General features: G+C 45.3%; 1 protein-coding gene across 4 annotated transcripts; it reads left to right on the top strand.

The window, feature by feature from the left end:
• The first annotated feature begins 36,870 nt into the window (after positions 1 to 36,870).
• On the top strand, positions 36,871 to 109,134 carry WWC3 (WWC family member 3). Of its 4 annotated transcripts, XM_040266487.1 has the most exons (24): positions 36,871 to 36,992; positions 40,655 to 40,858; positions 41,817 to 41,876; positions 51,562 to 51,638; positions 52,734 to 52,813; positions 61,539 to 61,668; positions 61,957 to 62,055; positions 64,479 to 64,625; positions 69,454 to 69,527; positions 81,743 to 81,985; positions 82,954 to 83,043; positions 83,820 to 84,385; positions 90,227 to 90,347; positions 91,110 to 91,184; positions 91,958 to 92,044; positions 93,025 to 93,217; positions 94,331 to 94,492; positions 95,434 to 95,585; positions 96,937 to 97,102; positions 101,322 to 101,486; positions 102,329 to 102,421; positions 104,711 to 104,938; positions 105,081 to 105,208; positions 106,416 to 109,134. In XM_040266487.1, exons 1-24 carry the CDS (start codon positions 36,977 to 36,979, stop codon positions 106,480 to 106,482), a joined length of 3,423 nt encoding a protein of 1,140 aa, XP_040122421.1. In that variant the 5' UTR covers positions 36,871 to 36,976; the 3' UTR covers positions 106,483 to 109,134. The 4 variants fall into 4 exon arrangements, with proteins under 4 accessions (XP_040122421.1, XP_040122422.1, XP_040122419.1 ...); XM_040266485.1 differs by lacking the exon at positions 41,817 to 41,876 and having other exon boundaries at positions 36,888 to 36,992; XM_040266486.1 differs by lacking the exon at positions 61,957 to 62,055 and having other exon boundaries at positions 36,888 to 36,992.
• Positions 109,135 to 109,871: the final 737 nt, after the last annotated feature.

Raw genomic sequence — 109,871 nt, 5'->3', positions numbered from 1 at the left:
GGGGGGGGCGTGGGCCAGGGTTAGGGCGCCCCATACCTTGGGCCCAGGAAGAGGATCAAGGACCCGGGGGCCCTCCGGGGTCTGGGCGAAGATCGTGCGTCCTCTGGGCCCGGAGGGAATCTGGGCGCCCCCAGCCCCGGGACCCCAGTCGAAGATTGAGGCTCCCCCTCTCCCGGCCTCAAGCCCCTGGTGTGCGGAGCCCCGGCTTCCACCGCGGGACGAACACTCTGACTTGGTTCTCTCACGTCACCCGCTGACCGATGCCTGGGAGCTGGGCGCCTGTAATTTCCTCTCCAGGGGCTGATGGATGGCCATCTTCCTTTTTCCGCTGCAGTCTCGCCCATCCCTGCGGGGCCTCTGCGGCCCACCGCCCCCGACTGTGGGCCCACAGGCGCCCCTCAGCCCCGCGGTGGCCAGATGAGCTGTCATCTTGTAGCACAACCGTGCGTCCCAGCCTCGTGGTGTGGGTTCCTTGTCTGGCGGCTTCAGCCTAGTTTCCAGCGAAGACTGTGCCAGATGGGACACTTCAGAGTCTTTGGAGTAACCATCAAACTGGGGTGGTTACTCCTCAGCGCCTTAGAAAGTGACTTCAAATTCTAGTTGAAAAAGCCTTGTGTACTGCGGCCAGAATGGACTATGATTAGACCCATATGCTTCTGGGATAAAGGGAAAACAAGAGTTGAATTTTAGGTTTCCTTTCTGTGCAAGATGTGAGGAGAGCCTTCAGTTGTCTCATTATTCATGTGAATGAATCCCCCGGAGTGAAAAACGGATTCTTCCAAAAGCAGTGCTAGATTGCCGTTAAGTTTCATGTAATGACTTTTTCGGTAACTTTTTGTTCCATTGCCTGTTGGTTTCAGTGGTTCAGCTGCTTTTGGGGAGAGGCATTTCGGGATTCTCTTGAAACCCAGGGATTCCAGTGATTAACTGATACCTTGTCCTCTCTGGAGCAACTTCTCTCCAGGTTGGGTCTGAGTACCAGAAAGGAAATACTGCAAGCTTCCCAAATGATTTTAAGACTTGAAAAGGCCCAGCGTGGTGACAGGCTCTTACATCTTCTTACCTGCACAGGAAAGGCAGCACTACATGGCACTTTGAAAATAAACTTTTCAAGAGGGAAGCTGCTGAATTATTGTTTGAAGTTTTCTCTAGGTTCAAATAGGGAAAGACCAAGAAAGGCAAAAGGCTCATGGTTCCCTAACATTCTCTTTGAACCTGGCCAACTTCTGGACTCAGAAACTCAGAGAAATTATAGCACAGTTTATTGGCTTAAAAAGGTGCTTCGTTGTTTTGAAAATCAGGTGAGATCATATTATAATTTTAACTAAAGCCTAGAGCCACAGCTGTGTGATCAAGCCTTGGAAGGTTCTGGAGTTGGTAGAACTGCTTCAAATGTAGTGCCCTTCTATGTTGTATGTCTGTTAAAAATCCAAACAACTGGAAAATGAGCCAATTAAAAGTACTGTTTTGCTTAGAAAAGGTGAAGACCCATTTTATGAAGATAGTATAAAACAGTTGTGGTCACATTGGAGTGTAGATTCATGAGGAAAAGTATAAATACAAGAATTTTAATTTTATCTGCACAATTCAAGACATAGGTGAGCTGACCCCACAGAAGACAGCTGGTAGAAACTTCCTTTCTGTGTATTTCATGCACATTGCCTGTGTTCCTCTTTCCAGAAAGCTGTGTTACCGAATGACATTTTCACCCTTTTCAGACATCACTCATGCTACAAATTTTTAAAAAGTCCAGTTTCTAATGCTCAGAGTGTCGATGGAGTGAACAAAAGTGGATGTTTTGCATTTTTTTGTAAAGTAAAAACATGTGTACAGTTTTATGAGACATTGTTTTTATAGTGAGTGAAAATTCAGTAGGGGACAGCTTGCACTTCAGCTCCCATAATACCTTGCCCGAAATATGTATGGAATGTTCAGCAAGCCACAAACATTTAAGTGGAGTCTACGGAAGGGTGTAAATGCTGTAATAGTCATTCTCCTTCTTTCAAAACAGAGCCCTGCCGATTTTTATTAGTGACTGATTATCCTTTAAGGTTGTGATTGATTTTTATGATATGGAAAAAATTATGTGTTGGAGCACAGCATTTTCTCCTTGTGCATCTGACACTTAAAACCCTTTTTGAGTCGAGTTTGATTCACAGGACCAGAAAACGGTATTCAAGAAATGAAGACTTTCCCCAAACAGCTTCCAAATGGAGAACTGTCAGAAGAGGCAAATAAATAGGTTCTTAAAGGCAATGAAATTATGGAGAAATAGATGAATGTAGTTGGTTAGGTGAAGATTCTTGCTGACTGAAAGCATTTCATATATAATTTATGAAAACTGTAATAGCATAAAATATGCTGCTGTAAGCAAGGTAACTGAGGGCCAAGGGTTGTGAACAAACTCTTCTAGAGTTGTACAGTAATTCTATTCAGTGTTGTGTCTAACAGCATTTGTATTGCCAGCTCAGGGCATATTGGTGAATTATTGTAGCTGTACTTTCTTTTTCATGTTACAACAAAGAGGTTGCAAACCTAAGGAAATATCTTTACAGATGTGGTTACAGATGTGTAAAAAAATCTCAGTATTTTCAAAACAGAATTTTTTTATTTTTTAAAAATTAATTTATTTATTTTAATTGGAGACTAATTACTTTACAATATTGTAGTGGTTTTTGCCATATATTCACATGAATCAGCCATGGGTGTACATGTGTCCCCCTCCTGAACCCCCCTCCTACCTCCCTCGCCATCCCATCCCTCAGGGTCATCCCAGTGCACCCGCCCTGAGAGCCCTGTCTCATGCATCGAGCCTGGACTGGTGATCTATTTCACATATGGTAATAGACATCAAAACAGAAATTTTTTAGTTGGATTATGAACTCACTGTAGGTTTAAATTCACTATCTCTGCAGATCAGTACTGTGCATATAATTTTCATAGTTTTCTGGGAGTCATACCCCAAAACTTTGTTTAAAAATAAACAGTTGGAACTTCCCTGGCAGTCCAGTGATTAAGACTCCTTGTTCCCAATGCAGGGACATGGGTTCGATTCCTGGTCAGAGAACTAAAATTCCACATGCTGCGCGGTGAAGCCAAAAAATTCAAATCAACCAGTCAATAAAGTTAATTCACCGTTTCTGTGACTGGTATTTTCTGTGGGTGAGTTGCGTGTGGTTTACATTAGTGGCACATATGTATTCCACATATATTAACTTGGAGGTCAGTGGCCACTTTATAAAAAGGTATTTACCATTTAGATGGAAAATACAGGAAGAACTTTTTTGTCTCTCTTAGAAAAATTCAGGGACTTTGATGGTTGTATATATGTCTGCTTTTGACGTTGTATTGTTATTAACCTTTAGATGGACTGAGCAGTTGAAACTTACTGTTCTGTTTTCCATAGCTCAGTTGGGACTGTACATTACTGGAAATGCCAACCTCAGGCACTTTAAGAGTGGTGAACATAGCACATTTGAGATCAAAGCAGAGTATAAACGATCAGGATGATGGCGGCAGGCCCAGCTTTTAGGTATCCATTTGTTCACTAGCTAGGGTTTGACCTGTGCCACATGGAGAAATCCTGTGATATATCAAAAGTTCTTTGAACAAGCTATTGCTTTAAAGAGAAAACAATCCATGGTTCTCGAATTTTGCCAGGTTGGAGCCCCACATAACAGGGCCAGATGACACCATTGCTGTATTCTTAGAACCTATATTCAGTGTTAATTAATAGGAGGTTTACTGTATTTTGGGTTTCCCTGATGGCTCAGCAGTAAAGAATCTGCCTGCAGTCCAGGAGACACAGGAGATATGGGTTCGGTCCCTGTGTCGGGAAGATCCCCTGGAGAAGGGAATGACAACCCATTCCAGTATTCTTGTCTGGAAAATCCCATGGACAGAGGAGCCTCGCAGGCTATAGTTCATGAGGTTGCAAAGAGTCGGACACGACTGAGCATGCACTCAACTCAACTTAGTATATTTATCCCACAGGGTCTATTTTGGGATTATTATCAACTTTGTGATAAATAATGATTTTTCCATTTTTCATTCTTTAAGATTATAGGGGTGTGTGTGTGTGTATTTGTATATACCTAGAGGAGTGTCTTGCTTTTAAATCCATAAAGAGTGGACTTCTGTAAGAATCTTCTTCCATTTAGATTATCAACAACCATTTCTTGATTTGTTCTTAGTCTAATATCTTTCTTTTTTTTCTTTAAGAAAAGTGAGTGGAAAAGTCATTCATTTCTAAAAATAGCTCCCGGATGTTTGGAAATCTCTAAGTTTCCTTTTCTGCCCTGTTGCTCTGATTTTGGAAGTGGAAATTGTGTTTCCCCTTCTCCCATAGGTTCTACTGCAGAAACCCATGGGTCAAGTGACGTGTTAAAGGTCACTTTAACACTTGAGCCCAGTGAGCTCTTCTTGCCCAGGTCCTTTTGCTATTTGGCTGCCTTTCCAGTAAATTCAGTAAAATTAATCTGATGGAATAAAAGCAGAGCTAAAATTTCCTGAGTTCAGTTATTCTCATTTAAATCCAGTCAAATAAAGTAATACTTATAGGTTCTTGGCCTCCTGTGTGCTAGGATAGTGGATGGAGACCAGGTTTGTGTGGGAGATTTGCCAGACACCCTCAGCAGAAGGTGGTGGCTTCTGAGAAAAGGAGGTGGCTCACGAGAGCCTGGGGGTTCTTTATCCTTGTCCATTGTCTCCTAGGTTGAGTGTATCTCATGTTTCCTTAGCATTGGGGATGAGAAGAATGCTGCGGACAAGGAACTGCTAGCTGTTTGGAATAAGGATGGGAACCGGTTAGCTTGACTGACCCAGAGTCTTTGTGTTAGGCAGGTCAGGCCCAGGCAAGACCACGTGGAGCTTGAATCCTCCAGCTTTGGGCTTAAAAGAGCCAGAATGGCCTCTTTCCTCTCCTCATCTTGCATGTGAGGGCCACAGCCAAGGGGTACGTCCCACCCACTGTGGGAGGAACGGGGACTTGAGCTGAATCTTCTGACCGTGATCCAATGCTCTGTCACAGACGCCACCCCACTGCCCTGTCCCTATTTCAATTTGAGGCATCCTGCCTCTCTTCATTCATTTGTTGGCTCATCTGTCCATTCATTCAATAACTGTTTCACAGCCTCCCCATCTCAGGTACCCTTCCGGGTCCAGGAAGCATGAGTGGCGAGCACCAGCAGATGGGTGCCTGCCTCCAGTGGGGCTGACACGTGCTCATGTTCTATTTACCCTGAGGCCTCACTGTGTTCTTCCTGCCTCCTGCTTTCTCCCTGCTGGGGTCCCTTGGGTCTTAGGACATACGAGGGGTGCTGCTTGTGGGCCACACACTCCAGAGCACTGTCACTGAAAGCTGACAAAGGCTGCGTGAGCCGTCAGTGGGACGACGATGGAATTGAAGCCCAGGGGCTTGCCTTAGTAACCTTGCTTCCCAGAGCCAACAAAGAGTGGCGTCTGTCTGACTCCAGACTTGTACTGAAATCAACTGTCTATACCTTCCCCTCCCTTGGCTCGGTAACCGTGTGCCCCCTGTGCTACGTTCGATTCCCCTGGTTACTTTTATCTTATATTCATTGTTGTTTGATATTTAACAGACCTCCTCCCTGCCCCTCCCACCCAGATAGAAGAATGGCACTCCAGAGATGTCCATGGCCTAGTCTCCTAAATTGATAAATAAGTTACCTTCCCAAAGAAATGGCCTTGGTAGGTGGGATTAAGTTAAAAATCCTGAAATGAGGTGATCATCCTGGATTATCTGGCTGGGCTTAGGGTAAGCAGAAGAGTCCTGACCAGAGGGAAGCAGAACTCTCAGAGTCAGAGAAGGAGATGGCGACAGCAGAAGCAGATGTTGGAGCTGTGTGGCCAGGAGCCAAGGAATGTAGGCGGCCTCTCAAATCCGGAAGAGCCAGGAGGTGTGTATTTCCTTCACGCTTCCAGATGGAGTGCGGCCCTGCTAACACCTTGCTATTGGCCGAATGAAACTGATTTTTGACTTCTGACCTCCAGAGCTGTGAGACGGTAAACGTGTGTTGTGTTAAACCGCCTGATTTGTGGCAGTTCGTTACAGCAGCACTAGGAAACTCCTGCACCCTGTGTGTTGTTTCCCAGAGAGAATGGAAGGGTCTGGTCAGCCTGGTGTTGTTGATAAGAGCCGCACGGGCTGAGGTGTCCTGGGTGCTCAGGGGCTGCTGGGCCAGGCATTTTACATCCGTTTTTCTCCCAGGCTCCTCACAACACCCCTAGGAGTCCGTTCCTCGTGAGTGGGGCCTGGAGTTTCAGTCATGTGAGGCACCAAGTCCTGCTTGATGAACTAGCCACGTATGAGCGATGGACAGGGTGCACTTCTGAGAGAAGAGGGCAGTCAGAAATTGTCGGAGGTTTTCACAGATGTTGATGGACCTGAGCTAGAGATATTCAGGGCTCTTGGATTAGAAAAATTGAGGATTATGTCAGAGAAATTGTGAGGAGACAAGCAGTGCACAGGACAGCCAATGCTTGAATTAAGGCAGGGGAAACCAGGAGGTGGCGGGTGTCAAAGGAACCTTTTTTGCTGATACCTTAGGAGTAGTTGGGACTCAGCAGGGCCCGGGTGGAGGCCTCCTATTAACCCCACTATTAACCATCACTATTTTTGCCACCATTGTTGATGATGGTGTTATGTTTAGTGATTTGGTTACATAGAGAAACAAGTGGGGTCATTCAGCGTGCTGTACTGCTGATAGACAGGGGCCTACAGGGTGTCCAAACTGAGCAGGTGTTACTTTAGACTGGGGTTTTGGAGCCCTGGCACTGTAAATGTTTCAGTTCAGTTCAGTCACCCAGTTGTGTCCGATTCAGGCTTCCCTGTCCATCACCAACTCCCAGAGCTTGCTCAAACTCATGTCCATTGAGTCGGTGATGCCGTCCAACCATCTTATCCTCTGTCGTCCCCTTCTCCTCCTGCCTTCAGTCTTTCCCAGCCTCAGGGTCTTTTCCAATGAGTCGGTGCTTCGCATCAGGTGGCCAAAGTATTGGAGCTTCAGCTTCAGCATCAGTTTTTCCAAAGAATAGTTGGGACTGATTTCCTTTAAGATTGACTGGTTTGATCTCCTTGCTGTCCAAGGGACTCTCAAGAGTCTCCTCCAGGCTATGTCTGTGAATGTTTAGGGGTGGGTAATCCTTTATTTTTGGACTGTCCCGTGTAGTGGAGGATAGTTAGCAGGACACCTGGACAGGTTGCAGCATCTCTGGTCTTTCTGCTGAGTGCCTGCCAGTAGTGCACCTCTCCAAGTCACGGCAAAACCAAAAGTGATTTCAGACATGACCCAGTATCTACCTGGGAGCCAGATGGCCGGATGAAGATGCTCAGTTGTGTCCAACTCTTTGTGACCCCATGGACTGTAACCCGTCAGGCCCCTCTGTCCATGGGATTCTCCAGGCCCGAATACTGGAGTGGGTTGCCATGCCCTTCTCGAGGGGAGCTTACCAACCCAGGGATTGAATGCATGTCTCCTTCATTGCAGGTGGATTCTTTACCATTTGAGGCACCAGGGAAGCCCTCACCTACCATAGAACATACCATTTTAAACTGCACCATTTAGTGTATATACATTTACAAGGTTGTATGATCACCACTGCTGTGTGATTCCAGAGTAGTTTCATCGCCTCAGAGAGAAAGCCTGTACCCATTAATAGTCATTCCCTATCTCCCCATCTCTTGCAACACGATTCTGTTCTGTGTCTCCAGATTTGTCTGTTCTAGACGTTTCGTGTATGTGGAGTCATGCAGTCTGCGGACTCCTGCGTCTGGCTTATCTCACTCAGCATCATGTTTTCAAGATCTGTCCACATCGCAGCCTGGATCAGTGCTCCATTCCCTTTCCTTGCCAAATACTGTTCCCTGGTGGGGCTGCTGCCTTGGAGCGACCCACCTGTCCAGGTGTCCTTGCAGGATCTAGGAAGTAACTGTGTCTTTAATTCGATGAATGTCAGCTCCTAGCTGTTTTACTCACAGAAAAATGGCCATTTCTCTGTTTACAGTGTCAAAATGTAAACATGACCTTGTGTACTCGGGGGGGCGGGAAGAGCTCTCAGACTGGCTATGATCAGCTGTTGTCTGTTCTCATTGGTCTTCTGCTTGTTTTGGCTCCTTGAGAATGGGGAGCAGGCTTTGCCGCTGGAGACATGCACAGTCTCAAGCTTGCTGGGAGCTTCAGGAATGCTGGCGCCTCCACAACAGGGCCAGGTAGCCCCAAGTTTTAAGCTCTCCTGGAGATTACAATGTACAGCCAGGAGTCACAGTGTGGCTCCAGGGCTAGTGGAGAAGTAAGGCTTAGGAAGTGCTGATGGTTAACAAAATTGGGGGACTGGGTGCATTTATGAATTTTTCTCTGCCAGTTGGGCAAAGATGGTCATCTGTCTCATTCGGAAAGAGGAGAAGGTGCCCTCATCCTGTGCCTCATTGCTCTCGCGACTACAGGACCTTGCCTATCATGTCAGGGACCAGGCTGTATCACTCCAGCCAGTTTGCCAGGGCTCCAGTCTCCAAGGGGTTGGGGAAGCCTGGCATTCAGAGAGCAGCCCAGAGATGGTCTGGCTGCAGCCAGCCATCCTTGCCCCCTCCCCTCCATTGCCCTGTCCAGAAATGCCCCTCTTCAAAGAGAAAAGGAAAGATTGTAAAGGGTGGTGGTGGGAGGGGGTGGTGCTGGCCTGATGTAGGCTCTTCTGAGGCCTGCGATACTCATTTATGAAACTTAATTCACTTCATGGGATGGACCAACTTCCATGCCAAAGGAGCAAAAAACTTGGTAAAAATTATTTGCTTGACATCCTAGTGACCAAAGAGCTGCTTGATGGAGTTTTTCTTTGCAAGCAGCTGTGCACACTTCTGCTGCTGACCAGCCCCCCCACCGCCACACCCCAAGGCTCTTCGGGTGCTGTGCTCTGATACACAGGTGTGCATCCCTGCCCTTTAATAAAATGTGCAGGCCCTCAGGGACCTTGGGGTGTTTTTCTATGACATGGGGGACCCACTGAAGCATTCCTTCCTGCCTTATTGGAATGACACAATGTGGAAATATGTAGAACATGAGAAACTCCCCAGCTGCCCCCCTCCCTGGTAGAGCAGCAGCTTGCTGTGTGGCCTTTTCTCCACCTGTGCCTAAGTGTATGTGCAGAAGCCCAGATCTTTGTTTCAGAAGTTTACATAAATGCAATCTTGCTGTCAAAAAAAATTTGTTTTCCTGTGACTTGCTGTTTTCATTTAACACTATGTCTAGGTGCTCTTTCCACCGTCAGATTGTACAGGTCTATGACCATGTTCTAAAAAAACTTGTTTTTATTGAGGTAGAGTTCACAAAACAAAATAACTCATTTAAAAATAAACTACTCAGTAGCACTTAGTACATCACCAGTGTTGTATAGCCACCCACTCTATGCAGTTCCAGAACATTTCCATCAGCCCAGAAGGAAACCTTGTGGCCATGAAGCAGTGGCTCCCTATCCCTCCTCGCCCAGCCCTGGCAACTACCAAGCCACCAAGTCTACTTCCTGTCTCCGGATTTACCTGTTCTGGGCTTTTCATACAGGTGAAATCATCTCTATTTAATTCTGTACACATGGCCTCTTATGTCACGCTTTTCTCACCTTGCCTAATATTAGTGAGGTTCCTCCACATTGTAGGTACCTGGTTTTGTGCTTTTGCTCTTAATGCAGAGGACACACCGTCCTGTGATCCTGAGGGCTGCCAGGTGAACTTTGCCCACAGGAGCTGCTGTCAGCCTTTAAGAAAAATCAACTGAGGGTCAAAGAAAAGAGCATCTTAATTTAGGTTTTAGTTTGTTACTTTGAGAAAGAATCTAAAATATTTCACATTTCTTTTTAAAAGTAGGCACAAGTAGCCAGAAACGAGCATGTGGTAGGATTTTTAATAATCTAGATGTGCCCTGTGAGATGGAGGATGAAAAGTGTTAGTCGCTCAGTTATGTTTGACTCTTTGTGACTCCATGGAAGGTATCCCGCCCTGTCCATAGAGTTGTCCAGGCAAGAATACTGGAGTGGGTTGCCATTCCCTTATCAAGGGGATCTTCCCTACCCAGGCATTGACCTGGGGTCTCTTGCATTGCAGGCAGATTCTTTACCATCTGAGCCACCAGGGAAGCCCCTGGTGATGAAAGATAACACATAATTAATATATCCTAGCCCTTCTCCTCAAGGTGATGCAAATACAGCTGGGGAAACAAGAAGGACCTATAGAAAATAATAGGCCAGCAACACAGCGGTTACCAGCCTGCTGCCAGGGTTGCTGGCAGGGGCAGTGAATGGGGGGAAGACGGTCAGCCTTGAAGTCAGAGAATCTTGAGGGTCCAAGTACACTCCTGTGTCTTCACCATGCCCCTACACAAGTCCCTGAAGTTCCTTGTGGGTGGATTCTCTTACATGTACGAGAACAATAAGGCTTGTTGTCAGTCGCTGAACTGATGCTGCCCCGGGAGGTCTTGGGACAGGGGTTGGCAAACAGCAGCCTACAAGCTGAATCCGGCTGGCCACCTGTTTTTCATACAGCCTGCCAGATAAGAATGGGATTTTCACTTTTAATTGGTTGAGAAAGAATCAAAAGAAGAGTCGTATTTCATGGAAGTGATGTGGATTTCAAGTCTGTGTCTATAGATAAAGTTTTATTGGAGCACAGCCACACTTACGTGATTGGTTATTGTCTGTGGCGGCTTTTGCCCTTTAAGGACAAAGTTGAGTCTCTGGACAGCGACCATGTGGCCTGAAGAACTGGAAATATTTACTGTCTGGCCCTTGATAGAAAACCATTTGTGGACCTCTCATCTTAGGAGAATACTGGGTCTAATCAAGGTAACTATAGTTACTGGGGGTTGGGTGGGCAGGAGTGGGGCGGGAGACACAGGATAGGAAGACCCCTGCAGGAAGTCTCACCAACCAGAGAAAAGGTGCTCAGAATCATAAAATCCAGTGAGGGACCCTTTTGTCACATGAACCCTCTCAGTAGAGATTTCTTTCCTCCCCCACCTGCCCCACGGATGCTGCATCTAACTGTCATAAGACAACCAAGGCAAGTCAGATTAGATTTTTTAAACAACATGCCTATTAAGACTACAGTTGACCCTTAAACAACTTGGGTGTGGACTGTCTCAGTCCATCAGATTTTTTTTTCAGTAGTGAACACTACAGAACAGAACTGTGGATACACAGGGCTGACTATAAGTTATATGCAGATATTCAACTTTGTGGTGGCTGAAGAAAGTGAGTGAAAGTGCTAGTCATTCAGTTGTGTCTGACTCTTTGTGACCCTATATGGATTGTAGCCTGCCTGGCTCCTCTGTCCATGGAATTCTGCAGACAAGAATACTGGAGTGGGTAGCCATTCCCTTTTCCAGGAGGTCTTCCTGACCCAGGGATTAAAACCCTGGTTGCCTGTCATATACCCCAGTACAAAATACAAAGTTTAAAATCATGGGGAAAAAAAAGAAACTAAGGTTTCAAGGTACAAAAAGTTTTAGTTCTTAGGAGAATTCAGATATGGGACTCTCATTCTTTTGTGTTTCTAGGTAAGCAAGGGCCCCATTCTCCCATCTGTGCTCTATGAACTTGCATGGTCTTTAAAGGCCAGTTTCAGGAATTGTGAATTGTGCGCATGCATATCTGTGCTTGCTCACAGCTGCTTTCCACCTTCCCTTATCCCTTTCACAGACCTAGAGTCACAGAAAGACCCCCTGGGACCCCACAGCTACTGCTGATCCATGATGTCCAGAAAGGCAAATCCATCCAAGTGGCTTAGTGGTTGCCTGGGGGTGGAGTCAGGAAAGGGGAGTGGGAACCAAGGGTATGATTGGGGTGATGGAAATGTTCTGCAATGTCCTAAATGTTGCACATCTAAGTAAATTTACTAAAAATCATTGAAATTACACATAAAATGGGATGATTTTAGGGTTTGTAGATGATACCACAATCAAGTTGTTTGTAAAATTCTTTTAAAGTGGTCTTATTTTTAAATTCAGGTGGTTGCCTTGTTTTAATAGTTGAACAGACCAGGCTATGTAAATTAGGCTGGCAGCCTCTAACCATGAAGAAGGCTTCTGGTTTTCTTAAAATGTTCATACAATGACTCCAGACACTTACCAAGAAGCCACATGTTAACATTGCCCAGGAGTTTGACCGACTGTAAGGGAAGAGTACCACCAGCAACAGCCTGATTTTACTAGGTTAAAAATATAGTTGATTTCACAAAGGCAACTGATTCTTTCATTCAGAGGGATTTATCTTACAGAAAGACTTCCTGGCACTGCTGTCCATTTTAGAAAAGTTGATGTGGTATGTGATTATGTGTCATTGTTTGGGGTGAAATGAAATTTGTGGATGAAGGACCAATTGATACTTGGCGCTTTGGAGATCAGCATTCTTATCTTTCACATGTTTTTGAAAAAACATCTTAAAACTATATTGTATGCTTCTTATTTCTTCTTGGATTTACTACAGTGTAACATTTTCTTGATAGTTAAGGTTTGTATGCATGAACATGGATAATCATATGTTCTTGGAATGTACCAGTAACCACAGAGACCACTCAGACGTTGTTAGCCTTGATTTTAGGCATGGATGGTCTTGGCGTTTGACTCAAGGCTCTGTTGTTTCATGTGTGCCCTAAGGCAGTATTTGGAGTCTCTGAACCTTGTGGTTTCTTCTTTCAGAAATGGGGACACTAAGGTCAATGTCTAGTGTGTAGTAGACACTCACATTTTAATTGTTCTTGTGGTCATACTGAATAAATAGTCATTCAGCTTAGTGATTCTTTGTCTTTTCTTTCCTGCCCATCAAAATTTCCTCCTTCTATTATGTCACTTATGCTTGTGAGTTGCTTGCTTCGTTTTCTTCTCCTTGTATACCCCTGGTGACCCACCAGAGTAAGGACAAGTGCTCAAAGAGTGCATGATAACTTTTTTCTCTCTGCTTGGAGCTGTTCTTTGCATTCCCTTGGTTTTGTGGCTGGGAACATGAAGTTGCTAGAAATGAAATGTTACAAAGAGGTTAGTACAGAGCCATCAAGCTTTGTGGGTACAGGGCTAGGTAGTATGGGGCAGAATGGATACATGTATATGTATGGCCGAGTTCCTTCACTGTCCACCTGAAACTGTCACAGCATTGTTAATCGGCTATACACCAATACAAAATAAAAAGGAAAAAAAGGGGGGCTAGGTAGTAAGTATTTTAGGCTTGGCCAGCCTTAGAGTCACTGTTGCAACTGCTCAGCTCTGCTTTTGTAGCTAAAAAGCAGTCATGTGTGCATGCTAGGTCGCTTCAGTTGTGTCTGACTCTTTGTGACCCTATGGACTGTAGCCTGCCAGGTTCCTCTGTCCATGGGATTCTCCAGGCTAGAATACTGGAGTGGGTTATGATTTCCTCCTCCTGGGGATCTTCCCTACCCAGGGATCAAACCTGTGTCTCTTATAACTCGTGCGTTGGCAGGCAGGTTCTTTACTGTTTGAGACACCTGGGAAGCCCCAAAACAGTCATAGGCAATCCCTAAATGTGAATGTGCCTGACTTTGTTCAATAAAAACTTACTTACAGAGAAAGGAGGCAGGCTGGGTTTGGCCCTTGGAACCTAGTTTGCTGACTGGTGATCGACGTCATGCTTGTTTGTATCTTGTGTTAACACCACCAAAGCTCTTACATCTTCAGCTTTCATTGTAGTTGTGTTAGCTTGGATACAGATCTGAAAACACCCCAAATATGTACAGAAATATTGATTTTCAGGTAGAGATATCATATTGTGGAATTTGGTCTTTGTAATATTTGGTGATGTTAGAGGTTTTACAGATTAACATCACATGGTGAGATCTTGTTTCATAATTAATAGACACTTTACATTGGACAGGTATTAAGAATTGAGAATTAAGAAGTTGGGCTTCCCTGGTGGTCCAGTGGTTAAGAATCCACCTGCCAGCGCAGGGGACATGGGTTCGATCCCTGCTCCGGGAAGGTCCCACATGTGGTGGAGCAGCTAAGCCCATGCGCCATAACTACTGAGCCTGTGCTCTAGAGCTTATAAGCTGCAATCACTGAGTTTATACACTTAGAGTCTGTGTTCTGCAACAAGAGAAGCCACTGCAATGAGAAGCCCGTGGACCGTGGTGAAGAGTAGCCCCTGTTGATGAAGAGTAGCTGCCAGCATCAGCACAGGGGAGCCGGGCCTTTTGCCTGGCTTGTACCAGTTTTGCCAACAGGGCTGTGAGGAATGCCATGGACCAGGAACCGCTGTGCAGCAGATGTGTTTCATTCCTATTATTTTAGCAGTCAAGTGGTGCATTTTTAAAGAGTATGTCTTTAAATAAGATTTACATATACTTTTGGAATGCCCATATAATATTATCAGTTCTTCAGTTTAGAAATGAATTATTGTTACTTAAAGAAAAAGAGGTGGATAGTTACTTTCTAACGGCTGGGTGGTTTGAGATCTAAAATGATGAGGCTGAAGCTCACGGCGGCCAGCTCTGTGGAATTCTTTCACATTGTGACTTTCCCTCAGGAAAGGCACGTAGTCGACCTGACGGCGCCAGGTTGTGGATGGACTGACTGCTTTGGAAGGCATCTCACATAGATCATTCTGATTGATCCGACCCAGGTCAACCACGATTGCCATCTCAGTAATCTCAGTACAAAGAGCCGAGACGCCAGAGAGCAAGCCTCCTCCTGCCTCCAATATCACAAACCTCCAAAATGTCACCATGCAGATGGCATATTGACAGAAATGTTAAGGATTACCAAGAATAGCTCCTTGCATTCCCATGTACTGAGGGGGAGAAAGACAGAGTACCATTTGCATTTTAAGTGCCACTGTGGTGGCCAGAACCAGTACTTCCCCCAACTCTGTCTTGGGGCTTTAGATGTACTTTCCATTTTGAAACAAGACCTCATGTACTTATTTTACCTTGAAAATGATTAATAGAAGTCTTTTTCTTATGGTGTGTTTTATCACCTGGCTCCTTTAAAAATACAGATCACTAATAAAGTTCTATATAAACGTGTAACTGATCAAATCCTTATTTTTCCTGAGTCATTGTCAGCATTTCAGTTCTACTCTAAATCTAGTGCCAGTGTAGTAAATATTTGGAATCCAAAGTCTGCATTTCCTTCAGGCTAACTTTTATCTGGTTATATAAAGCGGAGAAACACAGACATTCTTTCCATCTGTTTCGAGGTGCTTAGTAGCCACTCAGTCATTGGCTGGTGTGGGTGTCATCCCTTTTTTGCACCAGTGAAAATGATACCCTCACATGTCCCTTCAGGGATGAGTGCTACTTTTGTCATTTTCAGGAAAATCATGTACATTAATCCCAACCAGGTTGTGGAGTAGGAGGAAGAGCTAAGGTTTTTCAGACAGTTCCACCACCCTGAGCTGCGAGATGAGTTTGGAGCGTACTCTCCAGACTCGTGGATAGTCCAAGCCAAGTTGGATTCCGCAGGAGCCCCTCATGGATTGCAGACCAGAAAACACGCCTTTGTGTCTTTCCTCTTTCCCCTGGCCTTTTTTATGTTTCACTGGTGTTAGATTGCTTTACCTCTCCACCTGGAGTTAAAGAAGGTGCCTTGACCCATTCCAAACTACAAAAATAGACAAAAAGTGGGAAAGTTTCCAAGAAGCAAACCAATGACATAATGGTACTGTAGGCATACAAATTACTGGAATTGGTTTTGTGAAGCAATTGGCTGATACTGTTGGCAAAGCTGGGTTTTTTTCTCACCAAAAAGGTAGCCCTAGATTAAAGTTGATTGTTCCCATATCAAGTTCTTTTTTCGTCCCTTGAAAGTAAAGGTAAAACAGAAGTATAACCTTGAGACTGTTGTTCTTTTGATCATCAGGTGTTATTATACTTCCTGGAAAGATGGATCAAAGGCAGAACTTTCCAGAAATAGGGATAGGAAGGTGCTGGAGAAAAAGTGTTAATTGTAGTGCAGTTTGTTTATAAAGGAGCCAATGAATACTATGTACAATGGTCCATCATGGAAACTACCTCCACTTCAGTGGAATTGTGCAATGAAACAAAGCCTCACATCTCTAGTCAGGATTTCTCAAGCCAGATTTCTGAAACGCCTTCAGGAAGTGTCATAGGGAACACTGTTGGAACACCAGACGCTTGAAGCCACAAGGCATCATGCCTGTTTTAAGAGAGGTCTTGAGCCTCAGGCTTCCATAGCCATCACAGCCTGTATGCGGGGCCGTCGGCAGTCAGGTGGCCTGATGATGTCTCTGACCATGAGTATCAGCCTGCTCAAGAGTTAGATCATTCTTTCTATTGTTGACCTGGCCTGGGTGGCAGCTTCTGTTTAACCTTTCCCTCTGGTCCTTGTCGGCTCTCACTAGGGTCCATTAACATTTGCCCTAATTTGGGTGTCCATAAGGAGCTACAGCCTCTGACTGTGTGAATCAAACTGGAAAATTCTTCAAGAGATAGGAATACCAGACAACCTGACCTGCCTCCTAAGAAACTTGTATGCAGGTCAAGAAGCAACAGTTAGAACCAGACATGGAACAACGGACTGGTTCCAAATTGGAAAAAGAGTACGTCAAGGCTGTATATTGTCACCCTGCTTATTTAACTTACATGCAGAGTATATCGTGTGAAATGTCTTCCTCCAGGGGATCTGTTTGACCCAGAGATTGAATCTGCATCTCCTGCATTGGGAGGCAGATTCTTTACCACTGAGCCACCAGGGAAACCCACAGACATATCAAACCTTCATTCCTTTTCAGGGCTGAATCCCATTTCATTGTCTGAGTAGAGCACATTGTGTTTACCCCTTTCTTTGTTGATGGGCATTTGGGTTGTTGCCACCTTTTGGCTGTTGTGAGTGGTGCTGCTGTGACACTCGAGTATCCACTTTCAGTATTCCTGGGTGTATACCTAGGAGTGGAATTGTTGGGTCATGTGGTCATTTGATATTTACCTTTATGAAGAACCATAGAACTGTTTGCCACAGTAGCTGTATACCATGTTACATTGCAGAAGCAATGCATGAGGGTTAGTTTCTGCGCATCCTTACCAACACTTACTATTTTCTGTTATTTTTCGTTTGCTTTTTGAAGAAGTGACCATCCTATTGGGTGTGAAGTGGTATCTCGTTGTGGTTTTAGTGTGCATTTCCCTAATGGCTCAGGATGATAAGGCTCTTTCCATGTGCTTGTTGACCATCTGTGTATCTTGGAGAGATACCTGTTCAATTCCTTCATCCATTTCTTGCCCATTGGGTTGTTTGCCTTTTTGTTATTGAACTATATATTGTGAATGGGCTTCCCCAGTGGCTCAGTGGTAAAGAATCTGCCTGCAATGCAGGAGACACAGGAGATGCAGGTTCAATCCTTGGGTCAGGAAGATCTCCTGGAGGAGGGTGTTGCAAATGCATTCCAGTACTCTTGCCTGGAAAATCCCATGGACAGAGAATCCTGGCGGACTACAGTCCATGGGGTCACAAAGAGTCAGAAACGACTGAAGCGACTTAGCACACAGCACATATATTATGAATACTGAACCCTTGTCAGGTATATGATTTGCAACTGGTATCCATTTTTGCAAAGTTCTCCTGGTGTGTTCAGTTAGCAACCAGGCTCAGGAACCACTGATCTGGACCAGTGATTCTTGGTGCTACCTCCAAACACCTGGGAAACTTTCTGAAAATAAAAAAAAAGTGCAGCCCTTTGCCCCCTACCCAGGGGGGTCTGATAACCCCTCTTTCCCCCTCAAACAGACAGCTACCTGGTGAAATAGTAGTTTAACTAAGGTTACTGACAGCCTGGCTGCATGGATGGTGCATGCATGCATGCTCAGTTGTATCCAACTCTTTTGCGACCCTGTGGATTGTAGCCCGCCAGACTCCTCTGTCCATGAATGGACTGGTGTCATCAAAGCAGAGAATCCGGCAGGTCTGCAGAAGGTCAGCTGGCATCAGCTACCTATTCCCTGTTCTCCAAAATATTCTGCGCAGATAGTTTATATTCTGTGGGAACTTGAATAGAATTTTTGTATCCTACTGTTGTGTGAAAATTGTATAAATCTCAATTACATCAAACTGGTTCATACTGCTTTTCAGGTCCACTATATCCTTCTACTTCTTTGTATGTTCATTCTATTAATTTTTGAGAGTTTGATATTGAAACTCCACCTAAAAATCTCAACTTATCTACTTAAAAAACTATTGTAATATATAGGGGAACTATATATAACTTTGTTCTGTATTTTGCAAGTCTCCTGTACCTGTAAATGTGTTATCGCAGTTTCATAATTTAAGAAATTTAAAAAAAAGAGAAAAAATTCAATAAAAAAGAATATTCTGTGCAGAGCCACATGCTCATTCACATCACAGGATGGCCTGGCCTCCCTGAAGTACCAAGACTTGTGTTGTCAGGCCTCTTGGGAAGTGACATTTCAACTGCCTGTTTCTACTCTGCCCATGGGAAGGGCACCTCAGCTCGCATGTGACATGCACTCATTATTTCTTTCCAATTTCTTCTCATGCAGAGCGCACTGTTGGTGCTTGCTCGCAGCATTTCTGCTTTAATCAGGGTAATGTGGAACATTGTGGTTTTCTGCTCTGAAGAAAGATTCTATTGTCAGTCAGTTTTCCCCCTACCTCATGACCTCTGCATTTTCATTGGAAGGATTGATGCTGAAGCTGAAGCTCCAATATGTTGGCCACCTGCTGCAAAGAGCCAAGTCACTGGAAAAGATCCTGAGCTGGGAAAGATTGAGGGCAGGAGGAGAAAGGGGCGGCAGAGGATGAGATGGTTGGATGGTATCACCTGCTCAACGGACATGAGTTTGAGCAAACTTGGGAGATGGTGAAGGACAGGGAAGCCTGGCATGGTACAGTCCATGGGGTTGCAAAGAGTCAGACACAACTGAGGGACTGAACAACATGACCCTTAATTCTGAAGGAGACCGAGAGCTTGGCTCAGAACTGAAGGTGGATGATTGTGGGGTGGTTGGTGGAGTTTTTTTTTCAACTTTTGATTTATTTTTATATATTTTTGGCTGCCTGGGTCTTGGTTGCTGCTGGGGCTCCTCTCTAGTTGCAGTGCACGGGCTTCTCATTGCACTGGCTTCTTTAGTTGTAGCGCACAGGCTCAAGAGTGGGCAGGCTTAGTTGTTCTGTTCATGTGTGTAATCTTCACATGCTAGGAATCAAACCCATGTCCCCTGCATTTGATAAGAATCAAACCACAGATTATTAACCACTGGACCACCAGGGAAGTCTGGCTGGTGAAGCTTTCTAGTGGAAGTTCTCATCTGATAGGAGGCTGGATGTGGGGGCAAGAGAGGGCACACTCCCTGGGGTTCTCTGTATCACAGAATCTCTTCTTCCACTCACATGGAAGTGTTTCCCACAGCATCCTTTATCACCCTGGTGGATCCCGTCTTGCCCCTGGGTTCCTAGGCGCTGAGGCTCTGCCATGTTCTTCCTTCCTGTACCTTCTGCTCCAGGCCATCCCCGCCCCTCCCCCGCCCCTGCCCCCCATGTCTCCTGCTGGTCGAAAGTGACTTATTCCCATACACACTTTGGGAACAGCGTAGGAACTCGTAAGAACAGATTTTGATGGGCAGAAGAAAGGTCATCTTGAAAGGATTCAATTCCATAGAAGCGCATGTGTTTTATTAAATTCCAAGTTAGGGCACAAAGTATATTTAGCTGGGCATTTTTATAAGATCATTCTGCTCAAGTGCTTCATCATGGTCATGCTTAGAAAGAAGGCAAAGGAAAGTGTTTGGAATAATCTCCTGGCCATCCTTCCATCTCATGCTTATCACTTACTCTGTGTACCAATTTTAAAGTAACCTAGACGTCCATCAGCAGATGAACTGATAAAGGAGTTGTGGTACATATAGACAGTTATTACTGAGCCATAAAAAGAAACACATTTGAGTCAGTTCTTATGAAGTACATGAACATAGACTCTATTCTACAGAGTGAAGTCCCTCAGAAAGAGGAAAACAAATGTGTATGAATGCATATATATGTAATCTGGAAAGATGGTCTTGATGAACCTATCTACAGGGCAGCAGTGGAGATGCAGATGCAAAAAACAGATCTGTGGACACAGTGGGGAAAGGAGAGGCTGGCACCGATGGAGACAGTAGCATAGAAACATGTAAATTACCATATGTAAGAGAGAGCCAGTGGGAATTTGCTGTTACAAAGCAGGGAACCCAAAGCTAGTGGTCTCTGACAGTCTGGAGGGATGGGATGGGGTGGGAAGTGGGAGGGAGGTTCAGAAGGAGGGGACATATGTAAACCCATGGCTGATTCATGTTGATATATGGCAGGAACCAACACAGTATTGGAGAGCAAGTATCCTCCAATGAAAAATAAATAAAGTAAAAAAAATTGATGCCTGTTTTAGAATCATTGTCTCCTTCTAAAAAAGGAGAAACTGACCCTGGGGTGAGTGTGGCATTTTACTGGTTACCACGTGAAATATTGTCGTGAAATGTTTTAAGTCCATGTATTTGGCTGGTGCTTTCCCTTTCTCTCGTCTTTGCCAGCCTGACCTCATCCCTCTTGTTTCCCATGCCTGGGCTGAATAAATAATTATTTGAATTATAAAGATATTTTAAATGTTTTAGATGTAATACTCTCAGTTTGAGAAGAGATGCTGGTTAAAGTAACTGATCATGTTCCTTACTCTGCTCACCTCCCAACTTCCTTCTTCATGGAGATGCTTGCTACCTCTCCCCCCATACCAGATGGATGACTATTTACCTTTGAGAGCCATACTTAATATGAGATGGCTCAAGCTCATATAAGGATTTCAAGTGCTAATTATCTAAAGAGTATTTAAAAGTACTGCTGCTCATGCTCCCTGAAAAATCAGTGAGGTCTAATTTCTGGGGTGAATCTGGAAGTCCCCGGTAATCTCGTTGCAGCCACTGTGAACATCCACTGTCGTCTGGACTCCGTCTTATTCACAATAATGAATGAATGTTTGCTGATGATTACAACCCCATCATGAAACTTTGGCAGATAAGCCTTCACCTTAGAAACCAGAAACATTAAGTTTTCTAAAGGGGAAAGAAAGGTGAAATAGCGAGCTTTTGTATTGTTGTATACAAATGCAAATACTGTTGTATTGTTGTTTGGGAGCAGTGACTGGTGGTCAGGGTTTGCTGTTCTGCTGAACGTGAAAACCACTTATGTTTTTGTTGCATTGATTTCTTTCCTGAGCATCCATCGCCCTCTTTGTGCCCCTACCTTTGAGGGAGTTTGTCAGGTAGTAACGATTTGTTATTTATTTGCTCCCTGACTGAGCTGAATTCCTGGCAGAGAACTCCTGGCGCCTAGCATCTTAGATAGCTTTCCTGTAGTGAGTATTGAAATAGATGAATAGCACTGTACAGTTTTCATAGAGCTTCTCCTAGGGTGGGGTCCCCAGGCCCGCTCATCCTTAGCTAAGATCACACGCCTGAGACCATGAGCATCATTTATCCAAGCCGTGTGCCTGGCTCTGCATGGCAGGAGCTCCCTGTGCAGCTGGGACCATGTTCTGCCAAGGGTCTTCCCACCCATACATCTCACCTTGGCAGGGTGACTACAGCCTCAAATACCCAACGTTGCTGGGTCCCCAACCAAACCACCAGATGTCAGAGACAACAGGGAGTGGTGGGCACTGTGGCATGCTAGTGGGTGGCCCCTGCTTAGGGGATGGCCCTCATCAGCTTTAGCCATTTTTGTCTTTGGGGATTATAATCCGCATGTGCCAGCCCTTCCAATTTTCAAGAAACTTAGAAATTCAGGTGTTTGGAACCAAATCTCCTGAGGTTAAATGCTGGAAATCCACTGGAGTTTCGGTAGATGACCCGAGGACTGTTACTGCACACCAGACAGAACGTCACCTGCAGGCTGAGTTGGCCCCGGGGCAGCCTTGGAGTCATGTCCTTCCAGCTCTTGCTGCCTGGTTACCCTTCTAGACAGAGAGAAGAGGAACCTGGGAAGAATTCATAAAAGAATGGAATACAATATTATAAAGCATCTATATCCCTATACTGCGCCCCCCAGTATGGGACGCCAGGGCACAGATTATACTGAAAAAAGAGGCATATTTTATTTATTTTTTATTGTTTTAATTATGAAAGTATGATAATACATCTACAGGAAACTTGAAAAATACAAAGTTATGTATAGTTCCACTATGTATTACAATTATTTTTTTAAGCAGGTAAGTTAAGACGTTTAGTTGGAGTTTCAATATCAAACTCTCAAAAAATAATAGAATGAATAAACAGAAAGGGCTTATTTTATTGGTATGGACATACCACAGTCCCATCTAGTCCTCTACCTACAGTTGCCACTGTGTTTGGGTGTCTTCTCTAGCTCATCTTTTTTCTTTTTGTAAATAAAGAATCTAAAATGTGGTCATATATCAAGTAATTTTATAGCCACTCTTTCTCCCTGATGAGTAGGCAAAGCACTTTCAAGTTATTACAGTGTCTTATTAAACACACTTTAAACATTATCCCAGGTAGGTCTCACAGGAGGGGAATTCTGTTTTGCTGTTTGCTCCGTTGGGCTTCCCTGGTGTCTCAAGAGTAGAGAATCCACCTTCAATCCAGGAGATGTGGGTTCAATCCCTGGGTCGGGAAGATACCCTGTTGAAGGAAATGGCAACTGACTCCAGTATTCTTGCCTAGAGAATTCCATAGACAGAAGAGTTTGGCAGGCTGTAGTCCATAAAGTTGCACAGTCAGACATGACTGAAGCGACTAAACCACCACCACCACCACCATTATCTGCATTGCCTGAGCAGAGCCTGGCATGTGGCAGGTCCCCAGTGACTGACTGTTGCATGATTGTTGCTGGGCAGTAGTTTATTGGATCCCATCCTATTGTTGGCCATTTGGCTTGTTTCCTTTTTCCTGTTATTGTATATAGTACTGTGATGCCCCTCTGTATATATTAAGCTCTTCACCTATTTTAGATCTTGGCCTCGGTGAGTCTTTGTGGGGGAGGTGCTCTGTGCATTGTAGAGGGTGTAGCAACATTCCTGACTTCTGCTCTCCAGACTCAGTAGCACGTCCCCTCCACCCCTGTAACAACCAAAAGTATCTTCGGACACTACCAAGTGTCTGCAGGAGGCACCGTGGCCCTTAGTTGAGAATCACTGTACTGGTAGGATTAGTGAACCAAAGAGTGTCAATGTATTTTAAGATTTTGAACCTTAAAATATATGCTGCTTGGGGAAAATACTTCCGTGAGCTGTTGTCTGCTGCTTCTCTCTATTCCTTTTCACCCAGTCTCCTTCCCATGAGACATCAGTGTCCTCCCCTGTGACTGTCTAGAGCAGTGCTGTCCAATACAACATTCTGTAATTATGAGATGGGAATAGTCCATGTCTGCCCTGTCTAGTATGGCACCACTAGCCCCACATATTTCTTGAATGCTTAAAACATGACCAGTGCAACCAAAGAATGAACTTTTCATTTCAACTAATTTCAATAGCTAGCCACGTGTGGCTAGTGGCTGCCTGCATGGACGGTGCAGGAAAGTCCCTCTCTAGGGCACCCTCAAATCACCCACCCTTTCTCAGAGTGGCCTCGCTGAGAATCAAATCAATAGCAAATTTTGAGGTGACTTCTCCTTGATTGGTGTGTGGCTTGAGTTCAGCTCCCTCTTTTGTTACCTTCCAGCATCTCAGTTAGGAAAGCAGTCTAAGGAAATAAAGCCTAATTGAGACACGAAGGAATGGGGCTGCCCTCTGGCCCCTTAAGCCTGCCTGGAATGTGTTTGCCTATAAGTCCTAGGGGGCCTGATTTGGGAATTCTGACTTGTAGGAGAGACCCGATAGGAAGATAGAGTTTTCCCTTAACTCATTCCATTCTCTTCGTCCTTTGCTAGAAGTTTCTTCCCCACTAATCTGTATAGATGAATTCATATAGATGAATTCATCTCCTCATCCCTCCCTTTCTCCCTCCATCCTTCTGTTCATCATCCATCCATCCCTCTGTATATCTTTCTTTCCTTCCTTCCTTCCATTGACCCATGTACTGATCCAACTGTTTATCCATCTATCCTTCCCTTCATCAGACCCTTTGTCCATCCTTCATTCCATCCATCCTTTCCTCCGTTCATCCTTCTTTCTGTCCATCCTTTCCTCCACCCTTCCATTTCTCCCTATCACTCCATTTCTCCCTCCATCCCTCTAAGCATAGTGCACTTCTACTATAGGGTCAGTGTCTGTGCCAGGTACTGAGGAAGCAGGACTTCTAGGAGCCTTGACTTTGTGATGTGCACATTTCTGGTGGGGGTGTCTGAAGACACCCTTTGATGAAGATTCAGAGCAGAGTCTCGGGAGCAGGATTGCCCCTACTTGCAGTCAGATAGCCTCTGCAGGGAAAGGAGGCTGGGGACCCTTGGAGTCAGAAGATGGGTTAAGGTCATCTCAGGGTCGAGAGCATTGGGCTGGTTTTGGGGAGGATAAGGCCTGCTCTTTGCGGTCTCATTCTCTGCGATTGGATTGCTGGGCCTTGATGTCCCAGGTAACTCAGCTGGTAAAGAATCTTCCTACAATGCAAGAGGCCGGGGTTCGATTCCTGGGTCAGGAAGATCCCCTGGAGAAGGAAATGGCAACCCAGTCCAGTACCCTTGCCTGGAGAATCCCATGGACAGAGGAGCCTGGCAGGCTACAGTCCATGGGGTCACAAAGAGTTGGACACAACTGAGCAACTAAGACTTGGGATGTCCCAGAGCCAGGCAGGCGGAGCCCATTGTTCTTCCTTGGTTTCTGGTCCTTGGAAGAACTCCTTCCTTCACTTGTGTCCCCTCTGCCATCATGAAGCAGACCCCAGGTGCATGATGGGAAGCAATGATTCAGGGGCCGGCCCCATTGACCTTCAGGGTGGTTTGGGGTGACATCTCCGAGCTTTGACCAGGTGGGCTCAGGTGCCGAGTGCTGGTGGCTTTAGGTCTAGGAGATGTGCACCAACAAGTAGTTAAAAAAAAAAACAAAAAACTTGTATTTCAAAAAAAGCATGAATTACTTGTCCTGGATGTTGCTTTCTGTTTTGGATGCAGGTGGGCCTTGTGTTTTTGCTCTCAGCAGCCAGCAGTCCTGCCCAGCCTGACCCCAGCTCCCCAGCCAGTGTCCAGCAGAGCATGTGCAGAGCCTCTGCCCTAGTGCCTGCAGTCTGGCGGGTATTTCTTCCTAGTTCCTGGACACTCTCCTCCAGCCTAGTGGTCCGGCCTGCCTTGCTCGTGCCTGCACTCCCCGCTGGTGTCTGCCCGCCAGTGATGCTGCGGTAGAGGTAGTGATGCCCCGTCCTGCCTCCTTGGGGAGTCTCAAGCCCCTGTGAGGTAGAACCTTTGCAGGGAGAATGACTTTCCCACGGGGCGTGCCCACATTAGTGCAGAGGCACACCTCCCCGCCCCCTGGCTGCTCCAGAGACCTTCAGCCCCGTGTTTCCTGATGTCTCTGTGGGGGGAACCCAACAGGAACCCGGAAACAGTGGCAGTGCTGAGTCCTGTTAGCCTTCCCACCTCTTCTCCCTCTTCCTGCTGTCCACTTTCCCTGTAGCCTGAGGGACTTTCCTCCCAAGAAGCAGATCGGATGTTCACGCCCCGCCTCCATTCCTCAGGCCTCCCTGCAGCTTGTAAACTGCAGCCTTGCACGCAGCAGGCTGGGCCTGTGCCTTCCAGCAGAGGCTTCCTTGTGACTCACCTGTTCTCACCCCACCTGCACGAGGCCTGGGCAGATCCCCTGTCTTCCTTGGCAGATCAGAAGTGGCCTGGATGTTCCTTTCTCTAGAGCTGGAACTGGTCTTTACCCCAGGAGCTGGTACGAGGAGCTCTCTCGCCTCTTGCCCCTGGGTGGGGTGCTTTGGGTACAGGGTTCCCAAAACTGGACTTCCCAGACAGGCAGCATTTTGTGTATATATGAGGGCAGCTCTTTGGGTATTTGTGTAAACACATTTTTCTAGGAAGGAGAGTGATGGCTTGTCTCAGGTTCCCAAAGAGATTGAAGAACTGAAAGACTGAGAATTTGCCAGTCCCCACATCCTTAGCTGCCACGTATTCCTTCATCCGAGCTTGATGGGCGACTGAACGCTTTAGATGTTCAGGCATTTTCCTTTCTGCTTTTATTCATGGATTCAGATGCTGATATGTGCGAAGGGGCATCTATAAAGAATGGAATTCTCATTCCCAAAAGAAAACACGTTAAGTTACTGCTAAAGAATCCACTTGCCAGTGCGGGAGACACGAGTTCTATCCCTGGGTTGGAAAGATCCCCTGGAGGAGGAAATGGCAACCCACTCCAGTATTGTTGCCTAGAGAATCCCATGGTCAGAGGAACCTGACAGGCTACAGTCCATGGGGTTGCAAAAGAGTCCGACAGACACAACTTAGTGACTGAGCACACATGCAAAAAGTTGTGTGTGCATCTATTTTTTATTTTTATTTTTTGGTGGTAATTAATACAAAAAAGGGTGGGTGATAAAATCCTTGAGCTGTTACTCTTAGAAGCCTGGTGCAGGACTTCTGCAACTGGGAACAATGCTCAGGGAAGGGCTTGATGCCGGCAGTATTTGCAGACCTGACACAGATCAGAGAGTCCGGAGTTGTGTGCCTTCTCCGTCGCGGTGTGCCTGGGCCGAAAGGATGGCCAGACCTTCCCGAGTCGCCTCCCCATGTGATGCCATTTCTAAAGAATGTTATTGTTGGGCCTCTTTGCTCTCCTTGGCCAGTGGGGTTTTCCTCTCCTATTTCAGTTGAATTTTCTTCTTCCGTCAATTGTTGCTGTTTTTTTTTTTTCCCAAATCCTTCCTTAAAACCTCCCCTTTTGATTTTTAAATATCCCTTCCTGTCTGTTGTACTCAGTAGTAAGAACCAAAAGTTTATAATACTGTATTTTATTTTTTTGAGGAGTATTTTAAATTCCTCTTCTATCATTTTGGTCATATTAAAAATAAGAAGATGGTCATTAACTTCCCAAACTGTAGTCTCTTTGGAGCAATCATCAGCAATTTGTCAGGAGAGTTAAGAAGGATAAAGATTACTGAAAATCTGCATATGGTGCATATATCCTTATCCTTGGGCTTCCCAGGTGGTGCTAGTGGTAAAGAACCCACCTGCTCATGCAGGAGACATAAGATACTTGGGTTCAATCCCAGGATTGGGAAGACCTATTGGAGAAGGGCACAGCAACCCACTCCAACATTATTGCCTGGAGATTCCTACGGACGGAGGAGCCCGGCAGGCTGCAGTCTATAGAGTCGCACAGAGTTGGACACAAATGAAGTGACTTAAGTACACACGCACGCATGCTTATTCTTATTAAGCTTATTCAGCATCTTAATTTCTAGTATTTTTCTCAGAGATGGTGGTTCCTGGCTGACAGGAACCCTTTATTCTTGCCTGGAATCCCTTCTTTTCACTTGATGGACATGCAGAGAGCCCCTGGTGACCCATGCAGGAATCTCCTCCTGGTCTCGCCAGTTCTTAGGTGCACATCCTTGAACTCAGTACCCTCCTAGGTAAAGTGGAGATGGTGATAATGGTGCTGACTGAGGAAGATTTCTCCCATCCTCCTGAGCACAATGTGGGCTCATGGCTGTGGCTGTACACTTTCAGTGCTGTCTGCAAAACCTGCAGGCTGGTGGGCAGCAGCCCCACACATTGAGCACGGTGGTCCTTGTGTGACTGGATACACTCACCTGTAGGTATATTGTGGAGCATTGCCTTTCAAAGTACTGCTGACTGCTCCAGAAAGTAGGAGAGCATTTGTGTCACATGTGCAATGGAAAGAAAAGTTTGATAACATAGTATGTACTGTCGTACCCTGTGTGGTGTGATATGCTCCAGTATTTTCTTTTTAAACCAAAACACTGATTGGGACATACTCTGTCAATTTCAGAGCTCACTAATGGGCTGTGGCTATACCACGAGCATGATGTTGAGTAATGCGACTCAGATACAGAGGACTGGGAATGATGGGTTTAGAGAATGTTTTAATATGTGTTTAGCAATTTGGAAGACTTCTGGGACATTGATCAGCGATGACTTAGAATGTATGAATCAAAATCACCAGATAACAGCTTAACATGAGTGAGATGACAGTCACCTATGTCCTTGGTTTTTTTTTTTTCCTTCTCTCCAGAATTTCATATGACTTGGAATCCTGAAATTGTCTCTTCCCACTGTAAATGAAGTACTTGTTAGGAGTCTCAGTGCATGTGTGTATTTATTTTTTAACATACCTTTTAGTAAGGTGTAATTTACATACCAGGGCTTCCCAGGTGGCTCAGTGGTAAAGAATTCGCCTGCAACACAGGACATGTGGATTTGATCCCTGATCCCAGAAGACCCCCTGGAGAAGAGAATGGCAACCCACTCCAGTATTCTTTTTTTTTTTTTTAAGATTTATATTTATTTAATTTATTTATTTAGCCATGCCAGGTCTTAGTTGCGGCACACAAACTTTTAGTTACCGTGTGTAGATCTAGTTCCCTGACCAGGAATAGAAACTCAGCGCCCTGCATTGGGAGCTTGGAGTCTCATCCACTGGACCACCAGGGAAGTCCCCCACTCCAGTATTCTTGACTGGAAAATCCCATGGACAGAGAAACTTGGCGGGCCACAATTCATAGGGTTGCAAAGAGTCCAACATGGAAAGTGACAAAACAACAACAGCAATTTACATACCACAAAAGTCACCATTTTAGTGTAGTTCAATGAGTTGTAGTGACTGAATGCAGCTGGATGACCATCACCTCAATTTGGTGTTAGAACATTTCCGTCTTCCATCCCCCACTTTCCCACTCTAGTCCCCGACAGCCTTGGATCTGCTTTCTGCCTGTTTATTTTGGAATGCCTGCTCTCCTGTTCCTCTTTGTAAATGGCAGGTTCCAGAAATCAGACTCTTGGGAGTCATCATTTCTCCATGCCCCCCGGCTTAGAACCCCAGGGGCTGGGCTTTTCCACAGTGGTCAGCCAGCCTGGTTGGGAGCCCAGGGAGGAGGAGCCATTGGGGTCCATCAGAAGTGGGCTAGATTCTGAGGGCTGGTTTGGGTGGGTGCCGGGGGCTTGGAGGAAAGCAGCTATGGCAGATTGGAAGGCCCCGAGCTGACTGTGGGTCTCCCAGTGAGGGCCCTCCAGCCCACACTGGCTCTCTGTTGTTAGCACTGTGTGTCCAGGATGCAGTTGCCCACCTTTCCTGACACTCTGGTAAACACACCCCAAGCACCTGTCCCTCCCAGCCCTGAAGAGGAAGCCTGCATCCACCGTGCAGCAACCCTCTCTCTTGCATCCAGTCTCTCCAATCTCAGATCTGCACACCTGCTCGTGAGCATATTCTCTGGATGCAAAGATGTGGGAGAACAGCTCTTGAGCGGTGTGGATGTATATTGGGCGGCAGGCTGCCTTCACCATCGATTGGGTTGTGTCTGACTCATGCTGTGTGTGCAGCCAAGCACCTAGTGGGTGCACCCTGGAATTCTATGGGGGCAGATCAGAGCCAGAGGAGGTGCCAGTCTTGCCCAGAGGAAACAAATGCTCTGGGAGATGCTGTGTGAGCAGATAACCACATTCTACATAGAGTTTTAGGAAATGTCCCAGGAGGAGAGAGGAAGTGCTGAGGCTGGCGCAAGAAAGGACGGCTTACTTCCTGCTGCAGTGGGCTGGGGCTGGACAGGAGGAAAGTGAAAGTGAAATTCACTCACTCATGTCCGACTCTTTGACACCAGGCTCCTCTGTCCATTGGATTCTCCAGGCAAGAATACTGGAGTGGGTTGCCATGCCCTCCTCCAGGGGATCTTCCCCACCCAGGAATTGAACCTGCATCTCCTGCATTGCAGCCGGATTCTTTACCATCTGATCTACCAAGGAAGACCCTGGACAGGAGGGATCTGCCCCAAATCTTGGAAGATGGAACAAGATTGAGCAGGAAGAGGGCAAGAGGGATGCATGGGAGAGAGAGTGCTCCAAGTTTGAGAATAGCTGTTCAAGCAGAGCTTGCTAAGCAGGCGGGTGGACAGACGGGGCTGGGGGCGTGGGGGCAGTGGGTGTTAAGGGAAGGGAAGCAGTTCCCTGCCAGAGGTTTTATGCTCTTAGGAACCTGGCTCTTTCCAGATCCCCACCAGAGGCTTGTGAAAGACAGTCTCTTGCTCACCCCTCCATTCTAGCACCTCAGTCCTAGGATTTTAAACTATGTTGTTCCACTCATAGAGTATTATACTGCCAAATGAGAATAATGATCACATTCCCCCAGTTTTTAGAGGGAAAATATAGCATGGAAGGAAAATGTATGTTTATGCAGTATGTAAAAAGTGCCCCAAATCTTTGTAATGGTTACAGCCTTTCAGCTCCACCACCCCATAGTAAAGATGAGAAAACTGAGGCACAGCCAAACAGTCATTTTCCCAGGCTCATCCTCACTAGTACTTAAAAATATAGTTGCCTCAGTTGGACTTTTTTCTCCCATGACATCTTTACAAGTTGTGGCAGTGTCCATCCATTGTGGACAATGGACACATTGTGACAATCACACATTGTCAGTGTGATTTAACAGAACATACACTGTGAAGGACCCTACACTTACTTAGTCACCAGTTCGTGGTCTTTTTCAGGTGTTGTGACTTCTGTTCACCAGTATGTGAACCTGTGTGATTACAAAGTGGTAAGTGCTGTCAATAACAGAAATATGGACAGTGGTCCTGCTTACCCCTTCCCTCTCCAGGCTCCATGGCAGGAGAAATATAAGGTATCCAGCCCTCTCCCAATAATGTCTATACTTGGCTAACATGCTCTGAATCACTAACGATGCTCACATAACCAAATAAGGTTAAATGTTCAGACTTTTTGCAGGTTCTGAGTATTTCTCTCCTTTTTTCCAGATCTCCAGATGTGTTAGTTAGCTGATTGTTCTAACAAACAACTCAAAGTCTCAGTTGCTTAACAGAATAGAAGTTTGTTGCTTATGTCAATTTAATGTGGCCTATCGGGGTGGAGAAGGGGCTCTCCAGACTCTTTGATCCACCCAGACTTCTTCCGTGGCTTGATTCTCTCAACTTCTCAGGTTTTGCTCTGGTCTTACTCCACCCATGCTGCTATTACAGAATATTGCAGTCTGGTTTGCTTATAACCAGCAGACATGTTTTTCTCACAGTTTGAGAGGCTGGAGATCAAAGATCAAGGCTCCAACATGGTCAGGTTCTGGTAAGAGCTCTCTCCATAGTTCAGAGCCAGCAACTCCTCATTGTGTCCTCACAAGGTGGGAATGTTATGGAGCTGTCTAGGGTTTTCTATAAGGGCACTAATCCTATTCCCAAGGGCTGGACCCTCATGACCCAAACACTTCCCTCAGGTCCCACCTCCTAATTCCATCATGTTGGGTATTTCAACATGTGAATTTTGGGGGACACATATTCAGACTGTAGCAGTCATTCTCTGCTGAGTTGTTTGTTTCTGGCTGACAGACAAAAGATGTGAGAGGGCATGGAAGGTCCTGCCAGGAGCTTGTGGGACAAGCCTGGAAGGGGTGTACGTTACCTTTGCCTGCAACTCGTTGTCTAGAGCCTGGCCGTGGGGCTCCACTGAGCTACACAGAGGCTAGAGAATGTGATTTTTCTGTGAGCCCAAGAGGAAGATGAAGCAGAGGTTTGGTGGAACTGTTTTGTCTTATTCCTACTCGATTACTTTGGGTAACAAAAGTGGACTTATAGGAGGGTAGCCTTTAAATATTGGCTCACCTGACCAAGCAGAACTGTTTTATTGTGACTAATGAAAGTTGCATTTGCCATGATTCTCAATGGGGTTCTATGACCCAATTGATACCCCCACTGGGATTTCAGTAACAGTGACTTTTGAACTTGAGTGAGTTGACTGTGGTCAGGTTCCACGTCCTTTCAGGCTAGCCAGCCCATTTCTCCACTGCAAAAAGCTGTTCCCTTCCATTCATGATGCCACCTGGCTTTGCATGCGGAGGTTCAGGAAGACAAGTGCGTCCCTAAATGATGTTTGGTCCCTCAGAATGACACATAGACAAATCTCAGTGAGAGGTATCTGGTTGAGGCATCAAAGATAGTGGGAACAGTTGTTGCCACTGAAGCAGCGAGTCTGCTGCTGGGCTTTTGTTTTTGAAATCAAGGATGGTGGAAACTGGAGGTCTGCTGCAGTTGCAGTCTTGTGCTACTGGGAGAAAAGGTTTTACCTGCATGTGATTCTTTGTGATCATTTGTCTTGTGGATTCACTGCTATTCATGAAACCTGTGTCTCCTCTTCCCCTAAGATTTGTTTGAGGAACTGTTTGCTCTTCAGATTAGCCTGGGAATCTTCCTGTGAACTGTAAGTGTTATTTTTTTGTTTGAGTCAATGAAAAGCAGAGGGAAGGCATCCTGGAAAAGACCCTACTGGCCATAGCTGGCTTTCAAGATGCTGGAAGCCACCACAGATGCCAGCAGTCTCAAAGCTGGAAAACAAGAGAGAATGGTTTCTCCCTAGGGCCTCCAGAGAATGCAGTCTATGGACACCTTGGTTTTAGTTCAATATAATCAATCTGGGCTTCCAGTCTCCCGAGCTGAAAGATGACACATGTTGTTTAACGTCACCTACTTTGTGGCAGTTGGTCACAACAACATAAGACTAGTACAGTCTGAAGCAAGTCTGTTGGAGGCGGAGGGGGAGACAGGAGGTGGAGTGGATTGAGCTGGTCTCCGTGCTGTAACTCAGGAGGCCACACCCAGCCAGCAGGACCCCATGAGATTCATCAGATCACCTCCATTTTAAAGATTAGGAAACTGAGGCAGGCCCAGGGACAGAAGGAATGACTTATCCAAGGTTTCTCGGCAGTTTCTCTGGGAACTGGTAATGACTAAGATGGTCCAGTGCCACTTCTTTTTTGCTATTTTATTTTTGGCTGTGCTGGGTCTTTGTTGCTCCACAGGCTTTTTCTCTAGCTGTGGCACACAGGCTTCTCACTGTGGTGGATTCTCTTTTTGCAGAGCACAGGCTCAGTAGTTGTGGCGCAGGGGCTTAGTTGTTCTGTGGCGTGTAGGATCTTCCCAGACCAGGGATCAAACCTGTGTCTCCTGCGTTGGCAGGCAGATTCTGTACCACTAAGCCACCAGGGAAACTCCCCAGTGGCACTTCTTAAAGAGCCCTACAGGATGCAGCAGGCGAAAGGGAACAAAAAGAAGCCTGTGTCTGCGTCCTCCAGATTCTCCCCCTTCCTGTGGACCAACTCTAATAAGAACGACCAGCAAAACGTATTCATTTCCTCTGCCGAGGCCAACAAGAGCTGTTTAAGAAGTGGGGAAGTCAGCGACTCTGGGTCATTGTTGCTCAGATAGGAGGAGACTGGGGAGAAATGACCACATAGGGGCTTCGCCTTGGGGAACACTGAGTGCCCAGCCCCTCAGTTCATCACCCAACTCCTCCACATTCTGAAAATGCTGAGGCACTTATGTTGTGTGCCATACCTGCTAGTTCCTTGATAGTGAAGCATGCTTGTGCTGTCCAGGTTTGTCCTGAGCCCTTGAACAAATGTATTCAAGAGATCCCCACAGGGTGATGAAAAAGCCCATTTCTTATTCCACTGCTAGGAGCATATGCTGATGTTAAAGCAGTTTGGCAGTGTGCATCAAGGGTTTGCTGTAAGCTCACATCCATTATTTACAAGAAAGAACAGAACATTGGAACGTGGCTAAATTGATGACTTGAGGTTCCTGGTAAAACAGTTATGGTTCACTGCATGTGGCAGAAGATTCTCACGTGATAGAAAGCAATGGTGACAGAGACTTAAAGGACATGAGGGGAAAAAAATGAGTGTATGAAATTGTATCTAGTGTGATGTCAGCTGTGGAGAAATGTAGGAAAATAAGCTAAACCATCAATCCAGGACTTCTGGATCATAGGTGCTTTTATTTCCTATGCTTTATATTTTACTATCTGAATATTTTACATTGGATTTATGATAAAGAGAAAAGAGCTTCATATCCTTTAACACTGTAAGTTTATTTCTGGAATCTTTCAAAGAAAATAATTGTAAATACAGTTTACAAGCTGTATGCACAGAGATGTTCCCTTCATCATAGTTTTTTAAATGAAGATATAATTCATGTATACCACAGAAGTCTCCCTTTAAAGCATGCCATTCACTAGTTCTTAGTGTATTTACCCCCTAAAGGAAGCCTAACCTCTTAGCAATCACACCCCATTCCCACTTTATCTCCAACCCCTGAAATCACTGATCTACCCTCTGTCTCTGTGAACTTGCATGTTCTGGACATTTCTCATAGATGAATGCATACAGCATGTAGCCTCTGTGTCTGGCTTCTGTCACCCAGCACAGTAACTTCAAAGTTCATCCATATTGTAGTGTTTGCCAGTACTTCATTCTTTTTTTATGACTGAATCACATTCCATCCATAGACCACATTTTATTTGTCCATTCATCAGTTGATGGCCCTTAGTTGTTTTCACCTTTTGGCTACGGCGAATAATGCTGCTATGGACATTCTTTTGGGTGGATATATATTTTTGTCTCTCGTAGGTATACACATAGGTGTAGGATTTTTGGCTTACATGGAAACTCTTCGACTATTTGAGAAATTGTTGAAATGTTGAATCATGAATACTTACACTAGTGGAAATTAGAAAACAATATATCTATTAGGAAATAATGTATCTATTGATTGTAGGAGAGTACTTGAGTTATGTGCTTAGTCGCTCAGTCATGTCCAACTCTTTGCAACCCCATGGACTGTAGCCTGCTAGGTTTCTCTGTCCATGGGATTTTCCAGGCAAGAATACTGGAGTGGGTTGCCATGCCCTCCTCCAGGGGATCTTCCCAACCCAGGGATCTAACCCATGTCCCTTGTGTCTCCTGCATTGACAGGCGGATTCTTTATTGTAAAATATATTAATCCTCCTTCCCTTAATGAACAAAATGTTTGTAAAAATGCAACGTACTTATTCTTAGGCCAGGTGCTGGGGGCCAAAGGCAGTTGAGACAGGGTCATTGTTCTCTGAATCTGCTGTTCGGATTTATCCATCTATTTATCAGGATGACACATCCTCCAGGGGCTTCCCTCATGGCTCAGCAGGCAAAGAATCCGCCTGCAGTGCTGGAGACACAGGAGACATGGATTCGATCCTGGGGTCAGGAAGATCCTGGGAGGAGGAAATGGCAGCCCACTGCAGTATTCTGGCCTGGAGAATTCCATGATCAGAGGAGCCTGGTGGGCTACAGTACATGGGGGTCATAAAGAGTCGGATACAACTTAGCAACTCAACAGCAACAACTACACAAATTAAGTGAGCTGGGTTCAGCAGCGCTGGAAGAGCAGGCTTCCCACCTATGTTTGTTGACTAAATGAGGTCATATATATAAGAGATGCTTTGAATGCTTCTGTGCTTGGCCATTTTCTCTAGGCTTATGCGTGAATCTAGAATAGCAGAGATGTGCTCAGAACTCAGTTTATCTTCAGGTGACACTGTGTTGTGGTTTGGTCCCATTCAGGACTTGAGTCATGCACAACACCCTGCCGTTACTTGTTTGACTTGGAACCACGCCACCACTATCCCATTCCCTACCTGTAAAGGAGCTGTGCTGTGGACGTTGGTGTTTGGGGCTGGGACAAAGGGTATGCAGTAGGTTCATCTTGTGATGTTGTGGGGTTTTGAGCGCATTGTATTTAAGAGGATTTCCAAGGGTGTGTTTTACTTTCTATATGTATATTTGTTTTGATATTGACTCCTAACTTCTTAAAACCTATGTTTAAAATGAAGATGAGACCAATCAGTGTTGTTCTGATGGTGTTGATCAGTTTGTAAAAGCTGCTGAGAGAGACAGAACTTTGTTGTCAAACCAGTTTGGGGAAATAACATGTTCAAAATTCATACTGGTCTTGTGGGGTTTGGCAGTGGTTGTGGTGTCTCACTTTTCTGGGGCGAGAGACTGAAACAGAGATGTGGGAAGATTGAGTTAGTGAAATTTAGGTTATCAGATTCTCATGCATACCAGTCACTGTGCATTTTTAGAGACAACTGAATAGATAGCTGCCCTGACTCAGACAATTTTAGGGGTGGCCTGTTTTATACCACAGCTGTCCTGTCAATCTCTGTGATCATGAGGTGTAGGGGAGGGGGAGGTTCTACTTATCTGGAAAACCTTTCCTTTATCTCTCTGTGTCAAGCCAAGCTTTCCTGGATCAGATTGACTTCAAGGAGAAACGTCTGTAGACAATATGCTTTTGTTGTTTTTCACCAGAAGACAAAGAGGATCCTTTGCAGTTTCTGACTCCTACTGAGTAAAGAATCCAGGCAGTATTTAGTAGGCATCTCCTTGTATCATTACCATGCTTGTTTGGCTTTTTGCCGTTGGTCAGTGGTAAACATTTAACTCCTTTGCTTATGCCCAGTGGGGGTTGGGGTGTAGATGAAACTTAGAAATACATTTTAAATACGTTGACACTGTAATGTAGAGAAACCGAAAGTTGAGACCAGGGAACTTTTGTCAGAGAATGAGAACAAAACATAGGTGCTCTCATGTTGTGGCAGAGCCACATTCCATTGTCATCAACTCATTAAGCATACAGCTTCGAAGATGCTTGTTTTACCTGTTTTGTAACTGTCAATATCTGTTTTCACTGGTATTTAAGGTTGCGTTGTGGGATAGTCATGCTTTTAACCATGAGTATACTGATACTGTTCCTGATGATTATTTAGGCAAAGTCAGTGAGTTACTTTTCCAACCAAATACTTGGAACAAAAGCAGTCAGTTTATTAAGATGATACAGAATTTTGTATTGAAACAAAATTCTAGAGTCAGCTCAGCAAACTTAGGTGAAATTGACCTCACTTTCACATTTGCTTTCATAATTTTATTTTGCAGGATAACAAAGCCATTGACCTTTGCTGACTGTGTTGGGGATGAACTTCCTTTAGGATGGGAAACTGTATATGATAAACAAATTGGAATTTATTACATGGACCACATAAATAGTAAGTAGAATGCCATGCTTGAGTTGTTATATATGATTGAGTTTTCATGTTGATCTCACAGATGCTAGGAACTCTTTCTGTAGAGTGAAACAATTGTTACTCTCCAACACAGCATTAAACTAGATTTTATAAATGTCGTCTGAAGTCTTCATTAGCTGAATTGTTCAAAAATTGAAGCGATTGTACGTTGGCTTGTATGTTGCCCAGGACTGCATGGAATATGTTGAATGCAGAGTTTGAATACCTGATAGAAGGAATACATTTTATAAATTTCCCAGGCAGTCTGGTAATAGAAGTCGCTAACCAAATGAGGAGAGTATTTCTTGCAGAGTGGAATTTACAAGTTCTTCGAACAATAAATGCCCAAATGATGATCTGAACTTCATTTTGTCTTATCCCTTTGATTTTTAACTGTAATGTGCCAAACCTTTTGGAGCTTTGGTAAGGGAGAAAATGATGTAAAGACCACAGCTAAAATTGCAGGTCCTAGACCATGCCAGCCTTCTCTGTAGAATTGTTGGGAGCAGTGGTTCTCATGCAGGGCTGGCGTTACCTCCAAGGGACACTTGGTGTTGTCTGGGGGCATTTTCAGGCACTCAGCCTGCAGTGATTTGGCTCTTACCCAATGCCTGAGCAGAGGGGTGAGTGTGGCCCCGGCCTTGCCGCCCTCTGCGGTGGTTACCCCATTGGCAGGAGGGCTTCTTAGGCAGATCCACTGCTGACAGGATGGACGTGGTGCTTAGCAGGGTTGCACCCAGGGGCCACGCTCCCCTGGCCTGGCTGCCGAGCACCTCAGGGCTGCATGCAACTGGAGTTTCTGGCCATCTGGGCCACCTTCCCCTCAGGTCAGGGCTCCACTGTCTCCGGGCCCGGGTGGCGTTACTGAACGGCACAGGGATCGGCCTTACATGACTTTTCTGGAAAGCCTGCCAAGGCCCAGGACCACCTTGTGCTGGCTCGTCTCTCATAAACCCTGCTCTCCTCCTGCTGTGTCCCCTTCTTTGCTGTGGGTGTGCCTTGCCCGCCTGCTCACTGAGTCACAGCAAGTTTTAAAAAGCACCCCTCCATGCTGGCGACTCAGGAAAGTGAGACCCAGGATCCACCCTCAAGGATTCTATATGACACATTAGACATGGCCACGAACCTGGAAACCGAGTAATCACCAAGGACTTTCTTCCAACCACCTTGAGTATAATTGGGGTGACCCAGCACCATGGAGGATGTGGCTGAAGACATCATCTCCAGGGTCATGCCACCTCCTCTCTCTGACACCTTTAGTGAACCCAACTTTTTTTTCTTCCCTGAGGACAAGAAAGATTTTTATTGTGATAATGGGCCAAAGACTCCATTCCAGAAAACTTGCTCCTGAGAATCAAGCTCTTTTTTTCTGTAGATTTTTTTTTTCTGTGATGGGTCTTTGTTGCAGATGTGGGCTTTCTCTAGTTGCAGTAAGCAGGGGCTACTCTCTAGTCATAGTGCTCAGGCTTCTCTTTGCAGTGGCTTCTCTTGATGTGAAACACAGGCTCTAGGCACACAGGCTTCAGTAGTTGTAGTGTGTGGGCTCAGTAGCTGTGACGCACAGGCTTAATTACTGTGCAGCATGTGGAATCTGCCCAGACCAGGGATTGAACCCATGTCCATTGCATTGCAGGGAGAATTCTTAGCCACTGGACTACCAAGGAAGCTCCCCTGGAATCTTAACTCTTGCTAGCACAGATGTAAGGGGAAAGCTCTTTAAAGACAGAGAACCTGAGCAGTCACATGTTAAGTTGGAACTGTGGTAATTGACAGTGCAGTGAGGGACCAGAGGGGCCCTGGGCTGGTCACCTTCGGGGTTCCCAAGACCCTCAGGGCCCCTGGACAGAGTGCGAACGATGCCTGTTGACCTTGGTGAGTCTGATGCTTAAATCATCATCAGAGACATCTGGGCACTTAAAACAGCTGTGACCTCCCCCTGCCTCCCACCCAGGTCCACTGAATCTGAACTCCAGGGCTAAGTCAAGACCCTGAGTTTTGTTATTTTTTATTTCTCCATGGGAGCTTGTAAGACCCAGAGAGGCTTTCCAGGAGGGGTCCTGGGCTAGCAGTGTGAAAGAGGTTAGGGGATGTTTCTCGAAGGAGATTTCAAAAGAAACTTAAACATCCTAGTGAGTGCTCCTGTGTATGTGTGTGTGTGGTGGGGCGGGTGGAGGTGGGGGTAGAGATGACATAGAATTTACATTTGTAACCATTTTGAGGTGAGAGACACAGACTGTAAGGTTCACCATTGAAAAGTGTACAGTTCAGTGGCATTGGGTGCATGGAGTATTGTCCAGCTATCACCTCTGTCTGATTCCAGAACATTCATCATGCCCTGGTAAGACCTTGTGCTTTAAAAGAGGCTCACGTGGTATAGAATTGGAAGCAGAGTTGGGAAGGTGACTGTGGCGAGCACTCAGAGGATAGCTTTTGGTGGGATGAGGCAGGCAGGTGTTTTGGGAGAGAGGTTCTGAGAGTCTGATTGAACTAAGGGGAGAAGGAGGGACATCCCAGCATCAGTCACTATTATACACAGGGGCAGGAATGGCCAGTTCTAGAGGGCCCATGAAATAGTCTGCGTGAGGGATGAGGGGCAGGTGTACTCTGAGGGTAAGTTCCCGGTTGGCTCAGTGGGTCAATGAAGATGAAGCCACTCATTTCAAGGGGGCAGGTGGAGAAGCAGGCACTCATCAGTGTGGCTTCCTTTGGGTTGCTGTGGTTTAGGTAGCAAAAGGGTGTTGTGTGAGACTGAGTTGTTTTGGACCAGTGACTCACAAGTACTTTGGGTCCATCCATGTAGTGATGCCTCTTGGAGGCAGGAAGAAAGAAAAGACGGGCACTCAGGAGAAAGGTCGGAGCTAGAGGTAGGCGTGAACCCTTTGAGGAGCTGGTTGAATGACAGAGCCAGAGCAGCAGGTGGGGGATTTATAGGAAATCCATGAAGGGGATTTCCCATGCAGAAAGTTCTGGTCTGGCATGGGAGGTAGGAGAAGGGGAGCGAGCTGGTCCCAGGGATAGCAGAGGCAACAGCAGCCCAGGTTGAAAAAGGCAGGGAGAGAAAGGTTGTATGTGTCTGTTAGTTTGAGAGTGATGGGCTCCTTTGGGTTCCTGTCCACCAACATTTACTCATAGATAGCTAGTGGGAAGCTGCTGTATGATGCAGGGAGCTCAAACCAGGGCTCTGTGACAACCTAAGAGGACTGGGAAGGGGTGGAGATGGGACGGAGGCTCAAGAGGGAGGAGACATATGTGCACTAATGGCTGATTTACATTGTGTGGCAGAAACCAACAGCATTGTAAAGCAATTATCCTCTAATTAAAAATAAATTAAAGGGGCACTCTTTCCGCTCCCTTCTGAAGTCTATGTGAGAAGCTTTCTCTATGTCTTTTTTAATAAAATTTAAAAAAAAATTGTCTGGTATCGTCTTCCCTTACGCATCTACAGAGCTTTCTTCTCGACCCAGTCATGGCTGTGTTGATAGGAGGTGACCCAGACTCAGGGAGGGTTCAGCATACAGATGCTTCCATGATGTACATCATGGTCAGTCATTAACTTTTGTATTGATTAGACACGTAACTGCACGATTATTCTGCCTAAAGATTGGACTCGGAAGACCCTCATGTTCTTCCTCTTTCCATTTCAGAGCTGACCCAGATTGAGGATCCCAGAGAGCAGTGGAGGCGGGAGCAGGAACGGATGCTAAAGGAGTATTTAATTGTAGCCCAGGAGGCTCTCAATGCCAAGAAAGAAATCTACCAGATTAAGCAGCAGCGCTTCGAGCTGGCCCAGGAGGAGTACCAGCAGCTGCACAAGATGTGTGAGGACGACAGCCGCTCGTACACCAGCTGTGAGTTGAGCATCCCCCTCCAGGAGCACGTGGGGCTTCCAGAGTCGGGTCTCTGCAGATCCTGGTCTCTACAGACCCCAGGCGCAAGTTGAGCAAGACAGCTGCGTAAAGTGTCTGATCGCCTACTGTTAGGTAGTCAGCCTCCCATGCCAGCATCCGATGGTCACTCCCTACCACTCCATTGGCAAGTGTTTTTCAGCTGCCCATGCAACACAGTGGAGCTGAGATAGGAGAGGCCCCTTCCCTCCTGGAGTTTCCATGTAGGGAGGGAGGGCAGGGAGAAAGCAAGCAAGCACAGTTTCAGGTAGTGATACAAAACCACCTCCCAACTCACATTTCTCAGCATGGAAAAGGGCTTCCCCGGAGACCCCTGCTCATCTGGGGTGATCCTGGGGAATTCCTTACAATGGTTTTATTGCTCAGGAGCTTCCACAGATGTCAGGCCCCTGTCTCTTTATAGCATCCTTTCTTGTGCAAGACACTGAAGGTAGAGAAACTCAGTATAACATGGGGAAAGTGGAGAACTCTGCCCAAGTAAGATGGATGCACACTGATGTTCTCCAAAGGGAACCCCTCTGAGTTTCGGAGCCTGCCGAGCGTGGGCTCCTGTTATTAGGACTCAGGAGATGCACAGGAACAGAAGGAATCACTCAGAAGCCAAAGCCTCTGGTTCCTGACCCATTCAGTCACTGCCTGAGCCAGTCCATTCTCGACAGAGTTGTCACACTTAACCACCCACTGAAGGTGTGCGTAGCTGTGACTCGCCCAGTGGCAGTGAGCTTGGGGAGAGTGTATGAAGTTGGTACCACTAGATTTTATCTTATAAAAACCTAAATCTAATTGAGACTTGGAGGGACTTACCTGTGACGTGAGTGCCATGTTGCCAGACGTGTAGCTCTGGTGATACAGCTTTGAACGTTAAAGACATGCTCAAAGCTTTGTTTATCCTGTGTTGCAGGTCAGAATGGAGTTGAGGCGAGGGGGCCAGACATCTTTTTTACTGCAACTGCTGTCGAAGGTGAATAAGCCATACGAGCTGTGGAGAAGAGAGCGGAGGGTGGAGTTTGCCCCCTGTAGCAGGAATTTAGGTAGCTGTGTTTCTATATACCGTAAAAGATTGCAGGCTCAGGTATGATGGTGTGTAGTTTCCAGGCTACTTCATCTCTTGCCCTTCGCCTCTTGGTATGTACTAGGTTTTTTCTTGTTTGTTTGTTTGTTTGTTTGTTTTACTGTCCATCAGAATGTGATGGGTCAGCTCCATGCTAGTTTTTAGGAAAAGCTGGTTTCTTTGTAATTTTCTTTATTTGTCATCTCTTTTTCTGATTTAGGTATCAGGATAATATTGACCTCCCAAAATGAACTGGGATATGTTTCCTCCTCCCCAGTTTTTGGAAAGTTTGTGTGGGATTGGTTCAGTTCAGTTCAGTCGCTCAGTCGTGTCCGACTCTTTGCGACCCCATGAATCGCAGCATGCCAGGCCTCCCTGTCCATCACCATATCCTGGAGTTCTCTCAGTCTCACGTCCATCGAGTTGGTGATGCCATCCAGCCATCTTATCCTCGGTCATCCCCTTCTCCTCCTGCCCCCAATCCCTCCCAGCATCAGAGTCTTTTCCAATGAGTCAGCTCTTCGCATAAGGTGGCCAAAGTACTGGAGTTTCAGCTTTAGCATCATTCCTTCCAAAGTAATCCCAGGGCCAATCTCCTTCAGAATGGACTGGTTGGATCTCCTTGCAGTCCAAGGGACTCTCAAGAGTCTTCTCCAACACCACAGTTCAAAAGCATCAGTTCTTCAGTGCTCAGCTTTCTTCACAGTCCAACTCTCACATCCATACATGACCACTGGAAAAACCATAGCCTTGACTAGACGGACCTTTGTTTGATACTTAATTCATTGGCAGGCAAATTCTTTACCACTGAGCCACCTGGGAAGCCCAGTGTTGATACTTTCTTAACCGTTTGATAGAATTCACCTGAAAAGCCATCTGGTTCTTTGTAGGAATGTTTGTAACTATAAATTCAGTACCTTTAATAGACATGGGCCTATTCAGGTTTTCCTGTTTCTTCTTGAGTCAGTTTTGATGTTTGTGTGCTTCAAGGAATTTGTCTCTTTCATCTAATCCAAAAATCAGTAAGCTTTTCTGTAAAGGATCAGATAGTGAGTATTTTAGGCACCATAGGTCATATGGTCTCAGGTGCAACCACCAAACCTTGTTGTTACAGTGCAAAAGCAGCCAGACATGACACATAAGTGACGCGTGTGGTTTATTCTGATAAAAAGTATAAAAATAAGAAACAAGCTGAATTTGGCCCACAGGGAATCTGCTGACCACTGATCAAGCTGTCAAGTTTTTGAAGTTTTCATAGAATTCCCATGTGATTCTTTCAATGTCTAGACACTGAGCTAGTGTCCTCTCTTATTTGTGATAATAATAATTTGTGCTTTATTTTCTCAATCAGTGGAGCTCTACCTTTATCGATTATGTGTAGCATTACAGCAAACTGGGTTTTGGTTTTCTGTTTTCTTCCCCTATTTTTATCATTTTTTATTTTTTTTATTGATTTGTTCTCTTTAGTTTTTCCTTCATTCTACTTAGTTTGGCTTTAATTTCTTTTTCTGCCTTCCTAAAGTGGGAGCTTAGAGCATTGATTTCAGACCTCATTTTCTCACATAGCCTCTAAAGGTATAAATTCTCCTCTAAGTACTACTTTAACTGCATCCTACAAATTTTGGTTCATGTTCTATGAACCAAATATTCATAATATTTTCTCATTTTCTTTGTGATTTATTTTGACCCATGGATTGTTTTAAAAGTAAGCTATTGGAACTTTTTAAAGGTGTGATGTTGTTGATTTCTAATTTAATTGTGGTCAGAGACTAGACTATGTAAGATTTCAGTTTTTGACATCTATTGATATGACTTTATGACTCAGCATATGGTCTCTTTTAAATGATCTCATGGACTTGTGCCTCCAGGTTGCATCTGGTTGAAGCAGTGGCTTAGAACTATTTCTGAGAGTATAGTTAGTGATTCCAAACCTTTCCAAAAGTTACTTGGTAGAAGTAGGTTGGGCCATATAAAATTGTCACTTTTGTAGATTAAGAAGGGCCAGTTATTGGCAGTTTCATATGATTCAACGTAATAGAGTGTTTCTTCCCAGGCAACTGGTCAGGTTTGGTTAGGTCTCCAAAGAGACTTGCCCATCAGTCTTGCTAAGATTTGAATGGAAAAAGAACATAACAGAAGAACTTGGTAAGAAGTTTCTTGCCAGCAATTGAAAGGAAATATTAGATGACGAGAAGGTATGTCGGACTTCCCTGGTGGTACAATGGATAAGAATCCGCCTGCCAATGCAGGGGACACAAGTTCCATTCCTGGTCCGCTAACATTGCACATGCCGCAGGGCAACTAAGCCCATGTGCCCTACAGCCCGTGTTTCATCACAAGAGAAGTCACTGCAGTGAGAAGCCTGCGCGCCTCAAGGAAGAGTAGCCCCTGCCCTCTGCAATGACAGAAAGCCACTATGCAGCACCAAATGCCAAGCACAACCTAAAATTAAATAAATAATTTAAAGAGAGAGAGGAGGTATGTCTATGTACTGGTTACTGTACTGGTGCAGCCAGGACTTCAGTTGCAGACCATGTGGGGACTCGGGACTGGAACCCTTGATGCAAATATAGGAAGACCTAGTTGCATCCTATGGGATTCCACACGCAGCTGGAGGGGAAGACTCCCGGAGCATCGCGGAGCCTAGAGCATAAAACTATCCAGGACTTGTAGTCCTCTGGAGTTGGGACACATCTCAGCATCAGTTTTTATATTTCCATGGGCTTTTCCCTCCCCAGACATTTGGGAAAATAGGGAATTGCAGGTAATTTCATTCTTCCTGTGCCCTGTAAAATTTTATCAATGCACAGTAAAAAAGTAACAGTCCAGATGCTGTCTTTAAAGTCGTGTATGAAGAAACATTGAGCCAAGGAAGGTGATGACTCTGTGGTGTTGATTTGAGATCCTGAGACTCCACCTCCCAACCCACAAGAGGTGCCTGCATAGACTCCATCTCTGCTTCTACTCATGCAATAGAGGAGGCCAGGTGGGGCCTCCCTGTTTTCATGAAGGGCTGGAAATGCCAGTGGCTCTTCCTAGAGCCTGTCTCCTCAGGGAGAAAAACTGTGAATGGAATCTAGGAATTAATCCAAGCATTTTATCAAGTAGCTGCTGTTCCTGGGTTTTCACCAAGCTCCTTCCATTTGCCATTTAACCTGAACTCCATTGAGGATACTTCTGTTACATATGACTCAGACAAACTATTTCTGGCCACAGACTAAAGTTCAAGACAGTCATTCTGGTGGCTATAACAGCCCAGACCTCTGTAAGGTCTGGGCCCATGTCAGGAGCTGTTGGTGGCAGGATCTGTGGCACACCTGGGCCCCTGTTGGCCACCCAACAGGTCTCACACAGCCCAGATCACTCACATTGTTAATCATCCAAAGCAGGGAGGTGTCTCTTTGCTTAGGTACTGGCAGCAGAAGGACCTTGGGACTTAGCGCCCATAACTTCCTTCATTGGAAGTGACTCAAACTAAAGGAACCATCACTGAATGGCCTAGTGTTTTCCTGAATTGTTGCGACTGCAACATCGTGAAGCATTGTAACACGGTGATGTTACTTGTACACACAAGAAACAATATTCAGTAGACTGATCTTCTTGAAGGTTACACCTCCGATAAATGGTAGACCTTGGATTTGAGCCCAGATCTTTTGGTGAAGTTAGTTATCAGTGCTGTGTATACTATTTTGGAGACATGGAAGAGTCAGCTTGGAAGAATGGATCATGTGATTTTGAAACAGCCTGCCCTCCCATGTTCAAGTGACCCGGAAATAAGGACCGACTGTAAACTGACAAGTCATCCGGCAATTTCACAGCACCTGAAGGGACACGTGATAGGCAGAGAGCTTTTTACTTCTCGATTTCCTCATGGCCTACAGTGGGATAGCCAGACTAGTTGTTTAGTTTTCAACAGAGAGTTCCTTAGCACCTGGTGTTGGGGGGACACAATTTATCTCTCACGGCTGATTATAGGGGGGAAATGAGGCAATAAAGGTAAACAGCCATTTCTAATATTGGAGCAAAAGGGCATGGGGAAGGGCAAACACTCTTTTCCACAGCCTTCACAGATTTCCCCCTGAGTTATGGAAGTCCACAATAAAACTCTTGTTTGTTGGAGAGGAAAAATTTCACATCAATATTGGGCCATCTGGTGTCTGAGAATATCCAAGCGTTAACTTTTCTTGTCTCTGACCAAAGCAGATTCTGCTTTGCTGGCTTTGAGCAGACACGTCCCCTTGAGACTAGAAGCCCAACTCAGCTATAGTTCTTTATGCTCAGGAACTAGCTGACAGGGGCCCTGGTCCTGTGTGATGCTCTACAGAGCCCTGCTCTGAGACACACCGAGTACTTTCTCTGCAGCTCCATCTTGTAGAGTTTTCTCCTACTTTCTTCATTGCAGTATGTTTTTCTGTTTATCTTCTTTTAACACTAAATACATTCGTTATTTCAGAAACTTTTTTTTTCATTCTTCTTGAGAAATTGGCCTCCAGCTGCATTCCAATGAAGTATGTGACCATCGCAGGACCTTTTGGAAGGAATTCTTGCTTGGGGTAAATTATAGTCTGAACCACGGGTCAGCAAAGTTTGGCCCACAGGCTGAATTCTAGGCACTCATGTTGTTGTGTAAATAAGCTTTTATTGGGACCTAGCCAGGTCCATTCACTTAACCATTGTCTGTAGCAGGTACAGGAGCAGAGTTGAGGGACTGAGACAGAGTGTGGCCCACAAAGCCAGAAATGTTTACTATCTGGTTCTTTGCAGAAGAATTGTCACACAGTGGTTCTCAACTGTGGCTGCACTGGAGAAATCTCTTGAAGGGCTTTTAAAACGTCTTACAGCCTGGTCCCTACTCCCACCCCTAGACATTTGGATTTAATTGGCCTTGACTAGGGCCAGACACTTTAAAAAAAAAAAAGCTTCCCAGGGGATTCCGAGAGTTGAGATCCACCGATCATGACCCTTTCTTCCAACGGCAGGAGTATGACTTGTTTGTTCCCCAGGCTCCTGGGATCTCCCAGAATCCTCCAGCACAAGTCTCTCCGGTGCCTGGGAAAAAAGTCAGCCTTATCTCCGGTGAGAAAGCGCTGACCCGCCCTGAATTCCTGGCTCAAGCCTGGAGAGGCTTGACCTTATCAGTCCTCAGTCTGGCCTGCATTCTTTCTGAGGCTCCCGGCCCATCCCACAAAGACTATCTGGCCTTCTTTCCCTGGTGAGGGTTTCTCATCTCCTGCCTAGCCTGGGATAAGGGCCACTGTCCACCCGTTCAGCCCTTCATCTTCCTGCTCACGGGCATGTTGGAGCAGGCAGGGGAAAAATGGCTCACGCAGCATCTTCCCAGGTATTAGTTGGCAGGACTCAACCTCAAAGGCTGTCACCGAGCTCACATGTCCATCAGATCTCCCAGTCTGCCTGAGAGAGGAAATTCTTGGTTTGGATTCAGTGGCCTCTTGTGTTACTTGTATAAGTTGCCTCTGAATGGGCTCATTTGATTTTTTTTTTTTTTTTGGTCCCTTTGCTGATGGTGCCTTTAAGAAAGAGGTCGTGCCCTCTTCATTTGGCCTCGCCTGATTATAGACACGTCTTGGTCGGCTCTGGTAATTACTGCCTGTCAGCACGGCAACTGTCCAGGCTTGCTGTCCTTTGTGCCCGAGTACTCCTGGGCTCCCTCGAGCAGGTGCCTGCAGTGCTGACTCCTGGAGGCGCGCACCTGGTCTGAAGGCGTAGTCTGCTCACAGGATGTCTTTGGACAAGGACTACCCTCTTTGAAAAGCATGGCCTCTGCCTGGGGCGATCTTGGGTTCTCATGGTCCAGAGATGTAAGAGGAGATGGAGACAGACACAGATGGATGCATGGACGGACACATTTCCCCCTTTTAATAGCCCATGAAATCGAAATCTGAAGTAATGACTGGGGTCTGCAGCATTCAGAGCGCTAAACACAGACTGAGTTCACTTCTTGGGCACTGGGGAGCCGGAGGCCCATTTCTTCTTCCGTTGGAAAAGCTAATCTGACCCCCAGGAGCCCACGTTCTAGACAGAAGTCCCTCTTTGACTGATGGCCTGATGTAGATCAAATCATTGCCCACTCAGCCTTTGTCTATAAAAGTAGGGAAACATACTCGTCATCTCTCACAAGAGGCAGTGTTCTGTGACAACCTGGACTGATGGGTTGGGGAGGGAGGTTCAGGAGGGAGGGGACATATGTATGCCTGTGGCCAGTTCATGTTGATGTATGGTAAAAACCATGACAATGTTGTAAACATTTTTCAATTTAAAAAATATATATATTTAAAGAAAAGAAAGGTGCAGTAGAAAAAAGAATAAAATTCTCATTCCAAAGGGGAAAAAAAAAAGAATTTCTGAGAATAGATGAAATTAATATGAAAGTTACATTGTTGTAGCCAGGTATAGTAATTTATACTGCTGAGGTCCAGCTAAGCCTTAACCTTCTTATATCATCCAAAGCAGTGCTTTATGCCTGCACGGCCTACTGAAACTGTTTAATAGTTCTGCCCACTCAGACTCTTCAAATGAGAAGGGAGCTTCAGAGGTGAAAGTCTGGTATTTATCCTAAATCTTGAGATTAGAGATGTGTCTCAGCAGAGACGTTTCTTTTTCTCAGTGTTGTGGTGTACATGCCATTAAAGGGCTTCCCAGGTGATTCAGAAGTAAAGAACTCGCCTGCCAGTGCAGGAGACACAGGTTCTATCCCTGGGTCGGGAGGATCCCCTGGAGAAGGAAATGGCAACCCACTCCAGTATTTTTGCCGGGAAATCCCATGGGCAGAGGAGCCTGGCAGGCTACAGTCCATGGAGTCACAAAGAGTTAGACACAACTTAGTGACTAAACAACATGCCATTAAAAATGGGGTCCAGAGTTTTTAGCTTTTCCCTGGATTCTGCAAATGGCTTCCATTAGACTTACTGGCAAACTTCAGGAACTGAGAATTTGTCTTTAAACTTTTGAGTTATATTATTAAGTTACACCAGTGTTTGTCACTCTCCTTAGCACATTAAGATACAGTGTACTCACTGTCTTAGGTACTTGAGTTGCCTTTTCCCTCATCCCAGTCTTGGATTTATATAGTTTTAGAGACTGTAGCAAAAGTAACATGAATGGTATCCCTAAGTAAAACCTTTCATCATTTAGGATTGTTTCATCTATAAGTAACAGAAAAGACTAACTCTCCTGGGCCTAAACAGTAAGGCCATCCATTGTGACCTAGCAGTGTCCAAGGTGGGAGTGGCCTCCCCATTGGTGGACTCGGCAGCTCAGTGATGTCATAGTATGTCAGGATCCCCTCTAGGACTGGCCTAGGCTGAGTGTCCTGGGGGAGAGACAGATGCCTGAGAGCCTTAGGACTCTTAGCTATGCGGGAGACCTGGGCGGCAGGTTGCCATGTGTCTGTCCATCTGTAGCCATCACTCCTGCAGTATGTATGTACTGCAAGTCTCTTTACTAATTTACCCTATGAAATTGCAGACAGAGTTTTGGCAGTGATTTCAGAACATTGTTACTGATGTTTAACATTGCAGTTAACTTCCCTGGACTTTGGTGGTGGGGTTACTTTCAGTTTGGAATGGAAAAGATCCCAGGCAGTAACTGTTGGCATTGTCTTCCTCGCCTACAAGGTGACAAGCGGACACACGTGGAAGGAGTCAGGAAGCCCTTGGCTCATTCGCTTGTTATCTGGGCACCAGTCCCTTCCACTCGGGCCTGGGAAATTTACGTCCCAGGAGTTAAATTTAGAGGTTTTGTAGAAATGATTTTTGTCTCTTTATGATCATTGTTTGAAGTGTTCCTTTTCTTACTGGACTTAAATGAGACCAAATAGTCAGGCAAAATGGAGGTTCTCGGATTTGGAAATAGACGTTCTTCATCTAAGAAAGAATTCTGTTTTAAAAACATTTTACTCTGTGTTTTGAGGAGATTAGAATTCTAAATATAAGAACATTTGAGGTAAAGTTGACGAATACTTAGCTCCTCCAGGTATTTATTTCCAGTAGATTCTAGTAGTTTGACATTCTGACTGATGGGGACTTCAATAGTAGACATTCCATAGAACTATTTTTTGTTTGTTTGTTTATTTTTTTAAGGAGACATCTGGAGAGCTCAGATTAACTTGGGATGTGGTTCTATTTGAGGATATTAAATAATCTTGCCATTTAAATCACTTGATGGCCTTGAGACATCTTCTCCAGTATTAAATCAGGACATGATTATAAGCTAGTTTCTAGATGTTGGCATCTAAGTTACCTGAATGACAGTCTTTTCTACCCAGATCAAAGGAGTTAAAGGATGGATGCTGACATGGGACTGTACTCACTGTCCTGTGGCAGCCTGGATGGGAGGGGGATTTAGGGGAGAATGGATACCTGCATATGTATGGCTGAGTCGCTCTGCTGTGCCCCTGAAACTATCACAACACTGTTAATCAGCTATATCCCAATACAAAATAAAAAGTTTAAAGTTTTTTTTAAAAAAAGAATGGATAGTGGCCTTGCAGATGGCTCTTATGAGCAGGTGAAACTAATGAAAATGACCTAGAGGCAGATTCCATAAATGTGGGGTGACTCTCAGATGAAAGAGGAACCTACACAGCTCAGGGAGGGACAGGAAGCAAGTCACTGCAGCTGCAAGGCCTAAGAGAAAGGAGACAGAAGCATGAAGAGAAAGGGATGCAGAGAAGTGGACAGGGTGATAGAAATTAGAAGTGGCTGAATGCTGCTCCAGTTGCTGAGACGGCAGAGAAGGCTTGACTGACCATGCTTAGCATGCAACTGGGTAGCCGAATGTGTCTCATTCACCCCCGGGTATTGGCCATCTGCAATCACGATGCTGTGTCTGTTACAAGACTTTAACTCGTGTGCTGCACTACTGAAGAAAGCATTTAGCTACGTGATCTGATTTAGTGGAACATCCATCCGAAACAAACTGCTAGAATAAAAGTGTGGGTACTTCACTTCGGCTCTTGGGGAGCCAACACCGTGAACACTCAAGCCTGCCACATACTGGCATTTGACTAGGAAGTAGTCGTTTTCGTTTTTTACAAATCTTTAGGTTTTTTTCCTTTTCTATGTCAAAAATCATTCATGTGGAAGCTATAGATATGAAAAGAGTAAATATAAAATCTTTCGGAATGAGACCATGGAGAAGAACAGTCAGCTTTTGAGTTCTGTCCTTCCAGTGACTTCCATGGTGTATACATTTTAAAAGGAAGTAAAAGTGGTTTCATACTATACTGTTTTCATTGTAAAGAATAGTTTTCTATACCATAACCGTACCTCCCCCACCCCCACCTCCTGTGTATATGTGGTTTTTAAACCTGATAGTTTTGCAGTTGAAGTAAACAGAGTTTTGATTTACCTATAGCTACATATTTTATTATGTAGAATCAAGTAGAAGGTAGTCATGTGAAAAATCAAACATCAAGATTCAAGGTGGTGAGATGTTCGTTCTTAGGAGCGAGGACCAACTTGGAAATCTGAGACTGGGAATTCATTACTTAATATAATGATTTAGAAGCTCCTGTTTATGTGTATTTGTTTACTTTAAAGGACCCATTATAAAATTATGTTTTCCTTCTGTTTAGCCTTCTCTGGATATTCAACAAATACAAAGTACGACCCATACCAAATTAAGGCAGAGATAGCGAGTCGTCGGGATAGGGTGAGTAAAATGAATATTTTCATAACTAGAAACCCTGTGTATATTTGTACGTAATATCACTTATCATGGTTCATTATCTGATGGTCAGTGTGTCTTACACTCATATTTTAGTAAGATTTTCAATTTCATGAATTATTATTATTACATTTGTTTATACTTTCTACTATTTTTGCAATAGGAGGAGAAAAGCTTCATTCTAAAGCCTCAGCTCATCTAACAAAAAAATTGCTCACACCCCTCCGTGTTTCAAGGGGCTAGATTTACTCCCCATTTGGAAAGATTTGACAGTGTCAGGCCCCAACCTCAGAGGACTAGATGACTCTCAGCAGGTTTAGCATCTGTCTGCTGTTCTTTCCTGGTGGCTCTATTCCCAGAGAAATTGTGCCTGCCATAGTGTTTGACCAGAAGGTTCTGAGGCACCTTCCCAGTGGTGCCCAGTTCTTTGGGTGCCACCATGTCCCATCCCTCAGCCTTTGTCATGTGTGTCTGGAAGGAGGGATGGAAGACATCTTGGAGCCCAAGCCTCTGGTCCTGGTGTCTCAGTCCCTAAACCAGAGCGAGCATCTCTTTGAGTGCCATGGCTCTCATATTTTAGCACACCCTTGAAAACACTGGGGGCATCAGTTCAAAATGAAAACTCCAGGCCACCCCCCAGTTTTAACACAGGCCCGGAGTGAGTCCCAGCACATTTTAAATAAGCACTCTCCATGACTGAGTTCCAGGTACCCAAAGCCATGCTTTGAACAATGGCATCTCCTAGGTGGGACTTTAAACAGAAGGGAGGATGGAAAAAAAATAATGACAGAGTTTGCTCATTGCATTATGTCAGTTAATACCTTGAAAAGAAAATCATTGACGATTCCAGGGTGCCCTGTGGGTAGAAAGCTCTTGGGGATCTGGGCCTTGTGTGTCTCAACCAGCCAGCTTCTCTGCCGGGGCTGTGTGTTAGGCCTGTCGATGGAAGGTCCTGGCAAGAGGGTGACCCAGGGAATTGCAAGCCAATCAGAAATTAAGAGGACAGTGCTAACAACTGTAGAAAAACCATTTTTCACAGCATGCTTTTGGGAAAAAAAAAAAAATGTAATTTGTCTTTAGCTTTCTAGATTAAAACGAGAGCTGACCCAGATGAAGCAAGAACTGCAGTACAAAGAGAAGGGAGTGGAGACCCTGCAAGAGTGAGTGGCCTGTGGTGATGGGGGGAGCATTTCCCTGTGGTTTCCTGTTGTGCTGACCTCTTCTATGCTGGGACATGTGTCTTAAAGCTTCTTGGGTGTTCGCTTTTCTGCTTTTATTTATGCTCATTATGTACCAGTCATAAGCATCAGATCTCTTTTCCTTAAAGATACCTTGTTCTTGTTTCCTTGGGAAGCAAGATCTTTATTAGAATATTTGTGCACATTTTTGATAGCTAGTTGTCTAAAACACACAAGGCTATTTCCATTTGAATTATTGTTTAACTAGTTTTAGTCTCTTCAGTGTTTTAGTTCTAAATTTTAGATTAATTAAAACTAAATAAAGCTAAACTGTTAGTCCCCAGTCTCAGTAGCCACATCTGAAATGCTCAGTAGTCATGTGTGTCTCGTGCAAATCTTCTCCACCTCAGTGCTCTTGACTTTTTGGGCCAGATAGCTGTTCGTGGTGGGAGCTCTCCAGTGCACTATAGGATGTTTAACAGCATCCGGGGCCTTGACTTCCTATGTGCCAGTAGCAGCCTCTCACCCAGTTGTGACAGCCAAAAATGTCTCCAGATATTGCCAAGTGTTTCCTGGAGGGCACGTGTGTCCCATGTGGAGGACCACTAAGCTAGTGGCCCCTGCATTGGGCAGCACAGATAATAGGCTATTTACATCCTCACAGATGGGTGATCCCCTGGAGAAGGAAATGGCAACCCACTCCAGTATTCTTGCCTGGAGAATCCTATGGATACCAAGCCTGGTGGGCTACAGTCCACGGGGTCACAAAGAGTCAGACATGACAGAGAGACTTATCATATATCTACACAGAATGTTCTGTCGGGCAGCCTGATCTATAGGTCATCCTCCTGTTGACATCTTTGCAATTAGAACTCTATCCCTACTGAGAGTTCGGAGATTTTAAAGTTCTTATTATTTGCAAATTCTATTAAGTGAGCAAATTAAGTGAACAATAGTTACTGTGTTAGTGGTGGTATTGGTGGTCTGAAAGAATTAATTTTCTCTAGAAAGGGTTTTGCATGCCTATTGGTTCTAAGTCTGTTTCCTTTTGATTCAGATCCTGGTTTCACTTGCTGAACTTGGGCATGTGCTTCACACCTTCTACGCTGACTCTTCTCATGTGGTTGTCTGAGTTCGACTGCTCTGACAAAATACTTTAGACTGAGTGACTTAAAGAGCAGACATTGACTTCTCATGGTTCCAGAGGCCAGAAGTCCAAGGTCAAGGCACTGGCAAATCCATTATGAGCCTTTTGACTGTATCTTGACATGGTGTTGTTGTGTGGTGGGGGGCTCTGGTCTCTGGTGTCTCTTCTCTTTCTTTAAGGACAATGGTCCCTTCATGGGGCCCCACCCTCATGACTTCATCTAAATCTAATAACCCCCTAAAGGACCCATTTCCAACAGCATCCCATTGGGGATTGGGATTCACCCCAAGAATTTGGGGGGATGTGAACATTCAGTCCGTAGCAATGACCATTGGGCTAAATTGTCTGAGGACAGCAACAATGCCTGCTGCACAGTCAGCCTTCAGCAAATGACAGGAATCCATGTGGCTACGATTCTTGGTAAACAGGGGCAGCGTTCTACTCTCTTGGCGTCCTGTGTGTAGATGCAGTGACCACGTCAGATGTATCATTCCTTATAAGGAGGGAACACGGATTTGAGTGTTTGCCAAAGGTAATGACCGCAGCCTCACATAAAGGGTAATCAAACCCTGTTGTTCAGCATGAGTAGAGATTCACTTTCTTACTCACCCAAGATTGCTTCGGCTGACGACTTTTTTGTCTGCTTCTTTATTGAGGACGTATTATAGACACCAGGGGAGACACCATACAAAGGTGAGCTGGGTCCTGCTCGGAGGGCTTGGCTCTTCTGGCTCTGAGACACTGCCATGCCCCCTGCAGGTCCTCCCTGAGGTGGGATTTGGCCACATGCTTAGCATGGGCTGCAGGCTTTTAAGCTTACAATCAGCTTTTTGCTTTCTCTGCCACTACCTGCAGCAGTGTGTGTGCGTGTGTGCATGTGCATGTGTGCAAGAAAACCCCTTCCCCTTGACATTGCTAGGAAGTAACTTCATCTCTTATAGGCAGTCATTCTTCAAAAAAATATTTACTAATCTTTGGCTGTACTGTCTCTTTGTTGCTATGAGGGCTAACTCTCTAGTTGAGGTGTGTGGGCTTCTCATTGTAGTGGCTTCTCTTGTGGAGCATGGGCTCTCAGCACGTGAGCTTCAGTAGTTGTAGCCCCCGGACTCTGGAGCACAGGCTCAGTAGCTGTGGCTCAGCTGTTCGCATGGCATGTGGGATCTTCCCAGACCAGCGATCGAAACCGTGTCTCCTGCGTTGGCAGGCAGATTCTTTACTTACCTGTGAGCCACCAGGAGAAACCTCAGCATCATTTTAAGACTGGAAAAAGGTGGCCTCGGTTTCTCCAGGTTTCTGGAACAGGAAGCAGAAGCCGGTACAGGAAGTTGTCAGTTTACACCTGCAGCCAGAGCGGACTATGAGCCTGCAGAGAGAATACCAGTGCTGTTGATCCTCTTTCTGCTTTCCTTTGCAAGCCCCCTTGTGTGGGCTCAGCAATGGTAAACATGCCCCCTGCCAAGGGGATGGTCCTCACTCTGTGGCAGAGCCTATGGGAATGCCCACCTTCCCCCATGCAGGCTGAGGGGTGGCCTGAAGGAAAGCTCTGGACCTGAACTTCGTCTTGGGGTGTCCCAGCCCAGCTTTCTAGATGAAACTGTCTCTTGAAGCAGCTTCTGGTTGGGTGCTGTGTTGTCATTGCACACAATCACTCTATGCTATGACATGACGTCTCAGGAAGGAGAAAAAACAGGAGTGCTTGTGCCATGCCTATTTGTTAGTACAGTGCTCTGCCAGTGAAAAAGTGGCCTCATACCTTCCTCTGAGTTACACAAGCCATGTATAAGATGAAAACGGCCTCTTTATTTTCCTGGTATTGAAGACTGGCTCTTGTGTTTGGATCACATCATGTGGATTGGTATGCTTTATTGAGAAATTGGGAAAACCTTGGGTAAGCATCGATAATGTGATTACCCCACCCCTACTGCAAAATCCTGACTCTGAACACAGATAATACATGCACTGTTGTATGTCAATGGGCTTCTCAGATATTATTACCAACCTCGACTTAAGGCAGAAACCCTAGATTTCCCTCCAGAAAAGTTTCTGCTGTTCTTGCTTCCCAGAATATCCCGTGTATTTTTTTCCAGGGCACCTCACTGAGAGTTTGGCGACTCACAACATTTTAAACTCGACTTGTTTATCTTGGTGAACTTTCCTGGCTAGCAAGGAAATCCATCATTACGGTTGGGTCCAAGTGAGGAAAAAAGAGCCTTTTGTATTTTTTTTTTTAAAGTCTATGTGCGTTGTTAATTTTTGTAGATGAGAACTGGCCATGAACAGAATCTCTGGGTTAATGACAGAATGTGTGTGTTTGTGTGTGTGTGTACTATATATAAACTTTTAATGATGGAAAATGTCAAACGTACACAAAAGTCAAGAGAATAGTATAAGGGAACCTTCCCGTATCTGTCTCTCCACTTCTACAGCTAACTACACAATGGCCAGTCTTGTTTTGTCACACAGCTACAGAGCCTCATTGCCCAAGCATTTACCACGTTATTGAAGCAAATCCCAGAATCGTATTTAGTCCATAAATGTCTCCTAAAGTTACGGACTCCTTTTGAAAACGTAACTAATACCCGTGCCACTTGGTAATAATCTCTTCATGTTGTCCATTCTCCAGTGGGTTTTTCCCCACCTCCCTGGTTTGTTTGGGTCCAGGTTCAGACTAGGTCCATACCGTACGTGTGGTTAGCATGTCTCTTCATCTCTACCCCCCTCTCCCTTTTTCTTTTCTCCTTCATTTCTTCCTTTTGACAATGTACTTGTTGAAGAAGCTACTCTCCTTATCCCAAAGAATTGCCCCGATCCTGGATTTTGCTACAGGAATGTGCATCACATCATTTCACATGCTCCTCTGTCCCTTGCTCTTTATTTATGTAAACTGGTGTCATTAATCCCACAGGCTTGATCTGACTCAAGTTCCATTGCATTTTCTCTTTTGGGGGTTAAATATGGTTTGTAGCTGGTGGTGGTACTTTGATCAGGAGGTACACACTGTCTGGTTGCCTCGTGTATGTGTGTGTGTGTGTGTGTGTGTGTGTGTGTGTGTGTGTGATGTAAAGATTATAATTGGGGTTTAACATTGGCAGCCTGATACATCCATTTGTGTGTGTGTGTGTGTGTGTGTGTGTGTGCACTCAGTTGCTCAGTCATGTCCAACTCTTTGTGACCCCATGAACTGTAGCCCTAATTCTAGGGCACAGGCTAAGTAGTTGTGGCATGTGGGATCTTCCCAGACCAAGGATCAAACCTGTGTCCCTTGCATCAGCAGGTAGATTCTTTACCACTGAGCCACCAGGAAGCCCCCAGAGCCTTCTTAATAACTGCCCTCCAGCATTTCTTCTCTGCTCCTTACTGTACTATATTGTGCTTGAAGAAATCTTATTTCTACCACTGCTGTTCAAATCATAAAAGTAGGCGCTCACTAGATGTGCCAGTAACCCATTTCCTGGAGGTGCGTGCTTATCAGCCTCTGGGTCTGTGCTTCGAGCCTTTTAATTGCTTGATGACTGTCTTCCATCTTGGGATGCCATGATGGAGTTAAGCCCGTGTGTCTCCTTCAGTGACTCAGAGCGACTGCCCTCTGAGGAGTGTTCAGTATCACAGCGAGGCAGTGCTAGATCTTGGAATTAGCATTTTCTCTCTGAGGGAATTTACAGGTTTCAGGAGAGCATGGGCTTGTCCGCAGTCCACACAGGCTTAGAGCAGGATATCCTGTTACCATAGCTCAGAGGCTCCTCAGATAACAGTAAAACCTACAGAAGTGGGGGTGGAAACAAAAAGAGTGTTGTTCCCAGTCGTGGGATGGATCTGGTGTTCCACATGGGACCGACGGCTGATAGAAGCTGCCAGAAGCTCTTTGGGATTCTGGTTCGTTCAAGGCCACGTGCCAGAACCAGTGATGTAAAGATAGAGTCATAACAAGACTCCTCCTTCTTGGGGGTTGTAGTATGTGCTATTAACGTGGACTACCTTTCGAGACCTGGTGGCCCTTTCTTCCAAGATGTGGGTCGAAGAATTTGTTCGGTTTGATTTTTGCCAACGTGGTTCTCTTGACATCTTAAGTTGAACAAGAAATATGGACGCTTGAGGGCAGGGGGAGGTTAATGAGAAATACCTCAAAAATGCCTTCTCGGTGGTGTGCCATCAGCGTTTGATGCTGCACCTTCTTTTCTCTGGCTTCCCTGGTGGCTCAGACAGTAAAGAATCCGCCTGCAAAGCGGGAGACCTGGGTTCGATCCCTGGGTCGGGAAGATCCCCTGGAGGAGGGCATGGCAATCCACTCCAGTAATCTTGCCTGGAGAATCCCCATGGACAGAGGAGGTTGGCAGGCTACGGTCCATGGAGTCACAAAGAGTCAGATGCGACTGAGTGACTAACACTTTTAACGCACTTCTTTTCTCTCTAACAGTTTCTTTCAAAGGCAGGATATAAAGAGTGCCAGTCTGCTTTGGCCCGCCATCTGACTGTGTGGATAGTCCTCAGATTTGACATGGCATCACTTTGGAGGCTTGAGCTTCAATATATTGCTAGCCTGGTGACAGAAGAGGCTGAGCGTGGCATGAAGGGCCTCAGTGTGGACCTTGCTGTGTGACCTTGAGCAAGTCATTCAACCTTCCTGGTTGAATGTTGAGTGAAAAGTAAAGGCCAGGTGTTAGAGGGAATTTGAAAACTCCCAAATAAATGAATTTTGCAGATGTGATATAAAAGAGAGTTCCTATTCTTTGAGGTTTTTGTTAGATGAAAATTGGTCACAGTTGACAGATGGAAGTGGTTAGAGTTCTGTGGAGCCTGCTTCTTCCTCTTACTAAAGCATACGGACCCTACCCTGGCCACCCTGAGCAGGAGTGCACCAGCGGGTAGCAAGGGCCATTAGCTGAACCGAGTTTTTCCATGCTGCTGCTGCTGCTAAGTCGCTTCAGTCGTGTCCGACTCTGTGCAACCCCATAGACGGCAGCCCACCAGGCTCCCCCATCCCTGGGGTTCTCTGGGCAAGAACACTGGAGTGGGTTGCCATTTCCTTCTCCAGTGCGTGAAAGTGAAAAGTGAAAGTGAAGTCACTCAGTCGTGTCCGACTCTTAGCGACCCCATGGACTGCAGCCCACCAGGCTCCTCCGTCCATGGGATTTTCCATGCAAGAGTACTGGAGAGGGGTGCCATTGCCTTCTCCAAGTTTTTCCATAGAACAGCTAAAATGGAAAAACTCCAATTTGGACTTGAGAGCTGGGAGATGTGGGTTTGAGTTGTGGGTCTGCCAGATCTTAGCTTGTCCTCTTGGGCCACTTAGTCTCTCTGAGCCTCAATTTTTGCATCACAAAGTCTGGGAAGATTATGCTGATCTCATAAACCTGTTCAGTGGATTAAATGAGGTGAGACATAAAGCATGCAGCAGGACAGTCACCTAGTAGGTGTTTGATACTTGAACTATTGTAACATGCTCTTTATATACCTATCTAATTTAATCAAACACATACTTATATATAATTCAATCAAATAGATACTTGTATAATTTAATCAGGGACTTCCCAGGTGGTAAAGAAGTGGTAAAGAATTCTCCTGCCAGTGAAGGAGATGTAAGAGACATGGGTTCATTCCCTGCGTTGGGAAGATCATCTGGAGGAGGACACAGCAACCCATTCCAGTATTCTTGCCTGGAGAATCCCATTGACAGGGGAGCCTGGCAGGTGACAATCCATAGGGTAGCACAGAGTCAGACACAGCTGAAGCGACTCAGCATGCATGCATGCATGCATAATTTAATCAGATAAAATATAAAATGTCTTTTAAGGTTTTATTTACATAACAGTATCATTTCACATAATTGCATATTCTATAATAATTCATAACTTTTTAAACAGTTACATTTCGGAGATTCCTAGAACTTTGAGATCATCTTTTCTAAGAGCTTTCACACTTTTTTGTTAAAACATGTGTAATCTTTTCCCTTATCCTTCCCCTCCAATGACGTCTTCTATGGAAGAAGACTGTCTGAGATGGAATGAAGGAAGGGGCTTGCCGAAGCAGCAGTGAGGGGCCTCAATTCGTGGGTGGGCTCTCCCTTTAGTGACCCCAGCTCACCGGGCTGGGACAGCCTTGGGACAGAGTGAAAACAGCTGCTCTCGGTCAGTCTTCATTCCTTTTTGAGGTCTCAGAGCTCCTTGGGTGGAGCTAAGGTCAGGGCTGAGGCCTGCTGCCTTGAAGTTGAACTTTTGTTCTTGGGTGGAGGGGGGTCGGGGGGCTCTGTGGCATCTACTGGTGAGATGTATTACAGGGTTTGCTGTTCTCTCTCCCTGGTGGGAACTGGGGCCTGTTTTCCTCCAAGCCACCAGCTGATGGTGCCTTGACAGGCGGCTGGCTCTGCCCTGGGCTTTACTGACGGCTGCACTTAGGCTTTGTCGCTGCTGAAAGCCGTAAAGGAATCACAACACCCAAGTATGAGCCGGAGCCGACAGGGTTAGCGTCTCACATTGTGGCCTTAACAGGGGCTGTGTGTCTGCACTCTGTGACCATCCGATGAACACTGACTTCTAAGCAGTTGCGAACATTTTGTGTGTTGCATTTGAGTTTCATTTCTCTATAGGGGTGTTGGTGTCAGGTAATGATCCCTTAGCTGTATGAAGTTTTCTTTCTAGAGGAGTCAGTAGACCTGTAGTAGCAAAGGCATTGATCATTAACTGTTAAGGAGAAATCACACTTTTCTGGCCTTGGGTTTTCTGTGTTGAAATGATGTCACCCTTTTCTACAGACTTCATCAGCCTATGTCTGTTGTGATTTGTGACATTAAATGAGATATATTCGAGAGCCTTTTATCAGAAGATGGATATCAGGAGACATTATTACATAAATGAGTCTAACTTTTCTCTGCAAGAAAACATGAGCCACTTCCTTGGCAGATGTAGTGATGAGAGATGGATGGCCTTTGTGTCTGCCTTGCATCAGAGACTCTTGATTCTCTATAGAACAGTTAAAATGGAAAAACACATGGCCAGGCCACATCAGGATGCAGGGATAGAATGAAGGAAGGATGAATGGATGTTTGGATGGAATGGGAGTACTAGAGAGAGAGTGATAAATTAGAACCAGGATAAAAGAACGAAAGATAAGAGGAGCCATAAGACTTCCCAAGTTTTGTGCAGGGCATCACTATTGAAACTTCACTACTTTTTGCTGTTTCCCATATATTCTTGTATACAGATTTCATTGGTATGTTTACTGAATAGACATTTTGGACTACTAACTGAGATGCTGGGGCTAAACGAATAAGACATGATCCTGCTCTCAGAGAGGGAAGTTTAAAATCTCTGGAGATGATTAGGAATCTTGCCTGGCACGTCCCTGCCTACAGAAGATGCTCTTGGAGCAGAGGGAGACATCCACCACCAGTCTTATCTCCTTGTATTCACCACGAACAAGGAAGGGCTTACGGGATCTTTTTTTTTTCCTTTGCTTTCAGCTGTTCCCCGCCCTTCTATGAAGCTTTTAAGTTCTGGATTATTACTGTTTAATGGGATGTTACACTCTCGCACAGAATGACTCTTTTATTTCTTTTTGAACCAGGATTGATCGCAAGATGTCTAATGCTCACACCAACTACAAACTGGATGAGGCACAGGCTATAATGAGCGAGCTCAGGACCATCAAGAAAGCCATTTATACAGGCGAGAAGGAAAGGCGGGACCTGATGCAAGTAAGAGGCCGGGGAGCTCTTCAGAGCCCGCATCTGTCTCTCTGCTCTCCTGCGTATCACTCCTTTATTTATTTATTTCCCTTTTTTAAACATGTTCATAACGCCAGGGTTATCTAACTTCCTTTATTTAAACATTTAAAAATATATACGTATTTATATTATATTGTTATTATATAATCATGCAAATTTTAAACACATACATGTTTGAACAATATATATGTGTATTTGATATCTTCTATATATGTGTGTGTACATATATATATATATATTTTAAAATGTGCATGTTAGTTTCCTAGGGTTGCCATGACAAAGAACCACATACCAGGTGGCTTAGAACAACAGGAGTTTATTCTCTCCAAGTCTGGAGGACGAGAGTCTGATGTCAAGGTGCGGCAGGGCCACGGTCTGTCTGAAGGCTCTGGGGGAGGTCCTTCCTTGCCTCTTCCAGCCTCTGGGGGCTGCTGGCAGTCCTTGGTGTTCCTCAGCTTATAGATGCATCACTCTAGTCTCTGCCTTTGTGATCACATCTCTGCATATAAATTTTTTCTTCTTATAAGGACACCAATCATTGGATTAGAACCTGTTCTCATCTTAGTTCGATTTCATCTTCAGACTTTTCCTTCCAAATAAGCACGTATTCCCAGGTTCTGGGGGTTAGGACTGAAGCATCTTTTTGCAGGACACAATTCAGGCTACAGTAAGGGGTGACACATTTATATTGTTTAATAACCAAAGTAATTTTAAAAGTGTATCATAAGAGTCTTGCGGTCACCCCATTTTCTCACCTCCTATAACTACTGTTACAACCTTCTTGTGTGTCCTGCTAGTGTTTATACAGACACGTGATGGTATGGACACGTGATCAGTTGCCCTCGCAGAAAGCTGGGCCTGTAGCTCTGTACGGCTGCATAGTATTCCACCATGAGGATAGACTTTATACTGGTTTGTTTTTTTGCCACTTGAACTCCTGTAACTTCTGTTATTTTTAGAAAAAACTGAGTTTTTGCCAAGGGACGCATGCCGGGCTCTTGCTCCATGCCGGAATGCATTTGATGCTCTCCGTCGTGGCTTTTCTTTCCAGCTCAGTTCACTGAGTCGGCACCTGGCACTAGTAGGCATTTGTCTCAATTCTGCGGCATGTAAAACACACAAGGACATGGGAGCAAAGCTCACCTTCTTAGGCCAAGTGCAACAGGTGCGCACATGACCGCCTTGCATGGCGGTGCTTCCTAATGTCAAGGATGTGAGGCTGGAGTGTCCCCAGGGTGCTTGTTCAATTGCAGATTACCAGGCCATACCCCAGATCTCCTAGATTAGACTCTCTGGGGATGGGATACAGAAATCTGTATTTTCAGATGCCCTGTATTTCCGGGTCATGAGAGGTAAATGACACCCAGCTGCCTCGAGTGGGTTCCCCACCATGGAGGCTGGAGATAGAATTTCTGGAAGATACCTCAGACCACAGCATCTTCTCTGAGACACTCCAGGGAGACACACAAGCAGTGTCTTCATCTAGTAAAATCAAATAAGTTGTTTCATCTTGGCCCATCCCAAAACACCTTTGTCTAGATCCAGAGGCACCTGCCTGGGGTCTACTGCACCTGGGCATCTCATGTCTGCAGTCTTTTAAAAATCTTAAAACATCTGGTTTCTCTTGAACTTTCACCCGAAGGGGTTCCAGGTACCAGAATTTATACTTACTCTAATATTTGGCCTACTGACATCCATATAAGATGACTTTGACCCTATAGAATTATGACTGAAAAAAATTTGCTTATAAGAATATGTGAGCATAGTCTAGGAGTTGTTTTCACCTTCTGTGTGGTTTTGAAGATCTCCAGGTAGCATTCCTTTCTGATGGAATTATTTATTGAAGGAACATTTCAGATGGGAATGCTATCTCCCTTCCCCTTTGCTCTATTGAGGTACAGTTGATGAATAAAATTTTATAAATTTAAGGTGTACGTGCTGGTTTGATAAACACAACTATTGTGAAATGATTACCACCATAAAATGAGTTCACACATCTGTCACCTCACATGGGTACCTTGATTTTTCTGTGCTGAGGACTTCTAAGATCTACTCTTAGCAACTTTCGGACCTTCACTCCAGTATTGCTAGCTATACTCACTGTGCTGTGGACCTAAGATCCGGGACTTATTCCTCCTGCTTTCCTGGTGGCTCAGACGGTAAAGAATCCACCTGCCAGTGCAGGAGACATGAGTTCAATCCCTGGGTCAGGAAGATTCCCTGGAGGAGGGCATGGCAACCCACTCCAGTGTTCTCACCTGGGAAATCCATGAACAGAGGAGCCTGGTGGGCTACAGTCCATGGGATTACAAAGAGATGCAGCTGAGCACACACGTATGCACATTGCTCTTAACGCATGGGACTTTGGACCCTTTGACCAGCATCTCTTCATTGCCCCGAGCCCTCCAGCCCCTGTCAGCTGCCTTTCTACTCCCTATGTTTTTGACTTTTTTTGGAGGGAACGCTTATTTTTTCTTTAGGAAACACAGAGGTTTTAAAAAAGAAAAAAAAAACAGTAAAAATGGTCCCTCATTTGTTCTCTGTATTATTCCCATGCTGCCGGGAGGACTCAGTTGCCATCTGACTTAAATCACTACGAGTTTCATGAAAGGTGCACGTGCTGATCAACATTTCTTTGGAATCTCATGAGAATGGGGTTGGGGTGGGCCTGCTCTCCAGGAATGAGGCTGCTGACCTGGAATGGGAAGGAAATGACTGCTTGGAAAGGGAAGAGATGCATCACCATGGCTGTTCAAGTTGCTTGTTCCCTTCTGTTCTAGAGCCTGGCCAAGCTGACTGATGGCTTCAGGAATAGCTGTTCTCTTACTGACCCTCTGCAGGAGTTCCCTCCTGGCGCAGGCGCACTGGGCGAGTCTTTATCTCACCAGTTTTGCGATGCTGGCTCTCAGACTGACATCATAGGCGAGGTATGCTCACCAGGCAGTGGGGGGGTGGGGGCGGAGAACCAAGTATATCCAGAGAGACAACAAAAGGGCTGCTTTCATGTGGCCATCACCCATTTGTTTAAATTTTCCACTTTCCCTTCAAAAGGGTTTTGGCTTTTGTGCCATTAAGTTTGAAGAAAGAATATGTTTTTTTTTACATCCAGGCATCTTGAAGGTTCAGAGGGGCCTGAGAGGCAATTGAATGGCTTATTACCTCTCTCTTCATAAATTAGATTTTTTTAAAAAGGCAGAATCCTTTTGAAAGTTGAGTTTAGCTGTTTTTTTTTTTTAATTTAAATGTATTTATTTTAATTGGAGGCTAATTACTTTACAATATTGTATTGGTTTTGCCATACATCAACATGAATCTGCCACAGGTGTACACGTGTTCCCCATCCAGAACCCCCCTCCCACCTCCCTCCCCGTACCATCCCTCAGTCATCCCAGTGCACCAGCCCCAAGCATCCTGTGGGAGAGGGAGAAGGTGGGATGATTTGGGAGAATGGCATTGAAACATGTATAGTATCATATAAGAGATGAATCGCCAATCCAGGTTTGATGCAGGATACAGGAGTTTAGCTGTTTTTTTGACAGATGTAGGACTCTTTAGAGCATGGATCAGCTAACTTTGTCTGCCAAGGTCCAGATAATAAGTGTTTTAGGCTTTGCCGGCTATGCAGTCTCTGCCATAGTCACCTGTGAATGGGTGGGTGGGGCTTGTTCCAGTAAAACTAAGAGGTGGTGGGCCACATTCATCCTTTGGGCCATAGTTCTCTGAGCTCTGGCTTAGACCAGTGATTTTCATCAGCTTTGTGGCTGTGTTACCCTTGGGTTATACTTTGATGCTATTTCTTATTCTTCTAAGAGAATGTCAGAAAATTAAATTGAAATTAATTTTGTTTGGGACTTGGAAGAATTTCATAATGCCCCTTTTGATAATTAGTGAAGCCTTGAGTTAGCCATCAAAGCAGAATTGGCTGCCATCATGTAAAGCAGGGCAGTGAATACTTAAGGACACTACTGTTGTACTGTCATTGAGTGAAGTTTTACATTCATTTGTTACAAATGGAAAACCAATTTGTATGGATTCTTAGGGCTCACTAAGTAAAGTTGAAATATCAGTGAAATGCACAATGCCCTCCTAAAAGTAGAAGGGAAAACCATTGACTAAAAAACTGTGAGTTTTAAATAATTAACTATATTTTAAAATGTCAATAAATATTGCTTCTTTGAGGGGAATATCATATAGGAAATAATGCCTCTGTGTCCTGGATGTCCTGAACTGCCTATGTGCAATGTTCCCCCTCATTGTTCTCAAAACTACACTTGGACATTTTTTGACCAGGTTTAAGACAGAGAAGAATCTGTAAGTCAAAACTGTCTGGCATTTTTGCCTAAAGATTTTGGCATGAGAAAAGGAAAGAAGTACAATATGTATTGAATTCCATGAATAACTCATTGCTGCTTAACATAAGGTTAGAATTAGAATTTTTAGAGGCTTTTACCTCATTTGAGAGAAACAGGTAAGATTGAAGGTTCTGTAATGATCTAGGTAAGACTTTATAAAAAATGTCGGGTGGGGAGTGGCTGGTTATACTATTATAATAACTTTAGCAGTAAATTGTCATTATTTATGAGTTTACTGGGGCTGGCCCTGAGTTGGCAGCTTCATGACTGTTACTTTGATTTAAGTAGTTGTTTCCATATTCTTTTGTCAGCTGAGAGGGTCCAAAGGTTACCAGGTTACCTAAGGTTATTTAGTCAGGGAGAGGCAGATCTGGGTTTGAATCAGCAACTCTGATCCCTAAACCCCTGTGCTTTCTACTACATCTTGTTATTGAAAAATGTATCAAAAGGCTTTAACTGTATTAGTTAGCTATTGCTGCATAACAAAACACCCCTGAAACCTAGCATTTGAAAACAGCACACATTAATTATCTCACACTTGTACTGTGGATCAGGAAACTGTGCTTCGTCTTCTGCTTCAGGGGCTCTCAGGAAACTATAATCAAGATATTAGCTAGAGTTGCAGTCTCATCAGAAAGCTTGATTGGGAAGGGTTTACTTCCAAGCTTATATGATTGTTGGCAGGATTCAGTTCCTCACTGATTGTTGGACTGAGGGCTTCTATTCCTTACTGTATGAACCTCTCCAGGACGGCAGCTTGCTTCGTCACAGCATGCATGTACTACACAAGTTGGGATGAATTTTTTGTGTGTTTATATCAACTTTGAGGAGTTCTCTATTTCTTTTCAAACTTAATTTGCTGTGGGAATTACAAAATAGACAAGTGTACTTCCACTATTTAAAAAAAAATCCGCCTGTGTTGGAACAACCAAAGTCTTACCAGTTGCATTCCCAACTCTCAATGACCAGAGGTGGCAGCTGTTATTGGTGTGTTTCCTTCCAGACCTTTGAAAAATGGAAATTAGAAGGTGAATTAAAATATTCTTCACTGGTTTTGATTTGCATTTCTCTAATAATGACTGATGTTGAGCATCTTTCATGTGTTTGTTAGCCATCCATATGTCTTCTTTGGAGAAATGTCTATTTAGTTCTTTGGCCCATTTTTTGATTGGGTCGTTTATTTTTCTGGAATTGAGCTGCATAAGTTGCTTGTATATTTTTGAGATTAGTTGTTTGTCAGTTGCTTCATTTGCTATTATTTTCTCCCATTTGGAAGGTTGTCTTTTCACTTTGCTTATATTTTCCTTTGTTGTGCAGAAGCTTTTAATTTTAATTAGATCCCATTTGTTTATTTTTGCTTTTATTTCCAGAATTCTGGGAGGTGGATCATAGAGGATCCTGCTGTGGTTTATGTTGGAGAGTGTTTTGCCTATGTTCTCCTCGAAGAGTTTTATAGTTTCTGGTCTTACATTTAGATCTTTAATCCATTTTGAGTTTATTTTTGTGTATGGTGTTAGAAAGTGATCTAGTTTCATTCTTTTACAAGTGGTTGACCAGTTTTCCCAGCACCACTTGTTAAAGAGATTGTCTTTACTCCATTGTATATTCTTGCCTCCTTTGTGAAAGATAAGGTGTCCATATGTGTGTGGATTTATCTCTGGGCTTTCTATTTTGTTCCATTGATCTATATTTCTGTCTTTGTGCCAATACCATACTGTCTTGATGACTGTGGTTTTGTAGTAGAGCCTGAAGTCAGGCAAGTTGATTCCTCCAGTTCCATTCTTCTTTCTCAAGATTGCTTTGGCTATTCGAGGTTTTTTGTATTTCCATACAAATCTTGAATTATTTGTTCTAGTTCTGTGAAAAATATCGCTGGTAGCTTGATAGGAATTGCATTGAATTTGTAAATTGCTTTGGGTAGTATACTCATTTTCACTATATTGATTCTTCCAATCCATGAACATGGTATATTTCTCCATCTATTAGTGTCCTCTTTGATTTCTTTCATCAGTGTTTTATAGTTTTCTATATATAGGTCTTTAGTTTCTTTAGGTAGATATATTCCTAAGTATTTTATTCTTTTCGTTGCAATGGTGAACGGAATTGTTTCCTTAATTTCTTTTTCTACTTTCTCATTATTAGTGTATAGGAATGCAAGGGATTTCTGTGTGTTGATTTTATATCCTGCAACTTTACTATATTCATTAATTAGCTTTAGTAATTTTCTGGAAGATTCTTTAGGGTTTTCTCTGTAGAGGATCATGTCATCTGCAAACAGTGAGAGTTTTACTTCTTCTTTTCTAATTTGGATTCCTTTTATTTCTTTTTCTGCTCTGATTGCTGTGGCTAAAACTTCCAGAACTATGTTGAATAGTAGTGGTGAAAGTGGGCACCCTTGTCTTGTTCCTGACTTTAGGGGAAATGCTTAGAGAAATGCAAATCAAAACCACAATGAGGTACCACTTCACACCAGTCAGAATGGCTGCAATCCAAAAATCTGCAAGCAATAAATGCTGGAGAGGGTGTGGAGAAAAGGGAACCCTCCTACACTGTTGGTGGGAATGCAAACTAGTACAGCCACTATGGAGAACAGTGTGGAGATTCCTTAAAAAATTGCAAATAGAACTGCCTTATGACCCAGCAATCCCACTGCTGGGCATACACATGGAGGAAACCAGAATTAAAAGAGACACATGTACCCCAATGTTCATCACAGCACTGTTTATAATAGCCAGGACATGGAAACAACCTAGATGTCCATCAGCAGATGAATGGATAAGAAAGCTGTGGTACATATACACAATGGAGTATTACTCAGCCGTTAAAAAGAATACATTTGAATCAGTTCTGATGAGATGGATGAAACTGGAGCCGATTATACAGAGTGAAGTAAGCCAGAAAGAATAACACCAATACAGTATACTAACACATATATATGGAATTTAGAAAGATGGCAATGATGACCCTGTATGCAAGACAGCCAAAAAGACACGATGTGTATAGCGGACTTTTGGACTCAGAGGGAGAGGGAGAGGGTGAGATGATTTGGGAGAATGGCATTGAAACATGTATAATATCATGTAAGAATCGAATCGCCAGTCTATGTCTGATGCAGGATATGGCATGCTTGGGGCTGGTACATGGGGATGACCCAGAGAGATGTTGTGGGGAGGGGGGTGGGAGGGGGGTTCGTGTTTGGGAACGCATGTACACCCGTGGTGGATTCATGTCAATAAATGTATGGCAAAACCAATACAGAATTGTAAAGTAAAATTAAAAAATAAAATAAAAATTAAAAAGAAATATTCTTCACTGGTGCTGGAAGTTTAAGTGAGTTTTCTCTTTTGAAAATGGGTTTTTAACATGTCTCCCCCCTTGTTTATCTTCCTTCTGTTCCAAAAAGTTCATCTTTGATGATAAAACAAGGCTTGTGGATCGAGTCAGGCTTAACTGGCAGTATGAGGAAGCCAGAAAGAGGTAAGAAGCTCCTTTTTCAAACCTTGTCTTCTCCTTATTTCCTTTCTCCTGTGGGAAGAGGTTTTATGGAGTTTCAATGTTTGATTTATCCACATCTTACCAGAAAGCAATGTCTGACAGAGTATAGAATTAAGACTCTTCAGTTTACGTGTAGCTTCTGAACGCATGTGACAGAATTTCACATGGATTTAAAATGGGAACTTCTTAATATTGCAAACAGTTATAAAGATGGGATATAATAAAAATAGAGACTTTTCGGGCTCACTTTATCCTCTCAGGGAATTCAGAACTCCCTCCTTCCCTGCCTTCTAACTGAGCATCAGTCCCTTAGAACAGCTTAAGCATAACTTTTTTTTTAATATATGTGGCGTCTCATTTTATAGATTAACAACAAAAGCCATGTATCTTGGTTTCAAAGACAGTTTAATAAGGATTAGGTCAATGAGTGACAGCAGTACCTAATCTATGTCATTCTGACAGAGAGAACTGAAACACAATCATGTCTGTTAACCTGTGTTGTAGGTTACCTGCCTTCTGCAAATTGAGACTTGACCTTGTTTGTGTGTTTCAACATGTATCTCTCCCTCCTCTCTGTCCCTCCCTCCCAGTCTCAGCCAGGATGCACGGGCAGCACCACCAGGTGGGCTGTTACCCTCGCAGGCAGTGTTTTGTTTAAATTTATTTTATTGGGCTGTGTCGGGTCTTAGTGGCGGTGCACAAACTTCTCTCTAGTTGTGGCACATGGATTCAGTAGTTACAGTGCATGGGCTTAGTGAATCTCTCTTGTGCCTTCTGAAAAGAGTCTTTGATCCAAGCTATTCCAAAATCTGGGCTTCAGAAAGCCATGATGCCTGTCTTTTTCAAGAAGTTTCTTTAGTCACATATGAACTGCTGTGCGGAGAGTGGAGGAAGAGGAGTGAATACCAAGCAGGTCGAGGGCTTCCATTCTGGAAGCTAAATGGTTTGGTTTGGTCAGTGTACTGTATCATTCAGGGATGTCTGGAAATCCGCTTCATGGCCTTTTTAGCAAATGTAAAAATAGCATCCAAAGCAGATCATATGACTCTCTCCTGGAGGGCCGGCTGGAGATGACCCAGCCTCTGCTCCGAGCCCCTCTGCCTGATCCTCCTGGCTCTTGCTCTGCAGGATGCCGTGATATCCTCAAAGGGGGCACTGCACTTCCCCGTGGACCACTTCCCCGGCCTCAGGCATCCACTCTCTGGAGCTTGCTGGTGGCGTTTGTCCGACTCTGTTGTCTCAATATTGAGAATATTGTCTCAATAGTCCTCTGCTCCTTGCATGTTTCTGCTGCACCGTGTGGGTGTTGGAATTCACTGCATTGTATTAAACCACAGAAACTTGATGGGTGCTGTACTTAACATAATTGTTACTGTTTGGCTGTGACATTTACCAGCCATTGCAAGGGATATTTTGGTTTTCTAGAGATGAGGTTGATACAGAGTGAGTAATCTTTTAAATACCGAGATAATAACATTTGGGTGGAAAGTCCAGGATTTAACAACATTCTTCAGGGGAGGACACTGTACTTCATCAGTATCTTTTAAAGGGGAGGAGTATCTCAGGGTCAACAGAACCTTGTTAGGAAAGGCACCGCAGTTGCAGAGGAGGGTCCTGTCCCCAGCGTGTTGACCTTTGTGGGAAAGTAGGGGCTTCTCCAAAGTGCCTTTCTGAGCTGCCTTGGACACATTTAGAGATCCAAGATTCATTGTAGGGACATGTCAGGTTGGCTCACAGTTGTTCTTTCCCACTAGAATAGTGGTTCCCACTGGAGCAGGGAGTGAGGGAGGGGTGCAGTGGTGGGACCTCCCCCACCCCCAGTGGGCTTCTGGCTACATTTACAGATGTCAGTAGTTGTCATAGCTCTAGGGGAGGCACCAATGGCATCAAGTGGGGAGAGACCAGAGAACACTCCAGCCCCCATGTCACAGTGCTGGAGGATTGTGCTGTCTCAGCAGGTCTAGGTCTACCTCATTTCCATTTGGGCGACCCCAGCAGCTTCCTCCACACCCGGCAGCCATTGGCAGAGAAGCTGCCAGGGGTTGGGTGAGGGTCTGGGAGACTGTACTTCTGACTAGCACCTGCCCTGTTCACAGACGTGATGTGGTTTATGTGAGGCCATAAGGACATATAAACTCCCCCACAGCTAGCAGACATTATGAGGACCTCAGTGAGTCTGCCTGGGGGTGGAGATAACCCCAGATAGTACCTGCGAGGTGTGCGCCTGTGTGCACGCACACTGCATATATGTATAGACACACAGGGTTCAGAAGCATGTACAAATCTGCTTGTATGTCTATGTACACATGTAACATATGTATGCTTGCGTTTATTTGTGTGTATATATAGGGCTTCCCCGGTGACTCATACAGTAAAGAATCTGCTTGTAATGCAGGAGACCTGGGTTTGATCCCTGGGTTGGGAAGATCCCCTGTAGGAGGACATGGCAACCCACTCCAGGATTCTTGCCTATAGAATCTCATGGACAGAGGAGACTGGCAGGCTACAGTCCATGGGATCACAGAGTCGGACACGATTTAGCATATATATATCTGTGTGTTTTCCTGCTTATTTTTATTACATAAATAATACATGAATACATTGCTTTTGTCAAAGATGCAATCAATAGAGACCTCCCATCTTAACTTCCTCTCTAATCCTACCTCCCACCATTAATGATTTGGTGTGAAACCTTCCAGGTTTTATGTAAACATTTAAGTAAATGAAGCTCAGTGTAGTTAAATCTAGTATATGATGCATAGCTTTTCTAATGATTACAACCATCCTCTCTGGATGGACATCTCGATGATTCCAGTTTTTTTTATTTTCACAAACAGTGCACATCTATGTATAGGCCCCAGCCTTGCAGGAATACCTGTTTCCTTGGACAGATACTTAGCAAGGAAACATATGGGTCTAAAGACCTTTATGTTGGAAGTTCTGATCGGTCCCACTGAACTGTCTTCCAAAATGACCTATATGTTTTACCCTGCCATCAGTAGCAACGGAGAGCCCTGATTTCTGTGTCTCCTCATCCTGGTTAAATACCAGCATTCTTTGTACATTTTTTTGGAGTTGTGGACAAACATTCTGTGAGTTGTCACGTCCTTCCCTGGTGAAGGTTGCAGGGAATGGTGTTCTGATGGTGCGGATCAGCATACTTTGAGTTATTTAAATTGCCGGGTCTGAATTGTTTTTGCAGACAAGCACTCCTTTCACAACATGTTAGATTCCATCAGCCCCTAAGGGATGGAGGTGGCCCCCCAGGGGATGTTTTTGGTTCTCGTGACTGGAGAAAGGGCACTTCTGGCATCCCATGTGGGAACCCCAAGGATATTGCTCAACAGCCCACAATACCCAGGACAGTCCCCCCAGCAAAGACTCAGATGGCCCAGAGTTTCTTGCTGCCATCAAGAAATCTGACTCTTGGGCTTCTTATCTTGCTCTGAAATCCCTACTGTGTGTGGCAAGACCCAAGGGCAAGTCTTCCACTGACTCAAAGGATTAGCCTGTTCCAGCCATGCCGGCTCCCGCAGTGTTCCTCACACACACTGGGCCTAAACATCTGTCAGGCACACTCCTGATTTAGTGCTGGAGGTTGGCACAGTGATGGCCCCTGAGATGTCCATATCCTAATCCCTAGAACCCATGACTCTGTTACCTTCCTTGGCAGAAGGAGCTTTGCAGATGGCCTCAAGTTAGAGATCTGGGGGTGGGGAGATGATGCTAGATCGCCTCGATGGTAGCCATTTAGTCACTCAGTTGTGTCCGACTCTTTGCGACCCCATGGACTGTAGCTCATCAGGCTTCTCTGTCCATGGGATTCTCCAGGCAAGAATACTGGAGTGGGTTGCCATGTCCTTCTTCAGGGGATCTTCCCGACCCTGGGTTTGGACCTGTGTCTCCACATCACAGGCAGATTCTTTACCATCTGAGTCACCAGGGATTACCTTGATAGGCTCAGTGTAATCCCAAGGGTCCTTAGAAGAGGGAGAAGCAGAAAAGGAGATGTGAGGATGGATGCAGACATCAGAGTGAGGCAGGCCCATGAGCCAAGGAAAGTGAACAGCCCTGAGAAACCGCTGTAAAATATATTCTTCCGTTGAGCCCCCAGAAGAATCACAGTCCTGTCACCCATTGTTGACTTCTGTCATCTGGAATTGTAAGGTCTACGGCCATACCACCCCAGATGTGCCCGATCTCATCTGATCTCGGAAGCTAAGCAGAGTCGGGCCTGGCTAGTACTTGGATGGGACTGTAAGGTATTGATATGTGTTGTTGTAAGCCTCCCAAGTTTGTGATCACTTGTTACAGAAATGCAAGGCAAGTAACACAGTACCCTTGGCCCCTCCTGTTTCCTCTGCCTGCAATGGGATGCTTGGCCTCAAAGGGTCATTTGACCTCTGCTCTCCTTCTGCTCACTGTCAGAGACACTTTTCTCATCATTCTGAATAAAGGATCACTTCCATCCACCACCCCATTACCCTGATTCTCCCAGCAAATGTAACCAGCTAACCTGCTCTATACTTTATGCATGTGCCTGTTAAGTCTCTTCTGTCATGTCCAACTCTTTGGGATCCCATGGGCTGCAGCCCGCCAGGTTCCTCTGTGCATGGGATTTTCCAGGCAAGAATACTGGAGTGGGTTGCCATGCCCTCCTCCCCAGGATCTTCCCAACCCAGGGGTCAAATCTGCATCTCTTGTGTCTTCTGAGTTGGCAAGCGGGTTCTTTACCACTAGCACCACCTGGGGAGCCCATACTTCATGTGTTTGCTTTTTCTATTGTTTGTTTTTCCCTGCGAGAATGGAAGCCTCATGAGGGCAGAAATTTTTATCCAGTTAGCTCATGACTATAATTCCAGCAACTAAGTGTCTGGTGAATATTTACTGAAAGAGTAAACAGAGGTCCCCTTAGATCACACATGCTCTTTGACCTTCACCCCTATGAACAGGCGGGTGGAAGGAATTCTTGGACCCAGGTCAGTGCCAGGTCAGCTGCTCTGCTCCTGGCTCCTGCCCCCAAAACCCTCGTCCTGGTATGAGCCTTGGGCTAATTCCCCTGGATTTACAAGAAGAAAAGGCCTTTAGACATGCATGCCCTTCAGGATCTCATGGAGGCAGGTCATGGTCTGTTCATTTCAGAAATTGTGTTCACATGACATGTCATTGCTCAGCTTGTGGTTCCTGGGCTTTCGTGGTCATTCAGAAGGGCTTGTGGTCATGGACCACCCCGTCATGAATCCTCCTCTTGGGTGTTGGAAAAAACAGCTTTGGAGCTGGGCCCTGAGGGATGTTGGAATTCCGGCTGCCCATGTGTTGAGGAAAGCTTTCTCAATCAAGGGGGCGCAGGGATCAGGGCAGAATTGTATAATTGCAAGTTTCTTAGGGGGCAGGGCATAACAACCCCAGAGAGAGTTCTCTGAGGCTCGCTTTATGGTCAAGGATCACTTAGGCTGTGGATCTTGATATTTGATAGTTAGTTTGGTGCTTTCATTGGAGCTTCACCTGCTTGAAAACATCCTTGAGGCATTCCTCTTGTTGCCAGGCTGCACCCCACGAAGATTAGCTTCCTTCCCCTCTGTAAAACCTCCTGGGCTTTGCTACTTCTAAATGGGGAAAAGCTGATGCCTTGATGTATTTCCTTGTATATCTAGATTTGAGATTCTTTCTCAGAGCTGGGAAATCATCAAAAGACAATAAATGTTCTGAACAATGAGGGATTTCATGTCTCTTCAGATTTAAAGGAAGTTTATAGAAGCAGAACTCCTAATTCCAAACGATGGTATGATTTCTAGAGAATTCTCTAGACCAGACCACCACTGTCATGGTGACTAGTTTTGTTTTCAACTCTGGGTCATGTGTGCCCAGTCACTCAGTCGTGTCCAATTCTTTGCAACCCATGGACTGTAGCCCACCAGGCTCTTCTGTCCATGGGATTCTCCAGGCAAGGATACTGGAGTGGGTTGCCATTTTCTCCTTCAAGGGAATCTTTCCAGCCCAGGGATTGATTCTTTGTCTCTCGTGTTTCCTGCATTGGCAGGTGGATTCTTTACCACTTGGGAAGCCCTCTAGGTCATGTAAAATATATTCCAACAACTGTTTCTTCCTTTTCCTTCAGGAACATCACTTTGGTTCCCAAGGCAGACCTTATGATAGGAATATTTTCACACTATTGGTTAAAAACTTGAAAGAATTTTTCAAAGCCAGTTTGGAGGAACAAGTCTTCTTGAAGCAATCCTGATGACGCAGATGTCTCCTTATTTTTAACCTAAGAGTGCTTGTTCCAGAACTGTGCACAAACTGTAGCTGTTTCCATAGAAACACTTGCCGTCCTGATAGGAACAAAACATTCGGCCCGGCCTGTGTCTCCGCGTCTCAGTGTTTGTTGCCAGGACGGGTCCTGTGCCGTCACTGATGGAGCATTAGGATTCCAGCTGAATTCGATCAGTCCCTTGGATTTTCCCTTCAGTTCTCCAGTGACGATGTATCTGGGTTTGGGAGTGGGGCACGGCCATGAGAGACAAAGGAAACAGGCCAAGAGAAAGAAACCTGGAGACCATCTGCTTTCCATTTAAAGAAGTCATTCTGAAGCTCTGTTTGTTCAGAGGGGACAAGATGTGAGAGCAGGGAGGGGTGTTGGGGTATTTGTAGGCCCATCTTTTTTTTTATAAATTTTTAAAAGATTATTTATTTTTGGCTGAGCTGGGTCTTTGCTGCTGCATGGACTTTTTCTCTAGTTGTGGCGAGCGGGGGCTACTCTTTGTTGTGGTGCATGGGCTTCTCCTGGTGGCTTCTCCTATTGCAGAGCACGGGCTCTAGGTACACAGGCTCAGTAGTTGTAGCACACAGCCTTAGTTGCTCCACAGTGCGTGTGACCTTCCTGGACCAGGGATGAAACTCGTGACCCCTGCCTTGGCAGGCAGATTCCCAACCACGAGCCCACCAGGAAACGTAGGCCCTTCTTATGCCACATGGTCTAGAGTCAGACTCCATGAGTTTCCAGTATAAAGAGTTGAGCTGAATAGACACTAGTTGACCAATATTTAGTTCATTGAGGTAAAATGATTTCACTGTCCATATGACTCAGATCTCAGATGAGACTGTGGTGGACTTTTGATTTCCATTTAAATAGATGTTTGCGAAAGAAAACTAAAGAGAGAAAACATAAAAAGCATCAAGTCTACAGCTGTAATTGACATCTGAAGGCACGAGACTCTAACCTGGCACCATGTCCTAGAACATGGCATTGGGTCCGTCATGTCCCCTCACCCTGAGTCAGGGTTGTGGCTGGCCTGGAGTTCCATTTCTGTTCCAGAAAGTGGCAGTATTTTAGGAACGTGCAAAATTGTACCATAGATCCCAGAGTTGAGGTATAAATTCAAAGAACTGGGGATTACTCTGAATATGTAAACTATGCCTCAAAACTGTGCAATATTAAAAGTGCATTTTCTTCTTTGCAAAATGCAAGTCATATTTAAGATTTCCACATGAACTGTAAGGGTCTGAGCAGTTTCTGCCACATAAATGCAGGTTTCCATTCATGGTTTAATGGTGCCTGGGTTGTAACAGAAAAGGTGTTTGGGCAAAAATAGTAAGGGAAAAATGATTCATATTTGACTTCTGTCTACATTAGGCCTGTTCAAGGGGTGAAATTTAGAAATCACATGATAAACATGAGACTGGAGTGCTTGATTGAGAACTTGCTTTTTCATTTCTTGACTATTCTGTGCACAGGGACGTGTGTCTTAAAGCCTTTAAAAGACATTTATGAGAGGATATATATAGGCTATAAAAGGGATTACCTATCAAAAATAAAAATCAGTAAATTCAGCTGACTCTCAGGGAAAAAACAAACCCTCGCCAGTTTTAAGTTGATCTTGATTCTCTTTGAAAATGAACTTGGGCAGTTCCCTAGCAGTCCAGTAATTAGGATTATGTGCTCTCACTGCCATGGTCCCGTGTTCAATCCCTGATTGGGGAATTAAGATCCCACAAGCCACATGGTGCAGCCAAAAAAAAAAAAAGGCGGTGGGGGGGGACTTGGAAAAGTTTATTTTTTTGAAATTTTAATTGTGACCTCGCTTTGTTTCCTTATGTTTCATTTCACTGAGAGAATATGGTAGAAAATAGCCTTTCTGGTTTTCCCTTTATTTTCTGGAATTGGAATGATGGTGCTTGCAAGAGTGGGGTTCCAATTTCGCACTGCATATCAGCTACTGGGTGTGGATATAGAAGGGACATCAGAACTGTACATTTGTTATTTAGCCTGAGGTAGAAGGTCTCTTGGATCCAATAATCCTAACACAGAAAGGGTCCGCCTTGCAGATGCTCTTTTCTGGTCCAGCAGCATGGTAGACAAGGCTTATCGTTTTAAAGGTAAATCCATCCTGCCTCTTCTGTGGCAAACATTCAAGACACCACTTGTGCAAGAAAGAATTCTAGCATTCTTGGTTCCCGGTACACACAGACAGACACATGCTTCTCTCAGCCTGGCTAAGAACAGACCCCCAAATGTCTAACTCCAGATTAGATTGGAGTTAGAGAAAGAAGATTGGATCTAGAGAAAGAAGTTACACTTTCTAGTCTATTCCAGTCAGCTTCCCTTGTGGCTCAGACAGTAAAGAATCTGCCTGCAATGCAGGAAACCTGGGTTTGATTCCTGGTTCGGGAATATCCCCTGGAGAAGGGAATGGCAGCCCACTCCAGTGTTCTTGCCTGGAGAGTTCCATGGACAGAGGAGCCTGGTGGGCTACAGCCCATGGGGTTGCAAAGAGTCAAACAGGACTGAGCGACCAACACACACAATATATGCCAGTATTCCTCTAGATTCCTAGGGAGCTCTGCAGTGATTTGCAGTGCTATGAAATTCAATTATTATTGTTTTAAAAAAGCAATAAACCTGTTCTTAAGCACAGTGTGCTCATCTAGTGCTCAGTACAGCCCAAACAACCTTTCCAGGTGGGTTACATTAAGTCAGCTTCACCCAAATTGTTTCTGCTGCAGGAGTCACCCCTCACCATATGTCCGTACAGCTTTTTCTTTTGAGCTCTGGAAAGTTACAGTACACTGTTTAATCCTGGTCACTACTATTTATTTTATGCTCACAGTGGGCAGACCTTTGGAAATCTGCCCTTTGCCTCTCTTTCCTCTTGTACTTCAGTTTTTTCTTTATTCTTTGTTCTGATAGTGGATATTACTTGGGGGCTTCCCTGGTGGCTCAGATGATAAAGAATCTGCTTGCAATGCAGGAGACATGGATTCTATCCCTGTGTTGGGAAGATCCCCTGGAGAAGGAAATGGCAACCCACTCCAGTATTCTTGCCTGGAGAATCCCATGGACGGAGGAGTCTGGTGGGCTACCTCCATGGGGCCGCAAAGAGCTGGACATGACTGAGTCACTTGAGATTTTCCTGGAAAAAGCAGGATTATCTAGGATTGGATCTCCACCCACCCTCAGTAACTTGAATCCCTGTGCAGTGGTGGCTAACCTGGAGCTGGCCAATGCAAATGGAATCTTGATCTCCTCACATGTTAACTTCAGAAAACTCAAAAGGAGTGCTTTTAAAAATATGTGTGCTTGTAGTATGAGAATTATTATTATATATGACCAGGTAACACTGCTAACTTTACTTGGGCTCAAATAGGCTTTCCTGTGTACATTGAAATGAAAAATTATGAGGACCCAATGGATTTGCTCTTTGTACATCTCTTCTATATTTATTCCTTACCTTTGACTTGGCTTGATCTACAGTAGAATGTTCCAGAAATTTTGCTGGGTCTAATGTCTGATTTGGTGCTAATTTATGGGTCTGCTTGGAGTGCTTCCTTGGGCTTCAGTTATATGACTGCCATAAATTTTAATTACACTAATTAGAGAGAGGTAGATGCTTAAGCTCAGTTGGATTCCTAACCCTGTTGAGCTGCATCTGTCATTAGTTTTTTTAGTGACATGGTTTGGCACCATTTTCCAACACATTTGCAGGAAATCGGTCTTATGTTAGAAAAGAATTTGCCTAATAAAGCTACTGACATTCAGCTATTTTCTTTACCTTCTTGGGGAATTGGGCTTGAGTAAAACGTGCACATTTAAACTATGACTTGTATACGCTTTCCTTTTCATGACTGTGGATTTTCTAATTGGTTTGGTGCTTGAAGAAGGTTGTTGTTGTTGTTCAGTCGCTCAGCCATGTCTGACTCTTTGTGAACCCATGGACTGTAGCACACCAGGCTTCCCTGTCCTTCACCATCTCCTGGAGCTTGTTCAAACTCACATCCATGGAATCAATGACCCCATCCAACTATCTCACCCTCTGTCTGTGGTCCCCTTCTCCTCCTGCCCTCAATCTTTCCCAGCATCAGGGTCTTTTCCAATGAGTTGGCTTTTCGCATCAGGTGGCCAAAGTGTTGGAGCTTCAGCTTCTTCCCTTGAAGAAGGCGCCTTGGCCAATCCTTTTGTCAGATTGACTAATCTCATGCTCATGTCTAGTTCAGGAGCAGCTCAGACTGGTACAGGGATATCCCACAGCCCTTAACACATGGGCCAATGCCAGTTGACTGTCAGTATCTGCAAGGAAGCACAGTGTTGAGACGGATTCTGAAGTTTGGACCCAGCGAGGACACCAGCTTTGATTCACGATGTGTGTCCTGAGCACCAAATGGGACAGTCTCAGAAGTACTCATGCCTTTCTCATTTTAGTGAGGATCATCCTATCCCTGCCTGATGGAAGCCCTAAGCTCCAAGGACAGTTTGCATTCTCCAGACCAGGCTGGGGTGCCTGAAAAGCAGTGGGTGTCACACTTTGGCAAGAAGCACCTAGGAGGGCTTGTCAAAGCCTGGGTTGCCCCACTCCATCTGCAGAGCATGGTGTTCAGCAGATCTGGGGTGGTACCTGAAGTTTGCATTTGTAATGAGCTCCCAGGTGATACTGAGGCTTACTCAGGGACCCCACTTTGAGAACCACTGTCTTGAGGCTAGAGGACTGAGTGCACCTGCCATTTTGCTACCCTCACAGCTCTCTGTGACCTCAGAGAAGTCATTGGATTTAGTTTGGGGCCCGTGTGCCAACCTCTGTCTGGCACACGGCTGGCTTCTGGTCAGGTCTGCAAATCCTTCTTTCTGCCCAGAAGCCACCCCCATCTTGAGCCACATATAAACATAAAGGGCTTAAAACATCGTGCTCCTGCTTTTAGGGATGCTCTAAAAACATGGGCCATGTCTCTTTCACTTCCTCTGCCTTCAGCACAACCTCAGGACACTAGTCTGTCTGCCCAGTGGGCCTGCGGGCCATTTGGATGCACAGGGTGGGGTAATAAGAGCTGTATTTCTGCAGCTTAAGGGGTACCCTGCATCACATCCAGGCTCACTACGACTTGACTCCCATTCTTTCATATACTTGCTGGTGTGTTCATTCTCTGTTTCACGCGTTTAGCTTTGGTTGAGTACCTGCTCTCTGCCAGGCATTTTGAATATCCTTCATGGTCAAGGCCTCCGGCACTCTTGAGGATCCCATGAGGGCTGTGATTCTCTTCTGGGTTTTCTCAAGGTGGGCTCCACACCTAGGCACACAGAGAAGGCAGGTGGCTGGAAGCATCTCTCGTGTGTCTAGCACGGTGTTCAGCTACTGATAAGGGAGGGGGTGTGGAGAAAAATGAGCTGGCTCTGTCTTGTTCCAAAACAGCACATATAGGAAGCAACGCTAGGCATGTGGGTGAATCAGGGTCTACTTTGAAACAAACATGCGTGTGTGCTCAGTTGCTTCAGTCATGTCCAACTCTGTGACCCCAGGGACTGTAGCCCGCCAGGCTCCTCTGTCCATGAGACTCTTCAGGCAAAAATACTGGAGCGGGTTGCCATGCACTCCTCCGGGGAATCTTCCCAACCCAGGGATCAAACCCAGGCCTCCCGCAATGGCAGGTGATTCTTTACCACTGAGCCACCTGGGAAGCCCTGCAACAACCATCCTTACTGTCATCCCAAATGTCATAGGGCAGGGCAGATGATGCATAAGGGCTTCCACATCAGGTTCATTCCACCTCACTTCCAGATCCCTTATTTGTGCCATGTGAGGTTGACTCAGTGCAGTCATTCCACTATTGGTCAGCGTGAGTTTCTAGAATCTGCGTGACAGTGCTGAGACTGTGTGAAGACACATGTGTTTCATCAAGTTCCTGGATCTTCCCGTGTCCCTTTCCTGCAGAGTCTCGAACATCCAGCAGCAGCTGGCCCAGCTGGAGAGCGAGTCGTGGCCGGGCCTGGCTGAGGCTGACAGGGACCGGCTGCAGCTTGTCAAGGAGAAGGAGGCCCTGCTTCAAGAACTACAGCTCATCATCCAGCAGAGGCGGCCGGCAGAGGATGTGGTGAGACTGGAGGAGGAGCGGCGGCGCCTGGAGGAGGAGATCCAGCGTGCCCGGGCCACGTCCATGCAGGGCGCCACTGAAAGGTGGGCAGGTAGCGCCGGAGGAGCGGCTGGCAAAGCCAGATTGCACGACTGCACATGGTCACTGATTCCTCTGGCAGCTACTGCCTGGTGGAAGGTGGAAGGAGCATGTACCTGCCTGTCCTCCAGGGGTGCCAGCTCTGCTCAGGGCTCCAAGACTCCTGGTCCCTGTTCACAAGTGGGAGACGGTCGAGAAGGGGATAGAGGAGGGAAGAAGACTGGGGAACCCATGACTTAGACACTGCCTGCTCCCGCTGCAGGTGCTGGGTGCCCCACCCCTGTATTTTCAGGACATTGTCCTTACCCACCCCATAGGAAAAAGTAGAGAGAAAACTACCTCCCACACTTGGGCAGTGGCTTTTTTATTTTGGGCTTGATCTTTGAATTCTGTAGATGTTAGCATTTCATATGGTTTTGCCTGGAAGCAGGGACTCTGATTTGTTTCAGGGAATTGCAGTAGATTATGGCATGCTGGGCATTTGTATCCATCTTCTAGTCTACTCTCCATCTATCTGTTCATCCACCCACACCCATCCTCCCATCTTTATGCCCATCTTCTTGTCTACTGTTGTCCATCCAAACTGCTGTTCACTCATCCATCTATCAGCCTGCCATCCTCCCACCCCTGTATCCATCAGTCCATGCAGCTACCCACCCATTGATTTATCCATCCTTCTATCCACCCATCTATCCACTCATCCATCCATCCATCTGTCCATCCATCCACTCACCCATATATCTATCTGCCTACCCACCCAGTGTATCAGGTGCTGTTCAGGGGGCTGGTGGTACATTTTCAAGCAAAACAACACACATCTCTGTTATCTTGGTATTTATGACCTGGATGTGCTTTTTAGAATTTAGTCATTCAAACCTCAGTCAGTTCGGGGGAATGAATAGTTGCATTTCTTGTTAGGAAAATATACTTGCTATCTTTGAAATCCACCAGTGGACTGTTTTCATACCTACAGGATTCTGCTTCAGGAGAAAAGAAACTGTCTCCTGATGCAGCTGGAAGAAGCCACCCGCCTCACGTCCTATCTCCAGTCCCAGTTACAAAGGTGAGTAGCTTGATTATCATCTTGTAATGATGTGGTCATGAGCTTCACAATGCCCTTTAGCTTGGTTTTCTCTCCCAGAACTAAGAACCTGAAGTGGTTGTAAACACAGGACAGAAAAGTGGATACATGATATTTTTTAAGAGGAGCTGCTCGTATCATATATGACCCAAGGACTCTGAGGAGATCACCAAGTGGGATTTCAGAATAACTCAGATTTGCCCAAGGATTTTGTAGCTCACAGCATCAGAAACCATATATTTTCATGTACATATATGCACACATACATTTTTATTTCTTTAAGGCACAAATATCTTTAAGATGTGGATGCTCAGTAATAGGTCTGGAGTTCAAGTACTTAACTGTATTGGAAAGCATAGTGTAAAGGGCTTTCTGTGTATTATTTTCTCAGTTCCCCTCCTAAGAGTGCCTTGAGGCGGGAACTGTTCTCATCACAGCACTCCCCACCCAAGAAAGTGGGTGGCTCAGAAAGGTCAAAAAGCCCTTGACCAAAAAATACCTTCAGCTAGTCTGAGTGTGAGCTGGAACTTAAACTCGGGCAAGAGTCCTGGATGTTAACCTGTGTTCTCTACTGACATGCACAGAAACAAAGGAAATAGTCACGAACTCAAGGGTGGGGATTGGATGCCTTAAACAACTCACAGGTGAGGTTGATGAGCATGAGGCAGGGTTTTGCTCCTGGAGCTTCCCAGAGGCTGGCCTTGGGTGGGGTCGAGTGGGCTCCAGCCATGGGCTCCAGGCTGCTCTTCTCTTTTCAGCCTGTCTGCCAGCACCCTGACCATGTCCTCGGGGAGCAGCCGCGGCTCCCTGGCCTCCAGCCGGGGCTCTCTGGCTTCCAGCCGGGGCTCACTGAGCTCCGTCAGTTTCACCGACATCTACGGGCTCCCACAGTACGACAAGCCTGATGCCGAGGGCGGCCCGCTCCTGCGCTTCGACCTCGTGCCCTTCGACTCCCTGGGCCGGGATGTGGGCCTGGCGGACACCGCGGGGCCCCCGGGCCTGCACAAGCCAAGGCGCTCCCTGGACACGCCGCAGTCGCTGGCCTCCCTGTCTTCGCGGTCCTCCCTATCCTCGCTGTCCCCTCCCAGCTCTCCCCTGGACACACCCTTCCTCCCGGCCTCTCGAGACTCGCCCCTGGCCCAGCTCAGTGATGGCTTTGAGGTGGCAGGCCTGGGCGCCCTGGACAGGCTGCGGGCTCAGGCTGCTGCCCTGGGGGACGAAGACCTGCCGGGCGCTGCGGCCCTGCCGCTGCATGGGTGCCCCGGAGACGGGGAAGGATCTCATGAGCGAGGACCCCAAGTGGCCACTGCTCCCACAGCTGCAGGTACCTACCGATGAGTCCCATGGGTGCCCTGGGCTGGGAGGCGAGGATCCAAGCTCATTGAGGAAGCCATGTGCAGGGAGGCCAGCTGCTCTGCTGTGGCCTCAGGGGTGCTCAGCTTAGTAGGACCTTCGATGGATGGTCCTCGATGACAGATGAGGAAGCCCGCACGCCCACTCTGCCTGCGTACTTTTGCTTTTGTCTTGTCCCTGGTCCTTGAAATGTCATGGTAACTGACAAGTTTCCATGGAAAGACTGTCATAGTCTTTCCTGGTATTTTGCTAGTTTTCAGAATGTTAGTTGTTATAAATAAAGATAAGAACCACCTGTTCCTCCACACTGGGAGCCTGATAAAGAAGTACTCGGGCCATAGTGAAGTTCCCAGGGAGTGTGCCCAGATGGAGTATTTCTGTGTGTGCCTGCCTCAGAAAAGCATGGGGGTAGCTGTCGGGCTACGGCCCCCTGGAAATCTTCTTTTGGCCCTGTAACTTCACTCTTTATCCTTTGTTCTTGTACTTGTCTACCATGGGGGAAGTGAAAAGGCATACCTGTGAGCATCAGTCCTTGCTACCAAATCGATGTCTCTGATCCTGTTCAGATCAAGAAACATGTAGCCATGAGAATTTCATCTGTCTAGTTGCTGTCAATTCAGCTTGTCAACATGTAGCCCACGTGGAAAACCAGTCTGCTGTTTCAGAGGGTATTCTGGCTGATGGATGGTGCACAAAGCCGAACCTGGGCTTCAACCCTCCCTCTCTTGACCCCATGTGCTTTTGTGAGCCAACCTCCAGTGATTTGAACCCACTTCATTTTTGGAGAAGATCAAAAACCGCCGCCCATTTAATTAACTTCCATTTGCGCGGCCAAACTGTTTTCAGACATTCCATTCAGGCAAACAGTAGATAATTTGTGGAGCACTGTGGATCTCAACCAGGAGTGTTTTTGCCCCCTAGAGGTACTTGGCTATGTCTCAAGACATTTTCAGTTGTCGTAGCTGAGGGGCTGGTGGTGGTGGTGGTACTACTGGCATTTAGTGGGTGGAGACCAGCAGCACTGCTCAACATCCTTCAGCCCACAGCATGGTCCCCACTACAAAGAATGATCCAGCCAAGGTGTCTGTAGTAACAAGACTGAGAAACCCTGGTTCTGTACTGTTAAGTGTTTTAGTAGCAAAGGAGAGAGAGAAAACGTGAGTATAAACCCAAGGTAGTGGAAATGGCTTCAAACTAGCAGCTGAGACCCAGCCCCTATTCCCTGTCCTATTGACTCATTAGCTGTGTAACCTCGAGCACATCTTTGAATGGGGCTAAGTCTCACCTTCCTTGCCCTTAAATGAGGTGATCTTTGTGAACTCTTCCACTCACCACCATTCTATTACCCATCAGTTCTTCTTTATGTATAACTGTGTTGGTTATTGGGCTTCCCTGATAGCTCAGCGGTAAACAATCTGCCTTCCAAGCAGGAGACATGGGTTCAATCCCTGGGTCAGGAAGATCCCTTGGAAGAGGAAATAGCAACCCATTCCAGTATTCTTGCCTGGGAAATCTCATGGACAGAGGAGCCTGACAGACTGCAGTCTATGGGGTCACAAAAGAGTTGGACACGACTTAGCAACTAAACAACAGCAGTGCTGGTTATTCGGTTCAGTTCAGCTGCTCAGTCATGTCCAACTCTGCAACCCTGTAGACTGCAGCACGACAGGCTTCCCTGTCCCTGTCCATCACCATCTCCCAGAGCCTGCTCAAACTCATGTCTGTTGAGTCGGTGATGCCATCCAACCATCTCATCCTCTGTTGTCCCCTTCTCCCACCTTCAATATTTCCCAGCATCAGGATCTTTTCAGATGAGTCAGTTCTTCAGATCAGGTGGCCAAAGTACTGGAGCTTCAGCTTCAGCGTCAGTCCTCCCAATGAATATTCAGTACTGATATATATATAATAGTTTCTTGTAACATTTATGTGTTTAACCAGAGATCCAGTATATTCTTAAGCAGTCCTGGAGCTTTTTGGCATCTCTTATTTCAGTGTCTTCCCCTCTGTGTTTGCAAACATACCTTTCATATCCCCATATATGTCGTTTCTATAATTCACATGTCCAGAGGAACTTTATTCACTTTGTTCTTCATTATTATAATCACAGGTTCAGTATGCCGTGTTTATTCCTGTGATTCAAAAAAGAAAATACAAAATAAGGACTGAATTGTGCATCTGTTGTTGCTTGAGCTTACTTTTCTGTGTTCCCCGCCCACTTCCGGCGGCACAGTGATCCCTAGGTTGGGAAGATCCCTGGAATAGGAAATGGCAACCGCCTCCAGTATTCTTGACTGAGACAGAGGAGACTGATGGAATGCAGTCCATGGGGTTTGCATGTGTCCAAAAAAGAGTTGGACACGACTGAGTACACACGCCCACACACCCATACCAACGTTTCTTTAAAGGTCGAGATACAAGAGTGTCAGTTTGTGTATGCAGAAAGTCCACACAAGGCCAAACATCCCTTTCGGTCCAGGATAAAGATAGGGTGGGAAAGAGAAGAGCCAACTTAATTTCTGATCCTGACTTCCTTTTCTTTTCCGCTTTGTGATGGATGTTATGATGCTTCACAGTTCTTAGACTGAGGGCTTTGCTTCTGGCATGGTCAGATACTGCTATCTGGTGGTGTACTCGTATATGACACTCTGAGTAGAACTATTCAGATTACAAATTAATTACTTACATTATAAGCACTTCACAGGTGGAGCTAGTGGTAAAGACCCCGCCTGCCAATGCAGGAGATTAGAGACATGGGTTCGATCCCTGGGTCGGGAAGATCTCCTGGAGGAGGGCATGACAGCCCACTCCAGTATTCTTGCCTGGAGAATCCCATGGACAGAGGAGCCTGGCAGGCTACAGTCCATAGGGTCACACAGAGCCAGACACGACTGAAGCAATTTAGCACACACTCAAATTACAAATACCACTTACAAACTAGAAGTATTTGACTCCATGAATGGGTCCTGATGGGTGCTCCAAGAGGGCTGGGTTGGGTAAGCAGCTTGAGGCATGGACAATAGATGACTTCTGGCCTCCCTTGATCTTTGGGAGTGCCCAAGCCTAGAGTCATCACAGCTTCATAAAGTTGGTGAGGATCTCAATACTCATTATATTAACCCCGCCCCTCATTTATGGTTCCCTGCAGTCTCCAGTCTAATAACAGTATGTGTTTAAGTTTGACTCAAGCAACCTTGAGCAAGATAAAATTTTAGTTACACAAAGTTCACAGTCACCCATTGTGTTTTAAATCAGTGTGAGGAGACTGAAGGTGGGACAGGGGAGGGGAAAATAAACGGTCATCTTCAGCAGTTTTTACATGTTTACTACAGTTTTATCTTCCCCAGATTTTAAAAGTCAAATGTGTCATGATTTTGAAATCCATTCCTATTTTCATTCCCACTGGTATTTGCTAATATAAATCCATAAATATTTTTACTTTATTCATCTGATTATTGATGTTTTTATTACATTCTTTATCCTGTTTAAAATTGTTGGCTTAACTTCTACAGTGCTTTCACTTTCTGCTTTTTTATCTCTTTTTTCATGCGGCGCGACAGAAACATTCACTGTAAGTGACCTTGGACTTGCCTTTGCCCTGCTGGTCAGGCTGTGTCACATCTTTGTTCAGTGTATTTAGGATGGTAAGGCGTGGTCAGGAAGGGCATAGCTCTTAGCTGTCCTTTAAAGTAGCTCAACAGTTACTCTTATTACTGTCGTTTCAGTGGTATTCATCTGGCTATGAAAGTCGTGTAAGAACTTTCTTAAAAGCTTGAAGTATTTCTTTCCTCCTTTCATTTCCCCCTAGACTTTAATACTTCCGTTATTTTAGTATGTCAACTGGCAGCTTTGCCCACAGTATGATTTTCCTTACAGTTTCTTACTTTTTGTCAAATGGTATTGTTGTCCTTAGGTCTCAGTGTCTGTCAGTCTGTGTTTCATGATGAAAAGTTCAGGGGCTTTAAAAATAAATGTGAAGAAGACTGTTCCTTACTTCATTGGCTGCTCCCCACTGTCCCATCGTTGCCTTGAAGCCCGAGAGCAGACAGTTGGGGTGTGTAGTGTGGGGTCTGCCATGTGCTTTTTTCTCACCCAGGGCAACAGATGACCATACTTCCTTCTTCTGTCTACTCCTGCATCCTGTTGCTCCATGAATGCACTAAGCTTATGAACACTGGGGATTAAGCCTTTCATTTCCTTTCTCTCTTCATCCATCTTCATGGCAATGAGAGAAATTTTGTCAGAGTCACGTTACCGGGTTGCCTGGAATTTGACTGGATTGTTGCATGGTGTTAACTTCCTTAAAGACGTGTAAGGCCAAGTGACGGAACTGGGAATGGAAGTAGTGAGCAGTTGTGTTTTCTGGTGTTGCATGCAGCAACCTGAGGGCTTCCATCTGCAGTTCAGACCTGGGGGCTTTGGTTTCTTACGTGGGGCAGGGATGATGAGCAGAGCTGGACTTGGGATTGGTGATCTATGATGTGAGAGTCGGTACCTCCAATCACCCTGGGACTGAGTCAGTTTTTGCCCCTGACTGAGGCCCGTAAGCTGGGTGCTGCATGCCTTTGGAAGGTCAGCTTTTGTCTGCAGTTAACATCGTGAGACCAAAGCCACAGACACCCCCATCTGTTTTGCACCCCACTGAATGTGTTTGGGTTTAATTGTTCTGTGAATGAATAATTTGGTTGAAAAGAGAGTTGGTCATTGGTGGACTGAGGGAATGCACTAAGCTTGCGATCACTGAGGATTTAGCCTTTCATTTCATTTCTCTCTTCATACATCTTCATCGCAATGAGAGAGAAACTTTGTGAGAAATTTTGTTGAGAAATTCCAAATTTTGTTGAGAAATTCCCTCAACTTAGGGGTGCGCAGATATGTAAATTTTCCATTTCTAGAGTTTAGATGCCTGAAGAAAAGTAGAGAGACCAGAGGGACCTGCATGACTAACAAGAGGCATCGTGATGCCAGAGTGAGGTTCAGTTGTGGCTTCATGGTTTAAGCCTGTGTTCTAACCACATGTACCTTTCTTGAAAGTGTGGAGGCTCCTGTGTCCATTGTCACATTCAGCAGAGGGCACTTGGTGCTGTGAGGGAAGGAGTAGAAGGACTTGATGAAATGGTTAAGGGGAGAATGTCAGTGGTTCTTGGTTAAAGTAGGTCTGAGACAAAAGTAAAGATGCTCAATGACAAGACTGTCTAATCCCAGGAGAACCTTCTGGAAACGAGTGTGTCCCCAGGACTGCTGAGGAGGATGCTGCAGTCAGGGAAGAAAGGGCCACAGAGACATTGACAAAGGCCGAGTCTGGGTTGCATCTGTATATCCTCTGACTTGAAAGTCACTACGTTTTGTTAGGGATGATTTTGATGATTTTTTTTTTAATTCTGTTTGCCAATTGTGAAGCAGTCTAGTCCACATTTCTTGTATGAAGCGTGGAGACTACCAGGCAGCATCAAAGAGGAAACACTGACCCTCCCAGCTCTCAGAGAACTCACTGTCCTTCATGCCTGGGTGATCTCTCTCTCCCTGACACTCTCTCAGAGTGCCACCATGCCCAGGGCCTTCCCACCACCTTCTGTCCTGTGTGCTCATTAAGGAGGTGAAAGGAGATTTATGGTCATTTAAAGAGCTTTTAAAGAAGTAGCTGGAAGCCCATATCTTCCAGTTTTCATTATCAGAAGGTTCTCGAGCAGAGTGTGGTTAAGCACACATCTGTGCGCATGCTGGCCTGTCTCTGCTGCTTTGTGCTTTTGTCTGTGCTGTGACCTGGCCTCCTGCACTGTCACCTCCTGAGCCCTGCCATGCCTCTTGCTTACAGCAGTGACTCTTCGAGAAGACAGCGCCCAGAGGCTGGAGCAGAGACCATGCCACATGTCCACCTGCCTGTCTGATTACTCGCTGGCCAGCGACAGCGGCGTGTTTGAACCTCCCAACAAAAGGTTAGAATCTGACCTTCTCCCCTCCCTGGGCTGACTTCCCAAAAGACAGCCCTGCCCATACGTGTCTGGCTTGACACTGTGTGTGTCTGTGGGGTGCAGCTCTTCTACTTTCTCTCCACCCAGGAGGGGACTCTTAGCATACCCAGGGAACCCCTCTGCTCCCGGGTGGTGTCTGGGGACTGGCCTGGCTCCCTGTTTCTAGGACAACTGCTCTCTCTCCAGCTCTGGGCGGGGGCAGTGAAAGGCCCAAGCCCCATAGAGCTGGAAAAGGAGAATCGGTGTGCAAGAGACACCTGCTTTTTTCTAGAAAGGATGTTTACTTGAAATGAATGTCCATATCTCTCCATCCCTCCCACTTTCCTCAGCTCAAGGAATCACTTTGCAAGGGCAGAATGATTCTGGGCTTTATTTTGTTTGAGACCTTTGATGTCATTTATTTTGCCTCGGGTATCTGTACGCATCTCATTTATTGTGTAGCATTTTAAAGGACATGGTTTTGAACTTTGTCCTAAACATCACATGTGGTCTTCAGAGGTATGCAGTTATTTTCTCAGAAATACCACTTGGTCGGCAGGCGCCCTGGGTGATGGCGTCATGGATCCTGGGGACCTGCCGTGTCCTTTCATTCACTTCAGAGCATTTATTTCAGTCCCCACTTAATAAAGCCCCTCTCACTAAGAAGCACTCCTAGCAGGAGTTTCTGCTGAGCCCACAGTAACCACATCCCCTTGGAGTAATGGCTCCTTTTCTGATTGTGTTCAGGAGTGAGGATGCTGACGAGCCTATTCGTGGAGATGCTTGCAGTAACGAGGGTCCCCAGATCCATGTTGGATTTCTGTGAGTATAGAAGACTCTTTCTCTGTGGATCGTGAAGATGATTGGGTAGATTGGGGCCTGCCCACCAACTCAGAGCTCCACCCACAGGCCTGGAGGGATGAAGGGACCTGTGTTAGCAGCTCCATTGCTGTCCCCCAATACCAAGTCACAGCGGGGACTGTCACCCTGTGGAGCCCAGGGAGCTGGGTGCTTTGCAGTGCAAAGCGTTTGAGATTCTAGTTACAGTTTCTTTCTTTTTTTTTTTTTTAATTATTTATTTATTTGACTACAACAGGTCTTCGTTGTGTGTGCAGGTTCTTTACTTGTGGCATGCAACTTCTTGGTTGCAGCATGTGGAATCTAGTTCCCTGACCAGGGATCGAACTCCAGCCTCCTGCATTGAGAGCATGGAGACTTAGCCACTGGACCACCAGGAAAGTCCCCTAGTTACAGTTTCTATCGAGGCGATAACCAGCAGTTCTCAGAGGAACAAGGCAGGATGTTCACATCCCAGCAGCTTTCTTTTGCTTACTCATGTCATCCTAGCTGAGTGTTTCTCAGTGTTGGCGCTCATGACCTTGGAGTTGGGTCGTTCTTGGTTGGGGACCAAGTGTTCAGCAGCAGCAAGATCCAATATCCCCCCTCCACCTCCACTTGCTGTGACAATAAGAAATGTTCCCAGACTTCACACCAGTCTCCTGGGAGTTGGGTGAGGGCCACTGTGGTAGTTGCACCAGAAGGATTTGTCCACCTCAGGGAGTTTGCAGTCTGTGAACTCATGTTTTATTTTCCAGGCTTGACAGGGCCAATGAGTGTCTCCTTGTAAATGTGCTCCAACTGAAGAACTTTGCTGGGCTGATGGTAAAGGAAGACTGCAAAATGTAAGCTTCCCCAGGCCCTCCTCCACACCATACCACTGGCTGACCTGTGCTGCTTGGCCGTTTGGGCAGGGGAAAAGACTATTTTAGAACCTGAATTCAGAATAAAACGCCAGGGCATGTCTGTCTGAATTATAAAAGATTGTAAGTTTTAAGAAGAGGCTGGTTTATTATTGGAAGCAGGTGGCATTCATGGAGCCAGTCTGGTTATGTGTGTGGCCATGATGAGAAAGGGCTGTGTGCCCTTCATCGGTAGCCTTTGAGCTTAAGATGTCTCTCCTGGTCACAAGGCTTGGTGGTGACACGGCCACACTCGTCTCTTGAGACCAGATGAGGTGCCTGAACTGGGAGAAGGGAATTTGAGTTGTCCCCAGCGGGAAGATGGGTGCCTGAAGGGTTGGAGGGGGCGTCCCACTTAGCCAGGTGGGAGAGCCCCCCCTGTGATGAGCGTTCAGGCCAGACAGCACCCTCCCCTTCCATGAGTCATCGTCACAGACTGGCCTCACAGAGCACTTGGAAGCAGCCTGGTTTTGGGTGGCTGAGGGTTTGCGGCATCCACTGATGCTTGAGCATCTCCTGGGTGCTGGCTTCTATGCTGGGGGTGAACAGGACAGGGACACAGCCTGGTGTGGCAGGCAGAGCTTGGAGAGGGAGCCAAGGGGCCATGGAGAGATCCAGCCAGATTTTTTCCCACAAAGATGGTGAAAGCAGAATATTCATTTGAGTCCCTCTCAAGTCCTAACCACTGACCTGGAAGTCTTCCCTTTGAGTGGGTTTTCGCCCCCTGATCTCTAGGGGCAGCAAGTTCTTTGGCCTTATTCTTAGTTGACAAAAAGAATCTTCTCCAAAAGAGTAAAACTCTGCATATGGGCAGTGAAACAAGGTGGCGTATCTGCACGCTTCTGTGGTCCACGCGTGTCCCATGCAGCTGTGTCAGTAAATGCTGCCTCCATCTGCTTTTTTCCTCCCTCTCTCGGTTGCAGACACATCCGTGTCTATCTGCCCCCGCTTGACTCCAGCACACCAAACACTTACTGCTCAAAGGCTCTGGAATTGCAAGCCCCCCTGGTATTTAATGAAGTGTTCAGAATCCCTGTGCATTCAAGCATGGTGACGTTGAAGTCTCTTCAGTTATACGTGTGCTCCGTGAACCCGCAACTGCAGGAGGAACTGCTGGTACGGCCCCTCCCTGCCCCTGCCCCCTCCCTCCCCGCCTGCCTGAGTCCCCGGTGGGACGCTGATGAATTGTGCTGCTGTCAAAGGAACTCTGTCGCAGAGAGGAGACAAAGGGGTGATAAAACCCCTTATCTTGTCAAGTGTTTTGTACTTGTGTATTATCTCAACGAATACTTGTAAAACATCTGCATAACCACTTCTGCAGTATCCCCATCTTCAGTCACAGGAACTAATGAATAGGTCTGATAAACTTGGCAGACAGAACTATAGGATGGTCAGTTACATTTGAATTTCAAATAAACTATGGATCCCTTTTAGTATAAGTATGTCCCATGAAATATTTGAGACAGAATTGATTTTTTTTAATCTGCTGTTTATTTGAAATGACGGTTCACCCAGATGCACATTATTTTATCTGGCATCCTTGGAACTGGGTGAGTCAACTATCCATCTTTACCTAGGCAGCCGGGGTGAGGCTTGGAAACCAGGCTGCTTTCTTCCCAAGGTTGGAATTTTCCCCCTTAGTCCCACTCCATCAGTGTCAGAATTAGAGAAGAATTCCACCAACCTTTCTTCAAAAATTCCTGTGAGAATCACCGGCTCTTCTAAATGACCTACCACTTCATGTTGTCCGTTTTCGGCCCTACTTTCCCTCCTAGCACTTTCTGATCAAGCTGAACCTGCAAGCAAGGAGCTGCCCCCATTAGAATTTTTGTGATGACTTTCATTTCACTGCAGCCTTTTTAGGCTTCCCTGGTGGCGCTAGTGGTAAAGAATCTGCCTGCTAATGCAGGAGACTTAAAGAAACATGAGTTCGATACCTGGGTCAGAAAGATCCCCTGGAGAAGGAAATGACAACCCACTCCAGTATTCTTGCCTGAAAACTCCCATGGACAGAGGAACCTAGAGGGCTGCAGTCCATAGGGTCACAAAGGGTCGGACACAACTGAAGTGACGTAGCATGCATGCATGCAGCCTTTGAATAGCAGTGAAAGATTGTGTGGCCTATGTGGTTAACATTAAAGGGTGACTTTATTTGATGCTCGTCGGTTGTTAAGATGTGGTCATTCAGGACCTGTTGTGCTTTTTTTTTTTTCCTTAAACACCTTGCAGGGTATTGCTCAGATTAACCTGACCGATTACGATTCGAGCGAGATGCAGCTGCGATGGTACTCAGTCCAGGTGTTCACTGGCCCAGAGCCACCCCGGCGGGAGGAGGAGCGGCCAGGAGACTGTGCCACCCAGGACCTGACACTGGCTGCTTGCAGGAAGACAGTAGGTGGCCCGGCTTTGAGACAGGCTCTTCCTGGGGACATTGTTTCTAAGAAACAGCTATGTAAACATGGACTTCCCTGGTGGCTCAGACAGTAAAGAATCTGCCAGCAGTGCAGGAGACCTGAGTTCAATCCCTGCATCAGGAAGCTCCCCTAGAGGAGAGCATGCCAACCCACTCCAGTATTCTTGCCTGGAGAATCCCAGACACAGGAGCCTGGCGGGCTCTCCAGTCCATGAAGTCACAAAGAGTTGTACACGACTGAGGGACTAGCACTTTAATAACAGAGTTTGCGGTGATAGGAATAGAAGTAGTTTTAGAACACAGTGGCTATGAAGAAGTAGGGTTTCAAGAGAAGTAATTAAAATGGACTGTAGTGATGCTTGGGCTTCCCCAATGGCTTGGTGGTAAAGCATTCATCTGCAATGCAAAAAACGTGGATTCAATCTCTGGGTTGGGAAGATCCCCTGGAGAAGGAAATGGCAACCCACTCTAGTACTCTTGCCTGGAGAATCCCATGGACAGAGAAGCCTGGCAGGCTATAGTCCATGGGGTCGCAAAGAGTCGGACACAACTGAAGTGACTTAGCACACACATGTTTGTTTCAGAGAAGACCTTGCTGACTCACCCACTGAGCAGCTCCACACGTAGTGATGCATGTGGCCGTTCAGGATAATGTTTTTTTTAATGCAGTGTGTTCTTGATCATAAGTGATGCATTGGTTGTTTTAAAATTTGAATCTTCAGAGCTCCCTAAAAAGGCCAAGTTAACTGACTTTGTGTCAACCAGGGCTGAGCTGCTTCCTACTGGAGGGCAGCTGGGGATGGCCACTGGACGGCTGCCAGCCGGCCAGGGCGGGAGGGTGCTCCCCCAGGCTTTCCTTTTCGCCACCACACACTGCTGGCCTCAGCTGCTTCTCAGTGTCATCCCTTTCGTCCTGCAGGATGCAGTGACGGTGCTGCTGGCGAGAACCACAGCGCAGCTGCAGGCAGTAGAGAGAGAGCTGGCCGAGGAGCGTGTGAAGCTGGAGTACACGGAGGAGGAGATCCTGGAGATGGAGCGCAAGGAGGAGCAGGCTGAGGCCGTGTCTGAGAGGTGAGTGTGGCCGGCAGCCCCTGAGAAAGACACAGCTCATCTTCCTGGAGTGAAGCAGCTACAGCGTTAGTTTCTGTAGAATGTGCTGGGCGACTCTTGGATATCTTTGCGCAGAAGTCGGAATTCTCATGAGGGGGTTGTATGGTTGTCTTCATGAAGGCCATACTTTGACTCCAGCTGTAGGCACAGGCTTTTCACCTTTCCTCCTATTCCTGAATTTTCTTAAAGTGGGGGGACTGTTGAAGGCTCCCTCTGCCAAGATTGGATATGATAGATCTTTAAAATTCTGTTTTTTTTTTTCTTTATTAACTGCTTTATTGGTATACAGTCTCCCTACCAGGGCTTCCCTGGTGGCTCAGACAGTAAAGAATCTGCCAGCAATGCAAGGGACCCAGGTTCATTCCCTAGGTCAGGAAGATTCCCTGGAGAAGAGAATGGCTACCCATTCCAGTATTCTTGCTTGAAGAATCCTCATGGACAGAGGAGCCTGGTGGGCTACAGTCCATAGGGTCCCAAAGAGTCAGACATGACTAAGTGCCTTTGACTTTCACATTTCAATCTCCCTACCATACAGTCACCCCTTTAAGTACACACAGTTTGGTGGATTTAATACAGGCACAAAATTATGCCCCCAAAGCCACAGGCAAGTTTAGAGCATGTTCATCCTGCCAAAAGGAAACCCCATCCCCATTAGCAGTCCTCTCAGCCCCTGGCCACTGCCCATCTCCATGCCATCTCCAAGGATTTGCTTGTTCTGGGCATTTCATGTAAATAGAATCATGTGATGCCCCTTTACGTCTTACCCAGAGCTGCCTGTGGGCAAATGCTTGACTAGGGCAGATGTGTCTGCAGTAGGGGAATCACTCAGAGGAGTGGCACCATTAGTGTATTGCTTTCTGGCAAATCCTTTCCAGAGGCACTTTCTTATTGCTTTACTTCCACATTTTTCCATAAAGAGCATCATGTTTCCAAAGCTTGCTACTTTTTCCTAATAGCTTTCTCAGGGTTTATTTTCAAAAGGAGTTTATTTTTGGGAGGGAAAGTGCACGGCAGAGGAGTGGGCTCAGGGATGGGCAGGAAGATGAGAGGACTCAGAGAGGTGGTCCCAGGGTCCTGGCATCTTCAGCGACTGCAATTGGGTGAGACAGATAGACAGACCGTCTAGATGAAAGGCCTCATAGCACTCACTCTCTTCCCTAGAGAACCTAAATGCCTTTCACTTTATGAGAAAAGTGCCCATCTTCAGTCATCAGAAGCAAATATTAAGCATCTCTGCTACAGTGCTCTAAGTACAGCAGTGAACTCAGTCCTTGATGAACATTTTGGGGGCTTTTGCCATGTCCACCTGCAGGAGTTGGCAGGCAGACTCGGTAGACAGTGGCTGTAGCAGCTGTGCCCAGACCAGCCCCCCGCACCCAGAGCCCTGCTGTGTTGGTGTTGACTCTATCCATGGACACACGTTTGCTGGCCAGGCAGATCCTTACAGCCCCGAGAAACTTCAGCCCCCAGCTCTTAAGGTAAGTAGAAAAGGTCAAGGGGTATGATGGATCCCCTAATATTTTGCCTGACAGTACTAGGCACTGCCCTGGAGGGGGGAGTGTGTACCCCACATGAGGGAAGCCAAGCAAATGCCCTTGCATCTGTAAACAACAAGTACGATGGAAACATTTGTCTTCTTTAAAAAGGTTGGATTTTTACTCATTCATGAGCCATCTGATGATGATCCATTCCCATCTTCAGGGTCACGTGTGGCTTGGGATATTTCATGGGTCCCTAAGGTTTTGGACACTTGTAGTTATTTTCCATTTGTGACATTAAGAACAGTGCTTCAGGAGGAGACGCTCTGGGCATGGCTACCAGTCATTGCCAGCATCCAGCTTTCTCAGACCTTTACAAGCATTGGTCCAAGTCAGGGGAGTGGCTTGCTTAGTGTCTCTTCCTCCTGCAACTTTTCATTTTGAAGCATTTTGAATCTATAGAGAAGTTGCTAGAATAGTACAATAGATACTTGTAACTCCTTCACCTGGATTCCTCAGATGCTAGTTTTTCAACCACATTTGCGTTCTCTCTCAGCCTGTGCTCATGGTAGCTGCTAGGCATTGCAGATGCAGCAGCAAAGAAACAAATGGCAAGTCCTGCCCTGTGGGCAACAGACAGGGTAAATCAGTACAACTCAGCAGCAATGGAGGTAGTCAAAAGGGCTACTGAAGGATGAAACGATAGGGAAGCAGGGCTTGCATTTTTAGAAAGATTTCTCATTTTAGAAAGGGGTACATTTAGAAATGTAAATTGGTATCTACAAAGATCAGGACTCTAAAATGGTACAGCCACTATAGAAAACAGTGTAGAGGTTCCTCAGAAAATTAAAGATAGAATTATCATCTGATCCAGCAATTCCACTTCTGGATATACATCCTAAAGAATTGAAAGAAAGTCTCCAAGAGATACATATACATCCACATTCATAGCAGTATTATTCACAGTAGCTAGGGGGTAGAAGCAACCTACATGTCCATCCACAGTTGAACGGATAAGGAAAATGTGACATATGTGTACAATGGAATATTACCTTTAAAAAGGAAGGTAGTCATGTCACATGCAACCACATGAATGCAACTCGAAGACATTGTGCTGAGTGAAATGAGCCAGTCACAAAAGAATGAGTACTGTATGATTGCACTTACATGAGATTCCTAAATTTAGTAATGAAATTTACAGAGACAGGAAGTAGAATGGTGGTTACCATGGGCTAGAGATGGGGAAATAGTTGTTTAATGGTGGCAGAGTTCAGTCTGGGAAGATGAAAAAATTCTGGAGGTCTCTTTCACAACAATATAAATACATTTAATAATACTGAGCTGTGCACTAAAAAATGTAAATTTTGTGTTTTTTACAAACCATGAGAAAGAAGAATAGAGCTGGAGGTACCATGTTCTCTGATTTCAAACTATACTACAAAGCTATAGAAAGCAAAACAGTATGGTACTGGCACAAAAAAAATACACATAGATGAATGGAACAGATTAGAAAGCCCAGAAATAAACCCACGCTTATATGGTTAACTAATCTATGAGGAAGGAAGCAAGAAAATACACTGGAGAAGACAGCCTCTTCAGTAAATGGTGTTGGGGAAAATGGACTTCTTTCTCATTCCATTTTTAAATGGATTAAAGACTTAAATGTAAGGTCTGAAACTATAAAATTCCTAGAGGAAAACATAGGTAGTATGTTCTTGGACTTTAATCTTAGCAATGCATTATATTTTAGGATTTCTCTCCTCGGGCAAGATAAATAAAAACAACAATAAACAAATGAGACTTTATCAAACTAAAAACTTTTGCCAAGTGAAGGAGCCTATCAGGAAAACAGACAGCCTACTGAATGGGAGAAGATAGTTGCAAACATAGCTGACAAGGGGTTAATATCCAAAATACACAAAGAACTCAAGACAACATCAAAAAAACAACCAACCCGATTAAAAACTGGGCAGAGGACTTGAATTGACATTTTTCCAGAGAAGACGTTCAGATGGCCAACAGACATATGGAAAAGATGCTCAACATCACTAATCATTAGGAAAATGTAAATCAGAACCACAATGAGATATCACCATGTACCTGTCAGAAGGACTGTCATCAAAAAGACAGCAGATAAACGTTGGAGAGGATGTAGAAAAAAGGGAACCGTTGTGCATTGTTGGTGGGAATGTAAAGTTGGTGCGAACACTGTGGAAAACAGTATGGAGATTCTTCAAAAAATTAAAAATAGAACTACCATACACCTAGCCATTTCACTTCTGGATATCTTGCTGAAGAAAACAAAAATGCTAATAGAAAAGATACATGCACTCATATGTTTATTGCACGATGATTTATAATAACCAAGATACAGAAACAACCTAAATGTCCATCAGTAAATGGGTAAAGAAAATGTGGTGTGTGTGTGAAATTAAATACTAGCCGTAAAGAAGAAGGGAATCTTGTCATTTGCAATAGCACAGATGGACCTAGAGATTATCATGCTAAATGGAGCAATCAGACAGACAAAGACATATACTGCATGATTTCACTTGTTCAGTCACTAAGTCGTGTCCAACTCTTTGCAACCCCATGGACTGCAGCACACCAGGCTTCCCTGTCCATCACCAACTCCCGGAGCTTGCTCAAACTCATGTCCGTCACATCGGTGATGCCATCCAACCATCTCATCCTCTGTCATCCCCTTCTCCTCCTGCCTTCAATCTTTCCCAGCATCAGGTTCTTTTCCAGCCAGGCACCTCTTCACATCAGGTAGCCAAAGTATTGGAGCTTCAGCTTCAGCATCATTCCTTCCAATGAATATTCAGGGTTGATTTTCTTTAGAACTGACTGGTTGGATCTCCTTGCAGTCCAAGGGACTCTCAAGAGTCTTCTCCAGCACCACAGTTTGAAGGCATCAGTTCTTCAGGACTCAGCCTTCTTTATGGTCCAGCTTTCACTTGTGTACATGACTGCTGGAAAAACCATAGCTTTGATTATATGGACCTTTGTCGGCAAAGTGATGTCTCTGCTTTTCAATACATTGTCTAGGTTTGTTGTAGCTTTTCTTCCAAGGAGCAAGTGTCTTTTAATTTCATGTCTGCAGTCACCATCCGCAGTGATTTTGGAGCCCAAGAATATAAAATATGTCACTGCTTCCACTTTTTCCCCTTCTATGGGCCACTTATATGTGGCATCTTAAAAAACCAAACAAATGAACAACCATAACAAAACAGCAACAGATTCATAGATACAGAGAATAAACTGGTGGTTGCCAGGGTGGAGGATGTGGGGGAGGTGCAGGGATGAGGGAAATAAGGGAGATTATAAAAGAAGGAAATCATATGGTCAGTAATATTGTATCAACTATAACTTGGCAGATGGTAACTAGACTTATCATGGTGATCATTTTGTAATGTATAAAAATACGGAATCACTATCTTGAACACCTGAAGCTGATACAACAACGTAAGCCAGTTATACTTGAATAAAAATGAATGAATGAATGAATGGCATCATACAGTATATGGCGTCTTGTGACTGGCTTCCTTCACTCAGCCTGATGTTTTCAAGGCCCAGCACACTGTCATCGCCTGTCAGCACTTCCGTCCTTCTCATCCCTTGTGTGAGTACAGGGCATTTTGTTTATCTGCTCATCTGTCCATGGAGGTTTAGACTCCTTCCACCTTTCAGCTGTTTGACTAAGGCTGCTGTGAACCCGTTTGTGCGCAAGTATTTGAACACCTGTTTTCAGGTCTTTAGGGTATACCTAGGAGTGGAATCACAGGGTCCTACTTCGATTTTATCAGGATGCCTGTGGCACTGTGTTGAGAAGTATTGAAAGGAAGAGGGAGGTGTGGAATCAGGGAGCCAGGTGAGAAGCCTCCTGCACTGAGCAGGCAGAACATGATGGTGACCCAGATGGAGAGTCAATGACAAGAGGTCACAACATGCTTAATCTTGAACACAGAGCCAACAGGACTTGATCTCGGACCAGATACAGGGTGTATGAAAGAGAGCTGAGTCCAGAATGACATGAAAACTTTTTTGCTTGAACAAACTAGTTAGGTTGAGATGCTTGGCCGAGGGAATATCAGAAATTCTGGATGTATTAAGTGTGAAATGCCACCTAGAAGTCCATGTGGAGGACGGAAGAGTGGGTCACATGGAGTTGATTGCTTATGTCCTAGCAAAAGTCATGGTAATAAATTGTGTCTAGGTTGATAAGGAGACCAACACAGAAGATCTTTTCCCCGAAGAGGTAGCGAGTCTTCGGAAGGAGAGGCCCAGCCGCAGGGCCCGTGGCTCACCCTTCGTTCGGAGCAGCACCATTGTCCGTTCTCAGACTTTCTCGCCTGGAGCACGAAGCCAGTATGTGTGCAGAGTAAGTTGGGATTCCTTGCCATCTGTCTAGACGTTTTCTTTATGTCCCCTTTATTATTTTTTTTTTACTATTTATGCTAAAAGATATATATGTTCTCACAAATGATACCACTAAAGGCACACCATGCATGGGTGGGTAGGAAATTGATGTTGGTTTCATCTCCTCACTTTGCCCCAAGCAAATCTAACTCTGTGTGGAAAATAAGGCCATGAAGGCAAGGACTTTGCTTTCATGCAGATATACATTGATCCCAAAACAAGAACCTGCAGCCAAATAAAATACAGGCTGTCTTGGCTCCCATGAAGCCGACATTATTTATTTTTCTTTTTAAAAGCAGGCCTTTTCCCTTGATGAGCAGAGTGGGCGTTAGTGGTGTGCACTTGTCCTCCTGCCAGGAATGGGGCTCTTTCCTGGAACACCGTTCTTTCCAGCTCTTGCCAAAGCTAGAAACACAGCAGACAAGAACGATTGATAAAAAAGTGAAAAATGCTGAGGACAGCGGAGGCTTTCATGAGCGTCCCACTGTATCAAGTGGCAGTTGGCACTGATAAGATGGAAATTGTGTTGCTGGATCAGCCTGGAAACCTGACCTGGTTTGGCTGATGGACGCAAGGGAGGAATGGGGATGAGGGTTGGTCCACTTATTCGCTCTGCCTTTGTTTTGCTTGAAACTCTTGTGTAGGTTTTCTTTTAGTGATACCCAGAGTCATGGTAAAAACTCTAAAAGCCTTAAGGGTGTGTGAGTACCTGCAGGAGAAACAGAGTAGTCCAATTCAGAGTATACAGAGGATGCATGTGAATTCTTAAGGAAGTGTGTCTGAACCTTCGTCTTTTCGATGCAGCTTTATCGTAGTGACAGTGACAGTTCCACACTGCCTCGGAAGTCCCCCTTTGTGCGAAACACTCTGGAAAGACGGACCCTTCGCTATAAGCAGGTATGTGCCCACGTAGACTAATGTGTAGTCTATATGTACCCTGGGAGCTATTTCTACAAGCCTGACAAGGTAATATTTTAACTATATTATTTAAAAGGTAATATATTTATTTCCTTCTTTACTTAGATGTAATTTCTTAAAACTGTATATAAAGCCAACATGTTACCAATATTTATGTTTCCCAAGATAATGTCATAATCAAAGATAATACATGATCTTTACATTTTAAAATATAGTAAATTAATAAACAATCAGCCATCCTATATCAGATTTTTTTTTCTTTTTTGAAAAGCAAGTATATACAGTTAAGAAAATTTGAGGCTTCCAACGTGGAGCATTCTTCTACATAAGACTGTTTCTTTCATGTCCTTTATATAACCAAGTTTTTTTCCCTATATCACACCAGTGTACAAAGTTTTGCTACTTTTAGTTTGTAAGTTAGTGGTTCCCTTACTTTCCTGGGGAAGGATTCTTTTAAAGAAAAATAAATTCCAAGATCTTGTGGTGGTTTTGTTTAGAGTAGCTGCTGGCTGAGAATGATAAGAAAATACATAATTCAGCTACAAACATATTTGTCAACAGCAATGCTGTTGGCATTTTGGCCTAGATCATTCTTTGTCATGGGGGCGTCCTGCGCACTGTGGGAAGCTGAGCTCCATCTCTGGCCTTGCCAGTAGCATGCGCCACCCCACCCCCACCCCCCCAGTTGTGACAAACAAGAATATCCCCAGATGTTGCCGAGTGTCCCTTGAGTGGCTAAGTCACTCCTGGTTAAGAACTCTGTTATGAATTCAGCAGTGCTTTTATATAAATTTGTATTTATCAAGTCACTTATATTTGCATTTAACTTCTGCATATGTGCAAAATAGTGTTATGAGTATGTAAAACATATACAGTGATTCAGTCCTCTGAAGAACGTTGATATGCTCATGGATTTGTGATTTTGTTGCACTAACTGCCTTCCCCAGGGTTGTTTGCTATGCAGTGGGAAGTACTGCTTTCAACTCCATGTACAAAATTCTTTTCTCAGAACTTAAAAACAGCAGACTTGCTTATTACTTCAGGCTTATACAGGGAAGAACATTTTTTGTTGTTTGGCCACATCACGTGGCTTGCAGTCTTAGGTTCTCCAGCAGGAATTGAATCTGGGGTGGGGGGGTGCCCTAACCACTGGACCATCTGGGAATTCCCTGGGAAGGAACTTTTTTTGACGTTGTGTGTGTGTTTAAACAGAAAGCCCTCACATGGTTTATTTCATGCTTTTTTTCTCCCTTACACAGTAGATCTTTAAGATTTTGCCATGTTGGTATAGGTTTCATCTTTTTCAATGGCTGTGTTCTCTGCTGCCCTCATAATGTATTTGATCACTTTTCTCTTGTTAAGTGAAAGTGTTAGTCGCTTAGTGGTCGTCACCTCTTTGCAACCTCATGGACTGTAGCCTGCCAGGGTCTTCTCCACGGAATTTCCCAGGCAAGAATACTGGAGTGGGTAGCCATTCCCTTCTCCAGGGGATATTCCCGACCAAGGGATCAAACCAGAGTCTCCCCTTTTGCAGGCAGATTCTTTACGTCTGAGCCACCAGGAAAGCCCTTTCTCTTGTTAGCTATTTAGAATTTTTTCTCTCATAAACCTTTCTGCACAACATTGCTTGTGCCTTTCAAATGCAAGTCAAAATCAAATGTCAGAACCAAAGAAAGCTCACGTCAAGTTAACTTTCGCTTATATTGTCAAACGGAGAAGGCAATGGCACCCCACTGCGGTACTCTTGCCTGGAAAATCCCATGGATGGCGGAGCCTGGTGGGCTGCAATCCATGGGGTTGCACAGAGTCGGACACGACTGAGCGACTTCACTTTTCACTTTCATGCATTGGAGAAGGAAATGGCAACCCACTCCAATGTTCTTGCCTGGAGAATCCCAAGGACGAGGGAGCCTGGTAGGCTGCCATCTATGGGGTCGCACAGTCGGACACGACTGAAGTGACTTAGCAGTATATTGTCAAATAGCATTTGAGAAAGATGACTCCCGCCTGCCCTATGTGAGAGGGTATATTTCTGTGCACTTGGGCCAAAACCTAAGATGGTCCTTCCAGCGGACAGTTGGCTGTCACTGACTTGTTCTTGGACATGGGTTTGAACCCCCGTCACCCACATGGATGGTGTGTTGAGAAATACCCCTCCAGCGGCCCCTTCCCTGGAGTAGGGGACGGGAGATGGGGAAGAAGCTGCTGGCAGGGCGCGGGGGGTAGGGGGTGGGGGTGAGGTGGGGTGCTCACTGCCCTGGACTGCAGCCCTGCAGGTCCTCCCTGGCGGCTCTGGCAGCGCGCACATCCCTAGACCTGGAGCTGGACCTCCAGGCGTCGCGGACGCGGCAGCGGCAGCTGAATGAGGAGCTGTGCGCCCTGCGCGAGTTGCGCCAGCGCCTGGAGGATGCCCAGCTCCGCGGCCACACCGACCCGCCGGCCTGGCTGCTGCGAGACGAGCGCTTCCGGAGCCTGCTGCGGGAGGCTGAGCGGCAGGTGAGCGGGCGCCCTGGGCGGGGCGAAGGGGGCGGGCCGGCGGGTGGGCCTTTCTCCCCCTCCCGGTGCCCCTCCCCAACCGGAGCTGGTGGGGCTTCCGGCGTTCTTCTGGTTGACCCCGCGTTGCTGGTTGCTGTTCCAGACGAGACAAACCAAACTTGACTTCCATCAAGAACAGGCAGCCGAGAAGATGCTGAAGAAGGCCTCTAAGGGGGTGTGCCAGCTTCGTGGGCAGAACCTCAAAGAGCCCATCCAAGTGCAGACGTTCAGGTGAGGAGAAGCCCGGGCCTCACTTTCCCGCAGGCTTTTTACTGTCAGCCCTTTGTCGTTTTAAAAAGTCAAGTTAAGTATTGAAAAAGACCCGCAGGAGGTCGAGAACAAAGCAGAAATCTTCACTGCTGTTAGCATTGTGCCATTCTCTTCTGATCTTTTTTACCCCAAGCACTGTTTTTTTCAGCTACTTGTAATCATACTGTGCATTGGAGTTTGCATTTAGCTCTTTTTTAAAGTAAAATATCCCCTATTGCTGCATCATCTGTTACCTTTTTTGGTAGTAATCTCTCATCTAATAGATATAATTTACTTCTAACCAATTTATCCTCTGCTTCTTTCCAGATGTTTGCTTTTGTAAACAACACAGTGATTCACATTTAGATACATATACATATCACCTTTGCCTTTTTAGTTTTTGATTGAATCATAATAGACATTTAGGGAAGCCTGCATATCCTACATATGAAATGTATCAGTGAATTGTCATAAACACTACACAGCAATAATCAAATGTTACTAGCATTTCCAGATTCCCACACCAGAATAACCACTATCTTCAATTTGAATAGCATAGACTAGCTTTCCCTGTTTTTATTTTTTTATGTGAGGAAAATTACCTAGTTATATCCATTTTCTTTTGTGTTTGGCTTTTTACAAAATCGAGGTGAAATTCACTTAACATAAAACTAACCGCTTTAAAGTGAACAGTTCCATGCCATTTAATAGTCACAATCTGTCCAGTTTGAAAGCATTTCCATCACCCTGGAAGGAAACCCCTGACCCATTAAGCAGTCATTCCCCATTCCAGCCTCCCATCAGCTCCTGGCCACCACCATTTTCCTTTCTACCTCTGTGGGTTTGCCTGTTCTAGACCTTTCATGTAAGAGTAGTCAATTATGATTTAGAACTTGTATAGTTTTTCATTTATTCATAAAGAAAAAATATACTGAGCATCTCCATATACCAGGCACCATTCTAGTTACTGAAGAAAAACCCTTGCCCTCATGGGGCTTTGTAACCTCTATTAAAATTGGGAGGGGGGTGCAAAAAGATTTAGAGAATCTATATACAAACAGACGTGCTCCTGGGAATTGAAATTCAATGCATTCTCTCAGTAAGAAAAGCTCTCATTGATAGCAGATGTTCTTGCCAGATTTTGTTGGATTTCCATCAACCCCTAACCTGTTATTCTTTCCAATCCCAGGGAGAAGATAGCATTTTTTACAAGACCAAGGATTAACGTACCTCCTCTGCCTGCCGATGATGTTTGATGTAGTGCTTTGTACACATGAAGTATTTATCTGCCTGTTTTATTTTAATGAAGTTCTTAGGCTAGCTAAATTTGTCTTTAAAATATTTGTGCAAAGCTATTAATATACACATTTTGTAAAAAAAAAACAAACAAAACACATATATCTATACATACATATTTTATAATAGTGACGGCAACAGGGCTTGGTTTTTCCTTGTTGTGAAATTGACATCTCTGAAGACAGGTTATTTTATAAGAGATCAATTATCATGTTAAGAGTGTACAGTTTTTAACGCTGTTTTATTTGACTTAAAGGCTGGAAGACAGAAACGAAGTGAGTTCAGGCAAATTCACTGTATTGTAATTTATTTATAGTACTTTTTTTTTCCTTGAAGGAAAATACTGACTTTAAGATGTATTTTAAGACTGAAATTTTGTTCTTCAGTATTTGTCATGCGGTAGAATGGAACTTTGGGGCCGGTTTTGTGTCTGACACCCGAAATGCAAACACTATGTGCTGAATTCTCCTCCTCCGTGCATTTATCATGTATATCGTACACTTTGGCACCCTTTGTGTTCCCTTAAGATGCCACCGCAGGGGCTCAGTCAGGTGCCACCGCAGGGGCTCAATCAGAAGTCAGATCCTGGTGCCCTGTGGGCACCTAGTGTCCCTGTGGTCCCAGGTCTGAAGGTGGTCCTAGAGCCCCTGGCGGCAGCCACACAGCTCGCCCTCCCCCGGCCTCTGCCTTTCTAGTCCGCCTTATCCAGTTGAGACCGAGACCCAACAAAGAGGGCAGTGGTGGAGCTTCTGCTCTGCTTGCAGGAAAGTGAAAAGAGAAGGAAGGTGCATTTTCAGCGAGTCAGTGGATCCGCTGATGGATGGAGCCGTCACAGCACGGACACGAGAACCTTCCAAGGCGCTTTTTTGAGGAGGCAGGCTTCTGTGGGAGCCATATCTAGCCAGCAAGTGGCTCACAGGAGAGCATTTGCTTTCAATCAGATGGCCTCCGCTCCATACTGGAGTCGTCCTGATATTTCTTAAGAAATCTTAGAATTAGCTGACAAGGAAAAAAATTCTTTACGTAATACAACTATACCATCCTCATAAAATGCCAAATGGTATAGTTTGTCTACTACGTATTTATTACCTATGGAATGCACTCTCCTTCATGAGGCCTCGGAGAAGTAAACGAGGTGAATCACACAAAATGTAAGAGAAAATGCCCTCGTCCCCACACCGACGTCTTTCTGCCCTTCCCTTGAAAGTGTCCCCCCTCCCCCCTTAATCAGCAGCATCTCTCTTCTCATTAGTCTGTAACCACTCCCTTGTATAATCTGCCTTCATTTTCACATTTATTAAAAATGAATTTTGTAAAAGCATTTCATTGACCTATCACGGACAGTGAAGTTGTCAGTGGTGGTAAAGCTGAAAACTTTGTGCTTTTTCACACTTGCCACTTATTGCTATGAATCTCTGCCTCTAGTCTCGATTTTTTTTTCTTTTTTTCCTTTGCTCATTTCCCTGTATACATACCCACAACAGAGGTAGAGACAGATAAAACATCAGTGCCTGCCAAAAATGCCAGGAGACAGCGTTAGTGAATGGGTCAGGATGGTGGCAGGCCCTCCCTGTCCCCAGCTGTTGAGACTGACGAATTGGCTGGCGCTGGACTCTGGGGTGTGTGGAAAGCAAATCAGGTACATTTTAGGTGCATGGCTCCCCGGAAGTGGGGCAGTCCCAGCCGCCTTGCCTAGGCGCTCTGTAGCCACATTGCCACTTGAAGCACTCAGTGGGTTGAAGGTTTGAAGCAGCTTTTACTTTCAAGCCCTACAAAGTGGCAGTGTAGGGAAACCCACTGTGCCTGTACAGAAAGCCTGCAAGGATTTGCAGATAAATGTCACTGCCCAGTCAAGACTGATGGTTTTTGTTTGGCGTGCTTCCCCACCCCAGAGTTTAATGAAAACAAAAAGAAATCCCTGCTTTGCCTCAGTAGAAACAGATATAGTCTGTGCTTTGACATCAGTTCTAGGAGCGCTGCTTGCACCTTTCTGTGTGTCCCTCCCTCCCTCCTTAGTCTGTCTGTTTTTGCACCTGAATGGGACCATCCTAAGAAAGCAAAGAAAAGCCAGGCAGATGAAGGAGGGGAGGCGATGGGTTTCCTGCTGCTTGGCAGTCTGTGGACAGAAGGGGCAGGTGGACAGCGATAGAGGCCAGCTGAGGAGGCAGGAGGACACAATGTGCCCTAATTGGCTTCTCTTTTGTGACTTGATTTTGCAGTTTCTGACTGGTTAAAACTACCACCCCCTGGAAAATATCCCACATGTCTAAAAAGTGAAGTCCTATCGTCTTAAGGGGTATTTTCTTATGTTTTTGTCCATAACTGTGCCTTGTGGTAAGAAACCTCTGCCTTGTTTTATCAGCAGTTTAGTCCAGAAACAATCCAAAGTCTGCACCAGGGTTCTTTAGGAACACTACAGCAAATAAAAGGGAATTTGGTCTTCCATTCATCTGGTAACTTAACTGTCACCACCGAAATATGTAACCTTCTGTTGTGGGAATAAGTTATAATCAGTATTCATCTCTATTTTTGTCTCTGTTCTAATTGTGTCATTTGTATCTTTTGAAAGTATTTCTTCTATAAAATTAAACTAACCTGCCTTAAAAACAGAATGGAAATTGTGTGATTTTTTAAAAATGAAATTATAGACTTAAATATATAAAAATGTATATAAGAGATGAGATGGTTGGATGGCATCACTGATTGAGTGAACATGAACTTAGGTGAACTCCAGAAGATGGTGATGGACAGGGAGGCCTGGCGTTCTGCAGTCCATGGGGTCGCAGAGTCAGACGTGACTTTGTGACTGAAAACAGCTTTTTCAACATAAAAATAGAGGTGTGAAAATAGAATAATACAGTGAACACACATAAAGCCCTCTCCCCCACCCCTTCAACAGAAATCATTCTTGGCCCATCTTGTTTGGTCTACACCGAACTTTCTGCTGTCCTCGGTTCCATCTTCTGAAGCAAATCCCATCTACCTTCTTGGTTCAGCTGGAAACATTTCAGTATGTATGGCTAAGAGAGAAAGACATGGACAGTAGCCTTATCACATCATGACATTTAATAACTCCTCAATGGCATTCATCATCTATGGTTCACCTTTTCACTTGTCTCAAGGTCATTCATTTTTTAATTGAGCAGAATCCAAATATCTGTTTTGGGGATTTTTTTTAAAGCCCATGTGCTTTGTTTGGTGTGTGTAGGGGGGTGGACTTTCTCTGGATAGAATTCACATACCATACAATTCACCTGTTTAAAGCATGTAATATGTAATTCATCAGTTTTTAGTAAATTTAAGAGTTAAGTTTATTCATAGCACAAATGCTACAATCAATTGTAGAACT

This window comes from Oryx dammah, unplaced genomic scaffold, assembly GCF_014754425.2.
Source record: "Oryx dammah isolate SB20612 unplaced genomic scaffold, SCBI_Odam_1.1 HiC_scaffold_23, whole genome shotgun sequence".
Classification (NCBI taxonomy): domain Eukaryota; kingdom Metazoa; phylum Chordata; class Mammalia; order Artiodactyla; family Bovidae; genus Oryx; species Oryx dammah.
This window is presented reverse-complemented; position numbering and strand designations above follow the sequence as displayed.

Bases quoted from the DNA above. Each gene is read 5' to 3' on its own strand.
- WWC3 (XM_040266487.1), top strand. The intron at 40,859-41,816 runs GTGAGTTGAGCA...CCTGTGTTGCAG, and splicing joins CAGCCGCTCGTACACCAGCT to GTCAGAATGGAGTTGAGGCG. The intron at 90,348-91,109 runs GTTAGAATCTGA...GATTGTGTTCAG, and splicing joins TTTGAACCTCCCAACAAAAG to GAGTGAGGATGCTGACGAGC.